Source organism: Oncorhynchus nerka, linkage group LG4 (assembly GCF_034236695.1).
Source record: "Oncorhynchus nerka isolate Pitt River linkage group LG4, Oner_Uvic_2.0, whole genome shotgun sequence".
Taxonomy (NCBI): domain Eukaryota; kingdom Metazoa; phylum Chordata; class Actinopteri; order Salmoniformes; family Salmonidae; genus Oncorhynchus; species Oncorhynchus nerka.
Window position 1 is genome coordinate 25,766,020 of NC_088399.1, and position 122,500 is coordinate 25,888,519.

Below are 122,500 nucleotides of genomic sequence, written 5' to 3' on the forward strand. Positions count from 1 at the left end.
TTGATACGGTAGACCATTCCATTCTTCTTGGCCGGCAAAGGAGTAATGGTGTCTCTGAGGGGTCTTTGGCCTGGTTTGCTAACTGCCTCTCTCAAAGAGTGCAGTGTATAAAGTTAGAACATCTGCCGTCTCAGGCACTGCCTGCCACCAAGGGAGTACCCCAAGGCTCGATCCTAGGCCCTACGCTCTTCTCAATTTACATCAACATAGCTCAGGCAGTAGGAAGCTCTGTCATCCATTTATGTGCAAATGGTACAGTCTTATACTCAGCTGGCCCTTCCCCGGATTTTGTGTTAAACGCTCTACAACAAAGCTTTCTCTGCTCTTAACCTTGTTCTGAACACCTCCAAAACAAAGGTAATGTGGTTTGGTAAGAAGAATGTCCCTCTCCCCACCGATGTGATTACTACCTCTGAAGGTTTAGAGCTTGAGGAAGTCACCCCATAGAAGTACTTGGGAGTATGGCTAGATGGTACACTGTCCTTCTCTCAGCACATATCAAAGCTGCAGGCCAAGGTTAAATCTAGACATGGTTTCCTCTATCGTAATTGCTCCTCTTTCACCCCAGCTGTCAAACTAACCCGGATTCAGATGACCATCCTACCCATGCTATACTACGGAGACGTAATTTATAGATCGGCAGGTAAGGCTGCTCTCGAGCGGCTAGATGTTCCCTACCATTCGGCCAACAGATTTATCACCAATGCTCCTTAAAGGACACATCACTGCACTTTATACTCCTCCGCAAACTGGTCATCTCTGTATACCGGTCACAAGACCCACTGGTTGATGATTATTTATAAAACCCTCTTTGGCTTCACTCCCCACTATCTGAGATACCTACTGCAGCCCTCATCCTCCACATACAACACCCGTTCTGTCAGTCACATTCTGTTAAAGGTTCCCAAAGCATCCCTGGGGCGCTCCTCTTTTTAGTTCGCTGCAGCTAGCGACTGGAACGAGCTGCAAAAAAACACTAAAATTGGACAGTTTTATCTCCATCTCTTCATTCAAAGATTCAATCATAGACACGCTTACTGACAGTTGTGGCTTCTTCATGTGATGTATTGTTTTCTCTACCTTCTTGCCCTTTGTGCGGTTGTCTGTGCCCAATAATGTTTGTACCATGTTTTGTGTTGCTACCCTGCTGTGTTTTTCATGTGTTGCTGCCATGCTATGTTGTTGTCTTATGTCTCTCTTTATGTAGTGTTGTGGTGTCCCTCTTGTCGTGATGTGGGTTTTGTCCTATTTAAAAAAAATATATAATAATGTAATCACAGCCCACTTCCCTGAAGGAGGCCTTTTGCCTTTTGGTAGTCCATCATTGTAAATACAAATTTGTTCATTTGTTCTTAACTGACTTGCCTAGATAAATAAATGTTAATTTTTTTAAAGTTCCACATATGCTGAGCACTTGTTGGCTGCTTTCCTTCACTCTGCGGTCCAACTCATGCCAAACCATTTCAACTGGGTTGAGGTCGGGTGACTGAGGAGCCCAGGTCATCTGATGCAGCACTCCATCACTCTTCTTCTTGGTCAAATAGCCATTCCACATTCTGGAGGTGTGTTGGGTTATTGTCATATTAAAAAACAAATGATAGTCCCACTAAGCGCAAACCAGATGAGATGGCGTATCGCTCCAGAATGCTGTGGTAGCCATGCTGGTTAAGCAGACCTTGAATTCTAAATAAATCACAAGTGTCACAAGCAAAGCTCCCCCACACCATCACACCTACCCTCCATGCTTCACAGTGGGAACCATACATGTGGGGATCATCCGTTCACCTACTTCGTGTCTCACAAAGACACGGCAGTTGGAACCAAAAATCGTTGGACTCATCAGACCAAAGGACAAATTTTCACCGGTCTAATGTCCATTGCTTGTGTTTCTTTGTCCAAGCAAGTCTCTTCTTATTATTGTTGTCCTTTAGTAGTGGCTTCTTTGCCACAATTTGACCATGAACACCTGATTCACGTAGTCTCCTCTGAACAGTTGATGTTGAGATGTGTCTGTTACTTGAACTCTGTGAAGCATTTATTTGGGCTGCAATCTGAGGTGCAGGTAACTCTAGTGAACTTATCCTCTGCAGCAGAGGTAACTCTGGGTCTTCCTTTCCTGTGGCGGTCCTCATGAGAGCCAGTTTCATCATAGCGCTTGATGGTTTTTGCGACTGCACTTGAAGAAACGTTCAAAGTTCTTGAAATGTTCTGCATTGACTTACCTTCATGACTGAAAGTAATGGACTGTCGTTTCTCTTGGTTAGAGCATTGGACTAGTAACCGAAAGGTTGCAAGATCAAATCCCTGAGCTGACAAGGTAAAAATCTGTTGTTCTGTTCCTAGACCGTCATTGAAAATAAGAATTTGTTCTTAAGTCAGTTAACTAGTAAAATAAAAATGAATAAATAAAAAAATTGAGCTTTTCTTGCCATAATATGGACTTGGTTGTTGACCTAATAGGGCTATCTTCTGTATACCACACCTACCTTGTCACAACACAACTGATTGGCTCAAACACATTATGTAGGAAAGAAATTCCACAAATGAACTTTTAACAAGGCACACCTGTTAATTGAAATTCATTCCAGGTGACCACCTCATGAAGCTGGTTGAGAGAATGCCAAGAGTGTGCAAAAGCTGTCATCAAGGCAAAGGGTTGCAAAAAATATATTTTGATTTGTTTAACACTTTTTGGTTACTACATGATTCCATGTGTTATTTCATAGTTTTGATGTCTTCACTATTATTCTACAATGTAGAAAATAGTACAAATAAAGATAAACCCTTGAATGAGTAGGTGTGTCCACACTTTTGACTGGTATTGTATGCAGCCCTAAAAGTTGTGCAAGGCTGATAGAATATTTTTCAAAATGATTCACAGCTGTAATTGTTGTCAAAGGTGCTTTCATCAAGTATGACCTATTACCTCCAAGTATTACCTCTGGGCTGTGAAGACATACACAATCAATACCTCAATATATTTATCTTTTGAAGATTTATAATTTTTCTTTCACTTTGAAAATGTAGAGTAGGTTGTGTTCGGTAGGAAAGCAATCTTTTTAAAATACACTTTTTAGGCAGCGAAATGTGGAGACTGCTCAAGGGGAGTGTGTAGACTTTCACTAGCGACCGTTAATTGTTTTTGATCTTATGCTAAAAAATCATATGTAATGTGTATTTTCTAAAATAACCTAACCTGTAAATGGGCAGATTTATTGCAACCGTTACGGAGAAGGCTGTTCCAGTTAACATGATGTAGGTAGTCTCGAACAACAGTACTCTCCTCACTTCTCTGACAGGCATTCTGAACGTACGTTGTGGGTAAACCTACCTATTTGTCACACTCTGACCATTATTTGAGTTGTTTGTTTCTATGTTTTCTTTGGTCAGGGTGTGATATGAGTGGGCATTCTATGTTGCATGTCTAGTTAGTCTGTTTCTATGTGTTTTGGCCTGATATGGTTCTCAATCAGTGGCAGGTGTTTGTCGTTGTCTCTAATTGGGAACCATATTTAGGTAGCCTGTTTTGTATTGTGGTTCGTGGGTTATTGTCTATGTGATGTTGCATGTTTGCACTCAGTTTTGATAGCAGTCACTGTTGTTTGTTTGGTGTACTTCGTGTTTGTTTTCATTTAAAGGATGTATTCACATCACGCTGCGCTTTGGTCTCCTCACTACGACGTTCGTGACAGAATAACCCAACAATGGAGCAAGCAGCGTGGTAACAGCCAGCAGCAGCAGCGGCAAAGAACGCAGGACTCGTGGACTTGGGAGGAGACTCTGGACGGCGAAGGACCCTGGGCACAGCCAGGGGAATATTGCCGCCCCAAAGCAGAGCTGGAGGCAGCGAAAGCAGAGAGGCGCCGGTATGAGGAGACAGCATGGCAGCGTGGCTGGAAGCCCGAGAGGCAGCCCCAAAAATGTCTTTGGGAGGGGGGGGGTGGTGAAGCCAGGTAGGAGACCTGTGCCAACTTCCCGTGCTTACCGGAGAGAGGGACCGGGCAGGCACCGTGTTATGCGGTGGAGCGCACAGTCACCCCAGTGCGTGTGCATAGCCCGGTGCCGTATATTCCAGCTCCTCGTATCGGCCGGGCTAGAGTGGGCATCGAGCCAGGTGCCATGAAGCCGGCTTTACGCATCTGGTCTCCAGTGAATCTTCTCGGGCCGGCGTACATGGCACCAGCCTTACGCATGGTGTCCCCGGTTCGCCAGCACAGCCCAGTGCGGGCTATTCCACCTCGCCGCACTGGCCTGGCTACCGGGAGCATTCAACCAGGTAAGGTTGGGCAGGCTCGGTGCTCAAGAGTTCCAGTGCGCCTGAATGGTCCGGTCTATTCAGTGCCACCTCCACGCACCAGCCATTCGGTGGCAGACCCCCGCACCAGGCTGTCTCTCTGTCTCATCCCTACAGGTGCCCCCGTCTGTCCTGAGCCGCCAGTCTCCCAGTCAGCCAGGAGCCGCCTGTCACGCCGGCGATGCTGGAATCTCCCTCCTGTCCGGAGCCGCTCCTCAGTCCAGAGGCGCCTTTCCGTCCATTGGCGCTCTCTACGATGATCTTCAGTCCTGGGCCCGCTGCGAGGGTCCCCGCTCCAGGGGCGCCACCTAAGTGGGCCAAGACTGAGGTAGAGCAGGGTCCATGTCCCGCACCAGAGCCGCCGCCGTGAAAAAGGCCCACCCGGACCCTCGCCTTTTGATTAGGTTTTTGCGGCCGGAGTCCACACCTTTGTGGGGGGGGGGGGGGGGGTGTACTGTTACGCCCTGACCTGAGTATTCTTTGTTTTCTTTATATATTTTGGTTAGGTCAGGGTGTGACATGGGTGATGGATGTGTTTTTGCACGGTCTAGTGTTTTTTTGTAGGGTTATGGGGTTGTTTACCATCTAGGTGTTCATGTATGTCTATGGTTGCCTAGATTGGTTCTCAATTAGAGGCAGCTGTTTATCGTTGTCTCTGATTGGGAACCATATTTAGGTCATCTTCTTTGGGTATTTCGTGGGTTATTGTCTATGTGATGTTGCATGGTCGCGTTCGTCTTGTTATTTTGTTTGTTTTAGTGTACTTCGTGTTTTTTCGTCTTTCATTAAAGTTTTCACATCACGCTGCGCTTTGGTCTCCTCACTACGATGATTGTGACACTATTGTTCACCTAATACCTTTGCACTATTGGTTAGAGCCTTTAAGTAAGCATTTCACTTGTAAGGTTGTATTCGGTGCACGTGACAAACTTTGATTTGATGCTAGTGTAGTCCGCCACAGGATGTTTTTGGGTTGGTTGAGGGCAGTCATAGCCCTTGGTTCACTCCAAACCTATCTGTTCTTAGTTCTACATTTTTTTTGAAAGGGGCATGCTTATTTAAGATGGTAAGGAAATTACTTTTAAAGAACGACCAGGCATCCTCGACTGTTCGGGATGAGGTCAATATCCTTCCAGGATACGATTAGAAAGGCCTGCTCGCAGAAGTGTTTTAGGGAGCATTTTACAGTGATGAGGGGTGGTTGTTTGACCGTGGACCCATAGCGGTTGCAGGCAATGAGGCAGTGATCGCTGAGATCCTGATTGAAAATAGAGGTGTATTTGGAGGACAAGTTGGTCAGGATGATATCTATGAGGGTGCCCATGTTAATGGATTTAGGGTTGTACCTGATGGGTTCCTTGATAATTTGTGAGATTGAGGGCATCTAGCTTAGATTGTAGGACTGCCGGGGTGTTAAGCATATCCCAGTTTAGGTCACCTAACAGAACGAACTCTGAAGATAGATGGGGGGCAATCAATTCACATATGGTGTCCAGGGCACAGCTGGGAGCTGAGGGGGGTCAAAAACAACTGCTTCTATTCCCAAGCCATAAGACTGCTAAATAGCTAACAAAATAGCTACACAGACTGAGTTGACCTAAATATCTAAAAATAAAAAAAAATAAAAAAATTGCACACTCGAAGGGCACAACACACTGTCACTCAAACACACATACACAATATTTGCTCACACACATACATTTATACTGACTCTACACATCAACTCACATACAGACATATGCTGCATCTACTCTGTTTATCATATATCCTGATGACTAGTCACCTTAGCCCAATGCATATCTACCTCTATGCAGTTGAAGTCAGAAGTTTACATACACCTTAGTCAAATACATTTCAACTCAGTTTCACAATTCCTGACATTTAATCCTAGTAAAAATCCCGTGTCTTTGGTCAGTTAGGGTCACCACTTCATTTGAAGAATGTGAAATGTCATGAGAGAATTATTTATTTCAGTTTTTCTTTCTTCACATTCCCAGTGGGTCAGAAGTTTACATACACTCAATTAGAATTTGATAGCATTGCCTTTAAATGGTTTATCTTGGGTCAAACGTGTCAGGTAACCTTCCACAAGCTTCCCACAATAAGTTGGGTGAATTTTGGCCCATTCCTCCTGACAGAGCTGGTGTAACTGAGTCGGGTTTGTAGGCCTCCTTGCTCGCACACGCTTTTTCAGTTCTGCCCACAAATTTCCTATAGGATCGAGGTCAGGGCTTTGTGATGGCCACTCCAATACCTTGACTTTGTTGTCCTTAAGCCATTTTGCAACAACTTTGGAAGTACGTTTCGGGTCATTGTCCATTGTAAAGACCCATTTGCGACCAAGCTTTAACTTCGTGACTGATGTCTTGAGATGTTGCTTCAACATATCCACATAATTTTCCTCCCTCATGATGCCATCTATTTTGTGAAGTGCACCAGTCCCTACTGCAGCAATGTACCCCCACAATAATGCCCCCCCCCCCCGCTTCACGGTTGAGATGGTGTTCTTCAGCTTGCAAGCATCCCCCTTTTTCCTCCAAACATAATGATGGTCAATATGGCCAAACAGTTCTATTTTTGTTTCAGCAGACCAGAGGACATTTCTCCAAAAAGTGTCCCCATGTGCATTTGTCCCAATGTGCAGTAGCAAACCATAGTCTAGCTTTTTTTAATGGCGGTTTTGGAGCAGTGGCTTCTTCCTTGCTGTGCGGCCTTTCAGGTTATGTCGATATAGATACTTTTGTACCTGCTCCCTCCAGCATCTTCACAAGGTCTTTTGCTGTTGTTCTGGGACTGATTTGCACTTTCCGCACTAAAGTACGTTCATCTCTAGGAGAAAGAACGCATCCCCTTCCTGAGCTGTATGACAGCTGCGTGGTTACATGGTGTTTATACTTGCATACTATTGTTCGTGCAGATGAATGTGATACCTTCAGGCGTTTTGAAATTACCCCCAATGATGAACCATACTTGTGGAGGTTTACAATGTTTTTTCTGAGGTCTTGGCTGATTTCATTTGATTTTCCCACGATGTCAAGCAAATAGGCACTTAGTTTGAAGGTAGGCCTTGAAATGCATCCACAGGTACACCTCCAATTGACTCAAATGATGTCAGTTAGCCTATCAGAATATTCTAAAGCCATGACATCATTTTCTGGAATTTTCCAAGCTGTTTAAAGGCAGTCAGCTTAGTGTATGTAAATTTCTGACTCACTGGAATTGTGATACAGTGAATTATAAGTTAAATAGTCTGTGTGTAAACAATTGTTGGAAAAATTACTTGTGTCATGCACAAAGTAGATGTCCTAACCGACTTGCCAAAACTATAGATTGTTAACAAGACATTTGGGGAATGGTTGAAAAACGAGTTAATGACTCCAACCTCAGTCTGTAAACTTCTGACTTCAACTGTAAATGAGACTTTACACCCTTACACCCCAAATGGGACCATATAAATCCCAAAATGGTGTCGAGTTTGACATCATAGGAGTTGAATGAACTACTACTACTTGTGAGAGTAAACATTACTCCAAATAATTAACTGTAGAATACTGAAAACTGCATCGAGTTAAAAAAGTAACAAATATTGTTAATTAACACTGACAGAGTGAAACGCAATGACGCAGAGTTAAATATCAACACTAAATTGAGCATGTTCAACTGTGAAAAAAGAACTCTGTTGCCAGAGTACGTTTTACCCTTCTTAGACTGGCACCAAATGTTATTTGTGGCAAAATATTCTTCAATTAGAGTCAAATGTACTCTGTCATTTTGACTCTGTAAAGCCTGTAGCTCTATCTATATATACCAGGACATCTATACCAGGCAGTGTCAGAGGAAGGCCCTAAAAATGGTCAAAGACTCTAGGCACCAAAGTCATCGACTGTTCTCTCTGCTACTGCACGGCAAGCTGTACCAATGCACCAATTCTGGAACCAACAGGACCCTGAACAGCTTCTACCCCTAAGCCATAAAACTGCTAAATAGTTAGTCCGGGTAACTATTTAACTATCTGCATTGATCCTTTTTTTTGACTCATCACAAACGCTGCTGCTACCATTTGTTATCTGTCACTTTATTCATAGTTATATGTACACATCTACCTCAATTGCCTCATACCCCTGCACATGGACTCCATACTGGTACCCTGTGTATATAGCCAAGTTATCATTACTCATTTTGTATTTATTATTATTATTATTATCACGTGTTTTACTTTGAATTATTTCTCTACTTTCTTTGTCTCTGCATTGTTGGGAAGGACCCGTAAGTAAGCATTTCACGGTTAGTCTACACCTGTTGTTTACAAAGCATGTGACGAATAATGTGATTTTATTTGATTTAAAGCTTGTGGCTCTCCAGGACCAGGTCTAGAACTAAAGTAGCTCTAACTAAAGCCTTTTGCACTCCAGGACCAGGGGTTTAAACAGTAACAGGGAGAGTAGCACAACTGCTGCAGCCCCATCTAACCTTGTGTGTGTGTGTGTGTGTGTGTGTGTGTGCAGGGCAGTTCTCTAATCCCCTCTAAGATGCTGTTAATGTCTCTGGCTCTCCACTCCACAGTTAATTTACAGAGTATTAAGGCTGGGCCACAGGTAAAATGGAAGTGTCTGTGTGTGTGTGCATGTGTGCGTGTGTGTGTATGGGTGTGTGTGACACACATTATGTCAGATTCTAAAGAGCATTAAGTCAAAACTGCAGGTGAAATGATAGAGCAGGCTATTGTGGTCTGTCTGACTCGATGACTAATGGCATAAACAGACACACACACACACACACACACACACACACACAAACTGTGATTTCCACTGCAGTTATTCCCTCCATATTCAGCATCCTATTCTGTGGTGTTAGCTGCTGTGTTATTGCGTAACACTTCATTATGTGTGTTGTTGGCCTGCTCTGGGAAATGTGTTGATTTTACACTGTACATGTTACAATAAACTGTCATTTGTTTCACTGAACATGTGCCGTCTTCAACACTGTACATGTTATAACACACGCGCACACACACACACACACACACACATGCACGCACGGCGGCACACACACAGAGTTACAGGATGTATGGTATTGATCCTTTCTCAGGAGTAACCTGGGTACACAGCACGCCTGGAACACTCGGGTGTCTACCAATCAGAGCCAGGCGTTATCTACACTGATAAGAGCAGAACCCATTTAAAATCACAGCAGAGTGAGATACACCGCAAACACACACAAGTACACAAAAACACACACAAAAACACACACAGAAACACACACTTGTTATTTTTCCTCATAAAAAGACCAACTATACATATACATTTATTGGTTGTGAACTGAGTTGAGACAGCCACTCCTGGAGGACAAAATGCTGGATAATAATTTAAAAGAATTCTGTGTCTCTGCCTTACAGCCTTTACCAAAGTTCTGCTGACAGACAAACCTGTCCTGAATCTTTATTTTATATCAAATTTAGCTACAATCATATAGGCCAGGGGTTCCCAATCTTTCCCCAAACTTTTTCACACGAGAGAACCCCCTTCCAGCATTGGGGAACATCCCCCTGCATGTGAGCGCCACATCTATTTCTATGGGTACAAGCATGACTGTTCATGACACAAACTGTTCACATCCCTCTTGTTGGTGGAGAGAATTTTGCAGGTTTAAAGCTTCTTTCCTGCAATTCTACACATTTTGTCATGGGTTGCAAAGACAATTTTACTGTTTTAAAGCACATTTTCTTGAAATTCTATACATTTTACCATGTCTAATGTGTATTCATGTTATATTTGAGTGACAAAAAAATTACATAAAAAATTACATAAAGCCAGACTGAGTTCCTTTTTTGACCCCCTGCCGACCCCCTGCCAACCCTAGGGCACGACCCAGAGTTTTGGAACCACTGCTTAGGCTACAATAGCTTAGTCCTTCTGTAGCCTACCTAAATTCTCGTAGGCTAACTACACCACATAAGGTTAAATTATAAACTTTGTAAATTCCTTAAACTGACAACAATCGAGAACTAAACAGATTACACTGAACAAGCATTTTGCTAGACTCGCATTACCATCTGCTAACAATGTGTATGTGACCAATACAATTTGATTTGCAAACAATTACCAATGATTTTCAAACTGTCAAATGGCTTCACAATAGCTGTCAAATGGCTTCCCCCCCTTCTCTCTCGCTATGCCCCCCCCCCACACACACACACACACATCGGTAGCCGGTAATTCATTAGCGTTTGGTCATCGGTAAACCAGAATATCCACGTTTTACTGGAGTCAATAGGGTTCCCTCGCGCTGAAACATATCTTTAACCCACACTGACTGATAGCGTCTAAAAAAACACAATATGTCAAGACGACAACAACTAGAATACTGAATAAACGGTAGCTCTATTCCCTCACTTTTTTAATACCCGTCAAAGCAGAGGGACAATATCGGAGCACCAGAGCTAGGCAACAAACATCTTGAAGAATGAAGTCAAATGTCCGAGTGAGAGTGAGCGGAAATTTACCTTATGTTTATCTGTAAATGCTCAGCCAGTCACCTGCTGTATGTAGCCACGCGGACAGAACAGATGCGCGCTCTCTCTCGTGTGAGATGTGTTGGTGCGTCTCTCTGCCGCCTCTGGGCTGTTCTGTGTGGAGGGTCTCACAGCGCGGAAATGCAGCTTTATAACGAGAGGGGCATGGGGAGAAGCAAGGAGGGGAGAAGCAAGGAGGGGAGAGACAGTCGACGGCGCGTCTTATCTTGAGAGAGAGAGAGAGAGAGGCGGGGGACGTCATTTGCGTAATAACCCACTGGTTGAATTGACATTGTTTCCACCAAAAAATCAATGTGAAAACGTTGAATCAACGGGGATTTTGGGGGGTAATAAACTCATCAATGTAAGGGAATTTCGTATTTTTTTTACACAACTTTTAACATAAATCGAATTATATGGTGACATTTTTTGTTGATTTCACGTTGAATTCAGTTAGATTACAACTAGAACATTTAACGAACATTTAACATTCAATGATGGCTTCCTGCCGTGTATGTATCTAATAATCTCAGACATACAGACTGTAAAAAGACATGATGGCATGAGTCATCATATTTGTGCCCATTCTTCTCTTATCCAGAATAGACATCAAAAGAGGTTAACACAGTAAGACAAGCCTTGAAGACATTTTCCAGATCTCTGGCAACTGGGTGAAAAGGGTCATATCAGGGGGTATCTTTATCTATATACAGTATTTCCGTATGCAGTATTTCCGGATGTCTGACATTTTATTAGATATAAGGACTAGATATGCTCCAGATACGCATGTCCTTCATTTCATATTAGGAGCTAGGATATTCTCCGTAATGGGATAGTTTCTTCATGGATTCAAACTGGATCTCCGAAAACTCCCTGCTAACATATGAGTCTGGGGTGATATCTGGGGTGAGATACATTGAAGACACGCACCTGATACGCGTGCACCTCCTTAACGTTACATATTTGTAGAATATTTTAGCTCCGGAAAAGGTATGTGTCAACATGCTGACATATGTAAGCCTTTATCTGTAGTCATTACCTGATCATATATGTTTCCACATATAAAAATATGCATCATTTCAAAAGATATCCTATGACTTCCTTGAATCATAGATATTTCAATATCTCATCCTCGTATTTCTGATCGAAAATGGGCTAAATGTCCAGCGAACAAATGATTTTACCTATTCAGGCGTTGAAAGTCATTATGCTTCTTCACATGAAGGTGACATATTATTCAGTAGTAGGCACAAAATGCAAACATTGTCATATTTCATTAAAGTTGCTATTTCCAAAGCACATCTCTGCTATTTCTGTTTATTATTTATTTTTAAATGCAGCATTAATTGATTTAACAGAAAATAAAAGTTGCACACCCTCAATCCTCCTGGCTGCCCTGCTTTTTATTATGGACGCTGCGATGGGTGCAGATTGGGTCATCAACGGTGGTCCCTCGCAGTCCAAACCCAATGTGGTGGTAGAGTGTTGGTCTGTGATCCACTCCAAAGCTGTCAACGCATAAATATTGGCATTTCGCATAGCCATTCCACAAGGTAGCTACTCTAGATGCTTCTTTCATGATGAGAAAACAGACTGGAAAAGCTAACGTTAGCTAACCAAGTTGCTAGTTAGTTAGCTAGATAACTAGTTAGCTTAAAGACGCCATAATATTGTATGCCAAACAATTTAGATATGTTCTCTACCATTAGCAATTATAATATAATGTCTAGGGTAAATGGTTGAAAATAAATAGTCTGAGAACAGAACTATTGAAATGTTACTTTTGTACCTGCCCGGCGGGGCGGGATTAACACAGCCTAGGGACAGCTGGCGAGAAGTGCACAATATCTGTCTTACCTCCATGTTTGTAATTTGTATTGGTCATTACTTTCAACAAATGTACTATCAGCCATAATTTCATGTTTGTGTCTGTTTGAATAATTAATGCTATAGGTTCGGAATTTATGAAAATGAACCATGCGTCAACATCGCAATGTTGCGCTACCACAATATTTTGTTTTACAATATTAATCAGACTAAAATGGATGACATAATAGCTATATTAACCATAATTTTCTCATCTCACTTTAATGGGAATGTAGTAGGAGATGTTTTTTCACTACTTTTTAATATAATTCGTGCTTAGCCCTACCAATCAGGTGCGCTCCAGCTGTCATTGTCATGCTCGCTGCTCGTGAGTAGTTATTGTAGGGTAGTTTCTGTCAAACAATGTTTTACACCTTGTTGATTTATGATTGGGACAGGACTTCTGCCTAGGATTTGAATATCACACCTATGTATGACTTCACACCAGGATGTAAATACTGTTTCACGCCTATTGTTCTGATTTGATTATTTGTTCTACATTTTATTTCACCTTTATTTAACCAGGTAGGCCAGTTGAGAACAAGTTCTCATTTACAACTGCGACCTGGCCAAGATAAAGCAAAGCAGTGCGACAAAAATAACAACACAGAGTTACACATGGGATAAACAAATGTACAGTCAATAACACAATAGAAACATCTGTATACAGTGTGTGCAAATGAAGTAAGGAGGTAAGGCAATAAATAGGCCATAGTGGCGAAATAAGTACAATTTAGCAATTAACACTGGAGTGATAGTTGTGTAGATGAGGATGTGCAAGTAGAAATACTGGTGTGCAAAGAGCAGAAAAACCAAAACAAATATGGGATGAGGTAGGTAGTTGGCTGGGTGGGCTATTTACAGATGGGCCGTGTACAGCTGCAGCGATAGGTAAGCTGCTCTGACAGCTGATGCTTAAAGTTAGTGAGGGAGATATAAGACTCTAGCTTCAATGATTTTTGCAATTCATTCCAGTCATTGGCAGCAGAGAACTGGAAGGAAAGGTGTCCAAAGGAGCTGTTGGCTTTGGGGATGACCAGTGAAATATACTTGCTGGAGCGCGTGCTACGGGTGGGTGTTTCTATGGTGACCATTAAACTGAGATAAGGCGGAGATATACCTAGCAAAGACTTAGATGACCTGGAGCCAGTGGGTTTGGCGACAAATATGTAGCGAAGACCAGCTAACGAGAGCATACAGGTCGCAGTGGTGGGTAGTATATGGGGCTTTGGTGACAAAATGGAAGGCACTGTGATAGACTGCATCCAATTTGCTGAGTAGAGTGTTGGAGGATAATTTGTAAAATGACATCGCCGAAGTCAAGGATTGGTAGGATAGTCAGTTCTACGAGGGTATGTTTGGCAGCATGAGTGTCGGAGGCTTTGTTGCGAAATAGGCAGCTGATTCTAGATTTAATTTTGGATTGGAGATGCATAATATGAGTCTGGAAGGAGAGTTTACAGTCTAGCCAGACACCTAGGTATTTGTAGTTGTCCACATATTCTAAGTCAGAACCGTCCAGAGTAGTGATGCTAGTTGGGCGGGTGGGTGTGGGCAGCGATCGGTTGAAGAGCTTGCATTTCACTAGCATTTAAGAGCTGTTGGAGGCCTACGAAAGGAGTGCTGTATGGCATTGAAGCTCGTTTGGAGGTTTGTGAACCCTTTCATGCTTGAGTTCCAAATATCTCTAATGGTCGCCCCCAGCGTGAGTTTTTTTATGCACGTGATGTTAGAACCTTCTCTCCATTCCCAAATGTGATTGTTACGTAACAGTACTGTCACGTTCTTTCAAAATCAAACCCAGAAGCAGACCAGGACAAGGAGAGTAGGAAGAAGGTGAGTATTTATTTACAAGTGAATGTGAATGGGTAGATATATCCAGGTGGCGTAGCGGGCAGCGGTGGTGAGTTGATGGGAGTAAATAGGTGGATCCAATGGGGTAGCGGAATCCTCCTCCGACCAGGCGGGAATGGGGTATATGATCCGGGTGAGTAACTGAAGACAGAACAAACGGAGGTAGGTTTAAGGCAAGCAATACGTAAAAAAAAAAAAAAAAAAAAAATTCTATCCAACTTGAGGTTGATACTATGGCACAACATACTGTTCATGGCTAACGATCCGGCAGGGAATGGATGTCAGGTCCGGGCTTATGAAGAGGAGAGATGATGATCAGGACCAGGTGTGCAGATAGCTGATGGGATACAGGTGCGGGTAATCAGAACTCCCAACTGGCTACATTGCCCGGCAAACCGGACAGGGTGCGTTCCAGGACGCGGAAAAAACACTCCAGGACAGAACACAGGCAAAAAACAGACTCAGGAAACGGGATTCGTGACAAGTACATTTAATCAGCGCTGCCCTCAAACCAAAGCACGCATACTGTTTTTATTTATAGGTTGTTTTCAACTTGTCAATTTTAAATTATTTTCTAACAAGTGTTTTATTTTCTAATAACAGTTTGAATTGATGTGTGTTCTGCATCATTCATTCACATACAAGTAGTCATTTTTACTTTTGCCGACCAATTACTTTTTGGGACATTTCTGACCCGGACAAAATTCCCCAAACACTTCCCAATTGTTTGTGCAGTTCAAGTCTGCAGACATTTGCTCATCTCCTGTCCTGCATACACGTGTTCACATTTTCCGTATGTTGCCTGCATCACAATCAAAGTTGTTTTCGTTACCAATAATAACTTTGGAAATGTGTGCCTTATTACGTTATAATAGTTCCTGCATGTCTTGTTTTGTCGTTTCTACTGTAGCATAATGTTTTTGTGTATATTCCTTATAAAGCGCGGACACACAATGTAACGTTACTCATTTCATAACCTTTATGGTGTTATACTCCATGCTTAGGTAGCTAGCTACATTCTTCTTTTAGCTCTGGAAAACAATGCTAATTGCATCAGAGAACTATTAGCATCTGTTGTATTTTGAAGCTACTCTGTCCTTATGACTCCCAAGTGGCACAGCGTCTCATTGCTAGAGGCATCACTACAGACACCCATCTTCAAATCCAAACTGCGTTTCTATCAAAGCAAGTGCCTTATTACATTATAATAGTTTCTGTGTGTTGTGTTATACCGTTTCTACTGTAGTTCACTGTGAGTATGGAGCATAATATATTTGTTTATATTCCTTATAACTGCTGACACACGAGGTAAGGTTACTCATTTCATAACCTTTATGGTGTTATATTCAATCGTGCTTATGTAGCTAGTTTCATTCTTCTTTATCGCATGTTGTATGTAAACATCACACCCATTGTTCTGAGTGGCTAGGATTTTACTATCACACCCAGGTGTGACTTCAAGTTTAAGTTATCTTTACCCTGTAGTCAGGGTTCAACAATAAAAAAACACAATATTAAAAAGAATGGCAGCCATACAACTGATACACACATAATATGAAACAATGAGATGGATAAAAAGAGAAAGTCATTGTGCAAAAGTGCAGCAATAAATAGACATTATTTAATTTAATGTGCAGATTCAGAAAGTTTATGGCCTGTGGGATAAAATAGTTATTGTATATGTTGCTATTGTGTTTGGGAAGTCTAAAATAACAACCTGAGGGGAGGAGTTCGTCAAGGAGGCGGTGATCAGGACAGTCTAGGATACTGTTAGCTCTCCTCACCAGTTGCTTTCTGAATGTCACTGAGAGTTGTGCCTGTTGCACCTCGATGACCTGGCTGGCCACCTTAACCACCCTGTCCAACCTATTTTTGCAGCGATGAGACAAGATCGAAATTGGGGGGAAAAAAGACAGGTAAAATAAAAATACAAAACAATACCCCATTATGCATTTTTCTGTCTGTTTGTGTGTGTGGGTGAGTGTGTGTGTGTGTGTGTGTGTTGTTCAAGGGTTAGCATATGGGGTGTCTGGGGCTGTCAGGTCAGAGATGCGTCCAGACATGCAAGCTCATGGTGACATCAGGGCATGATGCCTATTCCCCATTGTCCAAATTCCTTAACCAGTGAGAATGCTTTAAGTTGTGATGGGCTAGTCAGGAGGGTGTTTGTGTGTATTGGTGGGGAGGGGCTGTGTTTGTGGGTCTGGACAGTTCAACTAGAGTTACTAGAGTTACCAGCCTCAGAAATGGCGGCCTAAATAAGTTCAAGTAACAGACACATCTCAACATCAACTGTTCAGAGGAGACAGTGAATCAGGCCTTCGTGGTCGAATTGCTGCAAAGAAACCACTACTAAAGGACACCAATAATAAGAAGAGACTTGCTTGGGCCAAGAAACACAAGCAATTGACATTAGACTGGTGAAAATCTGTCCATTGGTCAAATGAGTCCAAATGAGAGATTTTTGGTTCCAACCGCCGTGTCTTTGAGAGATGCAGAGTAAGTGAACGGATAATCTCTGCATGTGTAGTTCCCACCGTGAAGCATAGAGGAGGAGATGTGATGATGTGAGGGTGCTTTGCTGGTGACACTGTCTGTGATTTATTTAGAATTTAATGCACAGTTAACCTATTTAATCCCATTGGTCACAATAGTGACTGTAAGAAACGTTTTCTTTTATAAGGTTTTAAAAATGTTACTGAATGATCTATCAATGCATTTCCAGCCAATATTGAAATAAATAAGGGTCTCAATGAAACATGTGCAGTGTCACGTGTTTATTGTAAATTGTCACATGACCAGAGCTGTTTCCTTCCTGGTTGCCCCATGAGAAGAGGATGGCTGCATCAAAGCTCCCAAACAAAAGGTTAGTAAAGTATGTTAACATAAAGATAGGACAAATATCTTTGGTACACATCATCTTTAAGGTGTCTAGTATTGATATATGCATTTGCAATTACTCAACTGTGTTCAGTGTGGTCATAGAATGAGTAAACATGTTGACTGCAACAATAGTGACAGGCGGTATAACAAAGTGCATCTAGGTATACAGATACTTATACACATACATAGTTCTTGTTCTACCTAACTTTCTACTCTGTTCTTTCTTTTAGGTTCACTTTGAGTCAAGTTCTGGATATGTTGGATCTAGGTGACTGCCCAGACAAGGCAACACTGCAGTTATCCCTCAAAATGAGAAAGATGCTGTCCTGAGTGATTGTAATAGCGATGGGTCAGTTATGGTATATGGACAGGCCATTTGCCAGCCAGGCTGTTGAATGCATATGCTGAACCTATGCAAACAGATCATGACAGGAACAACGTTATCAGTGATGATGACCTACCCCTCACCACCCCCCCATCCACAACCTCCCCCACCCCCCTCCATTGTTGATAATGAAGAGCCAAGGGCCTCTACCCGCCAGAGGGTCCAGTCAGAAGAGCCAACGGCCTATACAAGCCATAGGGTTCAGCCAGAAGAGCCAAGGGAAAAGCTGCAGGTGGTCAAAAATAAAGATCGAAGAGGCCTGCCACTGATGTGATTCCAAAACACATAGTATACAGCCCAAATATGCAAAAGTTTGGCACGAAACCACTGAGCCATGGAAGGAGATCTTTACTGGCTGCTACTGTTGAAGATCAGGCATGATATGACAAAGCTTCTCACTGGCCAATCAACACGATGCACCGGTTCCAGAGAAGTCGTCATTGTGACAAACGTACTACCTATGCATGTGAGAAATACAAAGCGCCACTGCACATTGAGTGCTTCAAGATATACCATGGACACTAGAAAAGGAGATAAGACCGAATGAAAAAGGGCTGAAAAAGATAATAAAGGAAAAATAGAAAAGTCGATAAAGGGTGAGGAGAAACAGTACAACGGACTCTAGGAAGAAAAGAAAAGTCAACGGGTGAGGAAAAGCAGTACAACGGACTCTAGGAAGAAAAGAAAAGTCAAAGGGTGAGGAGAAGCAGTACAACGGACTCTAGGAAGAAAATAAATGTCAAAGGGTGAGGAGAAGCAGTACAACGGATTCTAGGAAGAAAAGAAAAGTCAAAGGGTGAGGAGAAGCAGTACAACGGACTCTAGAAAGAAAAGAAAAGTCAAAGGGTGAGGAGAAGCAGTACAACGGACTCTAGGAAGAAAAGAAAAGTCAACGAAAAAGACAATCGAAATGACGGAAATGTTTTTGCAAAAGAAGGTCAATTGATTCAAGACATCCTGTATGACAGTAGGTCTGACTGATTGTAGTTCAAAACAGTGATGCACAAACTAATCTTGCACTTGGTTCTGAAGCCTAACTCTATGATATACAGTATATATATAAGCACTCATTGTCCAGTGGCGCTTTAAAAAAAAAAATATATATATATATATAATTGTATTTTGTTCAGTGTAGGCCTCTACTTGCATGCATATTCTACAGGCTACCTCTAGCCTAAATGTTACCTTTATGTTCAGTAGGAATGAATCACACGACTGTTGCACTAAAATGTTACAATGACAATGTTACAATGAATATTGCACTAAAGTACAAGTTCAAATGTTACAATAAAGTTACAATATTAATGTTGCACTAAAGTAACAATGTTGAAATACGTTGATGGTTGTTGTCTTTTTGTCTTTGCTCTCAGTATTCATATCGTGTTGTATAAGGGTTTTTGATGTGTAAAATAGTCACACTAGAATGTGATGGGGCATTCTAGTGGCAATGCTGGGGACTGCTAGTGACAGAGTTTTAAATGTGTTAAAACTTCTTGATGCACCCATCCCGTTAGTGGAATCATTTTCGTCAACATCCGCTGAATTGCAGAGAGCCAAATTCAAATTAAATTACTAAAAATATTGCATTTTCATAAAATGGCGTGTCAGATTTCAAAAAAGCTTTTCGGCGAAAGCATACCAAGCGTTTATGTAAGGACATCTCTCTCAGTAGACAAAACATTACAAACAGCTACCAGCCAAGTAGATTGGTCACGAAAGTCAGAAAAGCAATAAAAATGAATTGCTTACCTTTGATGATCTTCAGATGTTTGCACTCACAGGACTCCCCGTTACACAATAAATGTTCCTTTTGTTTCATAAAGATTATTTTTATATCCAAAATACCTCCATTTGGTTGGCGCATTATGTTCAGAAATCCACAGGCTCGAGTGGTCACTACATTGCAGACAAAATCCAAATAGAATCTGTAAAAGTTCGTAGAAACATGTCAAACGTTTTTTATAATCAATCCTCAGGTTGTTTTTACAATATATAATTGATAATATTTCAACCGGGAATGTAGCTTCTTCAATCGGAGAGAGAGAGAAAATGTCAGCTCCAAGTAGTTGCGCATGCAAAACGCTGCTGGCACCCAGCCATATAATGACGCGATGTGATCTTTCTCGCTAATTTTTCAAAATAAAAGCCTGAAACTATGTCTAAAGACCATGGGGAAGCCATAGGAAAAGGAATCTGGTTGACATCCCTTTAAATGGAGTGAAGGCAGGCAATGGAACAGAGAGCTTTCAGGAAAAACAGCACCTCCGGGTTGGATTTTCCCCAGGTTTTCGCCTGCAATATCAGTTATGTTATACTCACAGACAATATTTTGACAGTTTTGGAAACTTTAGAGTGTTTTCTATCCTAATCTGACAATTATATGCATATTCTAGATTCTGGGCCTGAGAAATAGGCGGTTTCATTTGGGTACGTTTTTCATCCAAACATCAAAATACTGCCCCCTTGTCTCAAGAGGTTTTAATAACTGGGTTGGGATATATATAATATGTTAATTGTGACCGACCATAAAACACACTTTTTCACCTACCTTTCCATTAAAATTTCAAAAAAGTATGATTAATTACCTCAAAGGGTTACTAATAACACTTGATTTGGATATTTTCATGTCTGGGAAAAATTTGGGATTAAATGGATTAACCAGCATGGCTACCACAGCATTCTGCAGCTATACGCCATCCCATCTGGTTTGGTCTTAGTAGGAATATCATTTGTTTTTCAACAGGACAATTACCCAACACACACCTCCAGAATGTGGAAGGGCTATTTGACCAAGAAAGAGAGTAATGATTTCATATTTCCATATGTGTTATTTCATAGTTTTGATGTCTTCTTCAATGTAGAAAATAGTAAAAATAAAGAAAAACCCTTGAATGACTAGGTGTGTCCAAACGTTTGAGGATGTGGACATTAAGGATGTGGACATTTTCACAACTCTTGGCACAAAAATGTATTCAGGTCATCAAAATGGTTTATGTTTAAAAACTCTGCACATTTGTGATCCACCGCCTCAATTCGATCTTATGTAGCAACATTATAGATTGTGTTTTTTTTTACATTGGATAAAAGTAGAGACTCCGCTACAAAATGGTATATCATACACTACAGTTGAGGAACAATGGGAAAGTTATTCTGCTTTGAAAGTTGATGAACTTGATTAAACGGCCCTTGAATATTTTGGTACACCTGGAGAGCTCTTCTTTGTCTACATCTATTCAGCATCGCTCACACCCTCCTAAGCCTTATCCCCACCCATTTCTTTACACTAAGGAAAAACTCCAAGTAAAAATATACTTTATCTAGTCCTTGGTCTATATCCTAATATGACTTTGAAAGTGTCCAGATAAAAATATTGTATAACTATTTTATAATTACTAGATGATGCTTACCCAGACACTTGTCTAAATTGATGGGTCATGTGAAAGAAATGCCATAAACACCCACCAATAACATCTAGCTAAGTGGATGGGATAATATTGTCTAAATATGTATACATATGTATATGTTCATAAAATACAATAGATGGCCATAAATCACCCTCAGACACACCTGGCTAACTTGATGGTTATGTAATCATTATCTTGCAAAGTGGTCCTTTGTTTTGACATGTAGGTAGTTAGCTAGCTAGCTAACTAAACAATTAACCATAATCCCAACCCATAGATAGCTACAGTAAAGTGACCAGATTTCTGAAATTAAAACCGGGGACATTTCCAGTTCGGCAGTCAATATGTCATTAAAATATCCAATGTTATTATCTATGAAATGAAAAAGGGGGACAATTCCGGTTTCATGTATTTAGTCTAACAGGCACACTGTGATAGAGAAAACAACTATATTACAGAAACATTACAGACAACACAGAACTGTCCAATCTGAACAGTGGTCCTGGTAGTCTGGGTAGAATAAGAGCAGAAGAGAACATGCGCAAAAGTGAAGAAACAGACAATAGTATATGTGAAATACTTAACAACATAATAAAGAAATAAGACGATGATGTGATTGGTAACTACATAATATACTTATACCAATCTAATCTGTATATTTCTCAGAAGAATTACTCTGTCTTTGGCCAGCTTCTCCATGAACTCCTGGCAGGGGAGGTTGAAGTTTGTCTTCACAATAAGCATGGCCTTGATGGTAGGAAAAGTGAACACATTTCTTGCTGCTGTCCATATATCATTCATTTATGAGAACACTCTCTCAACTGGTGCATTACTTCCAGGTAAGCACATGACAACAGACGCTAATCTAGCCACGTTAGTGTGTGGGATGTCAGGCGAACTCAGGCTCTGTTGTCCAATTTGTAAGTCGCTCTGGATAAGAGCGTCTGCTAAATGACTTAAATGTAAATGTAATTGGGAGAGCTAATCAAAAATTTCAATAAGCATTACTCAACGGCTGGCCATGCCTTCCTCCTGGCTACTCCAACCCCGGCCAACAGACAGCCCCCCCCGCAGCTACTCGCCCAAGCCTCCCCAGCTTCTCCTTCACCCAAATCCAGATAGCAAATCCAGCTCTGAAGAGCTGCAAAACCTGGACCCGTACAAATCAGCTGGGCTAGACAATCTGGACCCTCTCTTTCTAAAATTATCCATCGCCATTGTTGCAACCCCTATCACCAGTCTGTTCAACCTCTCTTTCCTATCGTCCGAGATCCCTAAAGATTGGAAAGCTGCCGCGGTCATCCCCCTCTTCAAAGGGGGCGACACCCTAGACCCAAACTGTTACAGACCTATATCCATCCTGCCCTGCCTATCTAAAGTATTCGAAAGCAAAGTTAATGAACAGATCACTGACCATTTCGAATCCCACAGTACCTTCTTCGCTGTGCAATCCGGTTTCCGAGCCGGTCACGGGTGCACATCAGCAACGCTCAAGGTACTGAATGATATCATAACCGCCATCGATAAAAGACAGTACTGTGTAGCCGTCTTCATCGACCTGGCCAAGGCTTTCGACTCTGTCAAACACCGTATTCTTATCGGCAGACTCAATAGCCTTGGTTTTTCTACTGACTGCCTCGCCTGGTTCACCAACTACTTTGCAGACAGAGTTCAGTGTGTCAAATCGGAGGGCATGTTGTCCGGACAACTGGCAGTCTCTATGGGGGTACCACAGGGTTCAATTCTCGGGCCGACTCTTTTCTTTGTATATATCAATGATGTCGCTCTTTCTGCGGGCGATTCCCTGATCCACCTCTACGCAGACGACACCATTCTGTATACTTCTGGCCCTTCCTTGCACACTGTGCTAATAATCCTCCAAACGAGCTTCAATGCCATACAACACTCCTTCCGTGGCCACCAACTTCTCTTAAACTCTAATAAAACCAAATGCATTCTTTTCAACCGTTTGCTGCCCGCACCCGCCCGCCCGAATAGCATCACCACCCTAGACGGTTCTGACCTAGAATATGTGGACAACAACAAATACCTAGGTGTCTGGCTAGACTGAACTCTCCTTCCAGACTCATATTAAACATATCCAATCCAAAATTAAATCTAGAATCGGCTTTCTATTTTGCAACAAAGCCTCCTTCACTCACGCCGCCAAACTTACCCTAGTAAAACTGACTATCCTACCGATCCTCGACTTCACCGATGTCATCTACAAAATAGCTTCCAATACAGCAAATTGGATGCAGTCTATCACAGTGCCATCCGTTTTGTTACCAAATCACCTTAAACCACCCACCACTGCGACCTGTATGCTCTAGTTGGCTGGCCCTCGTTACATCTTCGTCGCCAGACCCACTGGCTCCAGGTCATCTATAAGTCTATGCTTGGTAAAGCTCCGCCTTATCTCAGTTCACTGGTCACGATAACAACACCCACCCGTAGCACACGTTCCAGCAGGTATATCTCACTGATAATTCCCAAAGCCAACACCTAATTTGGCCGCCTTTCCTTCCAGTTCTCTGCTGCCAGTGACTGGAACGAATTGCAAAAATCGCTGAAGTTGGAGACTTTTATTTCCCTCACCAACTTTAAACATCAGCTATCTGAGCAGCTAACCGATCGCTGCAGCTGTAAATAGCCCACCCAATCTACCTACCTCATCCCCATAAGAATATGAAGGCATATGAAAGTTCACATGTTCCAGAAGGAATTTATGCCAAAAAACGCATTTTGATTAAAAAAAAACTTTCAAATTCCTCCTGTGAAGTAGTGACTTGCGACATACGCCTAATTTCTTGAAACAGGTCCCATTTTAATTTGACTGAGTACAACAAACAAATTCACAAAGTCATTTGATCACTGCACAAAATCACTCTTTCAGTTTGGATATATATTCAATCTAAATATCAGAAACTTTGAACATCCCACGGAGCACCATTAAATCCATTATAAAAAAAATGGTGAGAATATGGCACCACAAAAAACCTGCCAAGAGAGGGCCGCCCACCAAAAGTCACAGACCAGGCAAGGAGGGCATTAATCAGAGATGCAACGAAGCGACCAAAGATAACCCTGAAGGAGCTGCAAAGCTCCACAGCGGAGATTGGAATATCTATCCATAGGACCACTTCAAGCCGTACACTCCACAGAACTGGGCTTTACGGAAGTGGCCAGAAAAAAAGCCATTGCTTAAAGAAAAAAATAAGGCATGTGGGAGACTCCCAAACATATGGAAGAAGGTACTTTGGTCAGATGAGACTAAAATTGAGATTTTTGGCCATCAAGGAAAATGCTATGTCTGGCGCAAACTCAACACCATCCCCACATTGAAGCATGGTGGTGGCAGCATCATGCTGTGAGCATGCTTTCCATCAGCAGGGACTGGGAAACTGGTCAGAATTGAAGGAATGATGGATGGCGCTAAATACAGGGAAATTCTTGAAGGAAACTTATTTCAGTCTTGCAGAGATTTGACACTGGGACGGAGGTTCACCTTCCAGCAGGACAATGACCCTAAGCATACTGTTAAAGCAACACTCAAGTGGTTTAAGGGGAAACATTTAAATGTCTTGGAATGGCCTAGTCGAAGCCCACACCTCAATCCAATTGAGAATCTGTGGTATGACTTAAAGATTGCAGTACACCAGCGGAACCCATCCAACTTGAAGGTGCTGGAGCAGTTTTGCCTTGAAGAATGGGCAAAAATCTCAGTGGCTAGATGTGCCAAGCTTATAGAGACATACCCCAAGAGACTTGCAGCTGTAATTGCTGCAAAAGGTGGCTCTACAGAGTATTGACTTTGGGGCGGTGAATAGTTATGCACGCTCAAGTTTTCCGTTTTTCTTCACAATAAAAAATATTTTGAATCTTCAAAGTGGTAGGCATGTTGTGTAAATCTATTTTAATTCCAGGTTGTAAGGCAACAAATAGGAAAAATGTCAAGGGGGTGAATACTTCCACAAGCCACTGTATAGCTTGATAACTGCTGAACAAGAAATGATATTGTGTATAATTTATGTTTTCAATTGACATTTTACAGAAGAAATTAGGTTTAAAACTTCTCTAGGGTAGGGGGCAGCATTCGGAATTTTGGATGAAAAGCATGCCCAATTAAAACAGCCTGCTACCCGGGCCCAGAAGATATGAGATGCATATAATTAGTAGAGTGTGGCTAGAAAACACTCTAAAGTTTCCAAAACTGATAAAATAATGTCTGTGAGTATAACAGAACTGATTTGGCAGGCGAAAACCTGAGAAAAATCCATTCAGGAAGTAGTTTTATTTTTGGTTTTGTAGTTTTCTATTCAATGCCATTACAGTATCCATGGACTTAGGACTCAATTTGCAGTTCCTATGCCTTCCACTAGATGTCAACAGTCTTTAGAAATTGTTTCAGGCTTGTATTCTGATAAATGAGGGAGTAAGACCAGTCTGAATGAGTGGACCCTACCGTGTCACAGAGCTTTTTCATTGCGCAATCCCGAGAGAGTGCCTTTCTTGTTTACCTTTTATATTAACGACGTTATTGTCCAGTATAAATATTATAGATAATTTAGGCTAAAAACAACCTGAGGATTGAAAATAAACATCGTTTGACATGTTTCTATGACCTTTACAGACACAATTTGGATTTTTTTTGTCTGCCTGTTTTGACTGTGTTTGAGCCTGTGGATTACTGAAGAAAACGAGCAAACAAAACTGAGGTTTTTGGATATAATGAGACTTTATCGAACAAAAGGAACATTTATTGAGTAAATGAATGTCTTCTGAGTGCCACCTTATGAAGATCATCAAAGGTAAGGGATTCATTTTATCTCTATTTCTGACTTGTGTAACTCTTCTACTTGGCTGGTTACTGTTTGTAATGATTTGTCTGCTGGGCTATGTTCTCAAATAATCGTAAGGTATGCTTTCACCGTAAAGCATTTTTTAAATCTGACACCGAGGTTGGATTCACAAGAAGTTCATCTTTAAACCTATGTAAAATATGTTTTGTTTTCTGAATTTGTATCATGAGTATTTCTGTTTGAATTTGGCACTCTGCAATCTCACTGGATGTTGGCCAGGTGGGACGCTACATACCCTAGAGAGGTTATTAAGTGCCATGCTCAAGTGATCCAAGTCATATATGGATGTGGCTGCACTACATTATCATTATCCATTTATAGTGTAATGTACAATGCATTGCTGAAATATCTAGGTTATACAGTGCCTTTGGAAAATATTCAGACCTCTTGACTTTTTTAAACATTTTGTTACGTTACAGTCTTATTCTAAAATATATATATTTTTAATTCTCAGACAAAGTGAAAACAGGTTTTGAGAAATAAAAAAAAGAGAAATACCTTATTGACATAAGTAATCAGACCCTTTACTGTGAGACTCAAAATTGAGCTCAGGTGCATCCTGTTCCCATTTATCATCCTTGAGATGTTTCTACAACTTGATTGGAGTCCACCTGTGGTAAATTCAATTGATTGGACATGATTTGGAAAGGCAAACACCTGTCTATATAACGGTCCCACAGTTGACAGTACATGTCAGAGCAAAAAACAAGCTTCTACTTCCTGACGGGCCGCCCCCAGGTGGTGAGGGTAGGTAACAACATCTCCACCCCGCTGATCTTCAACACTGGGGCTCCACAAGGGTGCGTTCTGAGCCCTCTCCTGTACTCCCTGTTCACCCACGACTGCGTGGCCATGCACGCCTCCAACTCAATCATCAAGTTTGCGGATGACACTACAGTGGTAGGCTTGATTACCAACAACGACGAGACGGCCTACAGGGAGGAGGTGAGGGCCCTCGGAGTGTGGTGTCAGGAAAATAACCTCACACTCAACGTCAACAAAACAAAGGACATAATTGTGGACTTCAGGAAACAGCAGAGGAGCACCCCCCTATCCATATCGATTGGACAGTAGTGGAGAGGGTAGTAAGTTTTAAGTTCCTCTGCGTACATATCACAGACAAACTGAATTGGTCCACCCACACAGACAGCATCGTGAGGAAGGCGCAGGTCTGCACAACGCATCACCGGGGGCAAACTACCTGCCCTCCAGGACACCTACACCACCCGATGTCACAGGAAGGCCATAAAGATCATCAAGGACAACAACCACCTGAGCCACTGCCTTTTCACCCCGCTATCATCCAGAAGGAGAGGTCAGTACAGGTGCATCAAAGCAGGGACCGAGAGACTTCATTTACATAACCTACATTATTCATCTCATATGTATATACTGTACTCTATATCATCTACTGCATCTTTATGTAATACATGTATCACTAGCCACTTTAAACTATGCCACTTTGTTTACATAACCTACATTACTCATCTCATATGTATATACTGTACTCGATACCATCTACTGCCTCTTGCCTATGCCGTTCTGTACCATCACTCATTCATATCTTTATGTACATATTCTTTATCCCTTTACACTTGTGTGTATAAGGTAGTTGTTTTGGAATTGTTAGGTTAGATTACTCATTGGTTATTACTGCATTGTCGGAACTAGAACACAAGCATTTCGCTACACTCGCATTAACATCTGCTAACCATGTGTATGTGACAAATACATTTGATTTGATTTGATTTTAAACCCATGGTCCTCGGGAGCGGCCTGCATCGTCTTGTGTCTGAGCCGTTGAATTGAGACCCATTTTCTGGATTGACTGACCTTCATGTCTTAAAGTAATGATGGACTGTCGTTTCTCTTTGCTTATTTGAGCTATTCTTACCATTAAATTAACTTGGTCTTTTACCAAATAGGCCTATCTTCTGTATACTACCCCTACCTTGTCACAACACAACTGATTGGCTCAAATGCATTAATAAGAAGGAAATCAATTCCAAAAGTGTACTTTTAACAAGGCACAACTGTTAATTGAAATGCATCCCAGGTAACTACCTCATGAATCTGGTTGAGAGAATGCCAAGAGTTTGCAAAGCTGTCATCAAGGCGAAGAGTGGCTACTTTGAAGAATCTCAAATATAAAATATATTTTGATTTGTTTAAAACTTTTTTGGTTACTACATATTTCCATATGTGTTATTTCATAGTTTTGATGTCTTCACTATTATTCTACAATGTAGAAAATAGTAAAAATAAAGAAAAACCCTGTAATGAGTAGGTGTGTTCAAACTTTTGACTAGTACTGTACATAAAAAAATGTTTCACCGGTTGAATGTCTGTATATAAGAAGTAATATAATTGTGTAGCATCTTGGGAATAATTTTGACCCACCCTTGGTTTATTTATGTATATGACTTGATAATTCATTTGCTATTTTAGCAGCCCCATTTCACATGTTAATACTCTGAAAATATGTTTTTACAGGAAACTGAAATATGATTTAAATGTTAAACTGTTGTGAAAAATACCCTATGGTGAAACAGGGGGACAGTGATGTTTTATATTCTACACATATCTAGAAGGCTTGTTCTGACAATAAACAAGTAGCTTTATACTTTTAAAGGATGTTACAATATATATTTTAATTGTCAAGATAACATACTACTACTGTACTACTATCCGAGGTGCTAACCCTTTACACTCGGGATCCGCATGTATACGGGTAAAAAATGGCAGAGATTGGCATTGGTAGGCACCTAAACTGGAATGCAGTGGCTGTACAGTAATAATATAAATGACATCAGAGCTCAGGCTTGTCTTTGTGGGGGAAGTGCTGTAAATTAAGAGGACTCAATGTATTTTGAAAGATATGACATTCAGTATTATAATAAATAACGCTTTGATGCCATACGATCAAGCCAAACACCCAAATGTGCACTTCTCATGCCATATACAATGTCAACATTTTTTATCACTATGTTTGATGTATGTTTGACATACAGTTATCACGTGGTGTCATGCCCAGGGTTGTTCTGAACAGAATGACATATGTTTGTCTATTGTGAAGAAATGAGTCGCAGAACAAGCACCTGAATCATGACTCTTTTCTATGCGCACCAAAATTACATTTTTTTCTGAATTGCCTTGTGAAAGCCTAACACTGTAAGATCACATTTCATAACTTAGATAGTCATGTTGTCAATAGAACAAGCTGTAGAACATGTTGTCAATAGAAGAAACTGTTTTGCAATGAAGGTCTACAGTAGTCTACAGTAGCCTCAACAGCACTCTGTAGGGTAGAACCGTGGTATAGCCGGAGGACAGCTAGCTTCCGTCCTCCCCTTGTTCCTTCCTCCTCTTGGTACATTGACTTCAATACAAAACCCATGAGGATATTGGTTCTCACCCTCTACCATAGACTTACACAGTAAATATGACAACTTCTGAAGGACGTCCTCCAACCTATCAGAGCTCTTGCAGCATGAACTGACATGTTGTCCACTCAATCAAAGGATTAGAGAATGAATCTAGTACTGAAAGCTTAAACTACTAATGTTCTATTAGCTATGTTGACTAGAACGTTACTTTAGCTAATATGGGGACAACTATGTGTTGGGGACAGATGATGTATTGTTCATTTGAAGTCCACAAACGAAGGAAAAAGGTGAGAGGAGGAGTGCATAGAGGCTAGAATGAATACAACGTGGCTGCTATGATCAGGGGTGTATTCATTCTGCCAATTCTGTTGAAAAACGTTTCTTAAACGGAAGCAAACAAAACAGGGATACAAATAAAAAATCGTCCTCCCTCATCTTAAACGGTACTGACCGTTTGGCCTATCCTGCCTGTTTGGTCCTGTCCGGGGTATCATCGGATGGGGCCACAGTGTCTCCTGACCCCTCCGGTCTCAGCCTCCAGTATTTATGCTGCAGTAGTTTATGTGTCGGGGGGCTAGGGTCAGTTTGTTATATCTGGAGTACTTCTCCTGTCCTATTCGGTGTCCTGTGTGAATCTAAGTGTGCGTTGTCTAATTCTCTCCTTCTTTCTTTCTCTCTCTCGGAGGACCTGAGCCCTAGGACCATGCCCCAGGACTACCTGACATGACTCCTTGCTGTCCCCAGTCCACCTGGCCATGCTGCTGCTCCAGTTTCAACTGTTCTGCCTTACTATTATTCGACCATGCTGGTCATTTATGAACATTTAAACATCTTGGCCATGTTCTGTTATAATCTCCACCCGGCACAGCCAGAAGAGGACTGGCCACCCCACATATGCTCTCTCTAATTCTCTCTTTCTTTCTCTCTCTCTCGGAGGACCTGAGCCCTAGGACCGTGCCCCAGGACTACCTGACATGATGACTCCTTGCTGTCCCCAGTCCACCTGACTGTGCTGCTGCTCCAGTTTCAACTGTTCTGCCTTATTATTATTCGGCCATGCTGGTCATTTATGAACATTTGAACATCTTGGCCATGTTCTGTTATAATCTCCACCCGGCACAGCCAGAAGAGGACTGGCCACCCCACATAGCCTGGTTCCTCTCTAGGTTTCTTCCTAGGTTTTGGCCTTTCTAGGGAGTTTTTCCTAGCCACCGTGCTTCTACACCTGCATTGCTTGCTGTTTGGGGTTTTAGGCTGGGTTTCTGTGATTTGATTTGACTCCTTGCTGTCCCCAGTCCACCTGGCCGTGCTGCTGCTCCAGTTTCAACTGTTCTACCTGCGGCTATGGAACCCTGACCTGTTCACCGGACGTGCTACCTGTCCCAGACCTGCTGTTTTCAACTCTCTAGAGACAGCAGGAGCGGTAGAGATACTCCTAATGATCGGCTATGAAAAGCTAACTGACATTTTCTCCTGAGGTGCTTACTTGTTAGACCCTTGACAACTACTGTGACTATTATTATTCGACCATGCTGGTCATTTATGAACATTTGAACATCTTGGCCATGTTCTGTTATAATCTCCACCCGGCACAGCCAGAAGAAGACTGGCCACCCCTCATAGGCCTGGTTCCTCTCTAGGTTTCTTCCTCGGTTTTGTCCTTTCTAGGGAGTTTTTCCGTGCTTCTACACCTGCATTGCTTGCTGTTTGGGGTTTTAGGCTGGGTTTCTGTACAGCAGTTTGAGATATCAGCTGATATAAGAAGGGCTATATAAATACATTTGATTTGATTTGACTGACCGCCACTGATACTAGGCCTACACTTTGCCATTGCAGAGCGAGTAGTCAATGTTGCATTATGTGAGTACCATAAATTGCAATGTTTTTGGTCACTTTACCCCAAAAATGGTGGGACACAGACCATCATAATATTGTAAACAACGACCATGCTTTCTTGTTTCACTGCTAGCACAAAACCATTGTATTTTTTTGTACCATGGTAGCTAGTACTATCAAAAAAATATCATTTTTTTTGGTCACTACCATGGCAGGAAAAAACCATGGTACTGGTGCAAATACCATGGTATTTTCCTGCTATGGTAATACAATAAAAAACGACCATGTATGTGCTGAGAAAATATACTATGTAGGCCTACTGTCAATATTTGTCAACATATAGAGAAAATAAGATGTCCACATAGGCCAATCTCAGGATATCTAATTAGTCCATGTCCGGCCATACCATGTATGATATCTCGAGGGACCTCAGCTAAGAGATATTTGCACCTATTATAGCTTCCTATCTTGAATGTGCTGAGAAAACACAGATATGCTATGTATGCCATTAGTATTTGTCAACATGAAGAGAGAAAAATAGGATGTCACATATCTCAGGATATCAAATGGTGGAAAAAGTACCAAAAGTACCAATTGTCATACTTGCGTAAAAGTATAGATACCTTAACAGAAAGTCACCCAGTAAAATACTACTTGAATAAAAGTCTAAAAGTATTCGGTTCTAAATATACTTAAGTATTACAAGTAAATGAAATTGCTAAAATATACTTAAGTATCAAAAGTAAAAGTATAAAATAATTTCAAAATCCTTATATTAAGCAAACAGATGGCACCATTTACTTGTTTATAACATGTATGGATAGCCAGGGGTACACTCCAACACTCAGACACCATTTACAAATTATGTATTTGTATTGATGACAAAGTGTTCTCTTGATAAGTGCGTGAATTGGACGATGTTCCTGTCCTGCTAAGCACGTAACAAGTCCTTTTGGGTGTCAGGGAAAATGTATGGAGTAAAAAGTACATTATTTTCTTTAGGAATGTAGTGAAATAAAAGTAAAACTTAACTAAATATAAATAGTAAAGTAAAGTACAGATACCCCACAAAACGACTTAAGTAGCACTTTATATTATTTTTACTAAAGTACTTTTCACCACTGCTAATGAGTCCATATCTGGCCATAGGAAATGTCCATGTGTGTAATCCCAATATCATACAGTGCCTTCAGAAAGTATTCACACCCCTTGACTATTTCCACATGTTGTTGTGTTACAGCCTGGATTTAAAATGGATTACATTTAGTTTTTTTTTGTCACTGGCCTACTCACAATACCAGATAATGCCAAAATGGAGTATGTTTTTAGATACGTTTACAAATGAATAAAACAATGAAAAGCTGGTCTTAACTCATTAAGTATTCAACCCCTTTGTTGTGGCAAGCCTAAATAAGTTCACAAGTAAACATTTGCTTAACAAGTCATATTAATAAGTTGCATGGACTCACTCTGTGTGCTATACTAGTGTTTAACATAAAAACCATGTATGACTACCTCATCTCTGTACCCCACACATACAATTATCTGTAAGGTCCTCAGTCGAGCAGTGAATTTTTAAACACAGATTCAACCACAAAGACCAGGAAGGTTTTCCAATGGCTTGCAAAGAAGGGCACCGATTGGTAGATGAGTAAACATTTAAAAAAGCAGACATTTAATATCCCTTTGAGCATGGTGAAGTTTTTAATTACACTTTGGATATTGTATCAATACACCCAGTAACTACAAAGATACAGGTTTACTTCCTAACTCACTTGCCGGAGAGGAAATAAACCACTCAGGGATTTCACCATGAAGCCAATGGTGACTTTAAAACAGTTACAGAGTTTAATGGCTGTGATAGGAGACAACTGAAGATGGATCCACAACATTGTTGTTACTCCATAATACTAACCTATATGACAGAGCAAGAAGAAGGAATCATGTGGCTCAGTTGGTAGAGCATGGTGCTTGCAACGCCATGGTTGTGGGTTTGATTCACATGGGGGACCAGTACTGGGGGGGAGCAACATTTCCCCATTATTATTTTCTAAATCCTTCAAGGTCTGTCAAATTGGTTGTTGATCATTGCTTGACAACCATTTTCAAGTCTTGACGTAGATTTAAGTCAAAACTGTAACTCGGCCTCTCAGGAACATTTACTGTCTTCTTGGTAAGCAACTCCAGTGTAGATTTGGGCTGGATGTGTCAATGTGTAGTTCGTACATTCATAATCAGAATTATAATCAGAATTATAATGAGCAGAATTACTATCTTACCTCAAGTAGCCAAGAAATCCTTAGTTTGAAAGCTACAGTTTTTCTGGAAGCTGTGCTGTGCCATTTTCCCCTATGTGGGCTAGTCCACTAACAATTTGTGTTCAACCAATGAGCTTCAGCCCCTCGCCATTTGAGTGACAACAAGCAAGACACACACACAGCAGAGTGGGAGGGAGAGTAATGACATGGTGCACATATCTGCACATATGTGACCTAGTACGATATTTTCTGGGATAACTTCTGGCTCTTGTGAACTACTGGCTAAAAAAGTCAACAATAGTACCAGATAATCTCTTTAAGGCTATTGCCAATGGATAACCTTAGAGTTGACAAATACAGGCCTAGACTCAGGGAAAATAGACCGTTTGGGGGAGAAAAGTCCACACAGGAGAATGTCGTAAAATAGAATGGTCTTATTTTTCTGGTTGAATTCTTTGGTTTTAATCTGATTGGCTACCATATAGATAGTCTAAACCATAGTGTATAGGGTAATGTGGGGTAACTAGCCCACTCTAAGAACAATGTCCAACTGCTGACACAAAAAAGCAATGTTTGGTAAAAATTTGGTATGTGGATGATGGTCATGCTTAAGCAAACAAACTATGAAGAGAAGTGGCTACAGTTGACACTTTTTGAGTTATTTAGTCCCGGGGTAACTTTGTCCTGATCATGCACACATTCTGATTGTGCCCACATTTTCTATACTAAAATGTGCCTCTTATCTGTCCACTGTGTCCGCATTGTGACCAGATGTCCTGGTCTGTCCCTGTATGTACATTATTTGAAAGATATTCTTTCAAAATAATATTTATTTATTTGAAGACACATATTGATGACATAAGTCAATGATTTTAGAAGGCAGGATGATGATGATGATTTAAATGGTTTCACTGTCCAGATCTGTACACACTTGTAAGATATCTAGACACAATGTGTGTCTGACTACCTCTGGAGGTGGGCAGGATGATCTGATCACAATGCCTCTTTTAATAATCTACACCTGTCTACAAATGTGGGCACAGTCAGAGCGAACAAGATCAGAACAAAAGATGCATGTTAGCACCAGGTATAAACAGGGATTCAGAAAGAGTCCTGTCATTGCCACCTTTCCTTCAACTCTGCACTGATGTGAAATAACTATGCAGGTGAATCTACATTTAGAATGGGTGGAAGTCAATAACTTAGCATATTGCTTTCTCCTCTCCTATGTTTTTAGATCAGTGCTGAGGATCAACAGGAGAGGAAGGAAAGAAGGCAGGAAAATGAATGAGTGGAGAGAAGACAAAACCAGCCAAGACTATGGAGATGAAGAGGAGACAGGAGGTAGAGGTAAATAAGATGAACCCATACTGTATAAGAGCATTAAGATCAAGGAGAGGAGATGAGGAGTTGAAGCCAAAATTAGATAATTGAGGTACACCCCTCATGTTTCCTGTCAGCAGGTGAAAGGACCAAGTACTGTAGGTCCATATCTTTGAAGTGTAAAAGGACAGGACATCTCTCTCCTCTCAGATCGATCACCTTCTGTTTTATGCATTCGATTGGCATCATGGCAACCTGATAGCCACTTTCTCACTTAGTGTGTGTGTGTAGGAGTGTGTGGGCGAGTGTTAGCGCACAACTTAACAGGCCTGCACTCTCTCTTTAAGATGTCTGTATCGACATGATGTCACCCGTCTCTATGGGGCCACATGATTTAGGGAAGAAAATAATTGCTAATGTTATTTTGAAGTTTCAGTGAAGTTGGGTTCACTGTGTAATCTGAGTTCACACATTGTTGAGAATCAGTACTGCCGAAGGTGACAAAAAAGCCACTTTGGGAGAAATAAAACAAGAAGATTGCAGGCTGCCTTTGTTTACAACTGAGTCACAGCAATTCACTTTGATAGTGAGTTTCTGAATCTCAGATATGGATTGCATACTCAGATAGAAATACAGAGAGGTGGAGGGAGGAGGTATAAAGGGGAACAGGGAGGGAGAGAAAGATACAAAGAAGAAGGGAGGACCAGAAGATCAAAAAGAGGGGAGAAAGTTATACAACGAGAATCAGAGAGGGAGAAAATACAGAGAGGGGGAACAGAGAGAGAACACACACACAGCGCACACACACAAACACAGACACACACATACACGGTGCACACATACAGGTGTATAATACCAATACCTTATCTACACCTCTTGCAGGTCACATAGGAGGGAGATGGGGACAGGGAATTGTTTTCCCCTCAACAATGAGAGCACATTATCTTATACCTTGTTATTTTCAGATTTATCTTGGCCCTCCCTCCCTCCCTCCCTGTCCCTTCCTTCCTTCCTTCCTTCCCTCCTTCTTTCTTTCCCTCTTATTTCCTTCCTTCCCTTACACTCTCTCTCTTCCTCTCCCTCTCTCTCTCGCTCTCGCTCTCACTCTCTCTCTCTCTGTATGAGAGCGAGAGAGAGCTGACTGAATAGTGTATGAGGAATTGGAGATTAATTTGTTTTTAATGTGCTGTGTCCATATTGGAGCAGAAAGAGAGGGGCCGTTACAGTAACAGCTGCTGTAATGGTTTGGATTACAGATGAATAATACTACAATACTAATAATACCACAATGTCCTCTTTAAATCTGCGTATTCTGCACAACTCTGCCAGGACCTAGGATCAAGAGAGACACTCAAGTGTTTTAGTACTATATCTCTTGACACAATGATGAAAATAATCATGGCCTCTAAACCTTCAAATTGCATACTGGACCCTATTCCAACTAAACACCTGAAAGAGCTGCTTCCTGTGCTTGGCCCTCCAATGTTGAACATAATAAACGGCTCTCTATCCACCGGATGTGTACCACACTCACTAAATGTGGCAGTAATAAAGCCTCTCTTGAAAAAGCCAAACCTTGACCCAGAAAATATAAAAAACTATCAACCTATATCGAATCTTCATTTCTTCTCAAAATTTTTAGAAAAGGCTGTTGCGCAGCAACTCACTGCCTTACTGAAGACAAACAATGTGTACGAAATGCTTCAGTTTGGTTTTAGACCCCATCATAGCACTGAGACTGCACTTGTGAAGGTGGTAAATTACCTTTTAATGGCATCAGACCGAGGCTCTTTATCTGCCCTCGTGCTCCTAGACCTTAGTGCTGCTTTTGATACCATCGATCACCACATTCTTTTGGAGAGATTGGAAACCCAAATTGGTCTACACGGACAAGTTCTGGCCTGATTTAGATCTTATCTGTCAGAAAGATATCAGTTTGTCTCTGTGAATGGTTTGTCCTCTGACAAATCAACTGTAAATTTCGGTGTTCCTCAAGGTTCCGTTTTAGGACCACTATTGTTTTCACTATATATTTTACCTCTTGGGGATGTCATTCGGAAAAGCAATGTCAACTATCACTGCTATCTGGGCGACACACAGCTGTACATTTCGATGAAACATGGTGAAGCCCCAAAATTGCTCTCCCTGGAAGCCTGTGTTTCAGACATAAGGAAGTGGATGTTGACAAATGTTCTACTTTTAAACTCGGACATAACAGAGATGCTAGTTCTAGGTCATAAGACACAAAGAGATGTTCTGTTGAATCTGACAATTAATCTTGATGGTTGTTGTCACGCCCTGGTCGAAGTATTTTGTGTTTTTCTTTATGTTTTGGTCAGGCCAGGGTGTGACATGGGTTTTTGTATGTGGTGTGTAGCTTAGTGGGATTGTAGCTTAGTGGGGTGTTCTGGGAGAGTCTATGGCTGTCTGAAGTGGTTCTCAATCAGAGGCAGGTGTTTACCGTTGTCTCTGATTGGGAACCATGTTTAGGCAGCCATATTCTTTGGTTGTATTGTGGGTGATTGTCCTGTGTGTCTTGATGTCCTTGTTAGAGGTTTGTAGACACATGTATAGGCTGTTTTCGGGTTTCGTTTCGTTTATTGTTTTGTTGAGTTTGTGTGTTGATTCGTGTTAAGTTGTTTTATTAAACATGGATCGAAATCTACACGCTGCAGTTTGGTCCGACTCTCCTTCACCAGTAGAAAGCCGTTACAGAATCACCCACCACAGGACCAAGCAGCGTGTCAACAGGCAGGAGCCACAGGAGAAGCGACAGGTGCAGCAGGAGCAACAGCAGCAGCAGCAAAGGCAGCAGCAGGAGAAGCAACAGAAGCAGCAGCAGCAGTGGGAGAGGCTGCACTCTTTGGATAAATGGACTTGGGAGGAGATCCTTGAGGGAAAAGGACCCTGGGCAGAGCCATGGATGGAATTGGAGCTGTCGGCGAAGCAGAGTGCTGAGTCTGAGAGTGTGGAGGATGTAGTGGACAGAGTAGAAAGAAAGCTGTTGGCGTGGCATAGTATGCACGGCATACCAGTGCCAGCACCACGCATCAGGCCTACAGTGCATCCCGCCTGTCCAGCGCTGCCGGAGCCTCCCGCCTGTCCGGCGCCGCTGCCGGAGCGTCCCGCCTGTCCGGCGCTGCTGCCGGAGCCTCCCGCCTGTCCGGCGCCGCTGCCGGAGCGTCCCGCCTGTCAGGCGCCGCTGCCGGAGCGTCCCGCCTGTCCGGCGCCGCTGCCGGAGCCTCCCGCCTGTCCGGCGCCGCTGCCGGAGTGTCCCGCCTGTCCGGCGCCGCTGCCGGAGCCTCCCGCCTGTCCGGCGCCGCTGCCGGAGCCGCTGCCGGAGCCTCCCGCCTGTCCGGCGCCGCTGCCGGAGCGTCCCGCCTGTCCGGCGCCGCTGCCGGAGCCTCCCGCCTGTCCGGCGCCGCTGCCGGAGCGTCCCGCCTGTCCGGCGCCGCTGCCGGAGCGTCCCGCCTGTCCGGCGCCGCTGCCGGAGCTTCCCGCCTGTCCGGCGCTGTCAGAGCTACCGCCCCTCATGCCAGAGGCGCCAGAGCCCCTCATTCCAGAGGCACCAGTACTCCTCAGTCCAGCGCTGCCAGAGCCTTTTTCTCCAGTCTGCCCAGCGCCGTCTGAGCTACCCGTCTGCCCAGCGCCGCCAGTACCGCCAGTCTGCCCACCGCCGCCAGTCTGCCCTGTGCCACCTCCACACTCCAGTCCTCCGGTAGCAGCTCCCCGCACCAGGCTTCCTGTGCGTGTCCTTGATCCAGTGCCAGCAGTTCCAGCACCACGCACCGGGCCTTCAGTGCGCCTCGCCTGTTCAGCGCAGCCAGCGCTTTTCTCCTCTCCTGCGCTGTTGGAGTCTCCCGCCTGTTTAGCGCAGCCAGAGCCTTTCTCCTCTACAGCGCTGCCGGAGTCTCCCGCCTGTTCAGCGCAGCCAGAGCTGTCAGTCTACATGGAGCAGCCAGAGCTGCCAGTCGGCAAGGAGCAGCCAGAGCTGTCAGTCAACATGAAGCAGCCAGAGCTGTCAGTCTGCAAGGAGCTGTCAGTCTGCAAGGAGCTGCCAGTCTGCAAGGAGCTGCCAGTCTGCATGGAGCAGCCAGTCTGCAAGGAGCAGCCAGAGCTGTCAGTCAACATGAAGCAGCCAGAGCTGTCAGTCAACATGAAGCAGCCAGAGCTGTCAGTCTGCAAGGAGCTGTCAGTCTGCAAGGAGCTGCCAGTCTGCAAGGAGCTGCCAGTCTGCAAGGAGCTGCCAGTCTGCAAGGAGCCGCCAGTCTGCCCAGCGCCGCCAGTGCTCCCAGTCTGCTCAGCGCCGCCAGTCTGCCCAGCGCCGCCAGTCTGCCCAGCGCCGCCAGTCTGCCCAGCGCCGCCAGTCTGCCCAGCGCCGCCAGTCTGTCAGGATCAGTTAGATCCATCAGTCAGCCAGGATCTGCCAGAAGTGCCAGTCGGCCAGGATCTGCCAGTAGTGCCAGTCGGCCAGGATCTGCCAGTCGGCCAGGATCCGCCAGTGTGCCAGGATCTGCCAGAACCGCTAGTCAGCCAGGATCCGCCAGTCAGCCAGGATCCGCCAGTCAGCCAGGATCTGCCAGAACCGCTAGTCAGCCAGGATCCGCCAGTCAGCCAGGATCCGCCAGTCAGCCAGGATCTGCCAGATCCGCTTGTCAGCCAGGATACGCCAGTCAGCCAGGATCCGCCAGTCAGCCAGGATCTGCCAGATCCGCCAGTCAGCCAGGATCTGCCAGTCAGCCAGGATCTGCCAGATCCGCCAGTCAGCCAGGATCCGCCAGTCAGCCAGGATCTGCCAGATCCGCCAGTCAGCCAGGATCCGCCAGTCAGCCAGGATCTGCCAGAACCGCTAGTCAGCCAGGATCCGCCAGTCAGCCAGGATCCGCCAGTCAGCCAGCGCCAGTCAGCCAGGATCTGCCAGTCGGCCAGGATCTGCCGGATCCGCCAGTCAGCCAGGATCCGCCAGTCAGCCAGGATCCGCCAGTCAGCCAGGATCTGCCAGAACCGCTAGTCAGCCAGGATCCGCCAGTCAGCCAGGATCTGCCAGTCAGCCAGGATCTGCCGGAACCACCAGCCAGCCAGGATCTGGTAGATCCATCAACCTGCCTGAGCTTCCTCTCACTCCTGAGCTTCCTCTCACTCCTGAGCTTCCTCTCACTCCTGAGCTTCCTCTCACTCTCGAGCTTCCTCTCACTCTCGAGCTTCCTCTCACTCTCGAGCTTTCTCTCACTCTCGAGCTTTCTCTCACTCTCGAGCTTTCTCTCACTCCCGAGCTTCCCCTCAGTCCCGAGCTGCCTCCGTCCCGAGCTGTCCTTCAGTCCCGATCTGCTCCTCAGTCCAGTGGGGTTCTGGGTGAGGACTACTAGGCCATGGTCGGCGGCGGAGGGTGGACTATCCAGGGACGCGAGGAAGAGGGACTAAGACAGTGTTTGAGTGGGGTCCGCGTCCCGCACCGGAGCCGCCACCATGGACAGACGCCCACCCGGACCCTCCCTGTTGTTTTGAGGTGCGTTCGGGAGTCCGCACCTTGGGGGGGTTCTGTCACGCCCTGGTCGAAGTATTTTGTGTTTTTCTTTATGTTTTGGTCAGGCCAGGGTGTGACATGGGTTTTTGTATGTGGTGTGTAGCTTAGTGGGATTGTAGCTTAGTGGGGTGTTCTGGGAGAGTCTATGGCAGTCTGAAGTGGTTCTCAATCAGAGGCAGGTGTTTACCGTTGTCTCTGATTGGGAACCATATTTAGGCAGCCATATTCTTTGGTTGTATTGTGGGTGATTGTCCTGTGTGTCTTGATGTCCTTGTTAGAGGTTTGTAGACACATGTATAGGCTGTTTTCGGTTTTCGTTTCGTTTATTGTTTTGTTGAGTTTGTGTGTTGATTTGTGTTAAGTTGTTTTATTAAACATGGATCGAAATCTACACGCTGCAGTTTGGTCCGACTCTCCTTCACCAGTAGAAAGCCGTTACAGTTGTACAGTCATCGCAAATAAAACTGTGAAGGACCTCGGCGTTACTCTGGACCCTGATCTCTCTCTTGACGAACATATCAAGACTGTTTCAAGGACAGCTTTTTTCCATCTACGTAACATTGCAGAAATCAGGAACTTTCAGTCCAAAGATTATGCAGAAAAATGTATCCATGCTTTTGTCACTTCTAGACTAGACTACTACAATGCTCTACTTTCCAGCTATCTGGATAAAGCACTAAATAAACTCCAGTTAGTTCTAAAAATGGCTGCTAGAATCTTGACTAGAACCAACAAATTTGATCATATTACTCCAGTGCTAGCATCTCTACACTGGCTTCCTGTTAAGGTTAGGGCTGATTTCAAGGTTTTACTGCTAACCTACAAAGCATTACATGGGCTTGCTCCTACCTAGTTTTCTGATTTGGTCCTGCCGTACATACCTACACGTACGCTATGGTCACAAGACACAGGCCTCCTTACTGTCCCTAGAATTTCTAAGCAAACAGCTGGAGGCAGGGCTTTCTCCTATAGAGCTCTTTTTATGGAATGGTCTGCCCATCCATGTGAGAGACGCAGACTCGGTCTCGACCTTTTAAGTCTTTATTGAAGATTAATTTCTTCAGTAGGTCCTATGATTGTGTGTAGTCTGGCCCAGGAGTGTGAAGGTGAATGGAAAGGCACTGGAGGAACAAACCTACCTTGCTGTCTTTGCCTGGCTGGTTCCCCTCTCTCCACTGGGATTCTCTGCCTCAAACCCTATTACAGGGGCTGAGTCACTGGCTTACTGGTGCTCTTCCATGCTGTCCCTAGGAGGGGTGTGTCACTTGAGTGGGTTGAGTCACTGATGTGGTATTCCTGTTGGGGTTGGCACCTCCCCCCCCCCCTCCCCCCTTGGGTTTGTGCCGTGGGGAAGATCTTTGTGGGCTATACTCGGCCTTGTCTCATGATGGTAAGTTGGTGGTTGAAGATATCCCTCTAGTGGTGTGGGGCATGTGCTTTGGCAAAGTGGGTAGGGTTATATCCTGCCTGCTTGGCCCTGTCTGGGGGTATCGTTGGATGGGGCCACAGTGTCTCCCGACCCCTCCTGTCTCATCCTCCAGTATTTATGCTGCAGTAGTTTATGTGTCGGGGGCTAGGGTCAGTCTGTTATATCTGGACTATTTCTCCTGTCTTATCTGGTGTCCTGTATGCTCTCTATAATTCTCTCTCTTTCTCTCGGAGTACCTAGGTCCACGCCTCAAGACTACCTGGCCTGATGACTCCTTGCTGTCCCCAGTCCACCTGATAGTGCTGCTGCTCCAGTTTCAACTGTTCTGATTGCGACTATGGAACCATAACCTTTTCATTGGACGTGCTGCCTTGTCCCAGACCTGCTGTTTTCAACTCTCTAGAGACAGCAGGTGTGGTAGAGATACTCTGAATGATCGGCTATGAAAAGCCAACTGACATTTACTGTGATTATTATTATCTGACCCTGCTGGTCATCTCTGAACATTTGAATATCTTGGCCATGTTCTGTTATAATCTCCAACCGGCACAGCCAGAAGATGACTGGCCACCCCTCATAGCCTGGTTCGTCTCTAGGTTTCTTCCTAGGTTTCGGCCTTTCTAGGGAGGTTTTCCTAGCCATTTACATTTACATTTAAGTCATTTAGCAGACGCTCTTATCCAGAGCGACTTACAAATTGGTGCGTTCACCTTATGACATCCAGTGGAACAGCCACTTTACAATAGTGCATCTACATCTTTTAAGGGGGGTGAGAAGGATTACTTTATCCTATCCTAGGTATTCCTTAAAGAGGTGGGGTTTCAGGTGTCTCTGGAAGGTGGTGATTGACTCCGCTGTCCTGGCGTCGTGAGGGAGTTTGTTCCACCATTGGGGGGCCAGAGCAGCGAACAGTTTTGACTGGGCTGAGCGGGAACTGTACTTCCTCAGTGGTAGGGAGGCGAGCAGGCCCGAGGTGGATGAACGCAGTGCCCTTGTTTGGGTGTAGGGCCTGATCAGAGCCTGGAGGTACTGAGGTGCCGTTCCCCTCACAGCTCCGTAGGCAAGCACCATGGTCTTGTAGCGGATGCGAGCTTCAACTGGAAGCCAGTGGAGAGAGCGGAGGAGCGGGGTGACGTGAGAGAACTTGGGAAGGTTGAACACCAGACGGGCTGCGGCGTTCTGGATGAGTTGTAGGGGTTTAATGGCACAGGCAGGGAGCCCAGCCAACAGCGAGTTGCAGTAATCCAGACGGGAGATGACAAGTGCCTGGATTAGGACCTGCGCCGCTTCCTGTGTGAGGCAGGGTCGTACTCTGCGGATGTTGTAGAGCATGAACCTACAGGAACGGGCCACCGCCTTGATGTTAGTTGAGAACGACAGGGTGTTGTCCAGGATCACGCCAAGGTTCTTAGCGCTCTGGGAGGAGGACACAATGGAGTTGTCAACCGTGATGGCGAGATCATGGAACGGGCAGTCCTTCCCCGGGAGGAAGAGCAGCTCCGTCTTGCCGAGGTTCAGCTTGAGGTGGTGATCCGTCATCCACACTGATATGTCTGCCAGACATGCAGAGATGCGATTCGCCACCTGGTCATCAGAAGGGGGAAAGGAGAAGATTAATTGTGTGTCGTCTGCATAGCAATGATAGGAGAGACCATGTGAGGTTATGACAGAGCCAAGTGACTTGGTGTATAGCGAGAATAGGAGAGGGCCTAGAACAGAGCCCTGGGGACGCCAGTGGTGAGAGCGCGTGGTGAGGAGACAGATTCTCGCCACGCCACCTGGTAGGAGCGACCTGTCAGGTAGGACGCAATCCAAGCGTGGGCCGCGCCGGAGATGTCCAACTCGGAGAGGGTGGAGAGGAGGATCTGATGGTTCACAGTATCGAAGGCAGCCGATAGGTCTAGAAGGATGAGAGCAGAGGAGAGAGAGTTAGCTTTAGCAGTGCGGAGCGCCTCCGTGATACAGAGAAGAGCAGTCTCAGTTGAATGACTAGTCTTGAAACCTGACTGATTTGGATCAAGAAGGTCATTCTGAGAGAGATAGCGGGAGAGCTGGCCAAGGACGGCACGTTCAAGAGTTTTGGAGAGAAAAGAAAGAAGGGATACTGGTCTGTAGTTGTTGACATCGGAGGGATCGAGTGTAGGTTTTTTCAGAAGGGGTGCAACTCTCGCTCTCTTGAAGACGGAAGGGACGTAGCCAGCGGTCAGGGATGAGTTGATGAGCGAGGTGAGGTAAGGGAGAAGGTCTCCGGAAATGGTCTGGAGAAGAGAGGAGGGGATAGGGTCAAGCGGGCAGGTTGTTGGGCGGCCGGCCGTCACAAGACGCGAGATTTCATCTGGAGAGAGAGGGGAGAAAGAGGTCAGAGCACAGGGTAGGGCAGTGTGAGCAGAACCAGCGGTGTCGTTTGACTTAGCAAACGAGGATCGGATGTCGTCGACCTTCTTTTCAAAATGGTTGACGAAGTCATCTGCAGAGAGGGAGGAGGGAGGGGGGGGGGGAGGATTCAGGAGGGAGGAGAAGGTGGCAAAGAGCTTCCTAGGGTTAGAGGCAGATGCTTGGAATTTAGAGTAGCCACCCTGCTTCTACACCTGCATTGCTTGCTGTTTGGGGTTTTAGGCTGGGTTTTTGTACATGACTTTGTGACATCAGCTGATATAAGAAGGGCTTTATAAATACATTTGATTGATTGATGTTTATTCTTCTAAAAACCTGTTTTCACTTCATCATGATGGGGTAGTGTCTGCAGATTGATGAGGATTTTTATTTATTTAATCCATTTAGGAATAAGGCTGTAATGTAACAAAATGTGGAAAAAGTCATGGGATCTGAATACTTTCCAAATGCGCTGTATATAACAGTGGCATCCAGTTGATCTAGTAGAACTAATCCCTGGCCCTCGTGGAGGATTCCCAGCACTCCGCCATAGTGCAGGATTTAATTTCCAATTCAGTTTAATTTGGGTGGAGCCGCAAGCCATGTCAGAAAGTGCATAAAGGAGGGAGATGAAAACCAAGATTCAGTAATTTTTTCAAGAGTGCAGTTAGAGTGGAACGTTAGTAGGTTGGAGAATTAGGTTGGCGAGTTGGTGAATAAGTGGTTGGAGAATTAGGGTGGTGAGTTGGTGAATAAGTGCACAGGGTTATGGTGTTTAGGGTGCCGACTTAGCTGATAGTGAAGGTAGATTGAGTCTGAAGTTATCAGTGTTGGACCAGACCTGGGGGTACCACTTTTTCCAGACCTGGGAGTTAGTTCTGAGGATAAATAGTTTGTTTTAGCTTGAACATGAGCATCTACAGATATACAAACTCAAAAACGAGAATGGTGTAATAACATGCTGTTATACACAACACACAAACTCCCCCGCCTCAACATTTGCTTGTTGGCAGATACACCCTCTCCACTGCAATCACAGGACTGTAGGGGCCCGGTTTCCATGACAGCAATTATCACTTTGATCCTCCAATCAGGGGGCGGCGTCAACAGTAAATGTGCTTAATGAAGTAAGTGGTGGCACTGGCTCGCGATGACAGGCTGTGTGTTTTTGTGTAATGGACACCACACTGTTTGCTTAGCGAGGAAGCTGTACTCAAACCCATAACCTCTGCCCTGCTAGCACATGAATGCCCTCCTGAAGCATCTTACCTGTCGCGCCACATGAAAAGCTAACTATTGGAACACTTCAGGCTGAGGAGTGTTTCACACATCCCCATGTGCTACAATCAAGTTATATTCTAGTGCTTAGCTAGGCAGACGGGTGTTCGCACGCACGAGAAATGATTGGATTTTTTTTGCAAGGTTTGGATGAAAGAGAGACAGAGGAAAAAAAGAGAGGTGGGGTGTGTGGGTGGGTGGGAGACTGACAGGCTAGAGATTACACCGATCTGCTCTATCTGTATGCAGACTATGCTGTCTGCCTTCACCATAATAACCACCATGCTAATATTGACATGGTTGATAGAGGTTAGTAATTGAAAGTGTTGACTATTTATCTCTCTCTCTCTGTGTGTAATCTTTCCATATTCAGGCAGCCTGCAGGTCAGTGCTTTTGTTCCCATCTCTCAGCTGCGTATCAAATAGAGAAATACATGTGTTAATGAGCTGGACGTGATGGGTGGCATGTGGGCATGTTAATAGGCTAATGAGCAACAGCTTGATACAACCTCAGTGTGTATGTGTCTGGGAAAGTTAAACAGACCATCAGCTATCCTTCACAATCAGTTACAGCCAGACGTCAATGAAGTGGCCAAGGCGTCGGGGGCCAACTTTAACTTTCACAAAAGAGACACCGAAATACAGCGATGTACCAAGAGAACCTGTAGTGAGAACACACACACAAACAGAAATACAGCAGGGTCAGGGAGAGGAAGGTCTGACTGACTCAGATGCATCGGGCTGATCTGACCCTAGTAGCCCCGGGCTGGAGCTGACAGGAGGCTCTTGCAGCAGACATGCCCATAGACATTAAGCCCTCCATGGGGTGGATGACAGGGTCAGACACCCTGGACCTCAAGGAGGGGAGACCAGGCCAGCAGCAGCCTGAAGGCAGGACAGTTTCCTCCACATCAGACCTCTGTGTCTGGAAAGAAGGAGAGAAGAGAGAGAGAGACAGGAGTTGCATTGCAATAGAGTGAGAGTAAGCGAGAGAGAGAAAAAGGAATGAGAAGGAAAGAGCAGTAAACAAGTAGCATCCTCTGCATCTTAAAGTCAGCCCAGCTTACATAATCCTCCTGGGTTCTCGTCCCTAAACCCATAGCCTTTCTCCCTCCTTTCTATATACCTCTTCACCTCTCTATGCCATTCACCCCCTCCCTTATCACTCATCATACCCCCCCTCTTGTTCTCTCTACACCCTCCCAACCTCCTTTCCTTCAGTATAAATCATTTCCCAAGTTGCCCTGCAAGTCTGGCATTTCTCAGACCTGTAGGACGTGACTGTCCTTCTCTCTTCCACCCCCTCCCTCCCCTTTCATCCTATCCACTCTTCCTCCTCTCAAACTCTCCCCTCTAAGTGAGAGTAAATTACTAGTAATGTGTAGAGGAGAGGGCAGTAAAGAAGGACCAGGAATGATTCCTAAATACGCAGAAAAAAGCATACACACACACACACACACACACACACACACACACACACAATGATTAATTGGGCATCAATGTCCTTTCCTTTCAGTAACCATGGAAACCCAACTTCATAGGCCACAGGGGATTATAGCCCTGGGCAAATATCCAGTGACAACCTAAACCTAGGCTATTCCCTCTCCATTTAGTTGCCCTATATGCGGACCAGGGTGCCATTTAAATGTAGTCCACTCTATGGGGATATGGTGTCATTTAAAAGGAGTGCACTATACGGGATGTGTCATTTAAAAGGAGCTGGACGTGATGGGTGGCATGTGGGCGTGTTAATAGGCTAATGAGCAACAGCTTGATACAACCTCAGTGTGTATGTGTACGGGATGTGTCATTTAAAAGGAGTGCACTCTACGGGATATGTCATTTAAAAGGAGTGCACTATACGGGATGTCATTTAAAAGGAGTGCACTATACAGTATGTGTCATTTAAAAGGAGTGCACTATACGGGATGTGTCATTTAAAAGGAGTGCACTATACGGGATGTGTCATTTAAAAGGAGTGCACTATACGGGATGTGTCATTTAAAAGGAGTGCACTATACGGGATGTGTCATTTAAAAGGAGTGCACTATATAGGATGTGTCATTTAAAAGGAGTGCACTATACGGGATGTGTCATTTAAAAGGAGTGCACTATACGGGATGTGTCATTTAAAAGGAGTGCACTATACGGGATGTGTCATTTAAAAGGAGTGCACTATATAGGATGTGTCATTTAAAAGGAGTGCACTATATAGGATGTGTCATTTAAAAGGAGTGCACTATACGGGATGTGTCATTTGAGACACAGCTGGTGCCTTTGAAAGAATCCACATATTTCTTGCCACAATAGCACCACCAGCACTGTGGTAAGACTTGGGTCATCATCAACATACTATGAAAGAGAATGGAATAACACTAATGAGACTATGATTCAAGACTAAAAAACTGAGACATTTGTTGATGTTCTGTCTGATACAGGATGAATTATGACGAGAGCATGACAGAGATGTAGATGAGCTTGAAACAAACAGCTGTTCCTCTTTCCAAACTAACCAGCTCTATGACTCCCTTACAAAGTGTGAAGATGTGGTTTTATAATGACACCAATCGGTCAGTGCCTGAATAACATCTGATGTCATTTTATAGGATGTCTATGGAACATCTGAAGAGAAACACAAAACTGGGATCATCTGGTGGTAAATATTACCCTCTGCTGGTGACTCCACAAGTTGCAGAAGCAAGTCATATCGAATCAGAGCAAATATGATGTCGCATGCACCAAATACAACATCGTGAAATGCTTACTTAGAAGCCCTTAACCATCAATGCAGTTAAGAAAATATTTACTAAATCACCTAAAGTAAAAAATAAAAAAGTAACAATAATGAGGCTTTATACAATGGGTACCAGTACCGAGTCAATGTGCGGGGATACAGGTTAGCTGAGGTCATTTGTACAGGTAGAGGTAGAGGTAAAGTTTTATAGCTTGGGGATAGAAGCTGCTCAGCAGTTTTATGGCTTGGGGATAGAAGCTGTTCAGCAGTTTTATGGCTTGGGGATAGAAGCTGCTCAGCAGTTTTATGGCTTGGGGATAGAAGCTGTTCAGCAGTTTTATGGCTTGGGGATAGAAGCTGCTCAGCAGTTTTATGGCTTGGGGATAGAAGCTGTTCAGGAGTTTTATGGCTTGGGGATAGAAGCTGTTCAGGAGTTTTATGGCTTGGGGATAGAAGCTGTTCAGGAGTTTTATGGCTTGGGGATAGAAGCTGTTCAGCAGTTTTATGGCTTGGGGATAGAAGCTGCTCAGCAGTTTTATGGCTTGGGGATAGAAGCTGTTCAGCAGTTTTATGGCTTGGGGATAGAAGCTGTTCAGGAGTTTTATGGCTTGGGGATAGAAGCTGTTCAGGAGTTTTATGGCTTGGGGATAGAAGCTGTTCAGGAGTTTTATGGCTTGGGGATAGAAGCTGCTCAGCAGTTTTATGGCCTGGGGATAGAAGCTGTTCAGGAGTTTTATGGCTTGGGGATAGAAGCTGTTCAGGAGCCTTTTGAACGTAGACTTGGCTCTCCGGCACCAATGGCCGAGTCTTTGACATTTTTTGGGGCCTTCCTCTGATACCTCCTACGATATAGGCACTGGATGGCAGGAAGCTTGGCCGTACTCAGTTTGTTGGTGATGTGGACACTAAGGAACTTGAAACTCTCGACCCGCTCCACAGCCCCGTCGATGTGAATAGGGGTGTATTCGGACCTCCTTTTCCTGTAGTCCACGATCATCTCTTTTGACTTGCTCTCGTTGAGAGAGAGGTTGTTATCCTGGCACCACACTGCCAGGTCTCTGACCTCCTCCCTTTAGGCTGTCTCATCATTGTCGGTGATTGTCGGTGATTTCACAAAAGTTCCGAACCTATATATATTTTACAGATCCCGTATGCTTTACATTGTTTATCTTGTTATTAGTCCCACCCTTCAGCTCCATTCAACCCCTCCCATCTGTCTCTCAACATCATCCATTTCGGATTTCTACTTGCCATATATTTTTCAACTGTGCTGTGATGCTTCACAAAATAATTGAACCCTCCTATTCTCATAGCTTCTACAGATTGTAAATTAAAAATAAACATTTTTGCTAAAATAATTATTATATTATTGATTGATTGACTATGGCTTTTCAAATCACCCAGTATTGCTATCTGTAGTGTTAGTTCTAGGTAAATGTTTCAATTCTTCAGCCATTCCTGGACCTGTGACCAAAAACGAGCTACATATGGACAGTACCAAAATAAATGATCTAATGACTCTGCCTCCTCACAGCAGAATCTGCAGAGCTGGGAAGATTGTATCCCCCCATATATATAACATTCTATTAGTTGCAAGAATTTTGTATAGTAATTTATATTGAAAAATGAGAAGTTTTGAATCCGGCGTTGTTTTGCGTATCAATTCATAAACCATGTGCCATGGAATAGGTACATCGAAAATAACTTAATGATGGTGTAGGAGTTGTGCTTTGCCACGCAGTCATGGGTGAACAGCGAGTACAGGAGGGGACTAAGCACTCACCATTGAGGGGCCCCCGTGTTGAGGATCAGCGTGGCAGATGTGTTGTTGCCTACCCTTACCACCTGGGTGCAGCTCGTCAGGAAGTCTAGGATCCAGTTGCAGAGGGAGGTGTTAAGTCCCAGGATCCTTAGCTTACGGCACTACGGTGTTGAACGCTGAGCTGGAGTCAATGAACAGCATTCTCACATAGGTGTTCCTTTTGTCCAGGTGAGAAAGGGCAGTGTGGAGTGCAATTGAGATTGCATCATCTGTGGATTTGTTGGTCTGGTATGCGAATTGGAATGTGTCTAGGGTTTCTGGGATGATGGTGTTGATGTGAGCCATGACCAGCATTTTAAAGCACTTTATGGCTACCGACGTGAGTGCTATGGGGTGGTAGTCATTTAGGCAGGTTACCTTCACTTTCTTGGGCACAGGGACTATGGTGGTCTGCTTGAAACATGTACAGTTGAAGTCGGAAGTTTACATACACTTAGGTTGGAGTCGTAAAACTCATTTTTCAACCACTCCACAAATTTCTTGTTGACAAACTATAGTTTTGGCAAGTCGGTTAGGACATCTACTTCGTGCATGACACAAGTAATTTTTACAACAATTGTTTACAGACAGATTGTTTCACTTAAAATTCACTGTATCATAATTCCAGTGGGTCAGAAGTTTACATACACTAAGTTGACGGTGCCTTTAAACAGCTTAGAAAATTCCAGAAAATTATGTCATGGCTTTAGAAGCTTCTGATAGGCTAATTGACATAATTTGAGTCAATTGGCGGTGTACCTGTGGATGTTTTTCAAGGCCTACCTTCAAACTCAGTGCCTCTTTGCTTGACATCATGGGAAAATCTAAAGAAATCAGCCAAGATCTCAGAAAATAATTGTAGACCTCCACAAGTCTGGTTCTTCCTTGGGAGCAATTTCCAAATGCCTGAAGGTACCACATTCATCTGTACAAACAATAGTATGCAAATATAAACACCATGGGACCACACAGCTGTCATACCGCTCACACATTCTGTCTCCTAGATATGAATGTACTTTGGTGAGAAAAAAGCTAAATCAATCCCAGAACAACAGCAAAGGGCCTTGTGAAAATGCTGGAGGAAACAGGTACAAAAGTATCTATATCCACAGTAAAACGAGTCCTATACCGACATAACCCGAAAGGCCGCTCAGCAAGGAAGAAGCCACTGCTCCAAAACCACCATAAAAAAGCCAGACTACAGTTTGCAACTGCACATGGGAACAAAGAGCATACTTTTTGGAGAAATGTCCTCTGGTCTGGTGAAACAAAAATAGAATTGTTTGGCCATAATGACCATTGTTATGTTTGGAGGCTTGCAAGCCAAAGAACACCATCCCAACTATGAAGCACGGGGGTGGCAGCATCGTGTTGTGGGGGTGCTTTGCTGCAGGAGGGACTGGTGCACACACAAAATAGATTTCATCATGAGATATCAACTGTAGATATTACAGACTTGATCAGGGAGAGGTTGAAAATGCCAGTGAAGACACTTGCCAGTTGGTCTGTGCATGCTCTGAGTACACATCCTGGTAATCCGTGTGGCCCCATGTCCTTGTGAATTTTGACCTGTTTAAAGGTCTTGCTCAATTCGGCTACGGAGAGCGTGATCACACAGTCGTCCGGAAAAGTTGTTGCTCTCATACATTCTTCAGTGTTGCTTGCCTTGAAGCAATAATAAAAAAGGCCTTAGACTGTCAGGCAGGCTCACGTCACTGGGCAGCTCGCGGCTGGGTTTCCCTTTGTAGTCCGTAATAGTTTGTAAGCCCCTTCACATCCGACGAACGTCAGTGCCGGCGTAGTAGGATTCAATCTTAGTCCTGTATTGGCTTGTTTGATGGTTCTTCTGAGGGCATATTGGGATTTCTTATAAGCGTCCGGGTTAGTGTCCCACTTCTTGAAAGCGGCAGCTCTAGCCTTTAGCTCGGTACGGATGTTGCCTGTAATCCATGGCTTCTGGTTGGGATATATACTGTACGTACGGTCACTGTGGGGACGACATTGTCAATGCATTTATTGATGAAGCCGGTGACCGAGGTGGTATACTCCTCAATGACATTGGATGAATCCCAGAACATATTCACCTTAGCAATCTCACTAGGATAAAGACCTCCTCCATTCCTGCCATTATTGAAAGAGATTGTGATACCTCACATCTCAAAATAGGGCTACTTAATGTTAGATCCTCACTTCAAAGGCAGTTATAGTCAATGAACTAATCACTGAACATAATCTTGATGTGATTGGCCTGACTGAAACATGGCTTAAGCCTGATGAATTTACTGTGTTCAACGAGGCCTCACCCCCTGGTTACACTAGTGACCATAACCCCCGTGCATTCCGCAAAGGCGGAGGTGTTGCTAACATTTACAATAGCATATTTCAATTTACAACAAAAAAAATGACGTTTTCGTCTTTTGAGCTACAAGTCATGAAATCTATGCAACCTACTCAATCACTTTTTGTAGCTACTGTTTACAGGCCTCCTGGGCCATATACAGAGTTCCTCACTGAGTTCCCTGAATTCCTATCGGACCTTGTAGTCATAGCAGATAATATTCTAATTTTTGGTGTATTTAATATTCACATGGAGAAGTCCACAGACCCACTCCAAAAGGCTTTCAGAGCCATCATCGACTCACTGGGTTTTGTCCAACATGTCTCTGGACCTACTCACTGTCACAGTTGTACTCTGGACCTAGTTTTGTCCCATGGAATAAATGTTGTGGATCTTAATGTTTTTCCTCAAAATCCTGGACTATCGGACCACCATTTTCTTATGTTTGCAATCGCAACAAATAATCTGCTCAGACCCCAACCAAGGAGCATCAAAAGTCGTGCTATAAATTCTCAAACAACACAAAGATTGCTTGATGCCCTTCCAGACTCCCTCTGCCTACCCAAGGACGTCAGAGGACAAAAATCAGTTAACTGAGGAACTCAATTTAACCTTGCGCAATACCCTAGATGCAGTTGCACCCCTAAAAACTAAAAACATTTCTCATAAGAAACTAGCTCCCTGGTATACAGAAAATACCCAGGCTCTGAAGCAAGCTTCCAGAAAAGTGGAACGGAAATGGCGCCACACCAAACTGGAAGTCTTCCGACTATCTTGAAAAGACAGTACCGTGCAGTATCGAAGAGCCCTCACTGCTGCTCGATCATCCTATTTTTCCAACTTAATTGAGGAAAATAAGAACAAACCCGAAATTGATTTTTGATAGTGTCGCAAAGCTACCTAAAAAGCAGCATTCCCCAAGTGAGAATGGCTTTCACTTCAGCAGTAATCAATTCATGAACTTCTTTGAGGAAAAGATCATGATCATTAGAATGCAAATTACGGACTCCTCTTTAAATCTGCGTATTCCTCCAAAGCTCAGTTGTCCTGAGTCTGCACAACTCTGCCAGGACCTAGGATCAAGAGAGACACTCAAGTGTTTTAGTACTATATCTCTTGACACAATGATGAAAATAATCATGGCCTCTAAACCTTCAAGCTGCATACTGGACCCTATTCCAACTAAACACCTGAAAGAGCTGCTTCCTGTGCTTGGCCCTCCTATGTTGAACATAATAAACGGCTCTCTATCCACCGGATGTGTAAGTGGCAGTAGTAAAGCCTCTCTTGAAAAAACAACTTACTGCCTGCCTTCCTGAAGACAAACAATGTTTTCAAAATGCTTCAGTCTGGTTTTAGACCCCATCATAGCACTGAGACTGCACTTGTGAAGGTGGTAAATGACCTTTTAATGGCGTCAGACCGAGGCTCTGCATCTGTCCTTGTGCTCCTAGACCTTAGTGCCGCTTTTGATACCATCGATCACATTCTTTTGGAGAGATTGGAACCCCAAATTGGTCTACACGGACAAGTTCTGGCCTGGTTTAGATCTTATCTGTCAGAAAGATATCAGTTTTTTCTGTGAATGGTTTGTCCTCTGACAAATCAAGTGTAAATTTCGGTGTTCCTCAAGGTTCGGTTTTAGGACCACTATTGTTTTCACTATATATTGTACCTCTTGAGGATGTCATTCGCAAACATAATGTTAACTTTCACTGCTATGCGGATGACACACAGCTGTACATTTCAATGAAACATGGTGAAGCCCCAAAATTCCCCTCGCTAGAAGCCTGTGTTTCAGACATAAGGAAGTGGATGGCTGCAAACGTTCTACTTTTAAACTCGGACAAAACAGAGATGCTTGTTTTAGGTCCCAAGAAACAAAGAGATCTTCTGTTGAATCTGACAATTAATCTTGATGGTTTAACAGTCGTCTCAAATAAAACTGTGAAGGACCTCGGTGTTACTCTGGACCCTAATCTCTCTTTTGACGAACATATCAAGACTGTTTCAAGGACAGCTTTTTTTCCATTTACGTAACATTGCAAAAATCAGAAACTTTCAGTCCAAAAATTATGCAGAAAAATTCAACCATGCTTTTGTTACTTTTAGGTTAGATTACTGCAATGCTTTACTTTCCGGCTACCCGGATAAAGCACTAAATAAACTTCAGTTAGTGTTAAATACAGCTGCTAGAATCCTGACGAGAACCAACAAATTTGATCATATTACTCCAGTGCTAGCCTCTCTACACTGGCTTCCTGTTAAGGCAAGGGCTGATTTCAAGGTTTTACTGCTAATCTACAAAGCATTACAGGGGCTTGCTCCTACCTATCTTTCTGATTTGGTCCTGCCGTACATACCTACACGTACGCTACGGTCACAAGATGCAGGCCTCCTAATTGTCCCTAGAATTTCTAAGCAAACAGCTGGAGGCAGGGCTTTCTCCTATAGAGCTCCATTTTTATGGAATGGTCTGCCTACCCATGTGAGAGACGCAGACTCGGTCTCAACCTTTAACTTCTTGCGTCGAACCATCCCGGATCCGGGATCGTGACTACAGCCTCAAGTCCATTACCATAACGCAATGTTAACTATTCATGAAAATTGCAAATGAAATGAAATCAATATGCTAGCTCTCAAGCTTAGCCTTTTGTTAACAACACTGTCATCTCAGATTTTCAAAATATGCTTCTCAACCATAGCAAAACAAGCATTTGTGTAACAGTATTGATAGCTAGCGTAGCATTTAGCATAGCATTTAGCGTTAGCATTCACCAGGCAACATTTTCACAAAAACCAGAAAAGCATTCAAATAAAATCATTTACCTTTGAAGAACTTCGGATGTTTTCAATGAGGAGACTCAGTTAGATAGCAAATGTTCAGTTTTTCCTGAAAGATGATTTGTTTAGGACAAATCGCTCCGTTTTCTGCGTCACGTTTAGCTACGAAAAAAACCTGTATCCAGGATTGTGTAAATCTATCCACAAGCTCATTAGCATAACACAACGTTAACTATTCATGAAAATCGCAAATGAAATTAAATCAATATGCTAGCTCTCAAGCTTAGCCTATTGTTAACAACACTGTCATCTCAGATTTTCAAAAATATGCTTCTCAACCATAGCAAATCAAGCATTTGTGTAACAGTATTGATAGCTATTGATAGCTAGCGTAGCATTTAGCGTTAGCATTCAGCAGGCAACATTTTCACAAAAACCAGAAAAGCATTCAAATAAAATCATTTACCTTTGAAGAACTTCGGATGTTTTCAATGAGGAGACTCTCAGTTAGATAGCAAATGTTCAGTTTTTCCTGAAAGATTATTTGTTTAGGACAAATCGCGCCGTTTTCTGCATCACGTTTAGCTACGAAAAAAACCTGTATCCAGGATTGTGTAAATCTATCCGCAAGCTCATTAGCATAACGCAACGTTAACTATTCATGAAAATCGCAAATGAAATGAAATAAATCTATTTGCTCTCAAGCTTAGCCTTTTGTTAACAACACTGTCATCTCAGATTTTCAAAATATGCTTTTGAACCATAGCTAAACAAGCATTTGTGTAACAGTATTGATAGCCTAGCATAGGATTATGCCTGGCATTCAGCATGCAACATTTTCACAAAAACCAGAAAAGCATTCAAATAAAATCATTTACCTTTGAAGAACTTCAGATGTTTTCAATGAGGAGACTCTCAGTTAGATAGCAAATGTTCAGTTTTTACAAAAAGATTATTTGTGTTGACAAATCGCTCCGTTTTCTTCATCACGATTGGGTAAGAAAAAAATAATAAATAATAAAGTCATTAAAACGCTAACTTTTTTCCAAATGAACTCCATAATATCGACAGAAACATGGCAAACGATGTTTAGAATCAATCCTCAAGGTGTTTTTCACATATCTATCGATGATAAATCCTTCGTGGCAGTTGACTTTCTCTTCTGAAGAAATGGAACGCACATGGACCTAGAGATTACGCAATAATTTCGACACAGGACACCGGGCGGACACCTGGTAAATGTAGTCTCTTATGGTCAATCTTCCAATGATATGCCTACAAATACGTCACAATGCTGCAGACACCTTGGAGAAACGACAGAAAGGGCAGGCTCATTCCTGGCGCATTCACAGCCATATAAGGAGACATTGGAACACAGCGCCTTCAGAATCTGGGGCATTTCCTGTATGAAACTTCATCTTGGTTTCGCCTGTAGCATTAGTTCTGGGGCACTCACAGATAATATCTTTGCAGTTTTGGAAACGTCAGAGTTTTTTCTTTCCAAAGCTGTTACATGCATAGTTGAGCATCTTTTCGTGACAAAATATGACAAAATATCTTGTTTAAAAACGGGAACGTTTTTTATCCAAAAATTAAAAGAGCGCCCCCTATCTCAAAGAAGTTAAGTCTTTACTGAAGACTCATCTCTTCAGTAGGTCATATGATTGAGTGTAGTCTGGCCCAGGAGTGTGAAGGGGAACGGAAAGGCTCTGGAGCAACGAACCGCCCTTGCTGTCTCTTCCTGGCTGGTTCCCCTCTCTCCACTGGGATTCACTGCCTCTAACCCTATTACAGGGGCTGAGTCACTGGCTTACTGGTGCTCTTTCATGCTGTCCCTAGGAGGGGTGCGTCACTTGAGTGGGTTGAGTCACTGACGTGATCTTCCTGTCTGGGTTGGCGCCCCCCCCTTTGGTTGTGCCGTGGCAGAGATCTTTGTGGGCTGTACTCGGCCTTGTCTCAGGATGGTAAGTTGGTGGTTGAAGATATCCCTCTAGTGGTGTGGGGGCTGTGCTTTGGCAAAGTGGGTGGGATTATATCCTTCCTGTTTGGCCCTGTCCGGGGGTATCTTCGGATGGGGCCACAGTGTCTCCTGACCCCTCCTGTCTCAGCCTCCAGTATTTATGCTGCAATAGTTTATGTGTTGGGGCCTACGGTCAGTTTGTTATATCTGGAGTACTTCTCCTGTCTTATCCGGTGTCTTGTGTGAATGTAAGTATTCTCTCTTTCTTTCTCTCTTTCTTTCTCTCTCTCGGAGGACCTGAGCCCTAGGTCCATGCCTCAGGACTACCTGGCATGATGACTCCTTGCTGTCCCCAGTCCACCTGGCCGTGCTGCTGCTCCAGTTTCAACTGTTCTGCCTGCGACTATGGAACCCTGACCTGTTCACCGGACATGCTACCTGTCCCAGACCTGCTGTTTTCAACTCTCTAGAGACAGCAGGAGCGGTAGAGATACTCCTAATGTTCGGCTATGAAAAGCCAACTGACATTTATTCCTGAGGTGCCTTCTTGTTGCACACTCAACAACTACTGTGATTATTATTATTGGACCATGCTGGTCATTTATGAACATTTGCACATCTTGGCCATGTTCTGTTATAATCTGCAACCGGCACAGCCAGAAGAGGACTGGCCACCCCTCATAGCCTGGATCCTCTCTAGGTTTCTTCCTAGGTTTTGGCCTTTCTAGGGAGTTTTTCCTAGCCACCGTGCTTCTACACCTGCATTGCTTGCTGTTTTGGGTTTTAGGCTGGGTTTCTGTACAGCACTTTGAGATATCAGCTGATGTAAGAAGGGCTATATAAATAAATTTGATTTGATTTAATATTCCAGTCTGTGCTAGCAAAACAGTCATGTAGCGTAGCATCCATGTCATCTGACCACTTTTGTATTGAGCAACTCACTGGTACTTCCTGATTTAGTTTTTGCTTATGGTCAGTTTTTGCTTTTGTTTATGGTCAGATTTGCCAAGGGGGAACTTTATATGCGTCTGTGTGTGGATTATTGGTGGTCTACAGTTTTTTCCCCCCTCTGGTTGCATGTGACATGCTGGTAGAGATGAGGTAAAACAGATTTGTCTGCCTGCATTAAAATCCCCATCCATTAGTAATGCCGCTTCTGGATGAGCATTTTTCTTGTTTGCTTATGGCCTTATACAGACTTGGTGCCAGTATCGGTTTTGTGATGGTCAATATACGGCTACGAAAAATATAGATGAAAATTCTCTTTGTATAGCGTGGTCTACGGCTTATCATGAGTTACTCTACCTCAGGCAAGCAATACCTCAAGACCTTAATATTAGACATCTCCCACCAGCTGCTATTGACAAATAGACACACCACCACCCCTTTTCTTCCCGGACGTAACTGTTGTTCTGCCGATGCACAGAAAACCCAGCCAAATGTATATTATCCGTGTCGTTGTTCAGCCAAGACTTGGTGACACAAAAGATGTTACCGTTTTTAATGTCCTGTTCGTAGGAGTCTTGAACTGAGCTCATCCAGTTTATTCTCCAATTATTATACGTTGGTCAATGGAATGGATGATAGAGGCAAGTTAGCCACTCACCAAACTAATTATCACATGGCACCCAGAACTGTCCCCCCTGGACCTCTGTCTTTTTTTCATGCAAATGACAGGGATTTGGGCCTGGTCTGGGAGAAACAATATATCCTTCGCATCAGACTCATTAAAGAAAACAATCTTCGTCCAGTTACAGGTGAGTAATCGCTGTTCTGATATCCAGAAGCAAAAACATGTATAGAATAAGTTAATGAAAAAAAAACAATTGGTTAGGAGTCCGTAAAACGTCATTTATCCCCTCCGTTCCATTAGCTCGCTCTTACAAAAAGCAGGGTACTATACATTACACATGGCACCACAATGAAAACTGTCAAAATAAGTGTGACAATCATAGTCCTTGAATGAATACACCATTATATGCGTCGGCTTCTCAGATCCAGATGACCTAAATCTTAATTTTGGCTTGAGGGCCACATTGGGATTTCGAAATTAAACAGAGTGCCACTGATTTTATGTTGACAGATTTGCTGGTCAAAATCAAATTACAGCCTAGAAAACTGGCACTCATTTCTAATTATATAGGTCTATTATCATTTCAACATACTTTCCATCTGGTTTTAGAGATTTAGTATTATTTAAATGAACACAAGCTGTATTTTGCCCACCCCTGACCAAAACCATCACGCTATTCTACATCACCACCGAAACAGCAACAGGAGTTAAGGAGTATACTTTATTGATTTGATAAGACCAAGTGTACAGTACATACATCAACGTAAACTGCTGTTTGAATGGAATTGCTTGAAAAATAACATTGTGTCCCACACCATTAGGCCTTCAGTAAGTTCTAAACAATAACTGGTCCTGTGATCAGACTGACATTGAGGTTAGCAGGTTAGATCGATTTTCAAGTAGACGTTAGGATGAGATAAAGATAAATTGGACAGCAAACACATGATTAAAAGAAACCAAAGGGTAAACACAGAGGCCCAACATTCTCATTTAAAACACCCAACTCCCCATGCAAATACACTTTCTGAAAGAACATTGAGATTTGATATCACCATCTAACCCCCTTCATCCTAAAGAAGCTGGAATCTTTCAGTGAATGTAATGTCATGTAAAGGTACTAGGTGATGTGTGTATGTATATAAGAGGGTGTGTGTTGGTGTGTATTTTAGTGGGGCAGCTCGTGGGGCACCAGTTTGTAGTGGGAGCCACATGAGGGACAGCGCTGAGCATCGCCCTGATGGAGCCAGAACCACACCACTGCAGTGTTATCCTCCTCACCTAGAGAGAGAGAGGATGGAGAAAGTGAGAGAGAAGGGGGAGAAAGTGAGAGAGAAGGGGGAGAAAGTGAGAGAGAAGGGGGAGAAAGTGAGAGAGAAGGGGGAGAAAGGGAGGGGGAGAAATATAGGAGGGAGGGAGAGATCAGTTGAAGGAGACATTAGATATGAGCAGGAAGGACAACCCTCAGACAGCCATGACAAATCAGAGTGGTACAGCTTCTGGCCACAGAACTACCAGACAGCTGTAGAAAGACTAATATAAAGCTAGTCACATACAGACACAGCCCACAATCCTCTTGGTAGTGATGGAGGGCACCAGATGGGGGTCAGCCTTTGAGCCAGCATACTCTTTGGGCTTCAACATGCTGTAGGGGTCCTGGAAAGAAATCACACAAGACAGGTTCAGTTTTAGACCTAGGTATGACTTGGTGACATGGAGAACAAAGCACACAGAAACCTTTTAAGGATCCTAAATGTGGCTATAGGCATGTCGGGCCAGTGCTGAGAACAGTGTGAGATTACTCCAAAACGAATTAATACTTTACATGTTAAACTACCGGTGTCACGTAAATGTTGGCCATAGCAACACAGATGACGCAAATAATATTAATTTCAAACAAATGTAATCTCGACTCACCGCGCCCTGTTGCGCAGCCTTCATAACAATCTTCTCCAGACCAGTGGCCTGCTCCTCGTCGGTGGGGATGCCTGAAAACATGTCATCAGTGTTAACCTTACTAGCTAACTAGTTAGTTGGCATTAGCTAGTTTAAAAGTTGGCAAAATGAGCAGTGGGCTACTTCCGCGCTAAGCACATTCAAAGATAAAGTCGACACGGATAGCTCGCTGACGCGCTAGCTAGAACCCTAAACTAAGGTACCATCTTTGACTTTATTATAAAAAAACTTTATTTAACTAGGCAAGTCAGTTAAGAACAAATTCTTATTTTCAATGACGGCCTAGGAACAGTGGGTTAACTGCCTTGTTCAGGGGCAGAACGACAGATTTGAACCTTGTCAGCTCGGGGGTTTGAACTTGCAACCTTCCGGTTACTAGTCCAACGCTCTAACCACCTGCCGTCCCTTTGACAAAGGTCGCTATATAAGGCAAAATAGCTCAATATAGGACATGAAAACAATCTGCTCAGCTAGCTACTTAATGAGAACAATGTGGACAGATTGAAAATTGTATTTTGATACAACGAATATTGTGATAACTTGGCTAGAAAGCCTTGCGCCATTGCCTGGCAATTCATCGCCTGTCCTTGGCAAGACATCAATATGTCAAATACGATGCTTCCATGGCTTCTGCCCAAAACCTCCACATTACCGACTCACCACCAACCGCCATGCCGCGGGTGAGAGCAGGGACCGGGGCGGCCCGGCAAGTTGTAGCGGCCCTGACGGCCGAGCGAAGCAATAACCTTGCAGCCATTTCTCCTTCTGGTCGAAAGCACTGCTGTATAAGAAGAGGTCGCAATACAACTGGCAGCACATTGATGACGTTTAATATTTACGTGACAGTCGCATTATTCTGACGTCTGTGCTCTTGTATTTAAAAAATAGACGCGTTCAAGGCTCGAGTCGTTGACTAACGTTACCTGAAAAGGTAGGAATGAATATACTTTATCATGCAAACTGATTCAACCTTTCGTTCCCAAAACAACTAAGAAAACATTGCAGTCCAATCAGTAGGCCTACATGACATCTGTTAATAATATATTATTTAACCTTTATTAAACTAGGCAAGATTAGTCCAAATGAATACACCGTCCCCATTTCATAGAAGGGGGATGAGCATAAATAATCTAGAACTCAAAAAAAGATTAAGCACATGGAAACAGTTGGACATTCATCTTTATTTATTGAAAAGTGGATCAAAAGCAAAAGTCTGACAAATTCAAGACACATATAAAACCCCAAACATCCCCATAATCCCATAGAAGACTGCTAGTCTGAGACCTGACTAAAACCAGACAATCATAAAGACTAGAATACACTGACATGAGCTCTGTTGTACATTAAAATACAGTAATCAAGTGACAGTCACTTTCCCTGACATCCCTGATAAGCCCTGCACCCCCATTCTCTTCTCTTTCTACTTATAAACCTAATATCTGTGCAGAGAGAAAAACATCCCCCTTCCTACCCCTGTATTGTTCGCATTGGTCGCAGTCAGAATGATCTGATGCTCTAATTGGTTGTACAGGCATGTGGGAGGGTTTTGGAACTACAGGAGATCAACGTAATTAGCAGGGAACATTCCGTAGTGTCCATCCGGTCCGTAGCCTCTCCACCAACCCACATCCTCCATGTCTATCCCTATGATGATGTCATCAGGATCAAAGGTAATCTCAGAGTCGTCAGCTGAGGAGGAGAGGAGAGAAGGATGAAAGAAGATTAAATTCAATACAACTTTATGGATAGAGATGAGATAGGGATGAGTGGTGCCAGAAGAGATGAAAGAAGGAAAGCAATATGAGGTGGGACATCAGAGAAAAGATTAGAAAAGCAAAGAAGGATCAGATGAAAGAAGATGAAATGAGAAAAAGAGAGGGACTTGATTTGAACCCAGAGCTGGGCAACACTCACTTGCTTGGTAGTCATACAGAGCCCTGGCACGCACATCCTGTCCACTGGCATCCTCTCTCTGCTCCAGCACCTGAGAGATATTGTTCAAGTGATAGGGAGTTAAAGAAGATTTGAACAGAATAAAACAGTGGAGTCATAACACCACAGAATTTTCCAACCTATTTGGAATAATATTTGATAACGTGGCTAAGAGCAACGTCATCATACTTCCTGTAGACTTACTGTGGGTGTGTCCTGGTAGATATCATCATAAATGTTATCCTCCTCATTTGTTGCTGCCAATGGCAGGAGCTCGTATACATCATCTAGGTCAATGTGCCCCTCTCTACCCTGAACCAGGCCGGCAACTGTTGGCTCTGAGAGATTCAATATTTAAAGACCCTCACCAGCTGTAGTTTTTAAGTGGTAACAATGTGAGAGTGGAAATGAGTTTGCGTTTGTGTGTGAGGCGGAGGCCTTACCGTCCTCCGGTGCTGGTGCTGTGTCCTGTGTATCACCATCAAAATCATCTGACCAGTACTCCTCTTCAGTGAAGGAAGACTCTGTGACACACATACACACACATATTATTTAGACAGCCTTATCACTACGACATGAATCAGCCTGTGGTGGAAAGAGTTAGCTGCATGCCTGTATGCATGCGTGTTTGGCTTGTGGGTTGGACATGTGAGTGTAGGGCTGCTGGTGCCTCAGGCTGTAGGAACACAGTAGCAGGGGTTTCTGGGAGTAGAGGAGCAGTACGTTCTGGGAGCAGAGAAGTAAGGGGTTAAAGGCTTAGCTATGATACAGATGTGTGTGTGCATTCATGTGTGCATGTGTGTCTGACTTGTGGGTTGGACAGGTGAGAGTGGGGCAGCTGCTTCTGGGAGAAGTGGAACAGGGTTTAAAGGGTTATCTATGATACAGGTGTGTGTGTGTGTGTGTGTGGGGGTGGGTGCATGTATTACCTGCGGGTTGGACAGGTGAGAGTGGGGCTGCCTGTGCCTTACGCTCTGAGAGCAGAGCAGGTGTTTTTGGGACCAATGGAGCCGGGGCTTCTGGGTGAAGAAAAGCAGGGTATTGTGGGGAACGTGGCTCGTTGGGTGTTTCTCTCTCAGTGGACTTCTGAGTCAGGAAGTGGCTCTGCAGCTTCCCTGAGGGAGGGGGAGAGGGGAATAATATGTGTTTTATGTTATTGGGGCTAGGGGAATGTGTGTTATGGGGGGGGGGCAGAATGTGTTATTGATATGTCATAATGATTTATTGCTAACTTTATTTAAGTTATTAAGTGTGTTTAGCGTTGACCAGTTTTCTATATCGATACCCACCTTGTTGCTTATCTATAAAACACTATTACAACATTCTAGGTGATTTTACCAGGTCTGGAGCTGGGCGTGTTGTCCAGTGAGGCACTCTGCTCTCTCTTTTTAAACAGCTCTCTGGGGTTCAAGGACCTCTGGGAGATCAGACGTGCTGCCTCCTGACACACACACACACACACACACACACACACACACACACACACACACACACACACACACACACACACACACACACACACACACACACACACACACACACACACACACACACACACACACACACACACACACACACACACACACACACACACACAAAGTTCAGTAAATTATGACATATTGAACACACAAACACAGTGAGGGAGTGCGGACTCTCACGTTTGCTTTTTGTACAGATGCAGGTCTTATCCTCTGAGAGTTCTGACGCTCACTGTCATGCTGCTCCTAAAAAGCAGACACACACACAAAAACACACACACTCAAATAAGTTTGGAATACTGCAACTCACAAAAGCATTTTGTGCAATGCATAGAAATCACACATAGTACCACATAAAAGGCTCACCGGCTGATGTTGTTCCTGTTCTCTATACCCTGACTCCTGCTGCTTCTGGTAAGTCCTGTCAAACGGACACACAGACAGACAATATTATATTATTGAGCATGTGTTTGTGTGTGTCTCCGCATGTGTGCGTGCATCTGTGATGACTGACTTTGCCTGGTCGATTTGAGAGGTTCTCTCCTTTGCCCTCATTTCTCTCTCTGCAGCCTCCTTTTCATCCCTCTCTTTTCGCTCTCTTTTCACCCTTTGCCTCTCCTCCTCCACTCTCTTGCTCTCCTCCTTCTGACGCACCTCCTCATCTCTCTGAGAGAGAGAGAGAGAAAGAGTGAGAAATGTAACATTCTGTTGGAACCAAACTCCCAAAGAACCAGCAGCAGAGTAACTCAAAACAGGATTGCATACCACATTAGGAATAGGGAGATAACAATATAGTATAGTATTACTTTTGTCTGGAATTTTGTTATGTCTTAAGAGCAAGCACTTCAATGTAGCTTACTAGTTACATACGACAAATAAAATGTAGGCTTGGCTATCTGAGAAGGTCTACCTGAGATTGGGCCCAGAAGTTGTCCTTGTTGGTTTGCAGAATCTCATCCACAGCATTAGTCTTCTGGTACACCGACCCCTGAAACACAACAATACATTCTCTGCTGCCAATGACTGGAACGAATTGCAAAAATCACTGAAGCTAGAGACTCATATCTCCCTCACTAACTTTAAGCATCAGCTGTCAGAGCAGCTCACAGATCATTGTACCTGTACATAGCCCATCTGTAAATAGCCCATCCAGCTACCTCATCCCATATTGTTATTTATTTATTTTGCTCCTTTGTACCCCAGTATCTCTCCTTGCACATTCATCTTCTGTACATCTATCACTCCAGTGTTTAATTGCTAAATTGTAATTGCTTCGCCACTACTGCGTATTTATTGCCTTACCTCCCTAATCTTACCTCATTTGCACACACTGTAAATAGATTTTTTTCTCCAAATGTGTTATTGACTGTACGTTTGTTTATTTCATGTGTAACTCTGTGTTGTTGTTTGTGTCGCACTGATTTGCTTTATCTTGGCCAGGTCGCAGTTGTAAATGAGAACTTGTTCTCAACTGGCCTACCTGGTTAAATACAGGTGAAATAAAATAAATACAAACATTACAGCTGTTTGTGTGTGTGTGTCAAATCAAAATCAAATTGTATTGGTCACATACACATGTTTAGGAGACGTTATTGCGGGTGTAGCAAAATGCTTGTGTTTTTAGCTCCGCCCGTGCGGTAATATCTAACAAGTAACATATAACAATTTCACAATATATACCCAATACACATAAATCTAAGTAAAGGGATGGAATTAAGAATATATAAATATATGGACAAGCAACGTCAGAGCGGCATAGACTAAGTTACAGTAGAATAAAATAGAATACAGTATATACATATGAGATGAGTAATGCTCAATATGTAAACAGGGTAGGGTAGCCTAGTGGTTAGAGCGTTGGTCTAGTAACCGAAAGGTTGAAAGTTCATATCCATGAGCTGACAAGGTACAAATCTGTCGTTCTGCCCCTGAACAGGCAGTTAACCCACTGTTCCTAGGCTGTCATTGACAATAAGAATTTATTCTTAACTGACTTGCCTAGTTAAATAAAGGTAAAATAAAAAAAAGTGACTATTGTTCCATTTTTTAAAAGTGGCCAGTGATTTCAAGTCTATGTACAGTTGAAGTCGAACGTTTACATACACCTTACATTTAAACTCTTGACATTTAATCCTGGTAAAAAGTCTCTGTCTTAGGTCAGTTAGGATCACCGCTTTATTTGAAGAATGTGTAATGTCAGAATAATAGTAGAGAGAATGATTTATTTCAGCTTTTATTTATTTCATCACATTTCCAGTGGGTCAGAAGTTTACATACACTCAATTAGTATTTGGTAGCATTGCCTTTAAATTGTTTAACTTGGGTCAAACTTTTTGGGTAGCCTTCCACAAGCTCCCCACAATAAATTGGGTGAATTTTGGCCCATTCCTCCTGACAGGGCTGGTGTAAATGAGTCAAGTTGGTAGGCCTCCTTGCTCGCACATGCTTATTCAGTTCTGCCCACAAATTTACTATAGGATTGAGGTCGGGGCTTTGTGATGGCCACTCCAACAATTTGACTTTGTTGTCCTTAAGCCATTTTGACACAACTCTGGAAGTATGCTTGGGGCCATTGTCCATTTGGAAGACCATTTGCGACCAAGCTTTAACTTCCTGACTGATGTCTTGAGATGTTGCTTCAATATATCCACATACTTTTCCTCCCTCATGAAGCCATCTATTTTGTGAAGTCCACCAGTCCCTCCTTCAGCAAAGCACCCCACAACATGATGCTGCCCCCCCCCTCCCTGTGCTTCACCATTGGGACGGTGTTCTTCGGCTTGCAAGCATCCCCCTTTTTCCTCCAAATATTGACAATGGTCATTATGGCCAAACAGTTCTATTTTTGTTTCATTAGACCAGAGGACATTTCTCCAGAAAGTACGATATTTGTCCATGTGCAGTTGCAAACTGTAGTCTGTTTTTTTTATGGCGGTTTGGGAGCAGTGGCTTCTTCCTTGCTGAGCAGCCTTTCAGGTTATGTTGATATAGGACTCGTTTTACTGTGGGTATAGATACTTTTGTACCTGTTTCCTCCAGCATCTTCACAAGGTCCTTTGCTGTTGTCCTGGGATTTATTTGCACTTTCCCCCCCATAGTACATTCAACTCTAGGAGACAGAACACGTCTCCTTCTTGAGCGGTATGATGGCTGCGTGGTCCCATGGTGTTTATACTTGCATACTATTGTTTGTACAGATGAACTTGGTACCTTCAGGCGTTTGGAAATTGCTCCTAAGGATGAACCAGACTTGTGGAGGTCTACAATTTTTTTTCTGAGGTCTTGGCTGATTTCATTTGATTTTCCCATGATGTCAAGCAAAGAGGCACTGAGTTTGAAGGTAGGCCTTGAAATACATCCACAGGTACACCTCCAATTGACTCAAATGATGTCAATTAGCCTACCAGAAGCTTTTAAAGCCATGACATAATTTTGGGGAATTTTCCAAGCTGTTTAAAAGCATAATCAACTTAGTGTATGTAAACGTCTTAAATTTGTGATACAGTGAATTATAAGTGAAATAATCTGTGTGTAAACAATTGTTGGAAAAATGACTAGTTTGTTGTTAACAAGAAATTTGTGGAGTGGATGAAAAACGAGTTTTACTGACTCCAATCTAAGTGTATGTAAACTTCCGACTTCAACTGTATATAGGCAGCAGCCTCTAATGTGCTAGTGATGGCTATTTAACAGTCTGATGGCCTTGAGATAGAAGCTGTTTTTCAGTCTTTCAGTCCCAGCTTTGATGCACCTGTACTGACCTCGCATTCTGGATGATAGCGGGGTGAACAGGCAGTGGCTCGTGTTGTTGTTGTCCTTGATGATCTTTTTGGCCTTCCTGTGACATCAGGTGCTGTAGGTGTCCTGGATAGCAGGTAGTTTGTGTCTGGTGATGCATTGGGCAGACCGCTCCACCCTCTGGAGAGCCCTGCGATTGTGCGCTGTGCAATTGCCGTACCAGGCGGTGATACAGCCCAACAGGATGCTCTCAATTGTGCATCTGTAAACGTTTGTGCGAGTTTTAGGTGCCAAGCCAAATTTATTCAGCCTCCTGAGGTTGAAGAGGCGCTGTTGCGCCTTCTTCACCACACTGTCCATGTGGGTGGACCATTTCAGTTTGTCAGTGATGTGTACGCAGAGGGACTTGAAGCCTTCCACCTTCTCCACTGTGGTCCCGTCAATGTAGATAGGGGGATGTTCCCTCTGATGTTTCCTGAAGTCCACGGTCATCTCCTTTGTTTTGTTGACATTGAGTGAGAGATTATTTTCCTGGCACCACACTCCCAGAGCCCTCACCTCCTCCCTGTAGGCTGTCTCATCATTGTTGGTAATCACGTCTCCTACTGTTGTGTCATCTGCAAACTTGATGATTGAGTCGGAGGCGAGCTTGGCCACGCAGTCATGGGTGAACAGGAAGTACAGGAGAGGGCTGAGCACGCACCCTTGTGGGGCTCCAGTTATGAGGATCAGCGGAGTGGATGTGTTGTTTCCTACCTTCACCACCTGGGAGCGGCCCGTCAGGAAGTCCAGGACCCAGTTGCACAGGGTGGGGTTCAGACCCTGGGCCTCAAGCTTAATGATGAGCTTGGAGTGTACTATGGTGTTGAATGCTGAGCTATAGTCAATGAACAGCATTCTTACATAGGTATTCCTCTTGTCCAGTTGGGATAGGGCAGTGTGCAGTGTGATGGCGATTGAATCATCTGTGGATCTATTGGGGCAGTATGCAAACTGAAGTGGGTCTAAGGTGACAGGTAAGGTAGAGGTGATATGATCCTTAACTAGCCTCTCAAAGCACTTCATAATGACAGAAGTGACAGCTAAGGGGCAATAGTAATTTAGTGCAGTTACCTTTGCTTTCTTGGGTACAGGAACAATGGTGGCCATCTTGAAGTATGTGGGGACAGCAGACTGGGATATGGAGAGATTGAACATGTCCGTTAACACACCAGCCAGCTGGTCTGTGCATGCTCTGATGACGCGGCTAGGGATGCCGTCTGGGCCAGCAGCCTTGTGAGGGATAACACGCTTAAATGTCTTACTCGAGACGGCCACGGAGAAGGAGAGCCCACAGTCCTTGGTCGCGGGCCGCGTCGGTGGCACTGTGCTATCCGCAAAGCGGGCAAAGAAGGTGTTTAGCTTGTCCGGAAATAAGAGGCCGGTGTCCGTGACGTGGCTGGTTTTCCTTTTGTAGTCCGTGATTGTCTGTAGACCCTGCCACATATGTCTCATGTCTGAGACGTTGAATTGCAACTCCACTTTGTCTCTACACTGACGTTTTGCCTGTTTGATTGACTTGAGGAGGGAATAACTAAATTGTGTGTGTGTGTGTGTGTGTGTGTGTGTGTGTGTGTGTGTGCGTGCGTGCGTGTGTGCGTATGTGTGAGTGTCTTCTCACCACAGGCCCTCTGGGTATGTCATATTTCTGTGTCTCTTTGGTTTGCAGAATCTCATCCACAGCATTAGTCTTCTGGTATACCGACCCCTGAAACACAACAACACATTACTCTGTGTGTGTGTGTGTGTGTGTGTGTGTGTGTGTGTGTGTGTGTGTGTGTATGCTTGTGTGTGTGCATGAGTGTGTGTGTGTGTGTTCTCACCACAGGTCCACTGGGTACATCGCTGTATTTCTGTGTCTCTTTGCGAAAGTTAAAGTTGGCCCCCGACGCCTTGGCCACTTTACCCATGATGCTCTCTGGCTCCACGTCATCCTCTCCCCGTGCATTGATGGTCACATGGGCACCCTGCAGGAAAGAGATTGGTCAGAGAGAGAATCTACATAGCGCGAATTTAGAGAATTAACATTTTGGAGCATCTCTCTCTTTAATGCAGGTAAAACTCACCCTTAGGAAGTTACCCATGGAAATGACATGGTTGGCGCACTGTCCTTTCCGAGAGTCCTTTACCCCTTCACCTGTCTAAAACACACACACACAAAGGTGAATGGCTGATTTGACAAAGGTCTCTAGTGATCGTTATGCTTCGAGGGTGTGTGTGTGTGTGTGTGTGTGTGTGTGTGTGTGTGTGTGTGTGTGCTACTTACCCAGTTGATGAGGACATATTTACACAGGCCAGAGTTGGGGTCCTTGACACGACAGAAGGCATACATCACCTTCCCACTGCTCAACTCCTCCACCATCTCCTCCAGACCGCCGTCTACATACAGATACACATACACACAAATCGAACGTGGGTCGTCAACGTTACTGATGACCATGTCAGCCAGCTAAACTAAAGCCTACGTGGTATGGTGTATCTTCAGTTTTCATACAACAAATTCCCTGAACCACCCCCCCCATTACACACATGCACAAACAACTTATATTGCAGACCCACACTCACCTCCCTTCTCTGCCAGGCGGATGTCATTGGTGTTCCCCTCATAGGTGAACAGAGCCCTGTAGACAGACAGAAAAACAACTGGAAGATTCTCTCTCTCTTGTCATTGCTGAATCACAAACACACACATACAGATACAACTGTGATACCAAATCAACTGATCTAATCCTTCTCTCAGTTCTTGCTCACCAGTTGGTATCAGACTTCACATCCACCACTTCTTTATACGCGGCCGTGAGTGCTGCTCCGTTTTTACTTAGATTCACCGACATTCTCCTGTGTGTCTATCTGTGCCTGCCGTGGCATCCACTGCGTCAAAGAAAACGCAGCACCAAAACTTTATCCAGGAAATAAGAAATGGTCTCTTCAGTTGGAGTAGCTGAGATATACTGAATGATGAAAGAGCACTCTAGTGGGTAAAGGCAGAACTTCCAATGACAAGCGAGTCTTGTACCAAGGGGATTCTTTCAGCTTTGTCAAAACGGGGATGGATTAGGATCAAATCGGCAAAATAATGGTCTCCTCTCTGTGTCAAAGTAAGATTCAAATATTCTACCTAGAGAAATCAAGGAAAGAGGACTGCTAACACACACAGGCTGTCCGAACTGATTCAGTATGAAGGAACTACTACACACACACCCCTCTGAAACTTGTCGGGGCAGTGTGTGTGTGTGCGTGCACGCACGTGTGTGTGTGTGTGTGTGTGTGTGTGTGTGTGTGTGTGTGAGAGAGAGCGAAAGAGAGAGAGAGAGAGGGAGTGAAAGAAACCGGTCAGGGCAGAACCGGAAAAGTCAAATGTTTTAGATTGGTGCTGCAGTACCGCAAGTTCTTCAGTACAAGCAGGTCGGCAGACTAAATGCTTCTTGCTAACTATTCAGGTGGTGGAAGAGTCTACTGTAAAGGGACTGAGGGTGATTGCTGGTTAGACTACAGAAGGTTCACAAACATCAGCCTTGTTGATAAGTAGATCTCCACTCTTTCTCTATCCTATCACATACTCTCTTTCTATCTCATTATCTCTTTGCTGTTGGTGAGCAGTTCCCTCTCTCCCTCCTTTTCTATCCCTGCCAACCCCTCTCTCTCTCTCTCTTGCACGCTCTCTCTCTGTGTGTAGATGAGCACCCTCCAGCTTCCTCTTTTACACATACACAAACACACACACATACTGAACATACACTAGCTTTCTCAGGAACAAAAGAGGGAATTCCTTTTCACCAATGCACACAGACAGACATAGAGGCGTAGACACAAATACACTCACACACACACACTATTTCAGATGGAGCCTAATCCCTTGTCTCCTTTGCTTGTTGGTGGGTGGTTTTATTATGAGGGAGGGGGGCATGACACTCATCATTCCCAACACCCCCATCACACACACGTTTGCACTACACACACATGCACAAATACACTATTGTGCAATAGTATTATGTTAGCTTGGAAATGCCTGTGGTTTGCTAGAGGGTTGAGTGTCAATTTTGTAGAAAGGACCTGCAGTCACATAAACATATATGGTTGGGGGGGGTGTAACAGATAACAGACCAAGGGAGGGCTCGGGTTACAGTCCCACAGAAAAAAGTACACACACAAAGATTACAGAGAGAAGGAGGGCGGGCATTATCAACACCATTATCTTCATCATAATCATTAGCCTCCCATTACATCCTTCAGTTCTCTCCTATGAATATGCACATGAAGCCATCTGGAATCCAATATAATTCAGTGTGGTGAAACAACAGTAAAACTGAGCGATATTCAGTGCGGAGGCAAACTGATTTGTATTTTTAATTGTGTGCCACCCTATGGGACTCCCAATCACAGCCTGATGTGATTCAGCCTGGATTTGAACCAGGGACTGTAATGACACCTCTTGCACTGAGATGCAGTGCCTTAGACCACTGTATCGCGGGTGATCTGGCTGGGAATCCAGACATTGCAAAGATAGACTTTCCCCCTGACCAATATCTTTTTTCAGCTCAAGAAATCAGATGGGAAAAACTCCTGGCACCATTGACACATACATCATTGATAGCTGGACTGGAATTACTCTGCCCAAACGTCTTCCCTCCCCACTTTCTTCCTCCAGTCTCCCTTCTCCCGTTTTCCCTCCTCCCCCACCCCCAGTCTCCCGGCGGCGGCCTAGCTCTTCCTTCCACTCCACCTCAGAAACACCAAGCGACTTGTATTTCCCATGCGACCATATACACGCACACAACCAGCGACTAACTTTTTCTCAAACTCGCAAGGATTGCATGTTCTATTTTTGAAGGACAATGGACGACAAAATAATTAAGAAAGTAGGCTTGTGAGCTGACTTTTCTTCGGGCTGATTTTACTCGGGAGGGTAACGTTAAGTAGGAGGAGAACGTGTGTGCAGGAGGACAACTTATGTGCGTGCGTGTTTTAAACTTCTGCGACGTACAGCTTTCCATTGTTTTCGTTTTCCATTTCAGTTTTAAGAGACTGCTAGTTGTTTTTACATCAGTATACGGTTATTCGTGGGATCGTCGATGTGGGTTGTAACGTTAGCTAGTTTTTCTAGCCAAAAATAAAAGACGCGACAAGAAACGAGTGGAACAACTCCAGGAATCGACTAGCTAGTTAACTAGTTAGCTTAGCATGGCTAACTAACGTTAGCTAGCTAACAATGAACAGTCGTTGGATGCTTATTTTTGCAAAGTTTGCAACAACTCGTCTTGTTCATGGCTAATCTCGTTACTACCACTGGAAATCGTGGAAATCCAAATAATACAGTGTACTAGCTAGCTAACGTTAGCAGGGTGTTTTGAAACTCGGTGGGTACGACATCACTTCCACGGCAAGACAACAGTGAGTGTGTTTTTAGAAATTCAAGATGCCGCAGCTGGACGGAGGAGGAGGAGATGATTTGGGAGCCAACGATGAGTTGATCTCGTTTAAAGACGAGGGGGAGCAGGAGGAAAAGACCGCCGAGAATGTGTCCTCTGAGCGGGACCTGGACGATGTCAAGTCTTCACTGGTCAACGAGACGGAGAACAACAGCAGTTCGTCTGACTCCGAGGTAGCTAACTTTACTAGCTAGCCAGCTAGGGACAGAAGATTGAATCACTATATAAACAACTACGGTACTAACCTTTTTCTTCTAGCTACCAATCTCCAGTGTTTTTTTTGGCAAACAACGTTTGTGTGTGTTTGTCAGCAGGCAGTCAGTCATAGACGTCCCCAGCATCACATACCGGATTGGGAGAGTTATGTCAGACAGAGAGAGTTCGTTGCAGAAGGTAAAACACGCCAAACTCATAGTAAAACTATAACTCTGTATACCTGTAACTCTCACTTTGATCCTTCATATGAGTGCCCCCCTCTCCCCACTTTTCTCTATATCCCCCTCTTCATCCTCTCCTCCTTTATCTCTCCCTCCCAGTCAATTCCTTTATTTATCAATTCATTTTTAAAAAGCCGTGGGGAAAGAGTTAGGTCATCTTACACCCCTTACAAGAAACACAACATATAGCAATAAATCAACAACCACAAGCATTCTTGCCTTGTCGGCAGCTCTGCAGAGTGGTCACTAGCTGGCACAGTCATACAATCTGATTTTAAACACACTGCAAACCCGAATGCCTAAACTTAAATTAAGACCAAAAAGCTAATTTTTGTTTATATGAATTTTTGCTTTAGAGCCAATTAGGACTTTGCAGCTGGAACATCTAGTGGAAACCGTTCAGTTCTTCCTCCAGAATCCTCCTCTCTCCAGCCTAATTCCCCCCCCCCCCATCCATCTCCCACACCCCCCATTTCTCTCTCAATTCAATGAGCCCTGTTGACAAGAGATGTCACTGTCTTACATGCTAACAAAGCAACTAAACAGATTATAATAGATTGACAACAACCCATCCCTAGTCTATCCCCCAGCTCTGAGGAGGCAGTTGGTCAATGGTTGTTGAAGTTAACTCAGACACAATTTTTTCAATCCAATTTAGGCTCTCTGTTGGCATGGGAAACATATGTTAACATTGCCAAAGCAAGAGAAGTAGATCATAAACAAAAGTGAAATAAATGGAAATTAACAGTAAACGATACACTCTCAGAAGTTCCAAAAGAATAAAGACATTTCAAATGTCATTATGTCTATATACAGTGTCTCTCTCTCCCTCTCTCTCCCAGCTCTGAGGAGACAGCAACACGACAGTGGGTTGTTCAAGGCATCTCTGTACGCTGGCTATCCCTTACTAATGATCCCTGACCTGGGTAACCTATCCAACCTGGGCCACTTGGGGAACCTTGGTAACCCCTACCTTTCTCCTGGAGTCCTCTCACCCGGCTCCAGGACGGTGAGTCAGTCACATGCACGCAGGAACATGCATCACATGCTGCCACTCTGTTATTGTTCTTATAATTTTTGCAAGTAAGGCTGCTGTACTAACATAGCTGTCTGTGTGTGGTGTCTGGCGGTGTGTGTATCGACTGTGTGGGATGTCTGTTGTGTGGTTATAAGGGACAGTGAATGATGAGTTGTGTGTGTGCGATCCTACTCTGAGCAGTGTGATGTATCTCATAGCGATTAATGGTGTGTTAACACACTGGCACTACCGCAGCAGACAGGCCCCAACACACCCCCGATAAAACACTGTTGCTGGAATGTGTGTGACAGAGTGAGCGAGGGGGGAGAGAGAGGCTACAGTATTTCATCACCATCTATGCGTAACTATGCTACAGTTGTAGCTAACGTTGTTGTTTTTTTGGTTTCCTTTCTGTGTTTTGGGATTGAGGTTAGAGGTCGACCGATTATGATTTTTCAACTCCGATACCAGTTTTTGGAGGACCAAAAAAAGCCAGTACCGATTAATCAGCCGTTTTTTATATATATTTGTAATAATGACAATTACAACAAAACTGAATGAACAATGAACCCTTTTATTTTAACATAATACATCAAATCTATTTAGTCTCAAATAAATAATGAAATGTTCAATTTGGTTTAAATAATGCGAAAACAGTGTTGGAGAAGAAAGTAAAAGTGCAATATGTGCCATGTAATAAAGGCTACCGTTTAAGTTCCTTGCTCAGAACATGAGAACATATGAAAGCTGGTGGTTCCTTTTAACATGAGTCTTCAATATTCCCAGTTCTTCAATATTCCCAGTTAACCTCTTACTCCTACCCGACACGCAGGCGTCCCATCTAGACATCTGGAAATGCAAATGCGCTACGCTAAATGCTAATAGCACTCGTTAAAACTCAAATGTTCATTAAAATACACATGCATGGTACTGAATTAAAGCTACGCTCGTTGTGAATCCAGGCAACAAGTCAGATTTTTCAAATGCTTTTCGGCGAAAGCATGAGAAGCTATTATCTGATAGCATGTAACACCCCAAAAGACCCGCAGGGGACGTAAACAAAATAATTAGCATAGTCGGCGCTACACAAAACGCACAAATAAAATATAAAACATTCATTACCTTTGACCATCTTCTTTGTTGGCACTCCTAGATGTCCCATAAACATCACTATTGGGTCTTTTTTTCCGATTAAATCGGTCCATATATAGCCTAGATATCGATCTATGAAGACTGTGTGATCAAGGAAAAAAATAGCGTTTTATAACGTAACGTCATTTTTTTAAATTAAAAAAGTCGACGATAAACTTTCACAAAACACTTCAAAATACTTTTGTAATGCAACTTTAGGTATTAGTAAATGTTAATAATCGATCAAATTGATCACGAGGCGATGTATATTCTATAGCTGTACGTCTGGAAATAATGTCCGGGTAAATCTCAACCAAAATATCCGGTCGGAGACCGGAAGAAATGCGCTGCCTCGTGTCCGTTTGACCAAGAAACAAATAGTAGGCAAATGACAAGACTGTTGACATCGTGTGGAAGCTGTAGGTATTGCAACCTCGGCCCCATTTAATGTGGTTCACATTCAACAATGGGTTCTAGTGGCGCATGGATATATTTTCCCATTTTCAGTGATCAGATTTTCCTGCGCTTTTCGATGAAACACATGTTCTGTTATAGTCACAGCCGTGATTTAACCAGTTTTATAAACGTCTGAGTGTTTTCTATCCACACATACTAATCATATGCATATACTATATTCCTGGCATGAGTAGCAAGGCGCTGAAATGTTGCGCGATTTTTAACAGAATGTTCGAAAAAGTAGGGGGTCGACTTAATTAAGAGGTTAAGAAGTTTTAGGTTGTTATTATAGGAATTATGATGCGTTGACTATTTCTCTATACCATTTGTATTTCATACACCTTTGACTATTGGATGTTCTTATAGGCACTTTAGTATTGCCAGTCTAATCTCGAGTTGATAGGCTTGAAGTCATTAACAGCGCTGTGCTTCAAGCATTGATTGCTAAGAGCTGCACGCAAACGCAGTAAAGTGCTGTTTGAATAAATGCTTACGAGCCTGCCGCTGCCTACCACCGCTCAGACTGCTCTATCAAATATCAAATCATAGATTTAATTATAATAAACACACAGAAATATGAGCCTTTGGTCTTATGGTCAAATCCGGAAACTATCATTTCGAAAACAAAACGCTTGTTCTTTCAGTGAAGTACGGAACTGTTCCATAAGTCTAAATATTGCTGTTACATTGCACAACCTTCAATGTTATGTCATAATTATGTGCAATTCTGGCAAATTAATTACGGTCTTTGTTAGGAAGAAACACAGTTTGCAATGAGCCAGACGGCCCAAACTGTTGCATATACCCTGACTCGGCTTGCACTGAACGCAAGAGAAGTGACAACATTTCCCTAGATAATATTGCCTGCTAACATTTATTTTAACTAAATATGCAGGTTTAAAAAAAAATATATACTCTGTGTGTTGATTTTAAGAAAGGCATTGATGTTTATGGTTAGGTACTTTTGTGCAATTTACGTGCTTTTTTCACGAATGCGCCCGTTTGGCGAAGTTGAAGTAGGCTGTGATTCGATGATAAATTAACAGGCACCGCATTGATTATATGCAAAGCAGGACAAGCTAGTTAACCCAGTAATATCATCAACCATGGGTGGTTATCTAGTGATTATGTGAAGATTGATTGTTTTTTTTTATACGATAAGTTTAATGCTAGCTAGCAACTTATCTTGGCTCCTTGCAGCCACAAGGTCATTTTGACACTACACTGCCGTAACAGGTGGCCTGCCAACCAGTTTCCTCATGGATTGCAATGTAATCGGCCATAATCAGATTACCGATTGTTATGAAAACTTGAAATTGGCCATGCCGATTAATCGGTCAACCTCTAATTGAGGCCCTCTTTGGGTATCTTCACTCTGAATCGTGTATGTGTAAGTAGACAAAAAGCTAACAGTCCGATCAAAGGTTTTATAAGTTGATGTGGAAATGTTTCCCTTCAACACAACTGGTAGTAGTTGCTCTTTTTTTGTATACATTAACTCCACACCCTGTCTGCCTGCCTTTGCATTCCCCTCCCCAGGTATTAATGCGATATTGTTGTCATTAGGAGGAGGTGGAGAAGCTGAATGGACCTAATACTGTTCTCAATAGGAGATCATCCTCACACAGTGGTTGATACTCCTTCCTCATCCCCCAGCCTTCCTGCCCTATGCCCACTTCTCTGTCTGAGAGAAGATAAACATACTAATGTTAACCCCTTAAATGTAGGGATGCACCAATATTACATTTTTGTCCGATACCCGATAGATAATAAAAAAAATTGCGGCCTTTTTAGCATTCTAATACATTTAGAGTTGAAACACACACGGACCTTCTGTTTCGTTGTTCCTTTGTTCAATCGGTTCATTCTCAACCAGGATTTCATCATACATGTCAAGCAGTGAAGTTTCAGCTCTGTCTGTCCGTGGCCTCTTCTCTCGGGGGGGCCTTTTCAGTGCGCACTGTCACTGTGTCCGTTTCTATCTTGTCCAGCTGTGTCACGTAAACCCTGTTTCTTGTCTGCATCGAAGTAGCGGTCCTTGTATCTAGCATCGAGCATGCTGGCGACACAGTAAAGAGGCTCGGAGAGAATGACTTACTTGTTCACAGCCTCTAGTAGAGTACTTTTGCAAGTTTTGTTGAGCAGGCGTTTCAATGCCATGACAGAGGGTGTCACGTCTGCTGCAGACGCAGTTGATGAGATTATTTCTCCAGTCAGTTGTTCAAATGGAGCTAGGAGTGTTTTCATGTTTCCAAGTTTCACACATGTTCTCAAATGCCATTGAAATGCCAGCAGCAGTATGAGAATCAGCACATTCTTGAGCATGCAATAAGACTTTCCTCAGTACGAAATCCTTGTCGACCCACTGTGCTGTTAGACTCAGCATGCTCATGGGGCTGATATCGCTGGTCCAAATGTCAGTTGTGAAACAAATAGCAGTGATGCCCATAGCAAGTAGCTCATGAATGTGCGTTTCAACGATACTGTAGAGCAACATCTGAAAAATAGTGCCTGCTTGGAAGTGTGTATCGGGGCTCGAGGTGCCCGACCAGTCGGCGAAAGCCAACACCATCCACGACAGAGAACGGTTGATTGTCAAGGGCAATTATCTTGGCATTAATGGATTTTACCTTTGAGGTGTCTCGCTGAAATGTTCTTACTTTTTCAAATGACTGCTCAACTTGAACATGTTTAGTCGTTGGAAGTGTGCACTTAGTTTTTTTTCTGCTTTTCTTCTAAATAGTCGCCTAACGTCTGGGGGTGATGCACTTTCAAATGAGTAATTAGGTTTGTGGTATTGAAAGATTTCACTTTCTCCCCTCAGGAAATAACAACAGCACAAACATTGCATATGGCCTTTTTGTTATCTTCCTCTGAAACTTCAAAGTAGATCCACACAGCAGACATTGTGGGCCTGGTTAGGAATACTGTGTTGCGCGTGTAGCGTTGTATTTTTCGTGGTGTCATTACGTCATCTACCTAACGTTATATAGGTATACATGTCAGCTTTGACATCGTTGTTAAACTAGACATTTGTCCGATGTTGTCATTTTTGGCTAATATCGTCCGATTCTGATATGCTTACCGATATATCATGCATCCCTACTTAAATGTAAAGTCCCCATGTTTGGGGAGCCTATTAGATTATTATTTTTTTTTTTCAATTCAGTTCAATGAGAATGCTAGCCCCTAGCTGCAAAAGCAGGGTGTCTGTCTGCAGAAAGCTGAGTATCTTGGTTATTGATCTGTGCCTTAAAATCTTTGGTGTGGCCTCAATCTGCCTGTCTAACCGGTGTCTGTATGTAGCCTCGCTACTGTATATAGCCCGTCTTTTTGCTGTTCTATTTCTTTACTTACCTATTGTTCACCTAATACCTTTTTTGCATTATTGGTTAGAGCCTGTAAGTAAGCATTTCACTGTAAAGTCTATACCTGTTGTATTCGGTGCACGTGACAAATAAACTTTGATTTGACTTACTACATTATATGGGCATACTAATGTATAAGGGCAGGCCAAGCCAATGACCTAATTTCAAGATAGTTGCTACCTACATTTCTGTTAGCGCTGCAGATCATGATTATGTCTTATTTGTTTGCCTGTGACCTACTGTTATTGATCACCAGTCCCGAGAGTAAAAATGTTTATTTTACACAATGTTTTCAGCAAACATCTTACAAGGTAAGCTTCCATTTGGTCTGTGTTTGAGCTATAGCTACATGGGGGTATAAAATTAATACTTAGGTTGGTAGGTTGGGGTGGCAGGGTAGCCTAGTGGTTAGAGCGTTGGACTAGTAACCGGAAGGTTGCAAGTTCGAATCCCCGAGCTAACAAAGGTACAAATCTGTCGTTTTGCCCCTGAACAGGCAGTTAACCCACTGTTCCTAGGCCGTCATTGAAAATAAGAATTTGTTCTTAACTGACTTGCCTAGTTAAATATATATATATATATTTTTAAAGTGGTTAAATAAAGGTTAAATAAAGGAACAAATCTAGCCTATTGCCAATGTTATCTGATGATATATGACTTAATGGCAACATCAAATGTCCACCAAGTGACTTTTTGCTCATCAAAAATATGATGTCGCTGTAGGAATCCTTTACACAGGGTATTGGCTACTATGGCACCTTGACAGTCTTGTAGCCAATGGGATAAGCTTTTCAGGAATATGCAGTTGGCCTGGGTGGACAAAGCAAGGCCTAGAACATTTTATGCGTAATACAAACTATTGCTACCTGGCTCAGAGACGAGACGCACTGAGCACGCTACATTACATTGTAAACAGATTTCATCTCTATAATTTCATCGCTTTAGCATAAAATATCGCTTCTCAAGGAAGAAAAAGGGGGGCTAAGAATATCGAACAGGAAGCTAGAAAAAATGTATACTGATCTCGGATCAGGGGAGAGATTTGGGCAGCGATTATTTCGACTCAGCCGAGGAAGATTGCTTTCTAGGAGGATTGGATCCACTTTTAGCTCTGTAAGTAAATTATTTTCATGACTTTATATCGATAATTTTCTAAAAACGTATAAAAAATTAAATGTATTCTGCTATTTGTGCTTTGGATCTGCTATTTGTGCATTGGATTTAGTTTACATAGGCCTATGTAACAAGTAATTTCTATGTTTCATATTAGTTCACTGTTCTAAGTTTCATCCTTGTAACATTGGAGAGGTCACTAAACTCTCCTAGCCATTGTTTATTTGTGGTTTTCACTGTTTGCATTGTGTGTGTGCTTCACACCTATGTGAGTCACTGTATAGATACAGTTTAGGCTTAGTGTGTTTACAGTAATATTTTGTAAATATAGTCAACTGTAATTCTGTGTCTTCAACAATATATACATTTATTTAATTCACAAGAGTGGAGGAATCAGAGGATATGGAGGATGACATTTGGGCACCATCCCTCCCCAGCAAGCGCCCCAGCCGGTCAACGTCTTCACCCACACTGCTATGTCAATCACCCCATCTGATGGTTCCACATCCACTTTTAATAGACCCCTTGACCCATCTGATGGTTCCACATCCACTTTTAATAGACCTCTTGAAAAAGAAAATAGTGTCTTGTGGCACCATTCATCCTAACAGAATCGGTTTCCCCAAGCCAAAACGACATGACAAAGACAGCGGAGAGGGGGACCATACTGTCGATCAGGACTAACAAGCTGCTTTTTGTGAAATGGAAGATCACTAGCGAAGTAACCATACTCACCACACAGCATAAGGCATTCAATAACAACCATGTCTCAAGGAGGGTGAAAAAGGAAGAATATCTCTAACTGTTTCTGAGAAGGACTACAATGCTATCATGGGGGGTGTCAACCTATCTGATGTTCTGATAGGCTACTACCAGGTCCTCCACAAGACCAGGAAGTGGTAGATTTAAAACTTTTTTTTTAACACTTTGTGGAATATGCTACAGTAAATACTTTCATTCTCCACAAGCATATGGCCAAAGCAAAAGGTCAAGCTCCTCTTTCCCAGTTGGCCTTCCGAGAGCAGCTGGTGTTGGAAATAGTTGAATTGGGGGCCCAAAGCAACCTCATAACCATCACAAGAACACCCACTCAAGATGAGTGCCACTATCTAACACACATGACAAAAGGAAAATCTGGAGGGTAAAATGCCAGATCTTCTGTCCGAAATGCCAGTTCGCTTTTTGTTTCCTGGTAGAGAGGGACTGCTTCAAAGACTCATGACATGCACAAGCTACGGTGAAAGTGAAATCTAATCATCTACACCTGGGATGTAAAACGAACACGACTGCCATTTGTAAATAGTAAAGCTTATTTCTATTTTTGTACCTTTTTTTTGTGAAGGACACGTGTGTAACCAAGTTAGTTTTTTATGTACAGTACCAGTAACAAGTTTGGACACACCTACTCAGTCAAGGGATTTCTTTATTTTTTACAATTTTCTACATTGTAGAATAATAGTGAACACATCAAAATTATGAAATAACACATATAGAAACATGTATTAACCAAAAAAGTGTTAAACAAATCAAACTAATGTTATATTTGAGATTATTCAAAGTAGCCACCCTTTGCCTTGATGACAGCTTTGCACACTGTTGGCATTCATTCAACCAGCTTCACCTGGAATGATTTTCCAACAGTCTTGAAGTTCCCACATATGCTGAGCACTTGTTGGCTGCTTTTCCTTCACTCTGCCGTCCAACTCATCCCAAACCATTTAAATTAGATTGAGGTCGGGTGATTGTGGAGTCCAGGTCATCTGATGCAGCACTCCATCACTCTCCTTCTTGGACAAATAGCCCTTACACAGCCTAGAGATGTGTTGGATCATTGTCCCTTTGAAACACAAACGATAGTCCCACTAAGTGCAAACTAGATTTGATGGCATATCACTGCAGAATGCTGTGGTAGCCATGCTGGTTAAGTGTGCCTTGAATTCTAAATAAATCACAGACAGCCGCACCATCACACCACCACCTCCATGCTTCACGGTGGGAACCACACATGCGTAGATCATCCGTTCACCTACTTCGTGTCTCACAATGACACGGCAGTTGGAACCAAAATCACACATTTTGACTCATCAGACCGAAGGACAGATTTCCACTGGTCTAATGTTCATTGCTTGTGTTTTTTGGCCCAAGCAAATCTATTTTTATTGTTGTCCTTTAGTAGTGGTTTCTTTGCAGCAATTCGACCATGAAGGCCTGATTCACGCATTCTCCTCTGAACAGTTGATGTTGAGATGTCTGTTACTTGAACTCTGGGGGGGCATTTATTTGGCCTGCAATTTCTTAGGCTGGTAACTTTAATGAACTTATCCTCTGCAGCAGAGGTAACTCTGGGTCTTCCTTTCCTGTGACGGTCCTCATGAGAGCCAGTTTCATCATAGCGCTCAATGGTTTTTGTGACTGCAAGTTCTTGAAATGTTCCGGTTTGACTGACCTTCATGTCTTAAAATAATGGACTGTCGTTTCTCTTTGATTATTAGAGCTGTTCTTGCCATAATATGGACTTGGTCTTTACCAAACAGGGATATCTTCTGTATACCACCCCTACCATGTCACAACACAACTGATTGGCTCAAATGCATTCATTTGTGGAATTTCTTTCCTTAACTTTTAACAAGGCACGCCTGTTAATTGAAATGCATTCCATGTGACTACCTCATGGAGTTGGTGGAGAGAATGTACAATGTGCAAGGCTGTCATTAAGGCAAAGGGTGGCTACTTTGTAGAATCTCAAATGTAAAATATATTTTTAATTGTTTAACACTTTGTTTTTGTTACTACATGATTCCATATGTGTTATTTCATAGTTTTGATGTCTTCACTATTATTCTACTATTTAAAAATAAAGCAAAATCCTGGAATGAGTAGGTGTGTCAAGTTTTGACTGGTACTGTGTATCTCTTGCTTTTATATTGTTTTTGTAAACAGTTCATTTGTATGTGGGACCAATACATTGGATATGCCTAGGCTAAACTTTCAGGCACTTTGGAAGGTTGAAAAACACTTGGATGTCCCCTGACACTACCACAATGTTTGAGAGATGTTGGTGTTGTAGAGATTTTGTTTTTATAGCGAACAATAACATTTAGGCACATCCAGTGTGCAAAAACAGTGCAATTACCACATTTGGACACTTTGGAGAAGTGAAAGGACACCTGAATGTACCATGGATACCCCATAACACCACTACACTGTTTAAGTGAGGTTGATATGGTAGAAATTGTGTTTTAATGCTGAACAAATACATTTAGGGATTGCAAATATGTAATGGCACTGGAATTGTCTAATTTACAGACATATCAAAATCAAATCAAACTTTATTTGTCATATGCGCCAAATACAACAAGTGTGGACTTTACTGTGAAATGCTTACTTACAAGCCCTTGACCAACAGTGCAGTTCAAGAAGAAAATAGCGACATATGCCACTTTGGAGAGGTTTAGGGATACGAAACGTCCCGTGACCACACCTAACACCACTTACTAAAACCATCTGTCCATTTTTATTTGTTAGGTCTATCAATCCATTGTTTTCCCTGATTGTTCACATGTTGTGGAAGCCATCGAACATGTTTCCAGCTCTGGGAATCAATTCACTTATAGATTGTCATTGAAAGATGACTTTCAAAATAAAAAACTGTGATTTTGTGTGTGTGATCTTGTGTATTCTGAACTATGTAACTCCTATCTTCTGACCATTTCTGCGTCTTCTTTCCAAATATACCAAGTTTTGGCATGTCAGAATCATGTAATTACACGGATAGCAGTTACTTTTGGGTATGTCTATTTAGGTGAAAATCAACATTTTGTCATTACATTTAAATGGTTAACTGTAGAATAGCCAGAAATGGCACTGACAGAAAGGGGAGCCATGCTTCTAGCTCCTAGGCAACTTTACAGTATTTTGTTTTTGTAAAGTCATGGCCAAAAGTTGAGAATGACACAAATATTAATTTCCACATAGTTTGCTGCTTCAGTGTCTTTAGATGTTTTTGTCATGTGTTGCTATGGAATACTGAAGTATAATTACAAGCGTTTCATAAGGAGTCAAAGGCTTTTATTGACAATTACATGAAGTTGATGCAAAGAGTCAATTTTTGCAGTGTTGACCCTTATTTTTCACGACCTCTGCAATCCGCCCTGGCATGCTGTCAATTAACTTCTGGGCCACTGATGGCAGCCAATTCTTGCATAATCAATTCTTGGAGTTTGTCAGAATTTGTGTGTTTTTGTTTGTCTACCCGCCTCTTGAGGATTGACCACAAGTTCCCAATGGGATTAAGGTCTGGGGAGTTTCCTGGCCATGGACCCAAAATATCGATGTTTTGTTCCCTGAGCCACTTAGTTATCACTTTTGCCTTATGGCAAGGTGCTTCATCATGCTGGAAAAGGCATTGTTCGTCACCAAACTGTTCCTGGATGGTTGGGAGAAGTTGCTCTCGGAGGATGTTGGTACCAGTCTTTATTTATGGCTGTGTTCTTAGGCAAAATTGTGAGTGAGCCCACTCCCTTGGCTGAGAAGCAACCCCACACATGAGTGGTCTCAGGATGCTTTACTGTTGGTGTGACACAGGACTGATATAGCGCTCAACTTGTCTTCTCCGGACAAGCTTTTTTTATGGATGCCCTAAACAATCGGAAAGGGGATTTATCAGAGAAAATGACTTTACCCCAGTCCTCAGCAGTCCAATCCCTGTACCTTTTGCAGAATATCAGTCTGTCCCTGATGTTTTTCCTGCCTTTCTTGACACCAGGCCATCCTCCAAAAGTCTTCGCCTCACTGTGCGTGCAGATGCACTCACACCTGCCTACTGCCATTCCTGAGCTAGCTCTGTACTGGTGGTGCCCCGATCTCGCAGCTGGATCAACTTTAGGAGACGGTCCTGGCGCTTGCTGGACTTTCTTGGGTGCCCTGAAGCCTTCTTCACAATTGAACCACTCTCCTTGAAGTTGTTGAGGATCTGATAAATGGTTGATTTGGGTGCAATCTTACTGGCAGCAATATCCTTGCCTGTGAAGTCCTTTTTGTTCAACGCAATGACTGCACGTGTTTCCTTGCAGGTAACCATGGTTGACAGAGGAAGAACAATGATTCCAAGCACCACCCTCCTTTTGAAGCTTCCAGTAGGTTATTCGAACTCATCCAGCATGACAGAGTGCTCTCCAGTCTTGTCCTCGTCAACACCCACACCTGTGTTAACGAGATCATCACTGACATGTCAGCTGGTCCTTTTGTGACAGGGCTGAAATGTAGTGGAAATGTTTTTTTTGGGGGGGGAGGTTCAGTTAATTTGCATGGCAAAGAGGGACTTTGCAATTAATTGCAATTCATCTGATCACTTTTCATAACATTCTGGAGTATATGCAAATTGCCATCATAGAAACTGAGGCAGCAGACTTTGTGAAAATTAATATTTGTGTCATTCTCAACTTTTGCCCACGACTGTATGTGTTATTTCTTAGGTTATTAGGCCAGATTTTCTTTTGTGTAATTACATACAGCCGGGAATAACTTTTGGATATCAGAGTGACGGTAACTCACCAGCATTATGACCAGGAATACGACTTTCTTGAATTGGATCCTTTGTTCGTATCCCCCAAGGCAGTTTAACTGATTCCAGAGGCTGATCTAAAACATCGCCAGAGGAGAAGAGGTATTCGGAGTGGACTTCTCTGGAAGAATTTCCTTCCAATGACACATCAGGACTTGTAACTTACTCTGTTTCACGGAAACATTGCATTTGGCTTCTCAGTTCATCGCTCAGACAGGAATAAATATCTCTCTGGGAAGAAGGAGCGCTGGGGTGTATGTTTCATGATTAACTATGATTGTGATAACATACAGGAACTCAAGTCCTTTTGTTCACCTGACCTACAATATCTCACAATCAAATACCGACCGTGTTACCTCCGGAGAGAGAATTATCTTCGGTTATAGTCACAGCCGTGTATATTCCCCCTCAAGCCGATACCACGACGGCCCTCAAAGACCTTCACTGCAAGCTGGAAACCACACATCCTGAGGCCGTATTTATTTTTGCTGGGGATTTTAACTTCTTGCGTCGAGCCATCCCGGATCCGGTATCGTGACTACAGCCTCAAGCTCATTACCATAACGCAACGTTAACTATTCATGAAAATCGCAAATGAAATGAAATTAATCTATTTGCTCTCAAGCTTAGCCTTTTGTTAACAACACTGTCATCTCAGATTTTCAAAATATGCTTCTCAACCATTGCAAAACAAGCATTTGTGTAACAGTATTGATAGCTAGCATAGCATTCAGCGTAGCATTTAGCGTTAGCATTCAGCAGGCAACATTTTCACAAAAAACAGAAAAGCATTCAAATAAAATCATTTACCTTTTGAAAAACTTCGGATGTTTTCAATGAGGAGACTCAGATAGCAAATGTTCAGTTTTTCCTGAAAGATTATTTGTTTAGGACAAATCGCTCCGTTTTCTGCGTCACGTTTAGCTACGAAAAAAACCTGTATCCAGGATTGTGTAAATCTATCCGCAAGCTCATTAGCATAACACAACGTTAACTATTCATGAAAATCGCAAATGAAATGAAATTAATCTATTTGCTCTCAAGCTTAGGCTTTTGTTAACAACACTGTCATCTCAGATTTTCAAAATATGCTTTTGAACCATAGCTAAACAAGCATTTGTGTAACAGTATTGATAGCCTAGCATAAGATTATGCCTGTCTTTCAGCATGCAACATTTTCACAAAAACCAGAAAAGGATTCAAATAAAATCATTTACCTTTGAAGAACTTCGGATGTTTTCAATGAGGAGACTCTCAGTTAGATAGCAAATGTTCCGTTTTTACAAAAAAATATTATTTGTGTCGACTAATCGCTCCGTTTTGTTCATCACGTTTGAAAAAAAAAAAAAAATGAAGTCATTAAAACGCAAACTTTTTTCCAAATTAACTCCATAATATCGACAGAAACATGGCAAACCGATTTTTAGAATCAATCCTCAAGGTGTTTTTCACATATCTATCGACGATAAAATCCTTCGTGGCAGTTGACTTTCTCTTCTGAAGAAATGGAACGCGCATGGACCTACAGATTACGCAATCATTTCGACACAGGACACCGGGCGGGACACCAGGTAAATGTAGTCTCTTATGGTCAATCTTCCAATGATATGCCTACAAACACGTCACAATGCTGCAGACACCTTGGAGAAACGACACAAAGGGCAGGCTCATTCCTGGCGCATTGACAGCCATATAAGGAGACATTGGAACACAGCGCCTTCAGAATCTGGGGCATTTCCAGTATGAAACTTCATCTTGGTTTCGCCTGTAGCATTAGTTCTGGGGCACTCACAGATAATATCTTTGCAGTTTTGGAAACGTCAGAGTTTTGTCTTTCCAAGGCTGTCAATTCCATGCATAGTCGAGCATCTTTACGTGACAAAATATTGCGCTTAAAACGGGCACGTCTTTTTATCCAATAATGACACAGCGCCCCCATAGGTTGAGGTTAACAAAGAAAATTTGAGGAAACCGCTGCCGAAGTTCTATCAACACATTGACTGCAGTGAAACACTTGACCACTGCAACTCCAACTCCCGAGATGCCTACATAGCCCACCCCTTCCCTCCCTTCTGCAAATCTGATCATGACTCCATTTTGCTCCTCCCTTCCTATAGGCAGAAACTCAAACAGTAAGTACCCGTGCTAACGACTATTCAATGTTGGGCTGACCAATCGGAATCCACACTTCAAATTGTTTTGATCATGTTGACTGGGATATGTATCCTCTGAGAATAACATTGATGAATACACTGATACAGTGACTGATTTCTCATGAAGTGTATAGGAGATGTTGTACCCACTCTGACTATTAAAACCATACAAACAGTGTAGTTATTCCCTCCGCAATGCAATCAAACAGGCAAAACGTTAGTATAGAGACAAAGTGGAGTCGCAATTCAACACAAGACATGTGGCAGGGTCTACAGACAATCACGGACAACAAAGAGAACCAGCCTAGTCACGGACACCGACGTCTTGCTTCCGGACAAACTAAACACCTTCGCCTGCTTTGAGGACAACACAGTGACGCAGAAGCGGCCCGCTACCAGTGAATGTGGGCTTTCCGTCTCTTTGGCCAACGTAAGACATTTTAAGCGTGTTAACCCTCGCAAGGCTGCTGGCCCACACGGCATCACTAGCCGCATCAGAGCATGCGCAGACCAGCTGGTTGGTGTGTTTACGGACATATTCAATCTCTCCCTATCCCAGTTTACTGTCCCCACATGCTTTTTAAATTATTTTTATTTCACCTTTATTTAACCAGGTAGGCTAGTTGAGAACAAGTTCTCATTTGCAACTGCGACCTGGCCAAGATAAAGCATAGCAGTGTGAACAGACAACACAGAGTTACACATGGAGTAAACAATTAACAAGTCAATAACACAGTAGAAAAAAAATGGGCAGTCTATATACAATGTGTGCAAAAGGCATGAGGAGGTAGGCGAATAATACAATTTTGCAGATTAACACTGGAGTGATAAATGATCAGATGGTCATGTACAGGTAGAGATATTGGTGTGCAAAAGAGCAGAAAAGTAAATAAAAAAAAACTTTAAAAATAAACTGTATAAAAACAGTATGGGAATGAGGTAGGTGAAAATGGGTGGGCTATTTACCAATAGACTATGTACAGCTGCAGCGATCGGTTAGCTGCTCGGATAGCTGATGTTTGAAGTTGGTGAGGGAGATAAAAGTCTCCAACTTCAGCGATTTTTGCAGTTCGTTCCAGTCACAGGCAGCAGAGTACTGGAACGAAAGGCGGCCAAATGAGGTGTTGGCTTTAGGGATGATCAGTGAGATACACCTGCTGGAGCGCGTGCTACGAATGGGTGTTGCCATCGTGACCAGTGAACTGAGATAAGGCGGAGCTTTACCTAGCATGGACTTGTAGATGACCTGGAGCCAGTGGGTCTGGCGACAAATATGTAGCGAGGGCCAGCCGACTAGAGCATACAAGTCGCAGTGGTGGGTGGTATAAGGTGCTTTGGTGACAAAACGGATGGCACTGTGATAGACTGCATCCAGTTTGCTGAGTAGAGTGTTGGAAGCCATTTTGTAGATGACATCGCCGAAGTCGAGGATCGGTAGGATAGTCAGTTTTACTAGGGTAAGCTTGGCGGCGTGAGTGAAGGAGGCTTTGTTGCGGAATAGAAAGCCGACTCTTGATTTGATTTTCGATTGGAGATGTTTGATGTGAGTCTGGAAGGAGAGTTTGCAGTCTAGCCAGACACCTAGGTACTTATAGATGTCCACATATTCAAGGTCGGAACCATCCAGGGTGGTGATGCTAGTCGGGCATGTGGGTGCAGGCAGCGATCGGTTGAAAAGCATGCATTTGGTTTTACTCGCGTTTAAGAGCAGTTGGAGGCCACGGAAGGAGTGCTGTATGGCATTGAAGCTCGTTTGGAGGTTAGATAGCACAGTGTCCAATGACGGGCCGAAAGTATATAGAATGGTGTCGTCTGCGTAGAGGTGGATCAGGGAATCGCCCGCAGCAAGAGCAACATCATTGATATATACAGAGAAAAGAGTCGGCCCGAGAATTGAACCCTGTGGCACCCCCATAGAGACTGCCAGAGGACCGGACAGCATGCCCTCCGATTTGACACACTGAACTCTGTCTGCAAAGTAATTGGTGAACCAGGCAAGGCAGTCATCCGAGAAACCGAGGCTATTGAGCCTTGGCGAGGTCGATGAAGACGGCTGCACAGTACTGTCTTTTATCGATGGCGGTTATGATATCGTTTAGTACCTTGAGCGTGGCTGAGGTGCACCCGTGACCGGCTCGGAAACCAGATTGCACAGCGGAGAAGGTACGGTGGGATTCGAGATGGTCAGTGACCTGTTTGTTGACTTGGCTTTCAAAGACCTTAGATAGGCAGGGCAGGATGGATATAGGTCTATAGCAGTTTGGGTCCAGGGTGTCTCCCCCTTTGAAGAGGGGGATGACTGCGGCAGCTTTCCAATCCTTGGGGATCTCAGACGATATGAGAGGTTGAACAGGCTGGTAATAGGGGTTGCGACAATGGCGGCAGATAGTTTCAGAAATAGAGGGTCCAGATTGTCAAGCCCAGCTGATTTGTACGGGTCTAGGTTTTGCAGCTCTTTCAGAACATCTGCTATCTGGATTTGGGTAAAGGAGAACCTGGAGAGGCTTGGGCGAGGAGCTGCGGGGGGCGGAGCTGTTGGCCGAGGTTGGAGTAGCCAGGCGGAAGGCATGGCCAGCCGTTGAGAAGTGCTTATTGAAGCTTTCGATAATCGTGGATTTATCGGTGGAGACCGTGTTACCTAGCCTCAGTGCAGTGGGCAGCTGGGAGGAGGTGCTCTTGTTCTCCATGGACTTCAGTGTCCCAGAACTTTTTGGAGTTGGAGCTACAGGATGCAAACTTCTGCCTGAAGAAGCTGGCCTTAGCTTTCCTGACTGACTGTGTGTATTGGTTCCTGACTTCCCTGAACAGTTGCATATCACGGGGGGCTATTCGATGCTATTGCAGTCCGCCACAGGATGTTTTTGTGCTGGTCGAGGGCAGTCAGGTCTGGAGTGAACCAAGGGCTGTATCTGTTCTTGGTTCTGCATTTTTTGAACGGAGCATGCTTATCTAAAATGGTGAGGAAGTTACTTTTAAAGAATGACCAGGCATCCTCAACTGACGGGATGAGGTCAATGTCCTTCCAGGATACCCGGGCCAGGTACCCGGGCCAGGTCGATTAGAAAGGCCTGCTTCAAGATGGCCACCATTGTTCCTGTACCAAGAAAGCAAAGGTAACTGAACTAAATAACTATTGCCTCATAGCACTCACTTCCGTCATCATGAAGTGCTTTGAGAAACTAGTCAAGGATCATATCACCTCTACCTTACCTGATACCCTAAACCATTTCAATTTGTTTACCACCCCAATAGATCCATAGACTATGCAATTGCCTGCACACTGCCCTATCCCATCTGGACAAGAGGAATACCCATGTAAGAATGCTGTTCATTGGCTATAGCTCAGCATTCAACACCACGGTACCCTCCAAGCTCATCATTAAGCACAAGGCCCAAAGAACACTTCCACTTCGCTGATCCTCAATTCATACAAATAGACTTGAAATCACTGGCCACTTAAATAATGTTTACATATTTTGCAGTACTCTTCTCTTATGTACAGTTGATGTCGAAAGTTTACATACACCTTAGCCTACATTTAAACTCAGTTTTTCACAATTCCTGACATTTAATCCTAGTTAAAATTCCCTGTCATAGGCCAGTTAGGATCCCCACTTTTTTTTGAAGAATGTGAAATGTCAGAATAATAGTAGAGTGATTTATTTCAGCTTTTATTTATTTTGTCAAATTCCCAGTGGGTCAGAAGTTTACATACACTCAATTAGTATTTGGTAGCATTGCCTTTAAATTGTTTAACTTGGGTCCCTTTACACTTGTGTGTGTATAAAGTAGTGGTTTTGGAATTGTTAGGTTAGATTACTCGTTGGTTATTACTGCATTGTCGGAACTAGAAGCACAAGCATTTCGCTACACTCGCATTAACATCTGCTAACCATGTGTATGTGACAAATAAAATTTGATTTGTACTGTTGGAGCTAGAAACGCAAGCATTTCGCTACACCCGCAATAACATCCGCTAAACATGTGTATTTTACCCAATTACATTTTATTTGATTGAGCTGAACCATAGCATACCATCTATCCTCACCGAAATATGGACCAAAAACTCTAGGGGTGAAATCAGATTGTCACAGAAGGAGATATCTCCTCTCCAGGACTAGAAGTAAAACTTTTATATAATTTCAGACAGTAATTTTGAGAGGTTCTCACGAGCCAAAATGTTTATTTTTTAAAAATGTTTTATTTTCTGTTTCGTATGATGTTACGTCCTGCTATGATTATTATTTATAATAACATATCATACTGACAACTTTTTTTAAGTGTACAATATGTTGCACATTTTTTTGTGCTTTAGAACCCGGGCTGCATCTTTAAGTCTAGCTCTCCAGTACTAGGGAAACCCGAAAAGCTGTTTCCCATGGATACTGTAACCCCAGGGAGAGTTGTTCAGGAACCCTTTCCCCTTTTAACACGCACCCTTTTTTCCTTTTTTTGTCTCCTTTTTCTCCCCAATTTCATGGTATCCATTTGGTAGTTACTGTCTTGTCCCAACGCTGCAACTCCCGTTCGGACTCGGGAGAGGCGAAGGTCGAGAGCCGTCTGTCCTCCGAAACACAACCCAGCCAAACCGCACTGCTTCTTGACACAATACCCACTTAACCCGGAAGCCAGCTGCACCAATATGTCGGAGGAAATACCGTACGCCTGGTGATCGTGTCAGCGTGCATTGCACCCGGCCCGCCACAGGAGTCGCTAGAGCACGATGGGACAAGAACATCCCTGCTGGCCAGCGTCCACTCTTCTGGGAAGGGTTCCCACTAGATGTTGGAACATTGCTGCGGGGATTTGCTTCCATTCACCCACGAGAGCATTAGTGATTCATTACTCCAGAGAACGCGTTTCCACTGCTCCAGAGTCCAATAGCGGTGTACGTTCCACCACTCCAGCTGACGCTTGGCACTTTGCATGGTTTTGTTAGACTTGTGTGCGGCTGCTCGGCCATGGAGAAACATTTCATGAAGCTCCTTACGAACAGTTATTGTGCTGATGTTGCTTCCAGAGGCAGTTTGGAACTTGGCAGTCAGTGCTGCAACCAAGGACAGACGATTTTTACGCGCTTCGTCACTCGTTTGTCCCTTTCTGTGAGCTTGTGAAGTCTACCACTGAGCCGTTGTTGTTCCTAGACGTTTCCACTTCACAATAACAGCACGTACAGTTGACCGGGGCCGCTCTAGCAGTGCAGACATTTGGAAACGTGGCATCCTATGACTGCTACGCTGAATGTAACTGAGCTCTTCAGTAAGGCCGTTCTACTGCCAATGTTTGTCTATGGAGATTGCATGGCAGTGTGCTCGATTTTGAACACCTGTCAGCAACTGGTGTTGCTGAAATAGCCGAATCTGCTAATTTGAATGGGTGTCCACATACTTTTGTGTATATATAGTGTACCTTCAACCTTCATTTGAAAAGAACTTTGCTTGGAAAACAATAAAAAGGCGGCAGTAGTACTGTTTGTCCGTCTTGAGACACCGTGGCCAGTATACACTCCCTTAAAATAATTAGACTTAATCTAAGAACTCGGAATCTGTCATTAATTGTGACGTTTTTGCTGAGGTGATCTTAGTCACTCAATGTTAGATTTAACTTGGGTGTTTGGTGCCGTGAAGTGAAGAAATGTGCTTGAAAACGAGTCATGTCTCGTTGAATTACGACAAACACTTCATCGAGGAGTCCCTACTGTTGACCAATCACCAACGAAGGGGCGTTGACTTTGGCTTGCCTCGAGGGAAAAATTCTTGCCTGATGCCAAAATGTCATCATAATATATGCATAAACTGTTTTGGATGGGAAGCTTGCAGAGGCCTTTAGAGTTAGGCAGGAGATATTAAGATGGCGCCGAAGAACACGGCTGACGTTTTACATTCTCCCAACCAAAATTCTGCAATTTTGTTATTTTTTTTTGCAGTTTGTGTATCTTATTTGTTAACATATTGTGTAGATAATGTTGCTGCTGCCGTCTCTTATGAACGAAAATAACTTCTGGACATCAGGAAAGTGATTACTCACCGCGGACTGGAAGAAACGTTTTCCTTTAACGAGTCCAATGAGAAGTAGTATATCCTGCTTACACTGGAACAGGCACAGATCCACGCCTTCTGCGTGAAGAAAAGATGCCGGAAAAATGCAGATCGGGGATCCTTCTGAGAATCGGGAGGCGAGCGAGTAAACTCCCACTGCCATCCGTTCTTCTTGCTAACGTACAATTATTGGAAAATAAAATTGATGACCTACGATTTAAGATTATCCTACGAACGGGACATTAACATTTTTAACATCTTATGTTTCACCGAGACGTGGCTGAATGGAGAAATGGACAATAAAGAGCTAGCGGGATTTTCCATGCACCGGCAGAACAGAGACGCTACCTCTGGTAAGACGAGGGGTGGTGTGTGTGTCTATTTGTCAATAACAGCTGGTGTGCAATGTCTAATATTAAAGAAGTCTCGAGGTATTGCTCGCCTGAGGTAGAGTACCTTATGATAAGCTGTCAACCACACTATCTACCAAGAGAGTTCTCGTCTGTATTATTCGTAGCCGTCTATTTACCACCACAAAGCGAAGCTGTCAACCAACTGCATAAGGCTATAAGCACACAAGAAAATGCTCACCCAGAAGCGGCGCTCCTCGTGGCCGGGGACTTGAATGCAGGCAAAATTAAATCCATTTTACCAAATTTTTACCAGCATGTCACGTGTAAACATGGGGGGGGGGGGATCCTGGACCACCTTTACTCCACACACAGAGATGCATACAAAGCTCTCCCATGTCCTCCATTTGGCAAATCTGACCACAATTCTATCCTCCTGCTTACAAGCATAACCTAAAGCCGGAAGTACCAGTGACTTGCTCAATACGGAAGTGGTCAGATGATGTGGATGCTTCACTACAGGACTGTTTTGCTAGCACAGACTGGAATATGTTCCGGGATTCATCCAATGGCATTGAGGAATACACAACCTCAGTCATCGGCTTCATCAGTAAGTGCATCGATGAAGTCATCCCCACAGTAACTGTACGTACATATCCCAACCAGAAGCCAAGGAATAAAGGCAACACCTGCATCGAGCTAAAGGCTAGAGCTGCCGCTTTCAAGGAGCGGCAGTTTATAAGAAATCCTGCTATGCCCTGAAGACAAACAAGCAAAGCATCAATACAGGATTAAGATTAAATCTTACTACACCGGCTCTGACGCTCGTCGGATGTGGCAGGGCTCGTCGAATGTGGCAGGGCTTGAAAACCCAGACGCAAGCTGCCCAATGATGCGTGCCTACCAAACGAGCTCAATGCCTTTTATGCTCACTTCGAGGCAAGCAACACTGACGCATGCACGAGAGCACCAGCTGTTCTGGACGACTGTGTGATAACGCTCTTGGTAGACGATGTGAACAAACCTTTTAAACAGGTCAACATTCTCAAAGCAGCTTGGCCAGACGGATTACCAGGACGTGTACTCAGAGCATGCGCGGACCAACTGTCAAGCGTCTGCACTGACATTTTCAACCTCTCCCTGACCAAGTCTGGAATACCTAAATGTTTCAAGCAGACCACCATAGTCCCTGTGCCCAAGGAAGCGAAGGTAACCTGTCTTAATGATTACCGCCCTGTGGCACTCCCGTCGATAGCGATGACATGCTTTAAAAGGCTGGTCATGGCTCACATCAACAGCATCCTCCCTGACACCCTAGACCCACTCCAATTCGCATACCGCCCCAACAGATCCATCGATGATGCAATCTCAATTTCGCTCCACACCGCCCTTTCTCACTTGGACAAAAGGAACACCTATGTGAGAATGCTGTTCATCAACTACAGCTCGGCGTTCAACACCATAGTGCCCACGAAGCTCATCACTAAGCTAAGGACTCTTGGACTAAACACCTCCCTCTGCAACTGGATCATGGACTTCCTGACAGGCCACCCCCAGGAGATAAGAGTAGGCAACACCACATCTGCCATGCTGATCCTTAACACTGGGGCCCCTCTAGGGTGTGTACTTAGTCCCCTCCTGTATTCACTGTTCACCCACGACTGGTTGCCAAACACGACTCCAACACCATCATTAAGTTCGCTGACGACACAACGGTGGTAGGCCTGATCACCGACAACGATGAGACCGCCTATAGGGAAGAGGTCAGAGAACTGGCACTGTGGTGCCAGGACAATGACCCCTCCCTAAATGTGAGCAAGACAAAGGAGCTGATCGTCTACTACAGGAAAAGACGGGCCGAACAGGTGGGCTGTAGTGGAGCGGGTCGAGAGTTTCAACTTCAAGTTCCTTGGGATCTACATCACCAACAAACTATCATGGTCCAAACACATCAAGACAGTCTTGAAGCGGGCACGACAAAACCTTTTCTCCCTCAGCAGACTGAAAAGATTTGGCATGGGCCCCTTGATCCTCAAAAGGTTCTACAGCTGCACCATCGAAAGCATCCTGACCGGTTGCATCACCGCCTGGTATGGCAACTGCTCGGCATCTGACTGTAAGGCGCTACAGAAGGTGGTGCGAATGGCCCAGTACATCACTGGGGCCAAGCTTCCTGCCATCCAGGACCTTAATAGGCGTTGTCAAAGACTCCAGTCACCCAAGTTGTAGACTTCTACCCCCAAGCCATAAGACTGTTGAGCAATTCATAAAAAGTGCCACCGGACAATTTACTTTTACCCCCCCTGCTGTACACTGCTGCTACTCGCTGTTTGTTTGTTACCTAGTCACATCGCCTCCACCTACATGTACAGATTTCCTCAACTAGCCTGTACCCCTGCACACTGAATCGGTACCGGTGCCCCGTCTTTATATAGCCTCGTTTTTGTTATTCTTATTGTTACTTTTTATTATTACTTTTTTATTTTGGCCTACTTGGTTAATATTTTCTTCTTCTTGAACTGCACTGTTGGTTAAGGGCTTGTAAGTAAGCATTTCACGGTAAAGTCCACATTTGTTGTATTCGGCACATGTCACATAAAGTTTGATTTAATTCCAGTGTTGGAGATGGAGGCAGAAGTGTGGCTCAGGTTGCTCTCTCAGCAATCTTTCAACTTACACAATCGGTGTTCAGTCATCCCTGGGCGTTAGTGCATTTCAGAAGGGAATGGATGGAGAGATTAGTGACTGTTCTAACATACTTCTCTCCCTCTCTTGTATGTGTACAGGTTGGTGGTGATAGCCTTCTCTCCTGTTATTTTAAGACCAGTGAGACAATATGGAGTCAAAACAGGCAATAGGGCCTCAAACTTAACATAACACACACTGCAACCTTTACACACACACAGACTTGTACATTATATCATATTTGTGTACTCAAATGGGACAATGAGGTTAGTTTCTCTAAGTCTGCAGTAGGGATGTGCATGGTTATTTGAATATTGTGTATTGAATATTCATTTGTACAATTTTTTTTAAAGATATGCCTATTGTAACAGTTTTTTTCTAAATTAAATTATCCATGTCATTTTTGTGTTCAAGGATATACCGTGACATTTCAAATGATTAATATAATAAAACAAACTTTAGAATTCGGTTTTTATGGTGGTGCACCATAAAAAGATCGGTAGCCTTCACGTGTGTAATGTTGCCTTGTTGTGTATGTTGGCCAATCAAAGCGACAGAGGCTTAATGTGTAGGATGTGGAGTGGGAGTTGACTAATGCAATGCAAGATGGAATAAAATTACGGAATTTAAAGTTAGCAAAATGAGAAGGAGTAGGCTACAACGAGCAACCAAAAAGCAGGCTGCTGTTTTATCTGAATGGGGTTGGGGAGAAAGCGCAGCCTGATAGCCTAGGTAGCCATAACTGGCTAGCTTGGCTAATTACTGAGCTAGCTTCTTTATGCAAGCTAGGTTCTTACAGTCAAGTTTTGTCTCGCTCTCCCTCCGTCTGCTCGCTCCCAAAAAAGAACAGACACTGGACAGAGGAACTCTGCCTAGAAGGCCAGCATCCCAGAGTCGCCTCTTCACTGTTGACGTTGAGATTGGTGATTTGCGGGTACTATTTAATGAAGCTGCCAGTTGAGGACTTGTGAGGCGTCTGTTTCTCAAACTAGACACTCTAATGTACTTGTACCTCTTGCTTAGTTGTGAACCGGGGTCTCCCGCTCCTCCTCTTCTAGTTAGAACCAGTTTGCGCTGTTCTGTGAAGGGAGTAGTACACAGCGCTATACGAGATCTTCAGTTTCTTGGCAATTTCTCGCCTGGAATAGCCTTAATTTCTCAGAACAAGAATAGACTAACGAGTTTCAGAGGAAAGTTATTTTGTTTCTGGCCATTTTGAGCCTGTAATCGAACCCACAAATGCTGATGCTCCAGATACTCGAACTAGTCTAAAGAAGGCCAGTTTTATTGCTGCTTTAATCAGCACAAAAGTTTTCAGCTGTGCTAACATAATTGCAAAGGGGTTTTCTAATGATCAATTAGCCGTTTAAAATGATTAACTTGGATTAGTTAACACAATGTGTCATTGGAACACTGAAGTGATGGTTGCTGATAATGGGCCTATTATTCCATAAAAAAACAGCTGTTTCCAGCTACAATAGTAATTTACAACATTAACAATGTCTACACTGTATTTCTGATCAATTTGATGTTATTTTAATGAACAAAAATGTGCTTTTCTTTCAAAAACAAGGACATTTCTAAGTGACCCAAAACTTTTGAACGGTAGTGTGTGTATATATTTTTTTACCTACCTAGTTTGCAGAGAGAAACTGCCGTGGACTTAAATTCCTTTGTTTCTCTCGCTGAACTTCAAAAATGATTCTGTTGTATTCTGCAATCAAATGCTTTTGCAACATACAAAGAAAGCTACATGATGCTACCTACTGCTGTTTACAGCTTTTTATTTATGGTGAATCGTGTTTGCAAAACTGGTTATGGAACCTATTATGCTAAATTAAGGAGGGTGGGGGGTGTTGGTGTGTGTGTGGTTTGTGTCTTGGTGTTTTATAAGAAGAAGTATGTTTAGCCTCCAGCTGTGCAGTGACTTCATGATAGAGCAGCTAACTCCTTATTGTTCAGGGATAAAGAGAGCGAGAGAAAGGGAGAGTGTATATGTGTGTAGGCTTCATCAGTATGGTATTTCTAACAGCTGGTTTCAGTTAGAGCTCACAGCTAGAACTTCCTGGGGCCTTGGGGTGGGTGTGTGTGTGTGAGAGAGGTAACAATAGAGAGTATGGAGGAAGAGCTGCTCAGCCTCTCACACACTTTTTCTTCTTGTGTAGTGTACACACACTCCCTGCACAGGCAAACACCTATGTTCTTGTGGTCCTCATTATTTTAGTTGTATTTGGCCTGCTACACAATGGGACCCTTATTCATGATGTGTGTGCTACATTAGTTTTTTCCTCAACTGTAGTCAGCGACTCAATGTAGCATGTTGGTCTGCTGTGAACAAAACTGGGACCCATTTTGTGATTGCGAATTCATCAGTGACCCCTCATAATCACAACACAAGGAGTTCTACTATGACTTTGGGAAGGAACATTGTCCCTGGGAAGGAACATTTTAAATGCCCATCTCTTGGAAATGGTGAGAACGTTAAGCAAATGTTCTGAAATTCTACACATTTTTATCATGGGGCAGAGAGAGACCTTTGCAGTTTTAAAGTTTAAATGACAGTACATCTATGCCTGTAATTGTTGGATACCAATATCCCAGTGAGCATCCCAGGCCCAGGTGACCAAGGGTTACACAAACTGTAGATTAATAATATTGTATTACACTCTCTAAACTTATTCCACGGAGCCCTTGGCCAAAATTTGTTTGAGCTGTTAGTAATGTTAATTTTTAAAATAATATACTCCCTGCAGTACCTCCGCAGACCCTATCCACTTTGAGAACCCCTGCATTATACCCGTCACACACATTCTCTCTCTCCCTCTATGGCACATCTTACTACTCCTCTCTCGACCTCTAGGTCACTTTGCACCTCAAGATTCTTGTCCCTACACAGATACTAGACCTCTCTACTCCTACAAATTGCCATGTCCATTTTTAGCCCCCTCGCTTATCCCTTCTTCCTTCCTGTCTCACTTCCTTTGAGTGGAGACTGACCCCTGAGCTGTTGTAGTTTACGTCAATGTGTTCTCCCTTATATGCATTTAGCAGTGGAGACTGACCCCTGAGCTGTTGTAGTTTACGTCAATGTGTTCTCCCTTATATGCATTTAGCAGTGGAGACTGACCCCTGAGCTGTTGTAGTTTACGTCAATGTGTTCTCCCTTATATGCATTTAGCAGTGGAGACTGACCCCTGAGCTGTTGTAGTTTACTGTTGTAGTTTACGTCAATGTGTTCTCCCTTATATGCATTTAGCAGTGGAGACTGACCCCTGAGCTGTTGTAGTTTACGTCAATGTGTTCTCCCTTATATGCATTTAGCAGTGGAGACTGACCCTGAGCTGTTGTAGTTTACGTCAATGTGTTCTCCCTTATATGCATTTAGCAGTGGAGACTGACCCCTGAGCTGTTGTAGTTTACGTCAATGTGTTCTCCCTTATATGCATTTAGCAGTGGAGACTGACCCCTGAGCTGTTGTAGTTTACGTCAATGTGTTCTCCCTTATATGCATTTAGCAGTGGAGACTGACCCCTGAGCTGTTGTAGTTTACGTCAATGTGTTCTCCTTATATGCATTTAGCAGTGGAGACTGACCCCTGAGCTGTTGTAGTTTACGTCAATGTGTTCTCCCTTATATGCATTTAGCAGTGGAGACTGACCCCTGAGCTGTTGTAGTTTACGTCAATGTGTTCTCCCTTATATGCATTTAGCAGTGGTGCACTGCCGCTGCTAAATGGTGGCCGGGGTTTCGGGAAGGGAAAACATTTTCAGTGTAAGCGTAAACGGCTAAAACCAGATAGAAAGTATGTAGAAAAGATTGAGAGCATATATATTTTTTTAAATTCGATTATATTTGAGAGCTAACCATCACCAAAATAAAAACTACATCCAGGGAGAATCTGAAATTCCAAAAATGGCACGGCATCAAATCAAAGTTTATTTGTCACGTGCGCCAAATACAAACAGGTGTAGACCTTAAAGTGAAATGCTTGCTTACGGGCTCTAACCAAGTGTGGAGGGGAAAAAAGTGTGTGTGTAGGTAAGTAAGTAAAGAAATAAAACAACAGTAAAAAGACATTTGAAAATAAGAGGAGCAAGGCTCTATACAGACACCTGTTAGTCAGGCTTATTGAGGTAGTATGTACATGTAGATATGGTTAAAGTGACTATGCATATATGATGAACAGAGAGTAGCAGTAGCATAAAAATAGGCGTTGGCGGGTGGTGGGACACAATGCAGATAGCCCGGTTAGCCAATGTGTGGGAGCACTGGTTGGTCGGGCCAATTGAGGTAGTATGTACGTGAATGTATAGTTAAAGTGACTATGCATATAATATTAATAGAGAGTAGCAGCAGCATAAAAGAGGGGTTGGGGGAGGCACACAATGCAAATAGTCCGGGTAACCATTTGGTTACCTGTTCAGGAGTCTTATGGCTTGGGGGTAAAAACTGTTGAGAAGCCTTTTTGTCCTAGACTTGGCACTGCTTGCCATGCGGTAGTAGAGAGAACAGTCTGACTGGGGTGGCTGGGGTCTTTGAAAATTTTTAGGGCCTTCCTCTGACACCGCTTGGTGTAGAGGTCCTGGATGGCAGGAAGCTTTGCCCCAGTGATGTACTGAGCCGTACGCACTACCCTCTGAAGTGCCTTGCGGTCGGAGGCTGAGCATTTGCCGTACCAGGCAGTGATGCAACCGGTCAGGATGCTCTCGATGTTGCAGCTGTAGAACCTTTTGAGGATCTCAGGACCCATGCCAAATCTTTTTAGTTTCCTGAGGGGGAATAGGCTTTGTTGTGCCCTCTTCACGACTGTCTTGGTGTGTTTGGACCATTCTAGTTTGTTGTTGATGTGGACACCAAGGAATTTGAAGCTCTCAACCTGCTCCTCTACAGCCCGTCGATGAGAATGGGGACGTGCTCAGTGCTCCTTTTCTTGTAGTCCACAATCATCTCCTTGGTCTTGGTTACGTTGAGGGATAGGTTGTTATTCTGGGACCACCTGGCCAGTTCTCTGACCACCTCCCTATAGGCTGTCTCATCGTTGTCGGTGATCAGGCCTACCACTGTTGTGTCGTCTGCAATCTTAATGATGGTGTTGGAGTCGTGCCTGGCCATGCAGTCGTGGGTGAACAGGGAGTACAGGAGGGGTCTGAGCACGCACCCCTGGGGAGCTTTAGTGTTGAGGATCAGCGTGGCAGATGTGTTGCTACCTAACCTCACCACCTGGTGGAGGCCCGTCAGGAAGTCCAGGATCCAGTTGCAGAGGGAGGTGTTTAGTCCCAGGTTCCTTAGCTTAGTGATGAGCTTTGAGGGTACTATGATGTTGAACACTGAGCTGTCGTCAATGAATAGCATTCCCACATAGGTGTTCCTTTTGTCCAGGTGGGAAAGGGCAGTGTGGAGTGCACGCTCCTTGAAAGCGGCAGCTCTAGCCTTTAGCTCGATGCAGATGTTGCCTGTATTCCTTGGCTTCTGGTTGGGATATGTACGTACAGGGATACAGCCCTTTGTAGTCTGTAATAGTTTGCAAGCCCTGCCACATCCAACGAGTTTCGGAGCCGGTGTAGTAGGATTCAATCTTTGCCCTGTATTGACGCTATTCCTGTTTGATGGTTCGTCGCAGGGCATAGCGGGATTTCTTGTAAGCCTCAGGGTTCGAATCCAGCCCCTTGAAAGCGGCAGCTCTACCCTTTTCCTCAGTGCGAATGTTGCCTGTAATCCATGGCTTCTGGTTGGGGTATGTACGTACAGTCACTGTGGGGACGACGTCCTCAATGCACTTATTGATAAAGCCAGTGACTGATGTGGTGTATTCCTCAATGTCATCGGAAGAATCCCGGAACATGTTCCAGTGATAGCAAAACAGTCCTGTAGTTTAGCATCTGCTTCATCTGACCATTTTTTTCATAGACCGAGTAACTGGTGCTTCCTGCTTTAATTTTTGCTTGTAAGCAGGAATAAGGAGGATAGAGTTGTGGTAGGATTTACCAAATGGAGGGCTCTGTACGCATCTCTGTGTGTGGAGTACAGGTGATCTAGAATTATTTTCCCTCTGGTTGCACATTTAACATGTTGATAGAGATTTGGTAGAACTGATTTAAGTTTTCTGCCGTAAGATATGGTTGCAGAAACATGTACAAAATAATTTAGAAATATCGCAAAAATAAACACATAATAGCACATGGGCCCCACATGGTTTGTTTCAGTAACTCAGATTGCATAAGAGCAAGGCATAAGCCATGACCATTGCAGGAGATTAGCTGTGAAACTGCAATTTGTCTCTTAGCCCCCATGACAAATGTATAAAATTGCAGGAAACAAGCTTAAAAATAAAGGTGAAATAAATTTAAAAAATATATATTTTAGTCCGCGGCCAAGAGGGCCTCTAAAACCACACCATTGTCCATGCCCACTACCCCTTCCACCCTGCTAACTTAAGCGCTGGTTGTGTGTGCACTGCTTTTCTAAAAGCAAGCGTTCACACACACAAACCTTAATGTAGTGAGACGTGCAGCTGGGGCCTGACTGATACACTCACCAGATAGAGGGGAGGGTGTGTGTGTGTGTGTCTGCATACATAATCTGACCCAGACCCATGTGGAGAGTCATCGGAGTACACTCTCTCAACCTCTCACATTCTGTAATACACACATCCTCCCTCGTACGTCCCTCCACAGACACCCCTCTTCATACCCGTTTCACGATATGTCATATTTGTCCATTAAATATTTTTTAATATGTAGTGCATGCAAACAATGAATCAAAGTGGTATGTTTTAAATCACGCTCGCTCTCTCTAGTATCTACAGATGAAGTGGCCCATGCTGGATGTTCCTGGAACTTCTGCTTTAAAAGACCCTCGCTCTCCCTCCCCTGCTCACATGGTGAGTGTGTGTGCACTACAGTCTAGTGACTGTGCAGTGACATCACTTGCCCTGACACATAACATGTAAAAGGACAACTGTACGTAGCAAGTAAGCTTCTAGCTTTACATACTTTATTGAAGTACCTTGTTTTTATTACATAACTTACCCTGGTTAGTTACCCTGCTCTGCTACTATCAGCCATTTAGCATGTCTCCCGGAGTATCCACACACGGCACTCGGTTGACCTGAATCGTGTCCTCCCTCACCCTCTCCAGGCTCACACACACACCCTCCTGACCTCCCTCAAACCTGCTGCAGACAGACAGACGCTGGAATGTTAAAGCCGAATGGTGTTAATCTGTCAGAGACAATGAGGACTTTAGCACCTCCGGGTGGTGTGTGTAGCGATGGCTGTGTGTGTTCTGATACAGAGACCAGGACCGTGAGTGTGTATGTAACGGAGTGTGTGTTCGGTATCTGAGGATATCCCTGAAGACCTGGTGGAGGACTCACCCTCTGTCACTGATACAGCCAGTCAGCCCAGAAACAACCGCAGGCCCTAGGGCCAAGGCTCATGTCGATTTGAAAGCATTGTATAGCTGTTCCAAATCTAATCCCTGCCTCTTCCCTCTCTATCTCCCTCTCTCCTCTCTTTCTCTCTCTAGTCCAATAAGGTACCAGTGGTGCAGCATAGTCACCTGTCCCCCTTTTCCCCACTCCTGTCCTACAGTCCAGACCCCTTCCCTCCACGGACACCCCTCCTCACCTCTCAGCTGACACGGGTATGAAAGTTACTCTCCTCTCTCATCCCTCTTTCTGCTTTTGTCTGGAATACTCAGTATTAATGTTAAAACCTAGGTGATTCACATTTTACGTTTGATATCTGTCAGATGACACTTGTCACTATATAACAACAGATATACATGTTGCTCTCCCCTCTCCAGGTCTTCCCCCCACCCCCCACCCAGCAGAGCTCTCTCCTTACTACCCTCTCTCTCCTGGAGGCATGGAACACATGACACACCCGCTGAGCTGGCTGTGAGTCACACACACACGCCCATTCAAACTCTCATGATGAATACAATAATGGTTTAGTTTATTTTGCCAACCTTTTTTAGCACAACATATGCTATTACAAAAGTGCCACTGTTTCCCCTACCTCGTTTTCTGTCTCCAGGCAGGGCCAGTCCATGTACGGTATTCCAGTGGGGGGGTTTAGACCATCCTACCCTGCAGCTCTCGCCTTGAACTCTTCCATGTCCAGGTACAGCTCACCTAATCACTCACACACATCCACCTATCACTCCTCTGGAGACTACATACTGTGATGACTGGACTTCTGTAAAGATTGCAAACATGTCATTTAATTGTTATTTCTGTTTGTGGTATGGTGTGTGTTTGACAGCTTTGTGTCCAGTCGTTTCTCACCCCACATGGTCCCGCCTCCCCAGACGTCAGTCCCCCACCCTGCCATCGTTTCCACGGCGATCAAACAGGAACCGAGAGACAGCAACCAGCACGGGTACGCACACACACAGCCCTTTAAACCACACACCTTTCTCACCCCCCCGTTGCTGACTCCGTAACTCTGTGCTGTGGTGTGTGTAGGAGGTGTGCTGTGTCTATGGGGGACAGAGAGGAGGAGAAGAAGCCTCACGTGAAGAAGCCTCTGAATGCCTTTATGCTGTACATGAAGGAGCAGAGACCCAAGGTGGTGGCTGAGTGCACCCTGAAGGAGAGCGCTGCCATCAACCAGATTCTGGGACGCAGGGTGAGTGGCAGTGTGTGTGTGTGTGTGTGTATGCGTGCTCACACACGGTCATTGTTTGTACGATGTGTGCGTTCATGCTGAACGTTGTGGTCAATGACCTATGCTCCAGAAGGGAGTGTGTGTGTTAACCCTGTGCGTCTGTCTACAGTGGCACACTCTGTCTCGTGAGGAGCAATCTAAGTACTATGATATGGCCCGCAAGGAGAGACAGCTACACTCCCAACTCTACCCTGGATGGTCAGCTAGAGACAACTACGTAAGTAGTAATTATTTAGTAGTGATTTGATTGGTTGCTGTGTGGTGGTGGTGGAGGACGTGATGTGATTGTGTGTGTGCAGGGGAAGAGGAAGAAAAGGAAGAGAGATGGCAAGCCAGAGACTGCTCCAGAGGGACAGATGACACACCCCCAGTCAGCTGCTCCAGAGGGTAAGAACCACCTAATACATTCAAGATCAGAGCAATATGAAGACGTGAGAAGTGACCTACTCTGTTCTACTTAATGACATAACTGCGAAGTAACAGCAAGACTGATCAGTGTGTTTTTATTTTGTCTCTAGAGCACTTCTCCGCGCAGCTCAAGAAGTCGTGTGTGTCGTATGGAACTCAGGAGACCCAGTGTGTCTCACACACACCTGACACACACACACCTGTCCCAGGCTAGTCCCGCCTCCTCTCTGGACTCTCCAGCCACGCCCACCACTGCTCTGGCCTCCCCTGCTGCTCCCGCACCCACACACACCGAACACACACACTCACACTCCGAGCACACACATCCTGAGCAGGTCCAGCCCCTCTCCCTCACCACCAAACCCCCTCGTCTGCAGTCACACAGGGACACACACGGTCAGGCTTACAACCACATCCAGTCTCACACACATTCACATGTATTAACTCACACACACCTCCCCCTGCCCCCTACCCCCAATAACTCTTCATCCCCCTACTCTCATCCCCCATTTTCTCTCCACATGAGCTCATCCAGCAAACAGACTCCACCACTTCTGTCTCGACCAATCCCCTTTGCCGCTGGCTTAGCTCCTCCCACCTCTATCCACCAATCAACAATGAGCTCCCATCATGCCATGCTCCAGTCCCAGCCACTCTCCCTCGTCACTAGAAATAATAGTTAAAACCCAAAGACGCTAACCACAGATCTATGATCAGATTCCTCTAAGGTCAGCCGTAATCTTAAGCATTACACTACCCCTAACCACAGATACCTCTAAACCCTGTCTAATCATGGGTGGGATGAAAAAATATATGACCCCCTATCAGTGTGTAGGAGAGTCCACTCTACTATGTGGGCAGGGGTGAACAACTCCTTGAGGGCTACATGATGCTCCAGCCTAGCAACACACACAATTGAAATAGTGTTTGAATAGAGGTTTAAATGAAGATCATTATTCATTGATTAGCAGAATCATGTTAGTGATTGGGGGGGGATTAGGGTCAATTTATTCCTACTTTTTTAATTGCTTTTTTTGTCTGTAAATAAACTTTTTTAACCTTATATAGATATTAGACCAGGTTTTATATTAGTATGGAAAGGAAACAATTATTGGTCAATATTTGACCACACTTCTTAACGTCATGTAACTACATTTGTTTGTGAAATGGTATTGCAACATCTTACCTTTTTTTGTATTAATTTGTCCAATTTGCTACTTGTATAAAATACAAAAAAGGAAAGGTCAATTTTTAAAGAAAAATAGATCAAAGTATGTTTGTCTTTGTGGTAGTAATGTGTATAGATCTGTTTTCCCTCCCTCCCCTATTCTTTTATAACCCCCCGTATGACTTGAGTCTTGATAATAAACATCTACTTATTTCTGAAACGTGTCTGTTCCTGCGTTGTCTTTGCCTTTGGTAGCATAGTCTTTCTAATAAACACACTGCATCTTCAATAGATCTCATCATCGAAGGTAGGTGTTTCCTATGAACCTCAATGTTTGACCAGCACAAATAAAATGTGCGTGCTTAGTCCCCTCCTGTTCACCCATGACTGAGTGGCCAAGCACGACTCCAACACCAAGTTTGCTGCCGATAACGGTGGTAGGCCTGATCACCGACAACGATGAGACAACCTATAGGGAGGAGGTCAGAGACACCAGGATAACAGTCTCTCAATGTGAGCAAGACAAATGAGATGATCGTGGACTATAGGAAAAGGATGGCCAAACACAACCCCATTCACATCGACGGGGCTGTAGTGGAGCGGCTTGAGAGTTTCAAGATCCAAATACACCAAGACAGTCGTGAAGAGGGCACGACAGTGCCATTTCCCCCTCAGGAGACTGAAAAGATTTGGCATGGGTCCCCAGATCCTTAAGTTCTACAGCTGTACCATTGAGAGCATCCTGACCGGGTTCATCACTGCCTGGTAAGGCGCTACAGAGGGTAGTGTGCACAGCCCAATACATCCCTTGGTCCAAGCTTCCTGACATCCAGGACCTATATACTAGGCGTTGTCAGAGGAAGACCCCAAAAATTGTCAGACTCCAGTCACCCAAGTAATGCTGTTCTCTCTGCTACCGCATGGCAAGCGGTACCGGAGTGCCTAGTCTAGGTCCCAAAAGGGTCCTTAACAGCTTCTACCCCAAATCAATAAGACTGCTGAACAATTAATCAAATGGACACCCAGACTATTTACATTGACACCTCCGCCCCCTTTGTTTGTACACTGCTGCTACTCACTGTTTATTTTATATGCATAGTCACTTTACCGCTACCTAAATGTACAAATGACTTCGACTAACCTGTACCCCCCAAATTGACTCGGTACTGGTACCCCCTGTATATAGCCTCGTTATTGTTATTTTGCTATTTATTTTGTAAAAGTTTTTTTACTTTAGTTTATTTAGTAAATATTTTATTTCCAACAATGCAGTTCAAGAAATGAAGGGCTTGTAAGGTCTACACCATTTGTTTTTGGCGCATGTGACAAGTAACATTTGATTTGGATTTGAGATGTAGATATGATCTGTTCAAGAACAAGTTTCCTCAACTCAACCTTTATTACTACAATAAAGTGCACAGTCACTGATCTAATCGTCTTACAATCGGAGCAAGGCTGAACTTGGGTATTTGGAACGCAGACGTCGTGTGTGTGTGTCTGTACCAGCCCAGGGTATACTCAGAGCAGGTAGTCTAGGGGTTAAGAGCAAGTAACTGAACTTACCTGGTTCAAATCCCTGACCAGGTAAAAAAATATATGTTGATGTGCCCTTGAGCAAGGCACTTAACCCTAACTGCTCTTGTAAGTCCTGGATAAGAGCGTCGGCTCATTGGCTAAAATGTAAATGCATAGGTGTATAGTATCAGTTGCTCTACTAAATTTAATCAGCTGGTTGAAGGAACTCCCAGGTTAATGATTAAACATGTAACTCTTATGGTCATGACCTCAGAGTTCCTCAGCAGAGAGTCCGTCTTACTGTAAATGAGTCTTGAGAGCGGAAAGTGATAGTGCTGAGAAGTACATTTGTATCAGTAATGAATCAGATGTGTGTGGTAGGTGTTTATGAGGTGGTTTATCAGTGTGCTTTGTTTGCGGTAGGTAATTATGTGCCAGAGTGTATCAGGTGACAGGCGTTCATGTTATGTGTTCTTCTTTCCCTGTCTTGTCTGTCTGGGGAAAGGCCTATAGTCCTTCTCACAGCTCAGTATGTGGGTTCAAAGAGTAAGGACGCATTCCAGCAATCTTTTTACATTTCCTATTGGAAAAACAATATCCCACCTCTACAGTAATATACACACACTTAAGGGTTACACAAGTTCAAACTCAGTCAGCCATTGAAGGAGTTGGTCTGATGGACTTCCCCATGCTTGCAGGAACAAGAGTTGAGAAATAGAGAACCCCACTTGTGCCATGTCATGAGGAGAACCTGGGCCACTTATTGAGATGTTCCTTTTAAGTAAATGAGGTGAGAAGGAGACTGTAGTGTGACTTTAATCTTTTAGTCTACCTGGACTGGTGTTCCTCCTTCTACAGCAGAGGTACTCAAATCTGAGCCTGCTGGTGCACTGAGCTGTCTTCTTCAACTTCCTCTCCGTCTCACTGTACCAGTCAGAGCGCTACAACTTAGGAATACAGTCATGTCTTGTCTCAGTTAAAATACTAAAAACACCTTGAACATTAGATGTATCAAATCAATTCATGAAAAAAATATATTGTCACACACAAAGTCGTTTTTAACACACTCAACATTGAGCATGCGTGTTCAACTTACATTTAATGGTTTCAAATAAAAGCATAGAAGCAGAAGCTTAGCCTTAGGTTGCCATTTGAATTAAAGAAATAGACTCAAATAACATAGTATACCGTTCATTATCTAGAATATTTTAAGATGCGTCAGTTGTCTGTAAAGGAAGACGCCATAATCATCTACTCTGTGATGAAACCACCAACAGCTCCAGATCTGTTCCTTTATCCACATATCTGGTCTTTACAATGTTCTGTTTCTATTATGCACACGAACATGTACACAAGTAACAGAGTGGAAATTCTGTCCCAACCTTTGCACAAACTCACAACCCTCTGGCTAACAACACATTGGAAGTCATCCGTACTAATGTAGCTGACAGAGCAAGTCTACCCTGTCAATCTGTGAGCGACAAGTGCCTTTAGTTCTCACAAAGACTTCGGGTTTAGCTTATAGATGGTTTGCGAGGTCTGTTGCACTCTGGGTTGACCAATGTCGTTGCAGAAAGCCCATTGGCCCCGCCCTCCTTCTCGGGCTCGGCGAATGGGAACACCTCTCTGGTCAGTCGCGATACGAAGCAAGGCATTTCCTTCTTCCCCCCCAGCAGACGACCTGTGGCCTGGAAGCCAAAGGCTACACGGTGGGAGAGGCGTGTCAGTAGGCGTGTCAGCTCCAAGGCTCTGCCCCCTTCCTCCTCCAATAGGATGCAGAGTGTCTGGAGGAAGACAGCCCCCAGAGGGTGCATGAAGGCCCCATAACCTGGCGTGGTGGCGTACATCACCGCTGTATCCATGGGGATGAACAGGTACTGAGACAGAGTGTCCTCAATGACATCACTTCCTGCTGAATCCGTCTCCACTGTCACCCCATCATCCAGCTCACCCCCACGACACGCCTAGAGAGAGAGAGAGATTATTACTAATGATGATTGTCATATCACTGACTGATTTTTTGTTGTGGATGTGGTGATTGATGATAATGGTAATGATAATGACCTGGATAAAGAAGACTTTGGTCTTTCCCTCCATGTGTGAGTTGTTGAAGCAGGAGAAGATGTGGGACAGTCTAACTGGCCTTCCGTCTGCCCCGAACACACAGCCCTCCTCCCCGTGAGACGACAGCACTGCCAGGAAACACTCCTTCACCGGCCGCTCGCTCTCTGCAATCAATCAATGCATCAATCAATCAATCAATTAATGACATTTTATTAATTTATAAATGTTTTGTCAGAAAGTGCTTTACTGGCCTAGACCCATTAAGAGCTAACAGCAGCACAGTGGCAAGGAAACAGTCCCTAAAAGGAAGAAACCTTTCGAAGAATCAGACTATGGGTCGGCCCATCCCTCTCTGGCTGTACTGGTTAGAAGAAGAAACATTAATCGAACATTATCTCCCCTGTTGGGTCATGTGATGATGGTGGTATGCGATTCCTCAGAACAGTTTGCTTTAGTGAAAGATTAGCTTATCCATCTGTCATCCTGTCTGCAGGTCACAGCACGGTGTGTGCATATGTCCGCAGGTGTTTGCACAGTAGTTATTAAACAGGTGTGTATAGGACTGTGTCATCCTTTATTACTAGGACATTCTGTTTCGTGAGTGTGCGTGTGTGTGTCATCATTTCATTCTGTCTGCACGCCATACATACAGTATTTCAAATCTCCTATGATTACTACTGTAAGTAACTGTAAATAACAATGAATGGCAAATAATCCTTCCTCTGCCTCCCCCTGAAAGGGACAAGACAGGTTAAAGAAGGATTTTTAAGCCTTGAGACAATTGAGACATGGTTTGTGTGTGTGCCATTCAGAGGGTGAATGGGCAAGACAAGAGATATGATCTGTTAGGAAGGTGTCCTTAATGGTTTGTTTTGTACACTCTGTTTATGTGTGTGTATACACTGAGTGTACCAAACATTAAGAACACCTTCCTAATATTGCGGTGTGCTCCCCCTTTTGCCCTCAGAAGAGCATCAATTTGTCGGGGAATGGACTCCACAGGGACGCTGGCCCATGTAGACTCCAATTCTTCCCACAGTTTGGTTCAAAAGCACGTAAATCTTTTATCTTGCCATTTCACCGTCTGAATGGTACATATATACAATCCATGTCTCAGGGCTTAAAATTCCTTCCTAACCTGTCTCCCGTTCATCTACAATGATTGAAGTTGATTTAACTAGGGACATCAATAAGGGATCATAGCTTTCACCTGGATTCACCTGATCAGTCTATGTCATGGAAAGAGCAGGTGTCCTTAATGTTTTGTACACTCAGTGTAGGTTTTCAATTGTTTTGCATTCAGGGCTGCAGTGGACTCAGGGCTGCAGTGGACTCAGGGCTGCAGTGGACTCAGGGCTGCAGTGGACTCAGGGCTGCAGTGGACTATGTGACCGTCCCCTAATTGCTAACATTACGTAATAACGCTGATATGTTTGATAAAATGGATAAAACCAGGATATAAAGTATTTGTTACTGTTTTAGAGCTGATGTAGAGCAGGGGTGTGTGTGTATAAGGTATGTGTGTGTCTGTGTGTGTTACCTGTCTTGAAGAGTGTGTACATCTCATGAGAGGTGAGGTCAGTGTGTATGTCCACTCTGTATCCCAGTCTGGTCAGGGTACGGTGGAGCCTTTTGGTGTCTTTCTCCGCCCCTGGCCTCCTGCACAGTGGTACACCGTGGTCAAAGTTCGACACTGCGACCAGGACAGCGCGGTTACACTCCTCATCGCCAGCCTTTGTCCGTCTCCACAGCGGCATTTCCAAAAATATAGAGACCATTGGTCCAGTTGGTCGCTGCAGTCTGGTTCCTCTCAATGTTTCTACCAATCCCGTTGGAGTCTCAACCTATCCCTTGCTTCTGTCGTCTCTGCTTGCTCTCTGGGGGTTTAGGTCGGATTCACTGTCTCTGACAAATGTACTAGTATATTGTGCACAAAGTCCAATGTGATAGAAAGAGTGTAGATCAGAGTGCCGAATTGAGTGACTTCTCTCTTGGGGTAAGGTTCAACAGGTAAGAGCCACCTGAATACACCACCAGCACGTATATATCCACCTAAGCTGTGTCTCAGCTTCTTTAGAATGTCAGTGTAAAGTCTGTGTGTTTATGAGTCAGGTTCAGGTGTGTATGTATTTATACTGCAGCTGAACACTGTTCCAACTTGCAGACAGATGGGCTACCGCCAATAGCCCTGCCCTTTACACTAACACACCTGGAAGGCCAGAAGTGGAATATCAGGATCACATGCTGTTGCGTCACAGTATTACCTAACTCTGCTCTTTTTGTTTTTCCCTCATTTCCTCCTACATTTATCTACTATGTTCTTTTCTGTGTGCTGGGAAAGCCATCTCAGTGAAACCCGTGTTAGCTCATCTCTGGACTTAACCATATTTCACAACCTATAGCAATGGATAACCAGCTCATCTCATTTGCAAAGGGCTTGCTGGGTAGACTGTCATCAATAGCTTCACTTTCACAAAGACTCAAAGTCACATTGTATAAATAGGAGTAAGTGGTTCTGAATAATCACATTACTCAGGGATTGCCAATTTCAGAAAATTTAACCAGCTATATTCACCTACATAAATAACCAGAAAGAACTGACTACTGGAATGTTTAGCTTTTTAGTTGTTGTTAGGGATGGTCGTGAGTACACGAGGAATCAATTCAAGGTTTGTATTTGATTAATAATAATCAAATGCAAGGACTTAAAATGTTCACTGAACAAAAATGTAAACGCAACATGTAAAGTCTTGGTTCCATATTTCATGAGCTGAAATAAAATATCCCAGAAAGCTTATTTCTCTTAAATTTTGTGCACACATTTTTTACATCCCTATTAGTCTATCTATTCCTTTCTTTAATCTTTTGGCATAATCCAGAGCAATCAATTTGTAATCAACATTGAGAGAAGGGTCTTTATCGGGCTTCGGAATCATTGAAATATGGCCCTGTTTCATAGTGGAGTCCATTTCCCCATTTTCAATGCAATCTTGAAACATATTGAAAATAGGGTCTTCTATTGGGATCTTTGCATAACACATTTTAGTAATGGGATCTTTGCATAACACATTACATAGATTTGGATAGAAAACACTCTAACGTTTCCAAAACTGTTAAAATAATGTCTGTGTATAACAGAACTGATATGGCAGGCGAAAACCTGAGGAAAATCCATCCAGGAAGTGGGATTTTGTTGATGTGGGTACTTTTCAAATGAATGCCTATAGAGTATCTAATGGGTTAGTACCCAGTTAGTACCCAGATACTATTAGGATGTATTCATCTGCATGTTTTGACCGCCTTTGGCCAGTTTTTTTTTATTTTTTATTTTTATTTCACCTTTATTTAACCAGGTAGGCTAGTTGAGAACAAGTTCTCATTTGCAACTGCGACCTGGCCAAGATAAAGCATAGCAGTGTGAACAGACAACACAGAGTTACACATGGAGTAAGCAATTAACAAGTCAATAACACAGTAGAAATAAAATGGGCAGTCTATATACAATGTGTGCAAAAGGCATGAGGAGGTAGGCGAATAATACAGTTTTGCAGATTAACACTGGGGTGATAAAAGATCAGATGGTCATGTACAGGTAGAGATATTGGTGTGCAAAAGAGCAGAAAAGTAAATAAATAAATAAATAAAATTTAAAAAAACAGTATAAAAACAGTATGGGGATGAGGTAGGTGAAAATGGGTGGGCTATTTACCAATAGACTATGTACAGCTGCAGCGATCGGTTAGCTGCTCGGATAGCTGATGTTTGAAGTTGGTGAGGGAGATAAAAGTCTCCAACTTCAGCGATTTTTGCAGTTCATTCCAGTCACAGGCAGCAGAGTACTGGAACGAAAGGCGGCCAAATGATGGACAGTGGATTACTGAACAAAACGAGCCAACAAAACAGAATTTTGGGATATAAAGAGGGACTTTATCAAACAAAACAAACATGTATTGTGTAGTTGGGAACTCTTGTGAGTGCAACCATATGAAGATCTTCAAAGGTAAGTGATTAATTTTATCGCTATTTCTGACTTTTGTAATTCCTTTACTTGGTTGTAAAATGTTTATATGCTTTTATAAGCGGGGCGCTGTCCTCAGATAATCACATGGTATGCTTTTGCCGTAAAGCCTTTTTGAAATGTGACAAAGCGGCTGGATTAACAAGAAGTTCATCTTTAAGCCGATGTATAACGCTTGTATTTTTGTATGAATGTTTATTATGACTATTTCTGTATTTTGAATTTGGTGGAATGCCTGCGCCAGTGGAACGCCTGCGCCAGAGATGGACCACAGGAGGAGGCAGGTAGCTGGGTCCAGGGGCAGGCAGAAGGTCATACACAGGGGGTCCAAAAAGGCAACAGTACAGGCAGGGAAAAGGCTAGTTACGTCATCCGGGAGCTCAGGCAATAGATTGACAACAGGAAATCTGATAGGCTAAAGTACAGACAGGGAATAGGCAAAAGGCAGGCACAAACTATCATACACGAGAGGGTTAAATTATGGGAAAAACTGAGCTCTGAATAGAAGTGTGTCACAAAACAAACAATACCTCACAATAACAGGGTGCAAAGAACTGAACTAAATAGTGTGTGATAATGACATACAGGTGTGTGAACAGGTGATCAGAATTCAGGTGATTGTGATCTGGAGAGTGAGCTGCTTTCACGAGACCTATGTGTTTGAGAGTGTGAGCTGGAAAGTGGGTTGGAAAGTGAGCTGCGTTCAGGGGATCTACGTGTTTGAGAGCGTGAGTTGGAAGCAGATGTTACAATGATCAGAAAAGGGAGCCAACTGATGATCTACATCTATAACAAATTGTAACAGAACGGGGGAAATGAGGAATACTACGTGACATAGTTTTGTTGGTCCAGGTAGAACCCTTTGCCTCCGGATTGATATAACGCCAGGCATCATCAACGGAGAGCCATGCATAATGAAGTGATGATATTGAACTTTTGAGGGCTTTGACTCGTTTGGAGGAAAACGATCAGCAGATTCATCAGGTGTTTCATTAAAATACACTGAAATAATTAGAAAAGCCTCTGAGTATTTGTTGCATAAATCCTGTAATTTTCTGGTAAATTGGGTAAGAGGGGTCTTATTTACAGCATGTGAGTTATGTCCATATACATTGCAAATGATGAAAATAGCATTGTCAAGTTCAACAGTTACTATGACCCATCTCCCATCCTGTGAAGTGGATGTGGATTCTATAATGTCGCCTTTAAACTTGTGAATAAGTGTCAAAACGCCAGCAGAATGGTTTGATCCATGACTGAAATAGGCCATTTCTCCCCATTGAGATTTCCGAAATTTAAAATAACTTTCACACAAATGAGTTTCCTGAAGAAGGACAACATCTGCGTTTACAATACAAAAATAAGGCTTTCCTTTTTGTAAGATCTCTCAAACCCCTAGCATTCAGACTAACAACATTGAGTGAGTTGAAAATGAACTCCAGCATTAAAAAAAGAAAGAACACAAACTAGATAACAGAAGTAGTAATGTGAACAATAAAACAACCTCCGATGGAAAACTACGCTCAGCTAAGGTAGAGGTGGTTATCAGTATAACAAACATCTTTTTATCCTTTTTGTAGTTGGCAAGTGTTCATAAGTTGTAGTTTGAACTGTACATTTACTCGCGGCAGTACATTAAATGTACTCGTGGCACTACTCACAGTTCCAGTATGGTTCATGTCAACAGAGTTACCCATTTTGGGATTGCAGTTTCTTCAGCTCATTCTCTAGGAACGTTATCTTTTCCTTGTTCTCGCTCACAATTTTGTGAAGCTGACTCACAGTCTCTGACAAATGATCGATCTTCTATGATGTTTTGTTGGTAGCCCGCCCTATGATGGACACTTTGGAGAATGTGGAGTGTTGTTTAGTAGACAGGGACTGGATTGCAGAGAAAAGTTCACTTCACTTTTTTCACCGGTGGTTTTTAATTGGAGTCTGAGGTAAAGAGGTTGCAAGGATTTCATCCGGGTCTGTCTTGTTCTTTCTCTTGCTTGAGCTTGCGTCATCGTGTGTATCCATGCTGTTCTGACTCTCCTCGTAGCTAGCTAGCACGCCTGCCGTCTTCTGTGAGGCTTGGATATTCCGTCATCTGTTGTCTTTCTGTTGTGTTCTTCCCATTCAACTTGACAAAAACTAACTCTAAACTTGCCCCATGTCACTATAGTTAGTTTCTTTCAACATTGATAGCCAATATTAGACTGTAAACCACCTAACCCTCAATGTTGCTTTGATAAGCGAGAAAACACTCCCTCTCACAGCGACGCCATCTTGACTCCGCACAGGTTAAGTAATAATAACCCCCTCGTCCTACAAGACGATCGGTTGAGTGACGCCATCTGACGTAAGACAATGCCAGATCCCTATACTCCCTGTGCCCAATGATGGTATGTTTATCACCCAGATCCCTATGCTTACTATGTCCAAACATGGTATGTTTATCTTTAAAAAAAATGTTTTTATTTAACCAGGCAAGTCAGTTAAGAACAAATTATTTTTTACAATGACAGCGGGTTAACTGCCTTGTCCAGGGGCAGAAAGACAGATTTTTACCTTGTCAGCTCAGGGACTCGATCTAGCAACCTTTCATTTACTGGCCCAACACTCTAACCGCTTGGCTACCTGTCACCCCTTATCACCTAGATCCTTATATTCACTATGCCCAAACATGGTATGTTTATCACCCAGATCTCTATACTCACTATGCCCAAACATGGTATGTTTTTCACCCAGATCCCTATACTTACTATGCCCAAACATGGTATGTTTATAGGATTTATAGGATACTAGCTGAACGTGTCTGGCAAATCGATTCTCTCAAGTGATGTTCAGACTGTAATAAAGAATAGACAAATATGAATAATAACACTATACTTCTCACTGGCTGTTTCTCAGGTTGTGACAGGAGGCCACAAATGTGGCTGCTAAAACACAGCATTTTGTTCTTTCACTAAATTGTTTATTAGTTGGGATGAAATGTTTTATGTAGCGATTCCATGGTACAGGGTGTATGCGTTATAAAACGACTCAAGATTCAATACTTCTGTCACGCCCTGACCATATAGAGCCTTTTAATTCTCTATTTTGATTAGGTCGGGGTGTGACTAGGGTGGGTATTCTAGGTTGTTTAGTTCTATGTTGGCCTGGTATGGTTCCCAATCAGAGGCAGCTGTTTTTCGTTGTTTCTGATTGGGGATCATATTTAGGCAGCCATTTCCCCATTCTGTTTTGTGGGATCTTATTTTTGTGTTGTTGCCTGTGAGCACTCCAGAACGTCACGTTTAGTTTATTCTTTGTTGTTTTGTTGTGCGGTTCACTTCAAATAAAAGATGTCGAACTGATTTCCTGCTGCGCTTTGGTCTGAATGTGAATACGACGATCGTGACAACTTTGTGCTTTTCAGTTAAAATGATTGTACAGAATTCTTGCCACCAACAAGATGTTGAATATTTAGAGCATACAATCAACGCAGCTCTGCAGATTTTGTTGTGAGGATACAGAATCATTAGACCATTTTTTCTGGTATTGCCCTCAGGTAGCCTGTTTCTGGACTGGCTGAAAATGCAAAACATTAATCTGAAATTGACCCTAGAAATAGTATTGTTGGGAGATCTGGAGTGACCAGGTCAGTCAATTACTAATATACTAAAACTCTTTGTAAGTGTTTATCTTCAACTTGCAATATGTGGAATCTATTCGATTAGATAGATTCAAATCACAGCATAGTTGAAAGATATGTAGTGCATAGAAATCCGAAGTGGGTGGCCAGCAGAGATAAATGGGATGGTCTGAGGGAAGCTGAGGGTTGGGATGTGGAATTGGAGACAGGTTGGAGTGGAGTTGCTGGGTGGGGGTTAGAATGACGGTCAAAGATAAAAGTAAAAATGAAGTTAAAAGAAAAAGTAAGTTTGAATGACACTGAGGAGCAGTGATGTTACAGCTAATACCTGTTTTCCCGAGGCTGATGCCGCGCAGGTGTTTGTACACATGCATATACACACACTCTCATTCAAATGCACACACGAGCAAATACATGGACACACACACATACTCACATGTAAATAGTGTCATACATGCATTCAAACAGGCCTTGCTGTTATGCTGTTTTGTTGTCCTTGATGTCTTTTGTTTTTTTGCATTGTTGTTTTCTGTTTCCCTTTTTTTTCTCTTCTCATTTTTATGGTTGTTGGTGTGTGTGTGGGGGAGGGGTCTCAGATTGTTGAGGAGCAGCTCTTGGGGGAACTGTGGAGGGAATCTTGGAGGGCTGGTGGCCTGGGGGTTGGGAGCTTGGGCCAGTGGCTGATAGGTCACAGATTCAGGTCCCCATTGTTGACCTTGTATGAGATCTGTCAACGTGCTCTTGAGCAGGGCGTTGACCCTGGTTGCTTCTGTGGGTCTCTCTGGATGGGAGTCTGTTAGATGACTGATGTGATGTAGATGTTTTGTGGATTCAGTGCAAATAGATTGTATGTTTGAAATATGAAATTAAAAAACAAAAAAATATATATTTTTAAAGTTTGTCTTCATCATTTAGGTTGTCTAATTCTTCGTATTGTTTTATAATTTGGGGGAAGAATGTATTTCTTATGTCAGAAAATCTGTCACAGTACATCTCTTCCTGGGGGCAGAATGAGCACAGCCTGTCCTCTCTGGTCAGCCAGGTTTGCCTGTGATGACCATTCTCTATGGCTAGGTTGTGATCACTGAGTTTGTTAATAGTGCTTTCCTCATTTTTCTATCAGTTAAAGTGGTCAGTCTGCCACCATGTACTGTCTGTTTAGAGACAAATAGTATTGAAGTTTACTTAGATTTTTTGTGATTTCCTTCCAATGAGTGATATATTTTGATTTTGATTTTGTGATAATTTGGTAGGGCCAGATTTTCTGAGTGTTGTCCTTAGGCTTTGTTGGGTTGGTAGAGGTTAGTGAATTGAGCCACATGACCAGCTGGCTGAGGGGTGTCACAATCGTTGGTTGAATTAATGGACCAAGGCGCAGCGTGCATAGTGTTCCACATGTTACTTAGATGAAACTCACAGAAAACAATAAACCGCAAAACGAAACGTGAAACTGATGTAGTGCTCACAGGCACCTAGACATAGACCAGATCCCACAAAAACCCAGTGGGAAAAGGCTGCCTAAATATGATCCCCAACGATAGACAGCTGGCTCTGATTGAGAACCATACCAGGCCAACATAGAAATGAAAAAACTATACTACCCACCCTAGTCACACCCCGACCTAACCAAAATAGAGAATAAAAAGGATCTCTAAGGTCAGGGCGTGACAAGGGGACTCTTCTCTATGGTCACCTCTTGGCAGTTAAGGACTTGGTAATGGTTGGATTGGGGGTCACTTGTTTTTAAATTATTATAACATTTGGTGGCTCTTTTTTAGATATTAATCAGAAGATTAGGGTGTGTAGGATATACAGTATATGTGATCTTATGTTCGATAATTTGGTAGGAATCCAATTTGACTTTTGCTCAGGACATTGTGTTCACTGAGAAAGTGCAGTAATCTGCTGTTCATGATGGCGCAGAATATTTCCTCTCTCTAGATCTATCCTCCCATCAACATTCTGCCGTCTCTCTCTCGTATGATGAAGTCAGCCATGAACAGGGATGAAACGCGAAGACCACTTGGATGTCTCCAACCAGCTGGCACACACGCACACGCACACAAACGCACACACCCGCACAAATACGCACACACACACACACACACACACACACACACACACACACACACACACACACACACACACACACACACACACACACACACACACACACACACTGCTCAACAACGTTCAACACTTCTGCTAGGAAAATCTGTGATTGTGTACGTGTGTTTGTATATATAGTTTGTGTGTTATGCGATAGGTAAGGATGTGCAGGCGATGAAGGCTGGAAAAGAAGTTTGAAAAGAACTTCATCGCCAAGGGTACACTGGTGTGTAGGGGAGGGGGTTGGGGCTGTGTGTGTGTTTTTATAACATCTCATTTCATTCTCTCTGTTCTAGGAGCCTATGAGAACAGGACTGTGTTTGAGACGCTGGACATCAGCTGGCAGCTGATGAGAATCTTCCCCAAAGAGATGCTGAAGAGAATCCCTCAGAGCATCCTGGCAGAGCTCTACCCCCGCTTGAAGTATTGATGACAACATAGAGAGGCACAGTGACTTACACACCACTCAAGCCCTTCCCTCTTGTCTCTCTCTCTCTCTCTCTCTCTCTCTATATATATATATATATATATATATATATATATATATATGGGTGTTTCTGTTCTAACATTGACATTTCTTTTCTGTCTGTATCGTAATGACTAGTACTGATACTGTCACTCCAGCAGACTCCACTATGCTATGTTTCTGCACACACACAGACAACATCTTGCCCTCACCCTTAAGCCTGTATGAACCAGAGAAGTAGGATAAGCACATGAGGGAGATGTTAGTGTCTAAGCCAGAGAGATTCTCTCTGACCAGCAGAGCCAAGTAGCCTGGTACTAGGACCTGGAATTTTCCCTGGTCAGATCACATGGTTAGGAAAACCTCCTGGTACTAGTTGTTGGATGTACTGGATGGATGAATGGATAGATGAATTGATGGTCGGTGAATGGTGTGTCAGAAGTCAGAGGGATGGTGTGGTGTGTATTTAAGATGATATGTAGATACACTGTAGATCAGTGATGATGCAGTGATGATGCATGTGCATGACAGATGAGATTACGCCGAACAGCACGTTTCACACGTTTCATTTTTTGGACATTTTCAATGGTCTTTTGTTATGACCAGATTGTTGCCTGTGTGTTGTTGCTGCTGGTATGTTTTGAAGAGATTAGTGCTGTTTTTGCAGTGTCAATCCAAATGCTTAAACTTACTTTTGTATATGAACTAAAATCAGACACGCAACTAAACAGATGCCTGTTGTTATTCCTGACTATTTAACTATATGTGCCATCTATATATTTCTCTATATTGTGTGTGATATTGTAGCTGCACCTTCAACATGCACATTGTGGTTTAGTAATGACGATGTCTTGTTATTTACAGTGAAGACTCCTGGAGCAGATGGATATATTTCTGTTTGTTTCTCTATATTCTTTGGAATAT

At 43.4% G+C, this 122,500-nt stretch overlaps 3 protein-coding genes and 2 pseudogenes across 5 annotated transcripts; 2 read left to right on the top strand and 3 right to left on the bottom strand.

Annotated features, from left to right (window-relative positions):
- Positions 1 to 59,358: 59,358 nt before the first annotated feature.
- LOC115121021 (cytochrome c oxidase subunit 5B, mitochondrial-like) lies at positions 59,359 to 61,415 on the bottom strand. The gene is made up of 4 exons (XM_029650027.2): positions 61,270 to 61,415; positions 60,571 to 60,641; positions 60,210 to 60,309; positions 59,359 to 59,934 (listed from the first exon to the last, which is right to left on the bottom strand). The coding sequence occupies exons 1-4, from the start codon at positions 61,364 to 61,366 to the stop codon at positions 59,822 to 59,824; spliced, it is 381 nt and encodes a 126-aa protein (XP_029505887.1). The 5' UTR covers positions 61,367 to 61,415; the 3' UTR covers positions 59,359 to 59,821.
- Positions 61,416 to 61,770: 355 nt separating this feature from the next.
- Positions 61,771 to 73,565, bottom strand: LOC115121003 (drebrin-like protein B). 3 transcript variants are annotated; one of them, XM_029650006.2, is made up of 16 exons: positions 73,471 to 73,565; positions 70,362 to 70,417; positions 70,063 to 70,175; positions 69,863 to 69,937; positions 69,620 to 69,763; positions 69,418 to 69,504; positions 64,930 to 65,007; positions 64,534 to 64,685; positions 64,386 to 64,440; positions 64,200 to 64,265; positions 63,880 to 63,982; positions 63,471 to 63,656; positions 62,985 to 63,065; positions 62,746 to 62,879; positions 62,524 to 62,593; positions 61,771 to 62,298 (listed from the first exon to the last, which is right to left on the bottom strand). In XM_029650006.2, exons 3-16 carry the CDS (start codon positions 70,156 to 70,158, stop codon positions 62,162 to 62,164), a joined length of 1,464 nt encoding a protein of 487 aa, XP_029505866.2. In that variant the 5' UTR covers positions 70,159 to 70,175; positions 70,362 to 70,417; positions 73,471 to 73,565; the 3' UTR covers positions 61,771 to 62,161. The 3 variants fall into 3 exon arrangements, with proteins under 3 accessions (XP_029505866.2, XP_029505859.2, XP_029505875.2); XM_029649999.2 differs by lacking the exon at positions 73,471 to 73,565 and adding an exon at positions 70,548 to 71,835; XM_029650015.2 differs by lacking the exons at positions 63,471 to 63,656; positions 73,471 to 73,565 and adding an exon at positions 70,548 to 71,839.
- LOC115120981 (transcription factor 7-like 1-B) lies at positions 72,399 to 108,005 on the top strand (annotated as a pseudogene).
- Positions 108,006 to 110,352: 2,347 nt separating this feature from the next.
- On the bottom strand, positions 110,353 to 114,508 carry LOC115121027 (caspase-7-like). Its single transcript, XM_029650039.2, has 3 exons — positions 112,905 to 114,508; positions 111,365 to 111,528; positions 110,353 to 111,264 (listed from the first exon to the last, which is right to left on the bottom strand). Exons 1-3 carry the CDS (start codon positions 113,140 to 113,142, stop codon positions 110,815 to 110,817), a joined length of 852 nt encoding a protein of 283 aa, XP_029505899.1. The 5' UTR covers positions 113,143 to 114,508; the 3' UTR covers positions 110,353 to 110,814.
- Positions 114,509 to 120,948: 6,440 nt separating this feature from the next.
- Positions 120,949 to 121,605, top strand: LOC115128869 (V-type proton ATPase subunit B-like; annotated as a pseudogene).
- Positions 121,606 to 122,500: the final 895 nt, after the last annotated feature.

Coding starts and splice junctions, on each gene's coding strand:
- LOC115121021 (XM_029650027.2), bottom strand. CDS start 61,366: ATGGCTGCAAGGTTATTGCTTCGCTCGGCCGTCAGGGCCGCTACAACT. Junction 60,642..61,269: donor CCGCGGCATGGCGGTTGGTG/GTGAGTCGGTAA, acceptor ACATGTTTTCAG/GCATCCCCACCGACGAGGAG. Junction 59,935..60,209: donor GAGGATTGTGGGCTGTGTCT/GTATGTGACTAG, acceptor CTCTCTCTCTAG/GTGAGGAGGATAACACTGCA.
- LOC115121003 (XM_029649999.2), bottom strand. CDS start 70,630: ATGTCGGTGAATCTAAGTAAAAACGGAGCAGCACTCACGGCCGCGTAT. Junction 70,176..70,361: donor CCGCCTGGCAGAGAAGGGAG/GTGAGTGTGGGT, acceptor ATCTGTATGTAG/ACGGCGGTCTGGAGGAGATG. Junction 62,299..62,523: donor TCTGTATGACTACCAAGCAA/GTGAGTGTTGCC, acceptor TCTCCTCCTCAG/CTGACGACTCTGAGATTACC.
- LOC115121027 (XM_029650039.2), bottom strand. CDS start 113,142: ATGGTCTCTATATTTTTGGAAATGCCGCTGTGGAGACGGACAAAGGCT. Junction 111,529..112,904: donor GTACACACTCTTCAAGACAG/GTAACACACACA, acceptor GATTGATTGCAG/AGAGCGAGCGGCCGGTGAAG. Junction 111,265..111,364: donor CCAAAGTCTTCTTTATCCAG/GTCATTATCATT, acceptor CTCTCTCTCTAG/GCGTGTCGTGGGGGTGAGCT.